This window comes from Notothenia rossii, assembly GCF_949606895.1.
Source record: "Notothenia rossii genome assembly, chromosome: 6".
In the NCBI taxonomy this organism is placed as follows: domain Eukaryota; kingdom Metazoa; phylum Chordata; class Actinopteri; order Perciformes; family Nototheniidae; genus Notothenia; species Notothenia rossii.
Window position 1 is genome coordinate 38,349,923 of NC_136909.1, and position 133,008 is coordinate 38,482,930.

A 133,008-nucleotide genomic window follows, 5' to 3' on the forward strand; every position below is an offset into this window, starting at 1 on the left:
GGCTGGCTCTGCTTTTGACAGCCAAAATAGAAGTTATTTGTGAATAAATGTTTTGAATAATGAATACTGGACATAGTAGGCTTAAAAACATTTTAGTGACCATTGCAAGTGACAAATACATATTATAATTTCAGACCCCCCCCTAAATGTTGCTGTTGAGGCTTTCAGGGGGGCTCAGGTGTTAAACGGGGGGGTCGAGCTCCCCCGGACCTCCCCGTATTTCGCACACTGAGGAGAACCATTTTAAAATTTGGCTGCAGCACGGTGATAATTTACGCTAAGCTTCATTTAGTTACTTCGGCATCATTTTGAAACGTGTATTACAATTAAATCACAGTAAAATAGGTTAATGTTGTAGTAGTTGATTTCCACCACAGTATTTACATGGATATAAGCCTCGCCCCTTCTCCAGCGCATCCTGTTTGAATGACAGGAGTAAACACAGCTGACAGCCGCGGTGAAACTATAAGCCGCTTTCACAACAATTACTTTGCCATACTTAGTGCCCCGGCACTTATTACCCCAGGGCACTAAGTACCAATCGCATTCACACCGGAGTACTTTTCCCTGAGGGAAGATTACGCAAATGAGCCGCTGACGTCACTTCGTCTTCTTCTGCTTTGGGTTTACTGGCAGGCCGCAAACAACTTCACGGCGTATACTGCCACCCGAAGTCCCTGGCCGGAAGTCCCCGGAGTTGGGGACTGGCTTCAGTAGAAGCTGCTGGGACTGTTCTTATGTTCTCCGAGGGGAGGCTCACCTTCCCAAACTTTGAACACCCCTGGTCTAAAGCATTTATTACACACATGTTCCCCTCTCATATTCACAGTGTGGATCAATTGAGAGAGCGTGGTGTCCAGAGAGCTGCAGAGACTTTGGGAGAAACCTCAGCGTGGCGGATGTCCTGTCTGTGGGTTTGGCAGGAGAGGCCTGATGGAGGAGGACCAGATCTGATTGAGGAGGACCGGGCCTGATGAAGAAACCACCTAACTGCATCTGTGATCCCATACTGGGCACAGCTGTCACAAACAAATGATGGTCCTGTTTGACTACTATGTGCAGATCTTTCTGTTCACAATAAAAGTGTAGTTTCTTAGTGAATGTCTTGTATTGCTCTTTAATGTCATATCAGCTTTTCATTTTCTTCTTGCCCCTCGGAGAAAACAGGCAGTTGTGTCCTTCCTAACAGAATGACAAGAAACATAAAACATATGACATTATTGCAGAGTTAGTGTGTTATTTATGAAAGAGGTGCGTTAGAGGGCTGTAGAAATAAATACAAAATTATTTGAATGTGTTCAATTCATCACTTTGTACTACAAAGATAATCAGATTATGAATGAACAGTCTGCAGTTAATCAACATTAAAATATGTTATTATTAAAATAATATTTAACTGTTATCAGAACTTAGTGCAACTGTAGTGTCATGCTGTTCGGTTGTCTCACTGCAAGAACCACTTTGACCACGTTTTTACAGACAATATGTAGAGACAAATGGTAGTAATTTTCACAAAGTAAAATAATAATGGCCTTGAATACATTGACATGTGAAAGCTGACAAAAAGAATCATGTTGCTTGTTGCTTGGTCAAATCTAAATGTAATCTAAATTGCAAGGAAGGAACAGTCAACTTCCCTGATGTGTCAGTATTTAGTCATGTTTAATGGAATTGTCAGGGCAACACGACACAGGAGTGGTTTAAATAAACTGGGTTTTTTATTTACCCAAAAGTCCAAAGAAAACATCATAAATCAATAATTTCTAATAACTAGGCCTATAAAAGAGGTCAACAGAAAATACCTCAAAGAAACATGGCATCAACTTAACAGGTGTTAACTCAACAAACTGACCTGCTACTGTACAATGAAAAAACAAGGAACCTATATAGTGACTTGGCCAAACCAAGTTGAAATCAAGGGATAATTAATAGTAACAGAATACACAAAGGACACTGACAAAACCCAAATCCCCCCTTTGACATGGAAGCAAGTGGTTTGTCCCAATGTGTCCCAATTGGCTCCTTGCAGTATAGAGAACTGTCAGGGCCGCCGTGAAAATCCCACTCTGGTGGGAAGCAGAAATTATTTGATCTTGGTTGGAGTTTGCAGTTATTGAGGGTTAGCATCAATCCACATTAGTTTTTATTTTCTTTAAATTAATCCTACGGGTCAATCAATATGAATAATAAACTACATTTCACTACAATCCATCCCATAGTAGTTGAGATATTTCGGTCAAAAACACACATTTTAAAACCAATAAATCAAATATTGTATAGCATATGTTAGGCTTCACATGAAGTGACTGGAGATGAGAACCCTCTACGCAAGCACTTAGACAGATACAGTGGAGTAGTGTAAAAAATAGGCTTTATTTGACCCCGGCACAGGCAAGGTGTAGACGAGGAGCTCAGAGAAGGGAGACGAGGAGCAAGACAGAACGGGGGGAGGCTGGACATGGCAGGCAGACCGGCAGGTGTGTGTGGATCTGGAAACAGGAAAGAAGCAGGGTTAAGAAGGTATATCCTCTCACTAGGAGCATCAAAAAAGTTACGAGGAAAAATGCTAGTTGGCCTGGACGATAGTTTACCACTGATGAATAAACGAAGAACTGGCGAAGACTGAGGATGGGAACCAGGGTTTTAAGCAGGTGCAGGTGAGTAGTGGCAATCAGTGAGATGAACAACAGCAGCGGAGGTGAGTTGGCGGGAATCAGAATGTAGGACAGCCACGCCCAGCCAGGAAGACAGAAGGACAAAAACAAATACAGAAGGGGAAAAGAAGGAGGAAGCACTTTAGATCCTCACAGCCAGTGGTGTAGTCCAGGGTATACGCAGGTAAACGGCGTATACCCACTTATTTTTCAGACACCATGGCGTATACCCACTTCTCAATCACCGCTGGTGCGCATTATTTAGTAGTGGCTCAATGTCATTTCATAGTACTGTGAAGACTCATGACACAAACCTACTCTGCCTCATATTGGCTAACTCTATGCCTTCGCTGGTTAGATTGGTCAGGTTTTCAGCGCGAGAACTGATGAAAAACCAATCAGAGGCAGAGTAGGGCGGGTCTTAATAAGGGAAAAAAACTGCATATAGACAAATGTTAATTTACTTTCAACTATTTGCCATTACAAAAATTGTATGAACTGTTCAAATGAAGCGAGCCATTCAGACTAAAATTTCCTTTTACAATAAACGTCCTTGTGGAACTACATCGGCCAGCAGCTCAGCTACAGATAGTGAGGCTAGAACACCGGAGCTGTTAGCTGATAGCCCTGTTATCATCAGCCCTGACATCAGCCCAACACCTGCGCTCCCTCCGTCCCCCTCATCCGTTGAAGAGGATGCTGACAGGGAAGGAGATGAAGACGACAATAACGGTGGGTCTCACTTCTATATTTTAAGATTTTTGTAACAAATCGTAGCTAGGTAGTCATATATACTAACATAAAAGTAGTAATAGCATTATTTTCGTTAATAGTTGGTTTCGACTTTTAAATTTAGTATTTCTGATTCTAGTGGCGCTAGTTAGCTATTATAGCTTCATGGCAATGAGCACAGCACACCTTAGTGAGACAGAAAGACATTTGGAAAATACATCCATTATTTGCTGCAATCCATATTTATTACTCTGAACTTTATTGTGTCCCTTATGCTAAGTGTCTGCCCCAACTTTATTTTCCCGACATTTACATTTATCTTGTACACAAAATCCATCCCCATACACCAGAGATAGCCTGAAGGCTTTTCAAGAGCATAGCTAGGTACCACGCAATCTGAAGAACGTTAGCGCTTAGCTAACGTTAGCTAACATAATGCTAAGATCATCGTGTGTTTGGTGACGTGACACAGCTATCTGCTTAATTCTAACATTAGCTGTGGCAACTGAAGATTAGTGTTTTGGATTGTCAGCGTTTTCCTGTCAAATGGAGATAAAAAATTAGCTAGCTAGCACTAGCAGCTACATAATTTGAGGTCAAATGTAGCTAGTGCTAATTTATAGGAGACTGCACAATCTGAGGGTAGATGTTGGCTGCCAGTGGTCTCTTCCAATTAAAGACAGCCATTTATCCCGCCGATCTACCTCTTTTAGGATTGAATAAAGTCTTATATCTGTGTTACTTTGGCGACTGTTGTTTCAGCCAACAGCTTAAAAATAGCAAGGGCATTTTGACCTTGTGCGACGCATAGCCAGATTCGGGCATAGCGACGCTACGTGGAATCCACGAATTTGGATACATTATGAAAACGGGTACTTTTATTTTGAAGGCAGGATGCGGTAGGAAGTAAAAGACTTATATGACAGTAAAAGTTTAAAAGTGCGTCTTCCTCACGAAAGGAAACGTGCTGTTGTTTACCAAGGACCTGGTTGAAAAGGGCACAAGGTTTGTCTGTGTTTAGGTCTAATTTGTGTGCAACATTGAGTCACGTCATAACGCCTTTTCTTAGAAGAGTTTTCACACTTTGTATTGACACAGCCATGGATAAAGCTACAGCTAGGCCCTGTGTAATTGACTATTTGACTATTTGGGGGCTAAAATGAAAAAATCTAATAATGCAGATTATGAAGGTGACGACTTTACACTTTTGAATAGGTTATGGTCATTGTTCCCCTTTTATAGCCTATAATTCAATCACTTTTGTTGTTCTTCCCTTAGACATCAATAATGACTGGCCTGACCTGTGGACTGTCAATCAAAAAGAGGATTTTAAATCCAAGAACCCCTGGTTGGGATCCAAAAACAAAAAACTTGGTAAGTTTAGGTATCTTGTTAGTTTAGGTAGCTTCTGAAACAGTGGACACACATTAATATTGTGTGCGTGTGTGTGTGTGTGTGTGTGTGTGTGTGTGTGTGTCCTTTTATGTATATGGGAAAAATAGACCATGCACACATACAGCTGTGGATACAGTAGTTACATTGTATGTTTATGCTTCACAGGATGTCTGGTTTGTAGCAGTGTGAACTCCATTGGGATCAACAAGGAGCAAGGTGTATCACTCTCAAGAGAATGGATGAACTTTGAAATTCAAGTGTCTTCTCAGGGAAGTAGAGAAACAAGTCTGTCAGTCTTGAGAAATAAGATCAGGAAACATGCTTTGTCCAAGGCACACTCTCAGGCTGTGAAGGTGGCAGAACAACAAAAAGAATCGGCCATTGAGAATGCAGTGGAGGTTATGACTGAGTCCTACAAGAAGGAAACTGATGCTGTGTTCCGAACAGCCTACCATTTGGCCAAAAAGAACAGACCCTTTTCTGACCATGAGAGCCTCATCGAGCTGCAGGAACTGAATGGTGTTAAGATGGGCTCAATACTTCATTCACGTTACAGTGCAACACAAATCATACAACATGTTGCCAGTGAGATGCAGAGCAAAATTGTGAGTAACATAATAGCATCATCCACGAAGTTAGCTGTCCTTATTGACGAGGCCTCTTCTTTAAGTCACAAACCTGTCATGACAGTTTCTGTAAAAGCGTCAATTGAAGGAGCAAGCCCTGAGTTCATATTCCTTGATCTAGTTGAATTAGACAATCAGAGAGCAGATGGCATAGAACAGGCTTTACTCACCTGTTTAATGAAGGCTGGCTTTACAGAAGAGTGGCTTCTTGAAAACTGGGTAACATTTGTGTCTGATGGAGCCAGTGTCATGCTAGGAAAGAAGTCAGGAGTAGCAACCAGGTTGACCTCGAGATTCCCAAGGCTCTTTGTGTTGCACTGTATGAACCATAGGCTGGAACTAGCTGTGTCAAATGCTGTTGATGAGGTGACGGGTGTCAACCACTTTAAAATATTTATGCAGAAGCTATATTCACTTTATAGTATGTCGAACAAAAATGAGCGTGAACTCAAAGATGCAGCAGCTGAAGTAGGCTCACAACTTCTTCGCATTGGCAGAGTTTTAGATGTACGCTGGGTGGGCAGTAGCTTTCGTACTGTTCGTGCTGTGTGGACATCCCTGGGAGGTCTTGTGCAGCACTTTAAGAATGCGTCTTCCGATGAGATGAGGTCCACCAAAGAGAAACAAATGTACAGAGGTTTATTATACCGTCTTCAAAGTCCTGAATTTATCTGTGACCTTGGGCTCATGTATGACACTCTCCATGAACTAAGTGTCCTGTCACTGGAGCTTCAAGCTCATTCTATAACTCTCCTCAGAGCAGAGCATCTGCTGAAACGCTCAATCAGAGTGATACAGTCTTTCAAAGAGAGTCCAGGTGAAAAATACTGTGAGGCTTTAGAGGCAAAAGAGGCTGGGGAGTATCGCTCTATAGCTCTAGTAGGAAATGCAAAGCTGAAGTCAATCAATCCAGGCCAGTTCTTACAAAGCCTTGTGAACAATCTTGAGCAACGCTTGTCTTTCGAAGATGCGGTCATCAAGGACTTCAGCATCCTTGATCAGAGTAAATGGCCGTCAAACCCCAGCATTCGCCATGGTGAAGACCAGGTTAAGCGACTGTGCAAGCGATTTCACTTGTGCACAGACCAAGCACTGAATGGGATGCGAGACCTACTGGAAGAGCCCAATAGTGAGCCCAAGGACCTAAAACCACTCATGAACTGTATGAAGACATTCCCTGTCAGCACAGCAGAGTGTGTGCAGTCTCTGGATTTCCTTGCTCTCACGGAGACCTGGATCACTCCATCCAACACATCCACCCCAGCAGCTCTCTCCACAGCATATTCCTTCTCCCATACACCCAGACCCTCTGGCAGAGGAGGTGGCACTGGTCTCCTGCTCTCTCCCAAATGGAGCTTTTCCCTCTTCAAGCTACCTAATTTCACTCCTTCCACCTTTGAATTCCATGCCGTCACAGTAACCCATCCTATACAATTAACCATTGTTGTTCTCTACCGTCCACCAGGCGCCTTGGGGGACTTCTTGGAGGAGTTAGATAATCTCCTCTCACACATCCCTGAAACTGGCCCTCCCGCTGTACTTCTCGGAGATTTCAACCTCCAGACAGGGAAGATATCTGAACTAACATCTCTGTTAACCACCTTTGCTTTCTCACTGTCTCCATCCCCACCAACTCATAAAGCTGGCAATGTCCTTGATCTCATATTCTCAAGGAACTGCTCTACTTCTAACCTCTCTGTAAACCCGCTCCACACATCCGATCACTTCTTCATTTCATTCTCTCTACCCCTTTCCAAACATAACAACCTAATCTCTTCTAACTCTGCTCCTGTCCGCCGTAACCTCCGTTCCCTCTCCCCCTCTACCTTTGCCTCATCGGTGCTCTCAGCCCTCCCTTCCTCTGACTCGTTCCAACTCCTGCCTCCAAACACTGCTGCAAAAACTCTCCTCTCGACTCTCTCATCCTCTCTGGACTTTCTCTGTCCTCTCACATCGCGGCCGGCTCGTCAGTCCCCTCCTGCTCCCTGGCTAAATGATGCACTGCGTGCTAATAGAACCATCCTTCGGGCAGCAGAGCGGAAATGGTGGAAATCCAAACACCATGACGACCTCCTAACCTATCAGGCTCTCCTCTCCTCTTTCTCTGCTTCCATCTCTCAGGCAAAAAGCACTTTCTTTCAAGATAAGATCCAATCTTCCTATTCCAATCCCAAAAAACTATTTTCTATCTTCTCCACCCTCTTGGACCCCCCCAAAGCACCTCCCCCCTCCTCCCTTCTGTCAAGCGACTTTGTTAACCATTTTGAAAAAAAGGTTGATGATATTCGCTCTTCTTTTTCTGACTCACCTTTACTCACCGCTGGGTCACCAGACCCTCCCTTCACCCACACACTGACCTCCTTCTCCCCTCTCTCTCCAAGTGAGGTTCTTACCCTCGTTACCTCTGCCCGTCCTACCACCTGTTCTCTGGACCCTATCCCCTCAAACCTCTTTCAGACTATCGCTCCTGATATTCTACCATTTCTCACCCATTTCATCAACACTTCTCTAACTTCTGGTCACTTTCCAAACAGTCTCAAGGAGGCAAGAGTAAACCCTCTCCTTAAGAAACCCACTCTCAACCCGTCTGATGTTATTAACTACAGGCCCGTCTCTCTCCTCCCGTTCCTGTCTAAAACACTTGAACGCGCTGTCTTTAAACAACTCTCCTCTTATCTCCATCAGAACAACCTTCTGGATCCGCACCAGTCTGGTTTCAAGGCAGGTCACTCAACAGAAACTGCTCTCCTTGCTGTCTCTGACAAACTGCACACTGCTAAAGCAGCCTCCCTCTCCTCTGTCATCATCCTTCTGGACCTGTCTGCTGCATTCGACACGGTGAACCATCGGATCCTCCTTCGCACTGTCCAAGAACTTGGAGTTTCAGGCACTGCACTTTCCCTCCTCACCTCATACCTCAACGACCGCACCTACAGGGTTACTTGGAGAGGGTCCGAGTCCGACCCTTCTCAATTAACTACAGGGGTCCCTCAGGGCTCGGTTCTTGGTCCCCTCCTCTTCTCCCTGTACACAAACTCGCTCGGGTCTGTCATTAGCCCGCATGGTTTTTCATACCACTGCTACGCTGACGACACCCAACTAATTCTGTCCTTTCCCCGCTCAGAGACCCAGGTCGTCGCACGCATCTCTGCTTGCCTAGCAGACATCTCTCGGTGGATGTCTGCTCATCACCTCAAGCTCAACCTTGACAAGACTGAACTGCTCTTCCTTCCGGGAAAAGATTGTCCCACTCTTGACCTAACAATCCACATCGGCACCTCTGTTGTTTCCCCGACTCAGACTGCAAGGAATCTGGGTGTGGTCCTAGATAACAAACTGTCCTTCACTGCAAACATCGCTGCTACAACCCGCTGCTGCAGATACACGCTTTACAACATCAGGAGGATACGTCCCCAGCTGACCCAGACATCAGCGCAGATTCTGGTCCAGGCTCTCGTCATCTCACGCCTAGACTACTGCAACTCCCTCCTGGCTGGTCTACCTGCATGTGCCATCCGACCTCTGCAGCTCATCCAGAATGCAGCGGCTCGTCTGGTCTTCAACCTTCCCAAATTCTCCCACACCACACCGCTCCTCCGCTCCCTTCACTGGCTTCCAGTAACTGCTAGAATCCACTTCAAGACACTGGTACTTGCGTACCATGCTGCGAATGGATCTGGCCCTTCCTACATCCAGGACATGGTTAAACCGTACACCCCAGCACGTGCACTCTGCTCTGCATCAGCCAAACAGCTCGCTGCACCCGCACTGCGAGGGGGACCCAAGTTCCCGTCAGCAAAAACACGTGGGTTTGCTATCCTGGCTCCAAAATGGTGGAATGAGCTCCCCATTGAAATCAGGACAGCAGATAGCTTACACATCTTCCGACGCAAACTGAAAACTCATCTCTTTAGACTCCACTTCGAGCGATAGAATTACTAACAAAGCACTTATATACTAATAAAGGGCTGGCTTTCTAAATGCCAGTTGAGTAGCACTTGAAATGTTTGGCTCTATGAAACCTGATGTACTTATATGATTCTGTTTTCTTAAAGGTTGTATCTTCCTGGTCGAATGCACTTATTGTAAGTCGCTTTGGATAAAAGCGTCAGCTAAATGCAATGTAATGTAATGTAATGTAATGTAATGAGAGGAACTTTAGCCTTATGAACAATATAAGCTCAGACAAAAGGGCTGTACTACTGATCTCAAACATATCAAACTTGATGATGATTAATATCAACGGCCCCCCTACTTCTATGTTTGATCCTCAAAAGTATATGAAGACCTGGTTGAAGAGACACCGTGCTGCCACTTCTATGCGTTCAAGGCAATGTGGTGTGAAAACTCCTGCAGAAAGCAAGTCTGTCTGGAAAATACTGTAATATGAGCACTTACTTAGAAACCCAGCACTGGGTTGAGAGAGTCACTTTGGTTTTCATGGATATGTTGTAAAATGTATATATTTTTGTTCATTGTTAACTATATATTGTTGTTTTGTAACATATCGTTTTGAATTTATTGTTGAATTATTTGAATGATGATATTCAATATTTGTGGTGATATTTATTTATATATATATATATATATATATATATATATATATATATATATATATATATATATATATATACACTATATTGCCAAAAGTACTGGGTCACCTGCCTTGATGTGCATATGAACTTAAGTGACATCCCATTCTTAATCCATAGGGTTTCATATGACGTCGGTCCACCCTTTGCATCTATAACAGCTTCAACTCTTATGGGAAGGCTTTCCACCAGGTTTAGGAGTGTGTTTATGGAAATATTTGACCATTCTTCCAGAAGCGGCAACTGAAGTTGGATGAAGAGACTGGCTCTCAGGCTGTGCTCCTAATTCATCCCAAGGGTGTTCTATTGGTTTGAGGTCAGGACTCTGTGCAGGCCAGTCAAGTTCATCCACACCAAACTCTGTCATCCATGTCTTTATGGACCTTGCTTTGTGCACTGGTGCACGGTCATGTTGGAACATGAAGGGGCCATTCCCAAACTGTTTTCAAAGTTGGGAGTATGGAATTGTCCAAAATCTCTTGGTTAAATTACCTCACAAATGCGCTTCTGGAAGAATGGTCAAAAATTCCCATAAACACACTCCTAAACCTTGTGGAACGCTCTGCTTATTTATATAACAAATAATTCACTCATGAGAAGGAACGACAGATGTCCCGTAATGTAGTGGAGTAAAAGTAAGATATTTTACTTTGAAATGTAGTGGAGTAAAAGTAAAAAGTCCCCCAAAATGGAAATACTTAAGTAAAGTACAGATACTTCAAAAAAGTACTTAAGTACAGTAACGAATTACATTTACTTCGTTACTGTCCACCACTGTGTGTAAGTAATACTGAGTAACTATACTGGGTTAATATTTTTGGGGTGAACTAAATAGAGTATGTCACTATAAAACAGGGCGATAATCCTTTGCACTATGGGCTGCTTAAAAAAAATTGCAAAACTAAGAGTATACCCACTTCTCCAGGGACCACTACACCACTGCTCACAGCGCGCCCCCCCCCCCCCCCCCCCCCCCTCTTCAACGGGAGCCTCCTGGCGACCACCAGGCTTGTCTGGATGTGCCCTGTGAAAGGCCCTTATCATAACGGGGTCAAGGACTCGGGAACGAGGGACCCAGCATCGCTCCTCGAGGCCGTAACCCTCCCATTCCACCAGATACTGTAAGCCCCTGCCCCGGCGCCTGACGTCCATGAGACGGTGCACAGTGTAGGCAGGATGGTCATCGATGATTCGGGGGGGAAGAGGGGGAACGGTTGGAGGGCTCAGGTCGCTGGTGTGAACAGGCTTAACCTGGGACACATGAAAAGTGGGATGGATCCTCAAGCTTCTGGGAAGCTTCAGCCGGACAGCAGAGGGGTTAATAATCCTTTGAATGGAGAAGGGACCAATAAAGCGTGGGGACAGCTTTTTTGACTCTGTAAGGAGGGGGAATGTTCCTGGAAGATAACCAAACCAACTGACCTGGGACGTAAGGGGGGGCAGCTTGTCTGTGGCCGTTGGCTGACCGTTGATTTCCGAGCAGAAGTCAGGAGGAGAGCAGAGCGAGTGTCTCTCCAGATCTTCTGACAATGACGAACATGCTGCTGGACCGAGGGGACTGCTAGTTCTCTTTCCTCTTCAGGGAACAGGGGCGGCTGGTACCCTAAAGAGGCTTCAAACGGGGAGAGACCAGTAGCAGAACAGGTTAGGGCATTTTGTGAGTACTCAACCCAGGGAAGATGGGAGCTCCAGGTAGAGGGGTTACAGTCAACGATGCAGCGGAGGGCTGATTCCAGGTCCTGGTTGGTTTGCTCAGTTTGGCCGTATGACTGGGGATGATAACCGGATGTTAAACTGACAGAAGCACCAAGAGACTGATAGAACTCCTTCCAAACTCGAGAGGTGAATTGAGGACCGTGTTCAGACACTATGTCGGAAGGGATTCCATGCAGCCGGAAAACGTATACAGAGAGGAGTTGGGAGGTCTCCAGGGCTGAAGGGAGCTTAGGAAGAGCTACAAAATGGGCAGATTTAGAGAACCTGTCAACAATGCTGAGAATTGTGGTGTTACCCTGGGAGGGAGGCAGGCCGGAAACAAAGTCCAAGGCGATATGTGACCAGGGACGAATAGGGATGCAGAGGCTGGAGCAACCCTGCAGGTGTTTGGTGGGAGGACTTACTCCTAGCACACGTGGGACAGAAAGAAACAAACTCCTGAGTGTCCTTATTGACAGTTGGCCAAAAGAAGTGCCTCTTAAGAAAGGAGCGTGTGCGGTTTACTCCGGGATGGATGGAGAACCGGGAACTGTGGACCCACTGTAGGACCTTGGAGCGGGCAGCATCGGGAACGAACTGGCGGTTCAGAGGACCTTTACCCGGGTCTGGTTGCTCTCTCAAAGCCTCCTGGATGGTGTTATTAATCTCCCAAGAGAGGGCGCCTACAACAAAACTCTTGGGCAGGATAGAAACAGCAGAGGGCTCGGGAAAGTCAGGAGAGTACAGTCTGGATAGAGCATCGGGCTTTACATTCCGGGAACCTGGACGGTATGTGAGACAAAAGTTGAAACGACTAAAGAGAGCCCACCTGGCCTGTCGGGAGTTTAGCCGTTTTGCTGACTGGATGTAGGCGAGGTTCTTGTGGTCCGTCCAGACCAGGAATGGCTGCTTGCTGCCCTCGAGCCAGTGTCTCCACTCCTCTAACGCCAACTTTACTGCCAGTAGTTCCCTGTTTCCAACATCATAATTGCGCTCAGCAGGAGAGAGGCGGCGTAAAAAGAAAGCACAAGGATGAAGGATGTTATTAGAACCAGCTGTTTGCGACAAGACAGTACTGATCCCATTCTATGATCTTTCCTTTAGCCCAATCAATGTGTGGGTTGTAGGTACGAAGCCACGGATAACCCAAAACCAGAGGTGTGGATGGTGCTGAGATTATCTTTAACTGGATCAGCTCTCTGTGGTTGCCGGAGGTGATCATTGTCACAGGGGCTGACTGTGCTATTACAGAGGAGATTATTTGCCCATTAAGTGCATAGGCTGTTAAATGTTCATCTAAAGGCTCCAGGCAGAGTCCCAGCTGTTCAGCTAGCTCACGGTCTAAAAAACTATCCTCAGCACCAGAATCAATGAGAGCTTGGAGAGGCAAAGTCATAGTGTTAACACAGATCTTGGCGGGTATTAGAAAACGGCTCAAGGAAGGGGGTTGAGATGATGGCTGTGGACTCGTCAGGACCCCCAATCTCACTGATGAGCTCCCATGTTTGGGCGTACTGGACAATTGGCAATGAAATGCCCGGCGTTGCCACAATACATGCATTGGCCAGCACACATCCGGCGCTGACGCTCCTCCGGAGAGAGTCTAGCACTTCCCAGTTGCATAGCCTCCTCGTGAGAAAAGGTGCGCACGTTGGGCGGCGAGAGGACGGAAGGAGACTTAAACACAGAGGGAACAGGGTAGGTGGACCAACTGGGCTTACTGTGTGAGACTGGTGGATTCCGCTGTGTCCGCTCAGCTCGACGCTCCCGCAAACGACAGTCCAGGCGGGACACCAAGGAAATCAGATCTGGGAGATCCGCTGGAACGTCTCGTGATGCCAATTCATCCCAGAGCTGATCCTTTAATCCTCTAAAAAAAAACGCCTTGAGAGCCGCCTCGTCCCATCGAGCCTCTGCAGCAATTGTGTGAAACTCGATGGAATACTCAGCCACAGTCCGGTTTCCTTGTTGTAAACTGAGCAGCTGATTTGCGGCGGAACCAGAATAATTGGGATGATCAAGAACAGCAGAAAACTGATTTGAGAAACTCTCAAAACGCAGGGAGTCATAATCCACCGATGAGCTCAAAGCCTCTGCCCAGGTTAAAGCCTTGCCACGGGGCAAACTCAGAATATAATTAATCCTGGTGACATCAACTGCAAACGAAACAGGACGCTGGCGAAAAACCTTTTTGCACTGAAAAATAAATCCTCTGCATTTCTCCACTTCTCAGTGGAATGGCTCAGGGTCGGTGATGGGGAAATCCTGGTGTGGAATAGGAAAAGGAGCTGGATTGGGAGTGGCACGAGAAGCAGCAGCCGAGGTAGTGAGAGCTGAGATCTGGCAAGCTAACTCAGAGACATGATGAGCCATGGATTGATTACTCTCGACTAACGCCCGGATGAGCTGGTCGTGTTGACAGAAATTCACGAGAGGGGTATTTACTTGACGTATTTTATGTTGTAGACAGCAAAACGTAAACAACTCTTAAGATTATACTAACCAAGGAAATTTTTTAAGGTATCTAACCAAAAACAAGTTCAAAAAAACTTCAAGAAAAGGGAACCAGAACCAGAGTTTCCGAGTTCTGTGTTTTGTGACTTGTTCCTGCACCACTATATTTGACCAAATGACAATCTGTGTCTTTCTGTGGTAACATGAGTGTTTCTATTATTGTTAGTGTCATCACTGAAGAAACATGTTCCAAAAAAGTTCAGTGACCGCACTGTTTACTTTGTCTATAACCAGAATAAACTGGGAATCCTCTCCGGTTTGACGCACATAGCAAGATCACACCTGTTACACCAGCATGGGTAAACAGATCAGTGTTAAACTGACATACAGAAGGCACACTCACGTCATAGAAATATGAGGATATTGTTAACACATTCAGCTGATCCCAGACACCATAATCCAAAACCTTTGTTCTCCAGGACATAAATTATTCAAAAATGTAGAAGCTCTTTCACACATAATTCATTGTTATGATAGATGTTTTTTTGTTTACGCAATGGCTTCTGTTGTTCTATTCTTAACGTTATTTTTAACACGTACGTGTTGTTCACACACTGCTGACACAGGTTGAAGCTGTTGTACGTCAGCGTATTATATTTTCACAGCAGAGAGAGGACACTCTTTTATTTCCATAGCACGCTACGTGAAAGTAAAGTAAAAGAGAGGTATTTTTTCACTTTTATCTGGATAGCAGGCCTTCACACTAAAAATATCCTTCTGTTATTGTCTCTGTTGCTCAGGTACATGTACAAATTTGAAACATAATACAAAAGTCAATTTTGAGCAACAAGGATGTCCTCTCAGTTTCTACTGCTCTATAATACTATGAAACAGGATTTCACAACTCTGAAAAGATTTCATTGTGACTTTAATTTGATCTTTTGTCACGCAGAAGACTTGCACGCATAACCAACACAATGCATTTCCTCAAGCACGTACAAGTTCAATGGACTGTTAAGTATGTGCCTTACACTGAATACACTGAAACAGAAACCCTGCATTTTTATCTTTTGGTTTTATTATTATTATTATTTTCACATTAAATCACAAACAATGCGCTTAAATAACATATCCAAGTTTTTTTACATTAAATGTACATTCTACAGATCTTATTGTAAGGAAACGTGAAAATTATAATAATACATTTTAAACTAATATTTGGGTTCATTGGACCGCTCATCTTGATGTATTACATTCCCCTAGAGTTGGACTGTTTTGTTCTTTGTGTGAACAGGCATGTAGACATGGTCAAGACAATCTGCTGAAGTTTAAACAAGTATAATAATAAAAGAAAGAAAGGTAATTTAAGAGAGGATTGATCAGGACATGGATGTTGTTGTTGCCAGATGGGCTTAAGTATTACAGTAAGTGCACTGATTTTCACGATGAACCATCTCCAGGGTAAACAGAGAATAAGCAATGTCCAGTGTACTCCTGTCACCTGACAAAGATCAACTGAGCGTACAATAAGCATGGGCTCTCAAAAACTCTAAGAGTAGAAGGCAAGGCAAGGCAAGGTGAGGCAAGTTTATATAGCACCTTTCAACACAAGGCAATTCAAGTGCTTTACAAAAATGAAAGACATTCAGACAAAGGCATTTAAAAACAGTCATTAAAAATAAAATAAAGATTAAAAGAAAAAATACATGAATAAAAAGTTACAGTGCAGTTTAAGATATGAATAGTTCACACAGAAGTTCCATTTTACTGATGCCTTTCTTTAAGGTTTCTCCGAACATGAGCTGTGTATGGCACATACGTCCCGAGCAGCATACACAGGGGCGCCGCCAGGGATTTTGAGCCCCATGAAAAGATATCACATTGGTTACTTAAACCTTTTTTTCTTAATGTTCTAAAATAGTTTGGGCCCCTGTCAGTCACGGGCCCTTAGAATCCTCCTAACTTTTCACCCCCTTACGGCGCCCCTGAGCATACACCGAGAAAATCAGCTAGGACAAAGTCCCCAGACACTGATTCCCTGGGGTTACTAGCCCCAAATATTAATTAACCAAAAACGAAAAACAACCGCTCAGTTTCAATTAAAGGCAGCGGCAAAAAGAAAAGTCTTCAGCCTGGATTTAAAAGTAGTAAGAGTTGCAGCGGACCGGCAGGTTTCTGGGAGTTTGTTCCAGATATTTGGAGCATAATAACTGAATGCTACTTTACCATGTTTAGTTCTGACTCTGGGGACAGAAAGCTGACCAGTCCCTGAAGATCTGAGAGATCTGGATGGTTCATAATTTAGCAGTAGGTCAGAAATGTATTTTGGGCCTAAACCATTCAGTGCTTTATAAACCAGCAGCAGTATACAGTCGGAATTTGGCGTAATACGGCATAGATTGCGCCAAACTCCCGGTGTTGTGTTGCCTCAAATCAACAACACAACACTGTCTTGGCAAATTATTGGGCCCCAATGAATTGACTGTACTCAAATGGCCTGCAGAATCACAAGATCCCAATCAAATGGAGCAATTTTGATATGTGGTGGAACAGAATAATCGCAAATCAAAAAATATGTGACCAAAATCTTTTTGTTGGGGTTTCCAGACCCTTGTTGAATCTGTCCCGTGAAAAATAGTGTGCGTTCTGGAACGACAGATCCACTGTGTCATGGACAATGAAACTTTTTTTATGTGATGTAACTACTCAGACACCAGGTAGCATTGGTTATTAGAGAACATGTTTACAGTACATAGTAACCTTGTTGCTGCCGTACAACAGAACTTATTTTGGAAACCTGGCTTTCTTCTCCTTCCTTTTTATTCAATAGTGAGAGTCTCCATCTCAAGTATTTGTCATGAAATTGCATACATCTTGTGACATATGCATACAATGCATACAGAGTTAAGGCTGTTATGACAGTGTTGCGACATGCTTTACGGCATTGGAAGGACTGCTTTACTTCAGAGTAAGCCCGCCAGTTGTGTTGTTGCTGCCTACTGTAATGTCTTGACTTACTGTACAATAAACCTGAGTCGTGAAAGATACTCGACCCTCGATCATTCTACATGGTGTCAGAAGTGACCGGTGAGTCACAGGAATTAAACAAGACAAAGTAGAGGAATATAGACGGCGGAATGGCCAAGTTTAATCCCCCAGCGAACTTTTCGTTTGATAAGCTGACTGAATGGCCAGAATGGAGGCAATCCTTTGAGCGGTACAGACTCGCTACTAAACTCGCCAAAGATGACGGGAGAGTGCAGGTGAGCTGCCTGATTTATGCCATGGGCAACGAGGCAGAAAACATATTCAAGTCATTCACTTTTGCCGAAGAAGATGACGGCGATGACTTTGACGTTGTGGTGGGAAAGTTCAACGAGTACTTTTTCCCGAGGTGGAACGTTATCCACGAGAGGGCATGTTTCCACCGGCCAGGGGAGAAGGCAGAGGGTTTCATCCGAGCCCTGTATGATCTATCTGAACACTGTGAGTTTGGCGAAAACCGAGATGAGAATATCCGCGACCAAATTGTTGTCGGGATACGAGACAGAGAGCTCTCGCGCAGGCTGCAGCTGACGGCCGACCTAACACTAGCACTGACGATACGGACCGTCAGGCAGTCAGAGGAGGTCGCAGCACAAGTGAGTCTGCAGGAAGACACAGTGGGATCAGTACAGGAGGTGAGATTCAAAGAAAAAAATAACAAATGGAAACCTCAACAACATCAAGGCAAGTCAAAAGACAGAAAATGGGGGGGAAGTGAAAGGAAATGTGGTAAACGTGGGAAATCACAGCATAGCAAGGAAGAAGGGTGTCCTGCAGCTAAAGCTACATGCCACAAGTGCAATAAAATAGGAAATTGGGCCAGAGTGTGCCGAAACAGCAATAGATCAGTGAATGAGGTCACAGGGACTGTACAGGCTGAGCAGACCCATTATTTCTTAGGCTCAGTGTGCAGTGCAGATGAGAAAGAGCAGTGGACAGTACAGCTCCAGGTGGATTCTACTCCAATGGAATTTTAAATTGACACAGGAGCTGACGTCAGCGTCTTATGTGAGGATGCATTTCACACACTCACTCCACCAAAAACAATGAAACCAGCTGACATCCCATTAGACAGCCCAGGAGGTGAACTGTTGTGTCTGGGACTCTTTAATGCTACAGTTAGTTACAAGGGAAAGAACCACCTATTTGAAGCATATGTAGTCCGTGGCCAGAGTGTCAATAACCTACTCAGCCGGGATTTTGTCAGTGGAGATGAACCTGGTGAGGCGTGTTGATGAAGTGAAATTCACTACCAGTGAACACCTTCAAGCCTATGGTGAGCACGGCACACTGAAAACTGAAACTGTTAAAATCCAATTAAAGGATGGGGCTCAACCATATGCAGTGCATACAGCGCGTTGTGTGCCCTTCCCAATGTTACATATGGTAAAAGAGGAACTGCAGAGGATGGAGAAGAACGGTGTCATCGAGAAGGTAACACAGCCAACTGAATGGTGTGCTCCTATGGTGCCCGTTCTAAAGAAAACCACAGGCAAAGCCAGGATCTGTGTGGACCTGAAAATACTAAATGAGTCAGTAAAAAGAGAGCGCTACATCTTACCTACCTCTGATGAAATAACTGCAAAGCTAAATGATGCAACTGTGTTTTCCTCTCTCGATGCTGCAAGTGGGTTCTGGCAAATCCCACTGCACCCAGTCAGCTGTAAATGAGCAACCTTTATAACACCGTTTGGCAGGTTCTGTTTCAAAAGGTTTCCTTTCGGGATTTTCAGTGCGCCTGAGATCTTCCAGCGGAAAATGCTAGAGACTCTGCAGGGGCTGGAAGGCGTTGAAGTCTTCATGGACAATATCCTGGTCTATGGGACATCGACAGAACAGCACAACGCCAGACTCGAGAAGGTACTACAGCGTGTTGAGTCAGAAGGCTTAAAACTTAATAAAGATAAATTCTCTCTCAGACAAAGCCAGCTATGCTTTCTGGGACATCTCATCGAACAGTCAGGAGTTAGGCCCGACCCTGATAAAGTTGAAGCCATACATCAGCTGGCTCCACCAGGAAACGTCCATGAGCTGAAAAGAGTCCTGGGCATGGTGAACTACCTGGGTAGGTACGTTCCAAACCTTTCCACAATAGGTCAACCACTGTACGAGCTTCTGAAGAGCAGGAACATCTGTACCTGGGGTCACTCACAGCAGTCAGCTTTTGAGAACATTAAGACAATGCTGACCACGGCACCTGTTCTTGTCTTCTATGATGTGGCTAAAGCCACAGCGGTGTCTGCTGATGCCAGTAGCTATGACCTGGGGGGTTCCTCCTCCAGCTCCATGAAGAGGAGTGGAAGCCAGTAGCCTACTGTTCGAGGCGTCTCACAGAAGCGGAGACACGCTACGCCCAGATAGAAAAGGAGTGCTTGGCTAGCGTATGGGCCTGTGAGAAGTTTGACAAGCATATATGTGGCTTGGATCAGTTCAGGCTGGAAACCGACCACAAACCATTAGTGCCACTGATCAACAAACAAAGCCTAGATAACGTCCCCTTGAGATGTCAGCGTCTACTAATGAGGCTCATGAGGTACAAGCCTTTAGCAGAGCATGTGCCTGGGAAGACCCTTGTTGTCGCCGACACACTGTCCCGAAGCCCACAGACACACACAAAGGAAGAGACTGACACTCAAGAAGATGTGGCATGCTATGTAGCCATAGTGATACAGGGCATCCCCATTCGAAAGGGCGAATGCATCAGTTTGGTGGCCGGGGCTCTCTGTAGACATTAAGAACATTGTCAACATATGCAGAGCTGCCAGGAGCAGAAGCGGGCTCAACAAAAGGAGCCGCTTATATCCACACCGCTGCCTGATCGTCCGTGGAAAAGAATCGCTCTCGACCTCTGCGAACATAACGAGCACAACTACCTTGTGATTTCAGACTACTATTCACGGTACCTGGAAATACTACAACTACCATCTACGACCAGTGCCCTTGCCATCCAGAGACTTAAAACGACCTTTGCTAGGTTCGGAATTCCTGAAGAGGCTGTGAGTGACAATGGTCCCCAATTCTCCAGTGCAGAATTCCGGGAGCTGGCGCAGAGGTTGGACTTCAGACACATCAAGTCTAGTCCTCACCATCCTCAAGGAAACGGTCATGCAGAAAGAGCAGTACAGACCGCTAAGAGAATCCTTCGTCAGGAAGATCCACTGATAGCCCTTATGTGCTATAGATCCACTCCCTGTACTACCACAGGAGTCAGCCAAGCAGAACTGCTAATGGGGAGAAAGATCAGAACGACGCTCCTGACACTCGAGAAAAATCTACGGCCTAAATGGCCTAACAGACAGATTGTCAAACAAAAGGACACGAGTGAGAAAGCAAAACAAGCCTTTTATTACAACCGACGACATGGTGCCAGGCATCTACCAGCTCTACAGCCAGAAGACACAGTCTACACCATGATGGGCAACTTTGATGGTGGTGGGGGCCACATCATTGATATACTGGCCACCAGGGGGCCACAGATTCACTTGGAACACACACACACAAAGATTCCATGTGTTGTATGTAATTATTAACAAATATACTAAGTCTGACACCTTCATTGACATTTTACAATCAAAGGGAACATCCCCAAAAAATGGGAACATCCTCTAATAAGCTCGCTAAACAAATATCAGTTCACAGAAATGTTATTTCATTTTTACAAGTGGCATGTTTGTATTGAACAGGTTATTAAACAGTGGAATAAAACTATTTTTAAACTATTGGAAAGCACGGAAAATGTGTGCGTATTGAGATTAGCCATTAAGATGACATACACATGAAGTCATGAACACTAACCCAGACATTATTTGTCTAACTTGAACCTAAAACACTTGTAGCCAGTCTCTGCATTCCCCTTATTCCACAATAAGGGGAATGTCAACACAGACACCTGTCAGCCCACACTCTGCTGTTCCTCAGCACCACTCCCCTCCCTCCCGCTGAAATTGTGAATGAAAAGCGTAGTAATCATAGATAACACGGCAGGGTCCGTGACAGTTTGTTTTCATCTGATTTCAAATAAAAAAATCTTGGTTTTAAGAATATTAAACTTTTTTTGCCAAATTCAGATGATAAATACAACTTTTAAGCTTGTAAAGGCATAATTACAAGCAGTAACTTAACATCACAGCACGCATAACAACAGCCGGTGTTTCTTGTGAGGGTTTCCCCGGGAAGAACCAGCACCTTACCGTGGTAGAGAGGTTTGTGTGCCCTGATTAACCTGGGGGCTGTGTTGTCTGGAACCTTGTGTTCCTGGTAGGTTCTCCCATGGCAAATTGGTCTCAGGCAAGGGGCCAGACTAAGATTGGTTCACAAGACCTCATGAAAGACGATACACGAAGTGAGGATACCCGGCCCGGAGGAAGCCCGGGGTCCCCTTCTGGAGCCAGGCCCGGAAGGAGGACTCGTCGGCGAGCGTCTGGTGGCCGGGCTTGCCACGGAGCCCGGCCGGGCACAGCCCGAGAAGGCGACGTGGGCAACACCTCCGCCTCTCCGTCCCGCGGGCCCACCACCTACGGGAAACAGCAATGGGGTCGGGTGCGCTGCCAGAAGGGTGGCAGTGAAGGCAGAGGGTCTCGACGGACCAGACCCGGGCAACAGAAGCTGGCTTTGGGGACGTGGAACGTCACCTCTCTGGGGGGGAAGGAGTCGGAGCTTGTGCGGGAGGTGGAGCGTTACCAGTTGGATCTGGTTGGGCTCACATCTACGCACAGCGTCGGCTCTGGAACCTTACTTCTGGATAGGGGTTGGACTCTATTGTTCTCCGGAGTCGCTCAAGGTGTGAGGCGCCGGGCGGGTGTGGGGATACTCACAAGTCCCCGGTTGGGTGCTTCGTTGTTGGAGTCTACCCCAGTGGACGAGAGGGTTGCCTCCCTACGCCTGCGGGTTATGGGGGGGAAAACTCTGACTGTTGTGTGTGCTTATGCACCCAACAGCAGTTCAGAGTATACGGCCTTCTTGGAGACCCTGGAAAGAGTCCTGTATGGGGCTCCTGAAGGGGACTCTTTAATCTTGCTGGTAGACTTCAACGCACATGTGGGCAATGATGGAGACACTTGGAGGGGAGTGATTGGGAGGAACGGCCCCCCTGATCTGAACCGGAGTGGTGGTTTGTTACTGGACTTCTGTGCTAGTCATGGATTGGCCATAACAAACACCATGTTCGAACATAAGGATGCTCATAAGTGGTACCAGAGCACCCTAGGCAGAAGGTCCATGATCGATTTCGTTATCGTATCATCGGACCTGAGGCCGTATGTTTTGGACACTCGGGTAAAGAGAGGGGCGGAGTTGTCAACTGATCACCATCTGGTGGTGAGTTGGGTTGAGTGGCGGGGGAAGCCTCTGGATAGACCTGGTAAGCCCAAACGTGTAGTTCGGGTGAACTGGGAACGTCTGGAGGAGGCCCAAGTTCAGGAGGCCTTCAACTCACACCTCCGGCGGAGCTTTTCGGGCATTCCTGTGGAGGTTGGGGACATTGAACCAGAGTGGTCGGTGTTCAAAGCCTCTATTGCCGAAGCCGCGGCGGGGAGCTGTGGTCTCAAGGTCCTAGGTGCCTCAAGGGGCGGTAACCCTCGAACCTCCTGGTGGACACCGGTGGTCAGGGAAGCCGTCCGACTGAAGAAGGAGGCCTTCAGGGATTTGTTATCCCGGGGGACTCCCGAGGCAGTTGCAAGGTACCGACAGGCCCGAAGGGCAGCAGCCTCAGCCGTGGCCGAGGCAAAGCAGCGGGTGTGGGAGAAGTTCGGAGAAGACATGGAAAAAGACTTTCGGGCGGCACCAAAGTTGTTCTGGAAAACTGTCCGACACCTCAGGAGGGGGAAGCAGGGAACCATCCAAGCTGTGTACAGTAAGGATGGGACGTTGTTGACCTCAACTGATGGAGTGTTAGGGCGTTGGAAGGAGCACTTTGAGGAACTCCTGAACCCGACAACTCCGCCCTCTATGTTAGAGGCAGAGCTGGAGTATGACGGGGGATCAACACCAATTTCCCGGGTTGAGGTCACTGAGGTTGTCAAACAACTCCACAGTGGCAAAGCCCCGGGGGTGGATGAGATCCGCCCAGAAATGCTGAAGGCTCTGGGTGTTGAGGGACTGTCATGGTTGACACGTCTCATCAACGTTGCGTGGAAGTCGGAAACAGTACCGAAGGAGTGGCAGACCGGGGTTGTGGTTCCCCTTTTTAAAAAGGGGGATCAGAGGGTGTGTGCCAATTACAGAGGCATCACACTACTCAGCCTCCCCGGGAAAGTTTACTCTAAGGTACTCGAAAGGAGGGTCAGGCCGATTGTCGAACCTCAGATTGAGGAGGAACAATGCGGATTCCGTCCTGGTCGTGGAACGACGGATCAGCTTTTTACTCTCGCAAGGATCCTGGAGGGGGCCTGGGAGTACGCTTATCCAGTCTACATGTGTTTTGTAGACTTGGAGAAGGCGTATGACCGGGTTCCCAGGGAGTCACTGTAGGAGGTGCTGCGGGAGTATGGGGTGAGGGGGTCTCTACTCAGGGCCATCTCTGTACTCCCAAAGCGAGAGCTGTGTCCGGGTCCTCGGCAGTAAGTCGGACCCATTTCAGGTGAGGGTTGGCCTCCGCCAGGGCTGCGCTTTGTCACCAATCCTGTTTGTAATATACATGGATCGGATTTCGAGGCGTAGTCGTGGGGGAGGGGGTCTGCAGTTCGGTGGACTAAGGATTGCACCACTGCTTTTTGCAGATGATGTGGTTCTGATGGCTTCATCGGTCTGCGACCTTCAGCACTCACTGGACCGGTTCGCAACCGAGTGTGAAGCGGCTGGGATGAGGATCAGCACCTCCATATCTGAGGCCATGGTTCTCAGCAGGAAACCGATGGACTGTCCACTCCAAGTAGGGAATGAGTCCTTACCCCAAGTGAAGGAGTTCAAGTATCTCGGGGTCTTGTTCTCGAGTGAGGGAACAATGGAGCGTGAGATGGGTCGGAGAATCGGAGCAGCGGGAGCGGTACTGCAGTCTCTTTACCGCACCATTGTGACGAAAAGGGAGCTGAGCCAGAAGGCAAAGCTCTCTGTTTACCGCGCCATTTTCGTTCCTACCCTCACCTATGGTCATGAAGGATGGGTCATGACCGAAAGAACGAGATTGCGGGTACAAGCGGCCGAGATGGGTTTTCTCCGCAGGGTGGCTGGTGTCTCCCTTAGGGATAAGGTGAGAAGTTCGGTCATCCGGGAGGGACTCGGAGTTGAACCGCTCCTCCTTCGCGTCGAAAGGAGCCAGTTGAGGTGGTTCGGGCACCTAGTTAGGATGCCACCTGGGCGCCTCCCTAGGGAGGTGTTCCAGGCACGTCCAACTGGGAAGAGACCAAGGGGTAGACCTAGAACCAGATGGAGGGATTATATCTCTTCGCTGGCCTGGGAGCGCCTTGGGATCCCCCAGTCAGAGCTGGTTGATGTGGCCAGGGAAAAGAAAGTTTGGGGCTCTCTGCTGGAACTGCTACCTCCGCGACCCGACCACGGATAAGCGGGAGAAGATGGATGGATGGATGGACAAACAAAATAGACACACAAATGCGTCACAGATTATTTTGCGGTATTTGAAATCATGTACGCAGCTCGCGACGTAACTAGGAGTCTAGTGGACGGTATCAGTACTACAAGTAAAAACATATATATATACAGTGGGGCAAAAAAGTATTTAGTCAGCCACCAATTGTGCAAGTTCTCCCACTTAAAAATACTAGAGAGGCCTGTAACTGTCATCCTAGTTATATATAAATCACATTGTCTGATTTTTAAAGAATTTATTTGCAAATTATGGTGGAAAATAACAAAAGTTCATCTCAATACTTTGTTATATACCCTTTGTTGGCAATGACAGAGGTCAAACGTTTTCTGTAAGTCTTCACAAGGTTTTCACACACTGTTGCTGGTATTTTGGCCCATTCCTCCATTCAGATCTCCTCTAGAGCAGTGATGTTTTGTGGCTGTCGCTGGGCAACACGGACTTTCAACTCCCTCCAAAGATTTTCTATGGGGTTGAGATCTAGAGACTGGCTAGGCCACTCCAGGACCTTGAAATGCTTCTTACGAAGCCACTCCTTCGTTGCCCGGGCGGTGTGTTTGGGATCATTGTCATGCTGAAAGACCCTTCCACGTTTCATCTTCAATGCCCTTGCTGATGGAAGGAGGTTGTCACTCAAAATCTCACGGTACATGGCCCCATTCATTCTTTCCTTTACCAGTCTTCCTGGTCCCTTTGCAGAAAAACAGCCCCGAAGCATTATGTTTCCACCCCCATGTTTCACAGTAGGTATGGTGTTCTTTGGATGCAACTCAGCATTCTTTCTCCTCCAAACACGTCTAGTTGAGTATTTACCAAAAAGTTCTATTTTGGTTTCATCTGACCATCTGACATTCTCCCAATCCTATTCTGGATCATCTAAATGCTCTAGCAAACTTCAGACGGGCCTGGACATGTACTGGCTTAAGCAGGGGACACGTCTGGCACTGCAGGATTTGAGTCCCTGGCGGCGTAGTGTGTTATTGATGGTAGCCTTTGTTACTTTGGTCCCAGCTCTCTGCAGGTCATTGACTAGGTCCCCCCGTGTGGTTCTGGGATTTTTGCTCACCGTTCTTGTGATCATTTTGACCCCACGGGGTGAGATCTTGCGTGGAGCCCCAGATCGAGGGAGATTATCAGTGGTCTTGTATGTCTTCCATTTTCTAATAATTGCTCCCACAGTTGATTTCTTCAAACCAAGCTGCTTACCTATTGCAGATTCAGTCTTCCCAGCCTGGTGCAGGTCTACAATTTTGTTTCTGGTGTCCTTTGACAGCTCTTTGGTCTTGGCCATAGTGGAGTTTGGAGTGTGACTGTTCGAGGTTGTGGACAGGTGTCTTTTATACTGATAACGAGTTGGAACAGGTGCCATTAATACAGTTAACAAGTGGAGGACAGAAAAGGCTCTTAAAGAAGAAGTTACAGGTCCGTGAGAGCTAGAAATCGTGTTTGTTTGTAGGTGACCAAATAAATTATTTAAAAATCAGACAATGTGATTTTCTGGATTTTTTTTTCTCATTTTGTCTCTCATAGTTGAGGTATACCTTGGATGAAAATTACAGGCCTCTCTCATCTTTTTAAGTGGGAGAACTTGCACAATTGGTGGCTGACTAAATACTTTTTTGCCCCAATGTATATATTTTTTTTATTAATCACGTTGTTTATAAATTAATCTGAGGGCCGCAAAAAGAGGAGGTGGGGGCCGCATGCGGCCCGCGGGCCGCCATTTGCCCATCCCTGGTCTACACCAAGCTCGACAACGAGAAGTCCTGGAAGAAATCAGCAATCGTCTCAAAAGAGTGTGTTACTCCGAGGTCTTACCTCATTAACACACAAGGAGGAGCAGTGCTGCGGTGGAACCGACTTCATCTCAGGGCAGAACCAACTTCCCGACCTGCACAGCACATCCCACTAACACCAGCAGAGAGTGCTGTGGCGATTTCCCAGCCTGTAATCGCCAACACACCAGAGACTGTTACCCTGAAACCAAGTGAGTTGACAACCAATACACCAACACCAGGACGTGTTCAGACCAGGTCTGGCCGTGTCAGTAAGCTGGCCACTAGGTTGGACTTGTAGACAGGAGTGTTTTGGGTGTTTCACAATTACCTCTGGGGGGTGAATGAGAAAAAAACACCTGTTATGACAGTTTTGCGACATGATTTACGGCATGGGAAGGACTGCTTTACTTCAGAGTAAGCCCGCCAGTTGTGTTGTTGCTGCCTACTGTAATGTCTTGACTTACTGTACAATAAACCTGAATCGTGAAAGATACTCGACCCTCGATCATTCTACACATCTAAGAAGAATATCCAGTAAACTGGACACATTGCCAAGTAATCAGGGTTCCCCAAAACAAGTATGCACATTTATCACATTAACAAGTTTGAACCCAACTTCCTCCCGTAGTTCCGAGCAGAGTTTTACCATGAGTTGCATGGCAGTGAAAAGGCAGAAAAAGCGGAGGAATCGGCAAATGTATTGCACTGACTGGAGACCAAAGGACATCAGTAAGAACCATCACTAGCTTGGGATATGGTACAACAGCACACCTAATCCATGACCAGTGCACTTGTTCGCTTTAGGTGTGGTGGACACGGAGGAAAGACATTTTGCGGAAGCATTGGCCCTATTATTTAAGTCTTTTTTACGTACATATGATGCCTCCACTTTATAAATGTACTATGCTTCTGAATACAGTTATGTAAAGTAAAGATTTTGCAAAGAATTGCAGCAGCAAAAGAATTCTCTGTATTGATCCGTCAAAGCAACCAGTGTGTCAGAAAGTGGTGACTGGGGACTGAAATTGAGGAACAAGACTTGATTAAAGGACTGTGTTGCTACATTTTATTATATCTTACCTTCCAGATAGTTTCATAAGTTGTTAAGCTTTTTCAAATCCATCACTTTCCCTGGAGCACTTCCCTCCGCCAAAATGTTTGTCAGGTCTCTTTATGTTGCATGACGCTGCAATAGCTGCTGCCTGTTGTTTGCACTGGCATGGTAACAGAATACCGATGCGCTGACAGAAAAGGTTTGGCGTCTCTCAGCAGGAAACAAAAGAAAGAAACACGTTGGAGCACGAAAATGTTATTATAACATCTTAATCATACTGGTTAGGGATTCCCACAGCGGTGATCACTGCAGCTAAAACCCTGCAGGAGTTTGGCCTCATCATTTGCTTTGTTCTCAAAGGAGGGGTGGGTGTGAAGGAAAAATTACAGTTTGGTTCAGTTCAGTTTTTGGAGCAATTGGTAATTGGTAATTGGCAATTGGTATAACCAATTCTCAGACATTTAAATGAGGGTTAGCATAATAATAATAATCTCATCTGTTAAAGAGGCACTCCTTAACATAAGTATAATCAAATGTTCTAAGATGAAGATCAATTGTGGATACACACAACTTATATGGATGCTGTTTGAATGCAACATTTCAGAGGTACTGTAGTAGATCAGTAAATAATGTAATTGTCTCAGTGTCTATTTCAACAAGAAAGAGGTGATTGGGATTTTTAGAGTCATTTCATTTCAGCTTAAATACAGACTTTTAGTATTTGATGATCTGGCAAGTAGAAATCCATCAGAAGTGCGCTTTAGGATTCATTATTTCAATTGGATTGTGTTCTTGGTGTTTTCCTAAGATTGAATTCAGATTATTTCAGTGTTGGGGGATAATGTCACATGTTGGGTTCAGCGTGGGTGAGTGTGAATGTGAGGGGGTGCGGTCGTCTTTCAATCGAAAGGTCAACATGTCTCTTTTCCCTTGGGCAAGATACTTAACTCGGAGTTGCTCCCGATGGAATGGCCAACGATGTGAAGGTACGCTTCCACAAGCAAGTGGCACCTCACCTTGTTCGCTTTTAATCAAGAGGTTGAGAAAAAAATGTAAAGTACACAAACGTTCACTTGGAGAATCTAAATATAAAAAAACTGGACCATTGTATATCTGAATCACAGGACACTGCTGGCAAGCTTGGCTTGACAATACTAGACACTGGCACAGGCCGAAGGGAGACGCAGACTATAGCTGCATCCCAGTTCTCTTATTTGTAATTTCTTCACTCCTCGCCTGTTAAACCCGGTTGCCCCCGCCGGCGGGAGCAGACGCAACATCTTGCAAGAAACAGCGTCTCAGGGCTTCTTAACATTTTACAACCTATACACAAGTTATTGAGCCGTTTCCGCTCTACATCCTGAACTCCTCCCTTCGATGCAATGCACTTCCGTTTTGGCGGACTGGGTTTGTTTTGCTAGCTAGCTCCGTTGTGCCGACAAAGCACTGATATCGCAGAGACAAAGAGGATATAACAATTACAACATGAAGAAAAGTGGTTCGGGAACTACGTGTGCGGTAGTTGGTTGCAATCACTCGAGAAAGCACCTGAACGAGTGGTTAGATAGAGAGTGCTACGACCACAAACCAGCACCCAGCACCCAGCCATGTTGTTCATTAAATACAGATAAACACAACAAATACTGCATGCATTGTATTTTTTAATATTATATTTGAATATTTTCATAGTGATGTAATTGTGTGGGCTGCTTTTATATTTTAATTTGTAATACCTGTTAGGATTAAACATGTGATCTTTCTTGTTGAAGCCATTTCTTTAGTTTCCTCTCAACAATTAATTAATTCAGTGTTATTTATGTACAGTATGAGCTTAATATGAATGATGAACTGTGTTAAAAGAAATTGTAGCACTCTAAGGAACATATGAAATGCAATAATGCAATAACAGTGCAATAATGAAATTAAATTACATCAAACTTTATTTTCACTCAAACAGTACAGGCACATATGATATATTGCACAGCATAAAGAGATCATGTAAATTGTGCATTATGTAAACAACAGACAACTGTTGGCTCCTGTGGGCATGACCTAAATAAGGCAGTTTATTTTGGTTTTATGCTGGGCCACGTCGTCATGTTATCCTCCCAGTTTTGCACTGAATTCGGGTGGGGGAGAGTAACGCCATCTCCAGTCAAAGAAGTAGAATCGTGTTCCCAAGCTAGCATCACTGTTAGCATCGAAATCGCTGTGTTTACACCAGTGCCCGTCTGACTGTTTACATCGGTTTACACCGACAGACGCTGTGCAAAAGACTTCCGGCGGAAATGAAGTGCATTTGTGTAGTGTCATGGCGCTACCCGTGTTTTGGCGCGTAAACTTGTCTATAAATGTGTCATACCCACTTAACGGGAAGAAACTCAGATAACAGATTATATTAACCATTTTTACCTAAACGGAACACAAGTCTAACACCAAGCGTCTAAATCAGCACTTAGCAAAAACGGGCTAACGCTACTTTAGCACATAACTGACAAAAAGCGATCTTTTCTACTTTATGCTATCTGCACAAACGACATATCATATGAAAGCTAAGATTCCACTTAATTTTTTGATTTTGAGACCGGAGGAGCGATCTCTGAGGAGCGATAACCAAGGAAACACCAGACCACCCTTTGGTGAAATACTCAGCAGCTCGCCACGCCTCTTACTGTGTATCAGTCACTGATTGGACGCTGCAGCACATCCACTGGTCCGATGCATCTTAACGTCAGTTAAGACACATAACAGATTAATCTCAAGTGACTCACTTCTAAGTTTTATTCAGTTTTTTTTCAAGATATTTATCATCTAGTTAAAAAATAAGTGATATTACATCAGAAACAACAAAACGGAACACATCAACTTCATTTATCATTTTATTTATTTATTGTCATTTTCATTCATGATGACCATTTTTGAGCGTCGGGTTTGACGGCAGGACCCATCTATAGGGATATGATGAAAACGGACAGACAAAGAACACTTGGACAGACAGGACTAATTACAATAACAAGAAAGCTGGAGAGAGTTAGGTAAAGACACAAGGGTATCAAGTACATCACACACAGGCAAATAATTATAAACGTGGGCAGGGGTGGACTGGGACAAAAATTCAGCCCTGGCATTTTCTGTCCAGACCAGCCCACTACATTATCAGCGGACACTACATAGAAGTCCACTAATCTTGCAGCATCTTCTCTCATGCATACTACAAAGGAGAGTCATATTCCTTGATAGCAGTTAACAAATGAAGCACTTAACTATGAACTCAAGGACTAAAATTGACAGCTATATCAATCAATCTTTATTCATTATAGTGTCAAATCACAACAGAAGTTATGTCATGACTAGGGGTGGGACGAGACTAACGGGGTGAACCCTTATGCTACCCTTTCAGTTTTTAGTCTGTGACTGTGAAAATCTTTTGGTGTAAGCCCAGTATTGGTTAAAACCAGACTCGGACAATAATAACAAAAAAATATCCTGACAAATCATCTAAATAGAAACATATTACAGACAGTAGCAGCATTAGAGCTGAAATTCACTCACTCATTATGAAACCATAAATAGAGAATTGGAAAAAATATATATATATAGCTGTGTGAAAAGTCTAAGACATGGGTTACAGGTCTGAAGAGATATGCATTCTCATATACGTGTATGTGCAAAAGAATGTATTGCTGTATACTTCCTCGTCCGCAGCCAGCCAGCTCCACTCCTCACCAAATTCGTGACCTGCAAGAAACAGCAAACAGAACTTGTACTCAGTATCTGTGTACTGACAAATATAAGTAGCCATGTAGCCTTTTTTTGTGACGTAGTGACACTTAGTGAACAAATGTATCTGTCATGAAGGATGACTTAAGTCTCAAAAGAGCCCTAAGGCCTACCTGCATAACTGTTAATTGAACTTAAAAGATATGCAGATGTTTGAAATTAAAACCATCAATATGAAAATCTTCAGCCAGGAAATAATCATAATCAAACCTTTTGTTTCAATCTGAGACAAAACAAGTTGCATAATAAACTCACAAAGTCAAGACGAAGCTCTCAGATATGATGGATGACTCAAGCATCATAGAAGAACTTCTAGCAGGTCAGGAAAACCTGTTTGACAGGAGATAATGGTAGCAGAGAATATAAAGAGACATTTATGAATTACCAATTGTCATTTTATCACACATATAGTATGTTTCTTCACATAAACCTTTAAACATACACATATTGCATTCCTCTCACCACATGAAATAAGCTCAGGAACCCAAAAGTGGCCCAGTGAATGATGGAGGAGACGAAGCAGGTCCTCAAAAGGGGACAGAGGGAAAACAACTTCTTAGGCTCTCGGGTGGTCAACCTAAAAGAGACATGGAAACATTATTAAGTCTCTCATCATCACAAATCAAGTATGAATTCATATAACATTATAAGACACATGACATACTCAACAAATCATAGACTTCTCAGTAGCCAAAAAGTGGTGAAGTGGAGGAAGTAAGGGAGCAAATCCTTGAAAATGGACGGAGGGGGAACAACTCCTCAAGCTCTCACATGTCAAGTGGTCGACCTGAGAGGGAATTAGATACATTATTAAGTCTGAAAAATAAATAAAATGTTTTCCTCTGTCCTGCACCTAGAGTTGAAAACTTTTGGGATGTGCGTTTCTTTCAAAACTTGTTTAAAATGATGAAGTATGAATTTATACAACATTAAAAATTACATGATACACTTACCAAATTCTAACAGTGGTCCCAAATGAGAGAACAAGTCCACATATAGAACAGAGGGAGAACGACTCCTCAAATATATCAGAACAACCTGTAATGGAGAATAATTGATAATTTAGTGTACATGATCACACCATTAAGGATCAACACATAAGCACAATACAACTTCTGAAAAGCATAATTAAAATGACAAATAATGAATTAATACATCCATAATGTGTGATAATAACAATAATATTAAATATTTCTCGCCTTATCAGTGGAGCAGCTTTTTAAGCAGCTCACTCTTCTCTGCAAGTCTGTCTATCACAGAGTCAGAGTCCAAGGACATGAGGATGTCTTTCTCTGTAGCCATCAACATAAATGCCTCCAATTTATCAGATGAGAGGGTGCTTCTGAGTCTGTTTTTAATAAACTTTCAAATTGAAAATGTGCGCTCACAAGCCACCTGTGTGAGGGATAATGTAAGCAGGTATTTATAAGCAAGGCCTAGGACAGGGTATGCATCTGTTAGCATGTTGAAATGGTGAAGTATCTGGTAGCAGCACAGAGGGCATTCTTTCCAGGAGCAACAGCTTATGGGAGTTATCTCAACCTCTTCTGTGTTGTCCTCCTCACCACCTGATCCATCTTCTACTGTTCTTGCTTTGTACTCTGCAAATGGGGATGCCTTCAGCCTGTTCCACTGGAGTGCAAAGCTTTTCAACTCGGCCTGCATATTTTCCTTGGTTGCCCTGCTGTCAAATCCTTGCAAGCACTTGCTTAAGTCTTGAAGGGCAGACTGGGGAAGAGCACTGGTGCAGAGCTGAGGGAAGTTTCTGGGATCCAGACATGCCAAGTCTGCATATAGATTGCTGTGTGTTAAAAAGCGCCTATGAATGGCTTCAATTGCTGTGTCCATGATCCGGTTATGCACATTCACCTCATAGGATTTTTCTGCATCATCCAGGGTCTCATCCTGAGCCATCTCTCCAGGCAAGACTTTCTTCATCCTCCTCCTCTTTTGTGGCAGTGTGGCCTCCACTTCATTGTCCGTGTCATCTCTCTCTTGGATTTCTGTGTTTGTCCAGTTGACAAATGTGTCTGCTGCTTTTTTTACAGATTCAAAATCTCTTCCCAAGCTTTTCAGCGTATCCTGTGTCGATGCCACTATTCTGTGAGCAGAGAGGATGTTCAATCCTGCCGTCTGAAGGTATTTAGACAATGGAAAGGTATTTTCAGGTATGCGGAGGAAGATTTGAGCCATCAAGATCGTCTCATACTTGAGCAATGACTCTGCATATCGTCTGGCCATGACACGGATACATGGTTTCACTGTTGCCTGTTTCTGTATAGCTGATAATGTCAACAGCACATCAACGTACAGACCATCTTCCAGTTTTCCAAAGGAGCCAAACACCTTCTTCAGGGCCTCATGCTTGGCCCACCAGCGTGTCTCGCCAATAGGAGCAAGGCGTCTACGTCTCTTGTTTCGGCCTGACTCTTGACACACATTCATCCTTTTATATGACTCTTTGATGAATACCGCAATGCCATTGACGAGCGCAAACAGGGACCCACTCTCAATAAAAATCTGGGTTGTGTTTGCAAGCACCAGATTTAGTACATGTGCGTAGCACCATACATGGTGTATATGCCTCCAATCTGACATTCCACTGATGAACAGACTGCTATGAGTTCTCTTACCGAATGCCATGCAGATGAAACAATACAGCATGTGACACTCTGGACAGTACGTCAGCCACCTTCTACTGGTGCCGTCTCTGCTACAGAACACTTTCTGCACCACTGGTGGTGGTGGTGCAGTCTTTGGGCTGCCTGAATTGGTCTGGCTCTCTCCCTGAACTGACACATTTACACAGAAATTAAAGTTACACCAAATTATGAAATAGTTATCACCTCAGTAAACAATAAATGAATTGAAAGATTACAATAAATTCAATGGCAAATATTGCAAATTAATGTAATTATTTCCTATAGGTTTACTTGTATTTTGTGCTAAAATTCAAAGTATCTCATCTGTATTTACAATACAGCTTGATTCTGCAGCTTCATCTCTACTTACAGCTCGTTGGTCCATGTGAACGTTTACTGTTGCTATGGCAACAAGAAACCGCTGACGTTAGCAGCTCTTAGCTAGCCTAGCTAAATCATCTGAACAATAATAACCCATAATATCTCAATTCGGCATATTTAAACAAAATCAACCACAACTACCAACATTCACAGCCCTTCAACTCTGGGCTAATATGTTGTCACAAGTAGGACTATGCAGTTAATTAGGTCACATCACATTCAATGTAAAAACGTTTTGTACTTTTTTTTTGGACATGTCTCAAAAATGTAGCCTAGCCAGCCCAGGCTAACGTTACTTACCATTTATGCCTCCACTCGCTCGTCTCCCGGCGCAGCAGCACCTGCTGGGGTGGTGACCCCGGCACCAAATAGGTCCGTCAATTTAGAATATTTAGCAGCCTCCACCTCCAGAGAGTTCAGCTTTTTAAATCACAGTTTTTCAGCGCCACCCGGGCGTTTCTTCTGCTTATCCATTTTCAGCTCAGCAGCAGCCCGTCCCGCGACTCCCACCCATGCCATGAGGTCCCGCCCTACCTTGGTTTGTGTTGTGATTGACAGCACTGTCAGGGCTCTCTGAGCCTGTCAGCCCATGATTGATTGACAATGACAAACAATAGACCAATAATATGTGTCGATGCTGGCAACACACTGCTAGCCCTCTGTAGCCAATTGACCGGCCCAATTGGAGGGAATTTAGAGAAAAAAACGAAAAGAAAAAAAAACCATAGCGGACCGGCCCACATTGGGTCAACGGCCCACCGGGACGATGCCCGGTATGCCAGATGGCCAGTCCACCCCTGAACGTGGGGGAAAAACACATAAACATGAAGTTAAACAAGGAAGGACACAAAGAGAAAATGCATTTGAAAATAAATCAGGGAACATTAAACACAAAAACCAAGATCATGACAGCATCTTTAAAACAGGGTCAGCAACGTTACAGATTTGTCCTGTTTGATTATTTTTGTAATTAAGCTCTACATCTGTATTTGAAATATTTCCCACTTAAGTAACCAATGGGTTTGGAGCATAGAGCCAGAGACAGGAAGTCATATTAAGACATGGACTTAAACAGTTTGAACTATTCATGGGATGTATTGATGTTAAGAAAAGCCTCATAAAGCCATTTGTAGTGTTGGATTGAACTCCTGTGGTCACCACTGTTCCTGCTTGAACCAGGCATATGTACCAAGCGGTAAACTCTGGGGAACAGCCGGGACGCCAATACGCAAGTGCAACACACTGCAGTTCATACATGGGCCGCTAGAGACTGACTGCAAAAAGGAGCAATTTCCATAGACCCCCATGTTAAAATGCCCAACTTTAAAGCAGAAAAAAACATGTTCCTATCCATGGATGCAATAAATATTATTATCGATATAGTTAGATTCCACCTTCATGATTATGAATCTGTGAGTGAATTGTTTTCCAACACGACCCTTTTATTTATATTAGGTCTTAAAGTTTGTGCATAAATTAGGGCGTGGTCACTTTGATGGACATGTACTTGCCTCACTGTCAGCTAACAGCAACTTGTCCACTCTGCTAGGCTACAACCATAGAGGCTACAACGTTAGTTAGTCATAGTACTGTACTTGACCCTTTAGCTTTAGCCTTGTTCGTGGTGATTGTGCCTTTAAGGGAATATTGTTACAAATACCAGACAATTAAAATGTCGTGCTGTGTGCTTGAATGTACTAACAAAACTTCCAAGAAGTCTAAAATGATAATATTATACATGTTAATCCAGTTCGCAGGTGTTTGTGTGCTTGGTAGCTTAGCTTGTTACTTATTAGCCAGCTAAGGACGTAACCCTTTATACATATATACATTTTAGTTTATGATTCAGCCTTGGCTAAGACTTTTATAGTCTATGGCTATGACGCCCGTAATGCTAAACGGGAGCAAATGTTAATAGGGGACCCAATTATCCCAGTGGTGGCCGCCGGAGCTAACGGAGCCGCAGGGGGCTAGCTCCAGCCGGCGTCCCGAAGCTAGCCCACTGCGGCTCCGTTAGGTCCGGGCGGTGGAGTCCGTCTTTTCTTAACGTGTGAATGACAAGCATTAAGAATAACAAAATATAGCTAATTCTCTTGCAGATTGTCTCATTTGATTTTGAATGTAACGTTTATATAGGGGAACTACACTGTTAGCAGTAACTTGGTATGCATGTATTTCATGTTAGCTTAGCTTCTTAGCCTGAGCTAGCTCTGTTTACTTCCAGTTCGGAGGCAGCAGGTCCCGCCTCCGCCTCTTTGCCCTTATTTGGAGCAAGCGGGATTAGACTCTGACGTCGCTGTCAAGCGTTAGTGGCCGAATCCGCCTACTAAGGGCTTCTCGGCAACTCTGCAGAATCCTATGGGTGACGTCACGGACACTACTATTTATATATACAGTCTATGATATGTACCCAGTGATGGGTATGACAGAATATTAAAATACTTTGGTTCAAGTCATGCATACAAAATATTACTTGTGTAAAAGTATCAGCATCAAAATATATGAAAAGTACCAAAACTGAGTAACACACACAGTTTGATGTTTACAGGCGAGTAACAGAGTCCCATCTGAGGAGGAGGGGGTGGTGGAAGCTATTTGATGTGTTGATAAATAGTAAATTAAAACTTAGTGTGTTGGCAAGTTTAATTACAGACTGCCATGACAACTGGGGAAACAATCAGCTGACACACTTGAAATAGATTGTTAATAACATAATTTAGGGAGCTATTTCAAAATGTGCCACTCCCCTCAGCTCATCCTGCTGCAGCCCGAGGCCGCTTATCCAGATTTAAGTTTAAGGTCGAGTGAGAACACCAGAAAGCATATGACAATATAGTATATGTGGATAAAAACACTTCTTTAGGCTCCTTTATAAAATGCATCACAATCCGACATACATGTAAATGGCTTTAAAGGTTGTGGAGATAGAAACCTGAAGTAAGGTCTGTGTTTAAAACAAGCTAAAGAGATTTTCATATTTTGTTCTAAGACATAAAGTATGGTAAGAGTACACGTTTTTTTTATGTAATTCGCCCAGATATAAAAAACTAACATGTTGTATTTATACAATGTGTTATTATTTCCATACATAATAGCTTATCCATACTAACAGTACTGAAAGTTTTGCTGGGGGTCTTCTAAATCTACACAATAGTATTCACCTGAAACCAGTTAACCCTCCGGTATTATTCGATTGGACTACACACATCAGTCATTCGAGACAAAAACATCCACAGTGATACCGGAGGGTTAATGTGATAACAATCTCAAAAGCTGGAAGGTGACACACACTCATTGACTTACTGTTTAATTCTAAATTACTTTCAAAATGTGTGGAAAAACTGGCTGGTGCCGCAAATTATACTTTTCCTTATGACAGTTGTTGTTTTTTTACAATCATGGTCTGTAGCATATTTTGCTTCCATTCTATTGAGGATGTGTACTTTTATGTTGTTTTCTTCCATGCTTGGAAAATATAAAAGCAGCATAAATGATAATGTGACCACAACTTGGAACTGGAAACTCTGTTCATTTTGGAGGTTGATTATTGTTTCATGAAAACATATTTGATTCATCTCAGTTTAGTCATGTTGAGAGTTGAGCATTATCTGCCTCCTCGACCTCCACACCCTCACCACAAGCTGCTGTGTCTCTCTACTTATGTCTAATGTGTCTAATGCATATTCCTGTCACTTTTCGTGCAAAGAACACATTATACCTATTTTTAAGGCATCTTCCACCCGGGCTAAACTCTGTTGCGTGAAAGCAGAAGACGTAAATAGAGCCAAGAAAAACACACTGACTCTGAGGCGGCATGCCGGCCTCAGGCTGAATACTTGTGGGAGGTGGAGGTAGCGTGCAGGACACCTCGCAGGTTATGTGAGAGGAGAAACCTCAGTTATGCAAAAGACTTACTGAACCTAAAGGGATCCTCACACAGGAATGCTGAGTAAGTGGTTGTGTTCAAATTGTCAGTTTAGCTTAGGAAGGTTCCTAACAGAGTTAAATGATCCGAAATTACCTCAGTGGTAGCCACGATTAGAGCTGTTCGAACTCTCTAGATCAGGGATGGGCAACTTTGATGGTGGTGGGGGCCACACAATTGATGCCACCAGGGGGCTGCAGATTCACTTGGAACACACACACACAAATTCCATGTGTTGTATGTAATTATTAACAAATATACTAAGTCTGACATCTTCATTGACATTTTATAATCTTTCAGGGAACATACTCTAATAAGCTCACTAAAGAAATATCAGTTCACAGAAATTGTATTTAATTTGTACAAGTGGCATGTTTGTATTGAACAGGTTATTTAACAGTGGAATAAAACTATGTTTAAACTATTGGAAAGCACGGAAAATGTGTGTGCATTGAGATTAACCATTAAGATGACTGATGACATAAACATGAAGTCATGAACACTACCCAGCAGTGGCAGCGCCAGAGTATTTTTGTTGGGTAATCTATGGTAGGGCTAACCCATACACGGGTGGGGCTCAAGTCAGTATTTGCAATGTAATTACATACACGCTATATCGCCCCCCTTGACAGTGAAACGCCACGCGTGAGGTTTAGATGATTTCCCTGTCTCAATCCAAATGTAACTGTATGAAATAAAAAGGCACATTTGTCTTGTAGTAAATAAAAAGGGCAACCTGGAGCCAATCCTGCAATTTCCCCACAGGTGAAAGAGTTGCCCCTGAGGCAAAAAATAAGTTACAATTATTCAGAAAACTTAGAGAGCTATTAACAGTGGGTTATAAAATTATATTAGGTGGTGATTTTAATACAGTAACAGAAGACATAGATAAGTGTAGTACAGCTGTTTTTAAACTGAGGGCGGAAGGAAAGCTGTTGAAAGAAATCTGCAGCGATGCAGGCCTGATCGATTTCTGTCGCTCACTGAATCCCACTGGAATGGATTTCACGAGATATGACAAAACAACTAAAACCCGTATAGACAGTATTTATGTGTCGAATCACTTCTCTGTAACCAACTACAAAACAATCTTTAATAACTTTTCAGATCATCTTTTGGTCCAAACGTCATTATCCTCCGGAGCCCCTTCCACTAGAGGCTTCTGGAAACTGAACACACAGTGCCTAAAAAATACTTGTGTCTCAACAGAACTAAAACTGGAAATAGAAAAAATAATACAATTGAGATGTTTAACAAACTCTGACATCAAATTATGGGAAACATTAAAAATTAGGTTAAAACGTTTTTTCAAATTTAAATGTAGAGAATTAAATAAAGCAAAAAATATTAAATATGAATCATTAATCAAACAATATATTAATTTAAAGCAGATTAAAGTTAAAACTAAAACGGTAGAAGAAAATATATCTAAGTTAAAAACTGACATTGATCAATTAAACCAGGAATCATTATATAATATTCATACAACATCTGAAATAGATCAGAGAGGCAACTTGGCTCAAGTCATTCAAACTAACCAAAAGCAAATTCAAAGTAAATTCATCAAATGTATAAAAAACCAAGAAGGTTGTATTGTGTATAATGAAAAACAGAAACGAGAAGTGATAAGAGATTTATGCTCTGAAGCATATAAAAAAATAGACATTGAAACGGACTGTGTTAAAACTCTGTTGGGAACAATCCCTCCGTACAACATCCAAGACTTTGATTTCCTTCTGGGTGAGATTAGAAAAGATGAGGTGATCCAGGCGGTGAAAGAGCTGAATGTTGGTAAGAGCCCCGGCCCTGATGGCCTGCCCACTGGGTTTTACCAACTATTATCTCATTATGTTTTGAACTTATGAACTTAAACTATGTTTAATGAAGGTCTCAGCAGTGGTTGTAAGGGGGATTCATTTTATGAAGGTGTCTTGACTCTACTATATAAAAAAAACGATGAAACTAATATAGATAATTACAGACATTTAACTATAATGAATACTGATTATAAAATACTAGCAAAAATAATAATGAATAGATTAACAGATATATTAGATAAAATAATAGATAAGGAGCAAACATGTGCTATAAAAGGTCGCCTTATGTGGGACAACTTATCAATTTTAAGAGAAATTATAAATAAGCCAAAAGAAGAAAAGGTTTTTTTTATTATTGGACTTGATCAAAAAAAAGCCTTCGACTATTTATCCAGAGATTACTTATGGTCAGTGATGAAGGCCTACGGATTTCCTGAAGCCTTCATAAACATGATTAAGTGTTTGTATTTTAAATCTTGTGTCTTTGTAAATGTAAACGGTGTGTTGACAAATGCATTTCATGTTGAGAGAGGGGTTAAGCAGGGGTGCCCTCTAAGCGCAGCTCTGTACGTGCTAGCCATAAGTCCATCAATTAAAATAATAAACAATGATGGGTTCATATCAGGGACACCAGTTGAAAATATGCGCCCAAAATAACTGCCATCGCCTATGCAGACGATGTTACTGTTATAATAAAAAACCAACAGGAAATGGATGTTCTAACGAACCACCTAAACCTATATGAATTGGCATCAGGAGCTAAATTAAACCACAGCAAAACTGAAGGTGTTTGGATCGGCACCGACGATGCCAAATGAGACATAAACATTCAAGTGAAAAAAGAAATTAAAATACTTGGAATAACTATTTGTAGCGACAACTGTGCTGAATTCAATTGGGAGAACAAACTAAGTGAAGTCAAAGAACAAGTTAAACACTGGGAGAATAAAAATACAAATTATAAATCAAGAATAAACATAATAAAATCATTCATACTTAGCAAGATCCTTTTTCTAGCAAACATCTTCCCCCCACCAGCCCAAATAATCATGCAATTAAACAAACAGTGTGTCAATTTGGTGTGGGGTAACAAGGGAGGTTGCTAAATGTAATTTGTTATTTAAAAGTAGGGACTATGGAGGCCTGGGAGCCATAGACCTGGGCATCTCGGCTGCAATCAATAGGAAAGCACCTTGGGTTGAGGATGGAGAAATGGGATGGAAGAAAAGAAGAGGCAGAGCTAGAAATGGACCCTATCACAAGTTAGTTTATGGTGACTTCACAACTGAAGTTCAGCATTTAGGGATTGATTGGATCGGACTAACGAATAGAGTAATTTTTAAAATGATAAACAATTTCAAATATGGAGGTGTTATAACATACAAAAACCTAACACCTGACGAAGGTAACGAAGTCTTGAAATTAGTGAAAAGTAAACAGTTATCGGAGAGCATGAGAGACGTGAGGTGGCTGATATCAGTCAACAGACTTGCGGTCAGAGCTGTGGTTTCATGGAGCTGCTATGTGAAAACTAGAACATGCCCCATGATTAACTGTGAGGAGGACGTGACTTTACAGCACCTCCTCATGGACTGCTACAGAGCCCAGGAGGTGTGGTCGCTCCTACGGGGCATCGGCTTAGAGTTCGATGTAAATTATATCTCAATCATGTATTGTATTCTGGATGAGGGGATGGACAATAAACACAGGGACCTTTTTCAGCTGGTAATTTGTATAACATGTTTGAAGATCTGGAAGACAAGGTGCAAGATGATACTAAATCAGATGATCATAAACAGTGGCACCATCGTGAAACAGGTTATCACTGAACTAAGGAGAAGAAAAACCCTGGACAAATCCCAGACTCAGCCATGGGGCGTTTTGAGTCTGTGACCGAACTGAGTCTCATTGGAAAATAAACGTGCTTTCTTTATGTTATTTATATATTTATTCATTGTGAGTTATATGTATTATTAATTGTATATATATCATGTACTGCCCAAATAATATAAAATAAAGTTTTCTGAAAAAAAAAAAGAGAAAGAGTTGAAATGCTGAAAACCCAACCCCTGCAGGGGGGTCTGGGGGGATTTCAACCCAGGAGATTTTTTGAAATATTAACATAAAATACACATTCTGGTACTCTCTTGAGAAGAAAAATAAATAAATCTATAACTACACGACATATTTAAAAAAATGAATGCCATTTTAGTTTGTTGTTACTTTGTTCTGAAAGCTGAACCTGCTGCTCCTCACAGAGAGAAGAGGGAAGAGGCTGTGTGAATTACTTTACATTGTGGATAAGGGTGGATAGCCCCCATTGTTCTGTGTGTCAAAATGAAAGACAGCCCACACACCTATCAATCATCAAACCGTGGGGTCTTATTTCATTACGTGTTGATTTCTATCAGACCAATTTGCTGCCCTAGGCAAGATTTTAGCTGGCAATGAAAAACCTCTATCACCAATACACTACAAAAAGAGAAATGTATTGACATGGTGGACAGCTTACATAAAAAGGCTTCAAATGTATTTAGTATTGCATGAACATGTTTTAATTGGAGGGTGGACTTCACATCCTCTAGGCTAGGGGGACGGGGGACAGGGGGACGTTTTTTGTAACATTTCAAAGTAAAATGCTTCAATCTGGTGCACTTTGAGCGCCCAATTACTAGAGACTGATCTAGGGGGTACAACTCCAAACACCCATATGAAAAAGATCGGTTTGCCTTTTATTAATCAAATAAGTATGTGAACATTTCCAATAACCTACCATAGCCAATAACAAATAAATGTAGGCTAGCGTATTTTATTTTTGTTGTTCATTTATATCTTATTTGACCAGTTAACATTTATTTATTTATGCATATTTTTAAATCTCTCCAGTTTTAAACGATATTTTTTGTTTACTGTCCTATAGTATACATTGGAATGATTTCAAACCTGTTTTTATTTATCCTAATAATTATAAAGGTGTGCCTTGGAAATATCTGTTTACATAAATTGTGATCAAAACGTTTGAGACCCACTGAGATAACTTAGACTAAAGTGAGCTATCTAAACCCTCAGAGTCCTTTACCTAACTGAGCCTCTCAGACAGGACAGAACTCTCCCTCCACATTATTGTAGAAACAGCTTCTTATATACGTTAGCGCAGCAGAAGCTAACAACAATCCCCGCCGGTACCGGTGCACCCCCTCTCTCTATCTATCTATCTCTCTCTCTCTCTCTCTCTCTCTCTCTCTCACTTTGGCTGTGAGCTGCGGGCGCCTGATAAGCCAACATCCCCCACTTTCATCACTTACAGCGCCCATCGTACAGGGCAAATGGAAAATGCAACCGGGGTGAAAAGGGTGTTACTTACTTTACTTAATTATGAATGTTGTTACATCAAGGCAGAATTTTTTTTTTTAATTATATTTGTATTATCTTTGTATTTACTCTTGTGGAAGTGCAGATCCCCTGTCCTCCACCAGGGGGTGCTGCAGCACCCTCAGCACCCCTACTTGCCACGGCCCTGAACAAATCCATAAAAAAATGTCATCTGTGGAAGCCGTAGTACTATAAAAAGCACGACCAATCATTTTAGCCGGCCCGGCTAAAATAACTGGATTGCCTACCTGCCTGTCAGCCTTCCATCTGTGCACAAACTTATCTCGTGCCCTCATTGGTCATGTCGCGTTCGTGTGTGTTGGAGGAGGGGCTCTGTAAGGAAGTCTGAAGGAAGGGGCAGATTTTTTCCGGCTGTGTATTTTCAAATTCTAGCGCACTCGAGCTGGTTTCTCCAAAATTACCTACCCCACCTTTAACATAATTTTTCATGGTGGGGCTAAGCCATTTCTTGGTATGGCTGTAGCCTATACCCGAGCCATAACCTGGCGCCGCCACTGCTACCCAGACATTAGTTGTCTAACTTGAACCTCATCCCAATACCCCTCCTCGACTCCTCCGTGTGCATTTCAGCTATTGGGACGTCCTTCAAAATGGCCTGTCTTGATCAATATCCGGGTCAAGTCCCGGAGGAGGGGAAGAGAAGAGTCGAGGAGGGGTATTGGGATGAGGCTTAAGACACTTGTAGCCTCTGCATTCCCCTTATAGAGTGGTAAAGTCCATCCCCTTCCGGTGGACCTCCACGGGACCTTATTTCGGAAACATTATTTATTGAAGTCAATGGAGAGAGAAAGATTATCTTTCGATCCCGTTTGAATTGTGCCACGAATTACACATGATGTTTGTCAATTTAAAAGATAATTTTGCAAATAAAAATGTGTCGTAAAACTGTGAAGTAACACATTTGTTTTTGTGAAACGTGGAATGACCTACATCTCCGGTCTAGCAGAACAACACACGTCACCAAGATGGCCGTCACTACTGTCTTGTCAACAAAAGGATTAACTACCCTAACTATCGACACAATGAAACACGTCCAGAAGAATGTCATGCAAAGCTGCCTGCCTGCCTTTGATTCTCTCTGAACTGCCTGGTCTTTTTAATGTTTAATGTCAACCATTTCTGCAGATAGCATGAAGTAGAAAAGATGGCCGATGCTAATGTAGCGTTAGCATTTCTCCCCCGGGCTTAAATTGTGTATTATAGAATGATCACACCGGTGTGACAGTACTCTTCAAAGGGTTCACGAAATATGACTACTACTCTTACTGTTTAACATGTTGGGTTACTTAATGTTACTTCATGTTAAGGCTAATAAAAATGACAAGGCTGTAATGCTAACTAACGTGCTAGCTACTAGCTAGGTAGCTAACTTGATCCAGACACTCCTGGTCCTTTTATCAGATGGGAAACGAAAGAATGAGTAAGACCCATTGCTGGTATGATAAGAACCTCGTACTAAGCACACAGGCATCTTGTTAAAGTTATCTTATCTTAGCTATGCCTTAGTGGAGGAAAACAGTTATGACATCACTTACGCGACTCTGGGATTTGTAGTCTTTCATAGTCTTATATTTCAACAGTTTTACGACAAACTGTGACTTTTTTTACATGGAAATGATTTTTTAAGATTGTCAAACATTATATGTGTAATTCATGGCACAATTCAAATGGGATCGAAAGATACGTTTTTGCATTGACTTCAATGCATAATTTTTCCGAAATAAGGTCCCATGGAACAGAAGTAGATGGGCGTGACTTCGCCGCTCTATTCCACTATGAGGGGAGTGTCACTGTCAACACAGACACCACAACCCGCACTCTGCTGTTCCTCAGCGCCGCTCCCGCTGAAATTATGAATGAAAAGCGTATAGTAATCATAGATAACACGGCAGGGTCCGTGACAGTTTGTTTTCATCTGATTTTAAATAAACAAAGTCTTGGTTTTTAGAATATTAAACTTTTTTTGCCAAATTCAGATGATAAATACAACTTTTAAGCTTGTAAAGGCATAATTACAAGCGATAAAAAAGAACCTTGCTGTTTAGCGTGCTGCAACGAGACAACTGTCTCCCATGAGTACATGGCTAAAATAAAAAATGAAACTTTGTATCTCACTTATGCTGTTCAGACCGGATGCAATGTTTCAACCCAGTCTCACAACAAAACGTGTACTAACTACGTTGGTCCACAACGTAGGACGAATGCCTCTGAAATTGTAGGACCCCTATGTTTTTTTTCACCATTCATTCCAATGGCTGGCGTCTATGTCACGTGATCTTCAAATTTCTCCCTGCAGAAAAAAAAAACATGGCCGAACTTCGTTTTATTCTCGGTGGAAAAGGCCTATTTTAAAGTTAGTTTGGCCATTAAAATGCGTTTTGATGTCATTTGATGCGAGAAATACTGTATGAGTTGTTATTTCAGATTATGTGTGCAGTGGATGTACATGATCTTTAGTTTGTTAGTTATTACGAAGATTACTTCAGGATATTGTGTCTATACAACATTTAAATTGTTACCGAGGTGGTTGCTAGGGACGCTGCTATCGATAATATTTATGTTATGTTGTGTAACTGTTTAATGGTGTTATCTTTATTGCTACCCCCTTCTCCATCAATGTATAGTGTTGGTCCGCAGCGCAAATGTATTAGTAGGGGGGGGGGGGGGGGGGGATCGCCGGAGCTGTATTCGATTAACATTAACTGTTAATAATTGCTTATTGTAGTTGTAAGTGCACTATCTTGATGGAGCATTTGTTTGGGCTGGACCTGTATTATACAGGAAAGGAGTGAGCAGAGGGTAGAGTTGTTTATTCTTGTTCTGTTTTCTGTGACTATCTGCCTCACCCTCTCAGAATCTCAGTTGCGCGCGCTACTAAAGAGACGCGCTACAATGGAAACCAAACAATGGTGTAGCTGTATTAAATTCCGAGTGGAAACAGTCGTGAGTAAATCTGATTTTATCAGAAATCAGGAAAAATGCGGGAGAAATATGACCCCAGGAGGAAACCGGGAGAGGGCAATGAAATCGGGAATCTCCCGCGAAAATCGAGAGGGTTGGCAAGTATGCCTACGACGCTGGTTATCAACTCGGTAAATCAAGCCAAGGTTCCTCTCTCCAGCTGAGAGCGCGTTCACGTGAAAGGGGCGGGGTTAGCAACATTTGACCAATCACAAACAGGGACAAGTGTATTGACAGCGCAGCGTCATACAGTACTTCATTAATGAAAAGTCAACTAATAGGCTATTAGACAAATATGAACTTTAAACATATAATCCAGGATACAAGCCACATAGTTGCACCTGCAAGGTGAATAAATAACAACTGGTTAAAATAAATAAACTACAGAGTGTTTGAAAGTGTACAACAGTTTTATGATACTGCCCCATCTAAGACACGAGTGGATCTGACTTTAATTACATTTGAGTTGAGTGTTTCGTCAACTTAATGTGTTGCTTAAAATAATACGTCTGCATACAGTATGTGACAATGTAAGTGTTGCACGGCCAGATACGGCTCGAGAAGCTGACTCAGATAAGGAAATATTGTGATATTATATTGACCCTCCAGAAAAACGCTCGCAGAATCTACCGCATAGTCATCAAAATGGCGCAGATTTTTAAAAGGCGGCATATTTATCAAAAGGCCACATAATCCCTGCATTTTTCCACACAAAGTTGAGAAGAAAAAAAAGTTAACTCGTCTTGACATGAAGTAGTGATGATGATGACGCGACGTCATCAGTGTGGAACTCACACAAGAGAGAGAAAACATCAAGATGAAAAAATCTGATCCATCTCATTTACCGACGAACATTTCTGCTAAAGACCGGCCAAAGCAGTACCCCGATGTCTTTCACGAAAGTGGGGGGAAACTATTCTCCACACCGTGCAACTGTGTGTTGGAGCATAAGTCTTAGAGAAAATCGACGGTGACGACCCACTTTGATTCATTCAAACATTCGAAAATGCTTTCTGCTGCTGAGGACAAGAAAGCCAAACAACTCACATTCACCGAAGCATCAACCTCCAAAACCCTTTCGAGGGCTACAAGAAACAAAGTGAGTAGCCGACAAGATTGAAGCAGGTCAGATAACGAACGAGTAAAGGAAAACAGAATGAGGCGGAGAAGTGTGTATGTGTGTGTGTGTGTGTGTGTGTGTGGGTGTGGGTGTGTGTGTGGGTGTGTGTGTGTGTGTGTGTGTGTGTGTGTGTGTGTGTGTGTGTGTGTGTGTGTGTGTGTGTGTGTGTGTGTTGTGTGTGTGTGTGTGTGTGTGTGTGTGTGTGTGTGTGTGTGTGTGTGTGTGTGTGTGTGTGTGTGTGTGTGTGTGTGTGTGTGTGTGTGTGTGTGTGTGTGTGTGTGTGTGTGAGTGTGATTAAAATAGCACAATTGCTTTTACAATAAATAAACATTGAATGTGTTTAATTGAATAAGAAAGGGGTTTAACGTTAGTGGCAGGTTGTGTGTGAGCCCAATATTTAAAAAAAAATCTATTCTTTGTCGCAACTTCCCGCAATTTCACCGCATAAAATCTTAAAACCCTGCATGTTTAATAGCATAATCAAGGATTTTAGCCCGCATATTCAAGGATTTTAGCCCGCATAATCAAGGATTTTTGCCCGTGTCTTTCTGGAGGGTCTAATTCTATGATCGATGATCTGATTGATGATGTGATATCAGTGTGATATGAATGATAAGTGCGACACCTCGGCGTCTTCCCTGCATACGGCAGTTTAAACTGTATTTTCTTTATCCTGTAATAGCCTATGACTTGATAGATTTAGACTCCGCACACTGAGCTCTGATTGGTCAGCAGGCGGTGCTTTCAATGAGTTGATCTCTTTTCTATAGAGAGGCGAAGTCACGACCATCTACTTCCGGTCCATGGGACCCCGGAAGCGAAAAATTATACATTGAATTCAATGGAGAGAGAAAACGTATCTTTTGATCCCGTTTGAATTGTGCCACGAACTACACATATGATGTTTGTCAATCTTAAACAATCATTTCCATGTCAAAAAAGTCACATTTTGTCGTAAAACTGTTGAAATATAAGACTATGAAAAATACGCGACTACAAAGACTACAAATCCCAAATCCCATTCTGGGTCGCGCATGTGATGTCACAGGCGATAATGCTCCAAGTGGTTGCGACTCGTAATTAAAGCGAAGAAGAAGATTTCATAACTGATTTATTCCCTCCAATAAATATAAGAGATTGTTTCAATAAATTCACTTTTACAAGATGCCTGTGTGCTTTGTACCATGTTGTAATCACAAAAGTGATCATACCACTTGCTCGTTCTATCGCTTCCCCTCTTATGAAAGGAACAGGAGTCGCTGGATCAGACATATCAGGTAATATCATAGGTAATATACATGTTGTGCATGGAACATAGTCAAGTTAGCTACCTAGCTAGTAGCGACGAGTAGCGAGCACGTTAGTTAGCATTACATTACTTAGCCTTGTCATTTTTAGTAGCCTTACCATGAAGTTATTATTTTATTACATGAAGTACACCAAAATGTTAAACAGTAAGAGTAGTCATCATGGTAAGTATTTCGTGAAACATTTGAAGAGTGGCCTACTGCGCCCTCCACCGGGTGCTAAGGAAGCAGTTCAGGGAGAGTCGAAGGAAGGCAGGCAGGCATGCAGGGAGCTTTGCATGACATTCTTCTGGACATGTGTCATTGTGATCACAGTGAGGGTGAGTCAATCTGTTGGTTGGAAAGACAGTAGTTGAGTGATTACTGAGAGAAAATTATTAAAATAGATAATTATTCAGTGTTGTTACTTTAAAGTGTTGTTACTGACCTTTTTCTCTTTTATTTTCTTTACCTCACCTGTAACTGCTGAGACCCTGAGGAACATGCACACTGGACTGACCTGCTCTGGCAACCTGATTTCCACTGTACGTAATAGTATTTGGTTATGGTATATTATTTATATACATCAAAGGCACAATGCACCCCCCAGAGAGACACATGTATTGAGTGTGATATTTTGCATAGGTAATGTGAAATCATCTTTACATACTAGAAAACTGTAGGAGCGGCAACTTGTTTTGAAATTGAATTTTTAATATCCGATAATAAAGTTGATCTGTTTTCTTTATTCTTCTCTCTTCCCAGCTCCATCCATCACCATTCTCTGTTCCTGCAGGTCCTGCTCGCTAATAAATGCTTTATTTTTTTACAGTTACAAATAAAGTCAATGTATTGTATGACATGAAGTTGTGCTTCATTCTGAGTCAATAATAAATTCATTCTGCCTTCAACTGCAAAATGATTGTGGACTGCACCGACATCCATGTAGCTGCCCCCCAGTAAGATGAACCAAGCAAAGCTGACACTCAACATACAGCTGTGCTCTTAAGTTGACATGAAGAATTTGTGAAATATTGGTAATTATTTGGAAAAAATGACTGACGATGCAGAAAACTTTTTTTATTTAGGAACAGTGGTCAGGTGAAGCATTTATCACTACATATGTGTCACACTTAAAAGGCCAAACACACTGGCCAAACACACCTCGTTTACAACTCCCCAGTTGACAGCCATGACTCCGTCTAAATTGTACCCCCCAAGCACCCTCTTCATGAGGGACGCGCATGGAGTGGATGAAAGTCCCGACCTCAGCACAGCACCAAAATTGCTGGCTGTCAACCTGCCCTGCCTGTGTAACTGCCACTGAGGATTTGTCCGCTGTCCTACGGTGGCTGTCTGGATGGCAGCTTGCTGGTCTCTGCTCAGTCGCATTGAGGCAAGAATTGCCTCAAGCCCCCGACCCCCACGCTCCTTCACCAGCTCCGGCACGTTGAAAATGGCCTGATGTTGAGGCTGCAGCTCTGGCTCAGGTGACAAAAGCCATGCCATGCCACGCTGCGCCCCTCAGTGCAGACCTGAACCATTCTACTTCCTCAGTGGCGATGTCTCTGGCCAGTGGGTTGTATGTCTCCTCTTGCTGTTGGTAGAGTTGAGACACCGGCTGGACTACTTTTGAAGTGCCAGGCTTCCTCCACTGGCACTCAACTTCTGTGGAGCTGATCTGCCACATGGCAAATATTGCCAATGCTGCAGCGTGGCTGCATTTGTACATCCCCCGTGCACAACCACAGACAGCGCTCTGCATCACGCCATCCTCTCCTATGTAGATCTGTACAAATAAAGTAAGTACCATGTTTGTTAACATGCTATAATAGATTGAATGAGCAATACAAGGATGGTCCAGATCTGGGGGTGGGAGGGTTTATTTTTCCATAGTTTTGTCCTCTTGTCTGATTGTTGTTGTTTGTTTTTTCTGAATTTTTTGTAATTTGTGTTGTATTGGTTGTGATTGTACATTGTATTTTTTTAAATGTGTATTACATTTTTGAAAAACATTTGATCAACAAAAAAGGATTTGGTCAGGATCTAGACTCAGTGTGTAGTTTATGAATTAATCAATGCTCTCTACATTAGGAAAACATACCAGTGTACCAGAGGGAGTCACACACAGCTGTGCCTAGATAACCAAACAAATTGACAAGATAACCAAAATCCTTGAATCTACACACCGCAAATAAACTCAAATGACACAACGAGATGTAAAAAGGAGATCACACATATAGTCGATATAAAACGGTCCGCTTCAATCTGAAGAGCAACTAAAACAAAACACGGGAGTGTACCTTGTTCTTGTGAACACTAATGTTATCCACAGCATACACACCCGTATACAGTACACCCGTTCTAGGTTCTGATTGGCTCTCTAGGTTGGCATTCTAGCTTCTGACTGGCTGTCCAGGTTGTCAATCACAGCCGTGGTTCATATTATGCTAGTCGACTCGTAACATCGCTAAACTTTTTTTCTTGACGGTTTTCTCAGTCAACTAATGCTATTGATAACAGTAACATAAGTTAACACAGCCCTGCACACTGCAGTCATTATATGCCGGGTCTGTGGTTCATCATCTTCTTTTTCATTCTCCTCCTTATTGACTGACATTAACCTTAAACATTGCACTCATATTACTCACCGAAACCTTGTAAAGCCGGTCCCGCATGCTGGCTCTTACAGAACCGACTAACTCCCCTTTCGTGTATGTACAGCTCTCAACGTGCCCAGACTTGTAGTGATTTTCACCTCGTTTTATACTTTTATTCTCATTCTGAAAGAATGAGGTGAAATGTGCCAACGTGACGGTCATCTTTGTGTTGGTGACGCGTATTGTGCGGGACCAGAGACATGTAGTTCACTGAGCGGCTTAACACAAAAAAATGTGTTACTTCACAGTTTTACGACACATTTTAATTTTTTTGACTTGCAAAATGTTCTTTTAAATTGACAAACATCATATGTGTCATTCGTGGCACAATTCAAACGGGATCAAAAGATACGTTTTCTCTCTCCATTGAATTCAATGTATAATTTTCCGCTTCCGGGGTCCCATGGAGGCTCCCGGAAGGGGAGGGACTTCGCCTCTCTATAGACGCCGGAGGCAGGCAGCGTCAGGTAAAAAAAGCAGCCTTCCCAAACCTGAGCCTCACGCGCCGCCTATGTGTAGGCCGTTGTTATGAGTGTGGAGCAAGCGACAAACTCTGGGGAACAGCCGGGACGTCAATGCGGAAGTGCCTCAAACTGCAGGTCATCTAGTGGCCAGTAGGAGCAGTCTGCAGAAGGGAGCAATTTCCATAGACCCCCATGTTAAAATGCCCAACTTTAGAGCAGAATAAAACATGTTTACATCGTGGTTCAAAAAACCATATTCTCTGTATAGTTAGATCCCCCCTTCATGAATATGGATTGGGGGGATGAATTTTTTCTCAATTCATCTGTTTAATTAATATTAAGCCTTAAAGCTTTTGCATAAATTATGGCGTGGTCACTTTGATGGACATGTACATGCCTCACTGTCAGCTAACAGCAACAGCAACTTGTCCACTCTGCTAGGCTACAACCATAGAGGCTACAACGTTAGTTAGTCATAGTACTGTACTTGACCCTTTAGCTTTAGCCGTGTTCGTGGTGATTGTGCCTTTAGGGAATATTGTTACAAATACCAGACAATTAAAATGTCGTGCTGTGCGCTTGAATGTACTAACAGAACTTCCAAGAAGTCGAAAATGATAATATTATACATGTTAATCCCGTTCGCAGGTGTTTGTGTGCTTGGTAGTTTAGCTTGTTACTTATTAGCCAGCTAAGGACGTAACCCTTTATACATACATATACATTTTAGTTTATGATTCAACCTTGGCTAAGACTTTTATAGTCTATGGTTATGACGCCCATAATGCTAAACGGGAGCAAATGTTAGTAGGGGACCCAATTATCCCAGTGGTGGCCGCCGGACCTAACGGAGCCGCAGTGGGCTAGCTCCGGGACGCCGGCTGTCGCTAGCCCACTGCGGCTCCATTAGGTCCGGGCGGTGGAGTCCGTCTTTTCTTAACGTGTGAATGACAAGCATTAAGAATAACAAAATATAGCTAATTCTCTTGCAGATTGTCTCATTTGATTATGAATGTAACGTTTATATAGGGGAACTACACTGTTAGCAGTAACTTGGTATGCATGTATTTCATGTTAGCTTAGCTGCTTAGCCTGAGCTAGCTCTGTTTACTTCCACTTCGGAGGCAGCAGATCCCGCCTCGGCTCCGCCTCTTTGCCCTTATTTGGAGCAAACGGGATTAGACTCTGACGTCGCTGTCAAGCCGTTAGTGGCCGACTCCGCCTACTAAGGGCTTCTCGGCAACTCTGCAGAATCCTATGGGTGACGTCACGGACACTACGTCCATTAATATATACAGTCTATGGTGTGGAGTGAGCATATACAACGTTAGCTTAGCCTGGTCGATCCAATCTCCATTAAAAAAACAAGCATTTTAAAAGGTTTTTGCCTGCCGTCTTGTCTGCAGACTTGTCAAGCATTCATTTGTGGTTTTTACTAACCGGTATCAGTATGTTGTTACTTCGGGATTATTTAGAAACGTGTATTACAATTTAATCACGGTAAAATATGTTCCTTTTGTTGTAGTTATCTCCCGAGCCAGCGCGTCTTGTTTGAATGATGCGAGTAAACACAGCTGGCAGCCGCGGTGAAACTTGACCGATTAGAGCAAAGCGAATATTCACATCGCGTCCGGTGTGAACGTAGCATTACTGCTTGGGGCTTGAGATAACACTAAGAGAAATTCAATATTTTTATTTAGTCAGGGCTTTAAGAAACTCACTCAAAACCATTTTGAGTTATGTCTGCATATTTGTGATTGTCCTTACTTTACTTTTGAAAAGAGTAAAACTTTCAGAGGAGTCTCCGAAGGCTTGCGACAATGGGAATTATTCTTAATATTATGTTGAATTACTTTTGAAATGCTTGGATGGTTAGTTTATTTTTGAAAAGAGGACAACCTTCTAAGCAGTTTCCGAGCAGAATGCGGCATTTCCTAGCAACAGTGTGATGTTAGTTTCCCATTGTTTATTTTTCTTTGAATTCTCTTTAAAAAAACGACTTGAAAGAAGGATTCAAAAGCGGTTGTTACCGTAGAAAATATAAAAGAAGGAGAAAAATATAACTATTGCGGATAGAATCAGTTCTGAGGAGGGACAGAATATGCTTTTGCGGAAACAAGTTAAACATATGGAGGAAGAGTTGAAGAGGTACGACTGAGTTAGCTTAATGTTATAATGTGTTTATGGTCTTTATTATATTCACCCGTGTGTGCAGCAAATATGAAAAAAAACTGCTTAAAAATGTACTGAAAAGATCATCAAAACAGTATATCAATAATTGAATTCATATGAATTAATCAACTTATGTTTTCAGCTTTATTCAAAACCATAAAACACTATATTGGTGTTTTTGTAGGTCTTTTGTAAATAATATTTTGATGTACACTGAAAAAACTGAAACGTTAAATTTAATTAAATGGATTATGTCAACAGATTTCACACAACTGTATTAGGTTAGTTAGAAGTAATAGTATTACGTTTAAAACTTAACTTAACTTTATATTGTTTGATTGTATTATATATAATGAACTCTAAATATACTTTATAGATATATATCCTTCTATTGTTTTTATATGTATTTTAATAGTATTTTTATGTCATTGTAATTCATGTGCAACGTCTTTTTTACATGCTGTCACAAAAAAAAGCATATCTTATCTAATCTTTTCATACATCGATCCAGATTGGCAGATTGGCTCCAGAATTATTTTTAAATACTTGTATTGGTTTTAAAAGCTCTTAATGGTCCTTTATCGGTTTTGCTTTTAACCTTTGAGCCCTCTAGAGCCCTCAGGTCTTCTGGTACCGGCCTTTTATTCATACCCAAAGTGAAAACAAAGACCTACGGTGAGGCGTCTTAACAGCCTCCAAGAGAACCTGAAGGCAGCAGAGAGTGTCCATAGCAAACTCAAGACCCACCCTTTTAATTTAGATTTTAACTGATTTGTATTTTAATCTTATTTTATAAGACGCAAGCTTCACTTTGAAGAGCTGCAGAACGAGAAAAAGAGACTGGACTGTCTCCACAGCATGATGGAGGGGGACACGAAAGACATCGCTGAGCATGTGGAACGATGCATAGCTGCAGGAGAGAAAGAGCTGGAGGAGAAGGCGCAGCGGGTGCAGTGTCAGCAGGGGGGTGCAGAGGAGAATCTGGAGGTCCTGAAGCTGAAGCAACAGCAGGAGCTGCAGGAGATGCAAGAGCAGGTCCAGGAACTCTCCATAGAGGTGATGGGTGAGGGAATGTGTCTTCAGAAAAATATTTTGACGTGCAAAACGTAGACATTTATACTGTTTTACATCAATATATTATAGCAGGTCTCAGATACAAAACATGTCTCTGAAGTGTTTGGCTCCAAACAGATCGTTGCAGCATCCCATAACCCCCTCTGTTTCAGCCCTGTTTCAAAAGACTGTTACTTTAGATGAAAATAAGGAGCCACTCCCCACGCCCCTCAGAGATATTTGGTTAAAAAGAACACACCGGTGCTCTAGGGGGAGATTCAGGTGATAAGGTGTCGGGGGTTACACAACCCCAAAAAACACACAAAGTGGCCAAAATCTGATCAGCTCATTTTCAGACAGGTTTTTATATAAATGAATCAGGACAAGAAGTGAGAGAATCTATTTTCCTGAAACCTTCAGAATCTCTTCACACGGAAGGGACACATATTTATGTATCAAAGACAAGAAAAAGTAGATTTAGCTTGATATTGCCTCATATCGATCATAGGCCCCTTAACAAATATTGTGGTGGCAATACTTAATTCATAATGTCATGAATTTAAATGATGTAAGAGTCAAGGTGAAGGCCTGTGACCATTTGCTGTGTGTTATCTGTCTCCTCCTTTCAACACTGTCACTTCAATAAAGACACTGGTTGCCCCTAAATATCTTTAAAACATATACTGTATACTATACTAATCAACTAGGGGTAATGGACCCACACGCTACAGAGGGTTTTAGTCCCTGCATTTTACTAAAGTCAAATTAAAGCAAGTCATTACATGAATGACTGGATCATTGTTTGGCGAAGTTAGCTAGCTTTACATGCAACACCAACACTGACTAAAGCATTGCCCCCCCCCCCCCCAAAATCCATATTATATTTTCCCATATTGCATTTTCATTTGTGGCGGATTGCCGATAACTGCACCCCTGTCTGTGGTCCCGTCAGCTTGGTTACTCCTGATGCATTCTTTGGCATTTGAAAAGACACTGGTCAGAAACCTCCTTACTGTCAACAAGCTCAACATCCCCTGAATGCCTTCAAACACTAGTTAGATGCTGTTAAGGTTAATGAGTATGCAATTATACTAGAGATCAGGTCATTTTATACAGTGATAAAGCTCAAAATACAATAAAATAACTAGAGGATTACATTCATTACACAAGAGTACAAATGGGCTAATTTGATAATCTCATTTTCAGTCATACCCAATGTATGCAGTTCCAAGCTTGCAACCCTAACCTGTGAAGTTATGACAACCATTGTTCATCGTCCTCTCGTTCTTCACTTTCCTCTTCTCCCTTCAGGGGCAGACTTCGACAAGCATGAGGACCTGGAGGTGCTGGAGAAGCAGCTGGTGCAGGAGGTGTCAGAGATAGTGTCCGAGTCAGATTCCCTGAAGAAGCAGCTAGAGATTCAGAGGAAAGCACAGGAAGCTGCAATTAGCAACCTGAAGGTCAAAGTAAGGGACAAGGAGAAAAGGTAAAGTTACTTCAAAACACAGGTTAAAAAAGTTGTGGACAAATTTGTAAATGTTTCGATCCATCAGGTTCAATTTAACCACTATGTCCTTCAAGTTATACATCAATGGCATGATTCATTCACACAAAGTACTGTCTGTCAGTTGGACACAGAAAAGTAGGACTGTTGACAGTTAGCTTTAAATGGAGCAGAGGAACTCTCACGGACATTTTTCTCAATGAGACACTAAAGGTTTTTTTGCAACGACAGGAGGGAGCTGGAGGCGTGGAGAAGAGTAGATTCTGACGTTGATGCTGAGGTCGCAAACGTCGTCCAGAAGGAGAGGGCTGAGCACAGTAAGCTGCGGGACAAGGTCAATGCCATTCTGAACAGGTGCAAACCTGTGTGGAAGGAGAGTTTTGAAACGCGAAAACAAGTGGACCATCTTTGCCTTGAGACAGACGTTATGAGGAAGATTAATGACGTGGTCATCCAGAAGAACCTCAACTACAGGAAGGTTAGAGCACAGCTGTCTCCGCTCAAAGAAACGGTCGCTATGTGAACACGGGCCCTAACACGTTCTGTTACGGAATAGACTTTACACATTAACACCACTTTTTAGTTTTTTTAACTGAGTGAAATGATAAGAGTCAGAGCCTGTCTTCACTTTTAACACCAGGAACTACATAACAGTCACAGGACTGCGCATCACCAATGCTAAGCTAAAGGCGGCCAATATTTGGCCTGATGATGTTAAGTACTCTCACTTAGCCACTTGTTAGCAGCCGTAATTTTTAAGACAAATACTGTAGAAGCTTCAGAAATGAAGGAGTGGGGTTTTTACTTAAGTATTTTATGACAACTTGAAAATCTTTAAAGCTTTGAGTCAACCACTGACTTTACTTCATGCATCTAACCGAAAAAGGATTTTAAAAAAGTTGCCTTTAGGACGAACAGGTCTGTAAGTGCTAAATAATTTTGCGCTATTACGACTCAATGGCGTCGCCTGGACCTGGAAACATTCGGGGCGTTAGCCCACAGTGGCGGCGGCCGCGGCGCTACAGTGGAATTTTCTACTACAACACTCCCCACACACACATACACTGTACACCCGCGACTCTTACAATGAAGGCTCGATAATCAGCTTAGGGCATATAGGTGTAAGCAGGGGTAAAGTGCTATTTTGGGAGCGGACTTCACCACAGGGGCGCCAGTGCCCCGGGAAGATTTTTCTTTTTTAATATTGATGTTAAAAGCATCAATCTGGTGCACTTTGAGAGCAAAATTAAGACATATGGATAAATCTCTCAACACCCATATGAAACAGAACTGTAAGCAGATTCTATTTTTCACATATTTTACAAATCACTCCCCTTTTAAACTCTATTCTTGTTTTACTTTCATATAGTATTTTATAACTGTTTTTCATTTATTCTCTCTGGCTGTCCATCTCATAATGTTCACATAGAAACTAGCTGTCAATAGGAGTATCATTCAGAAGAATTATAAATTCATGCAAAAATGTGTCACAAAAAGAGGTTGCATATTTAAATTCAGGTGTTGTTATGGCAACGTCAGTGGCTAAACAGCCACATTTACTGCTGCAAATACGTTGAAACATGCTTTCGACACGTAAAGCAGTGGCAACTATGCCACCATTTCAGCTGACTTTTTCTTAGAAATACTGTCACATAACATCCATATATTTCAGTGCTAGGTTGATGCTTAGCTAAGCTATGAAACACTCTAACTGACAGGACTCAGGATCAGCTGTGTAATGTAAGGTAGCTTCTAGCTTCATGTCGAACAGTAAGTCAACATTTCCCAGAGAGCTTTATTTGAAATCTACGGAGCCCTGGAGGGTTCATAGAGAGAAAAATAAATAAAACGTGGCCACGTTTTACTTTCTCGTTCGCACAAGTTAATAAAGCGTGCGCACGGGTTAATAAAGCATGGCCTCGTTTTATTTAAATTGAGCGATTCCTGTCCGTGACTCACAGTATCTGCTCCCCACAGCTGTTTTATAGAAACCTCCTTCACTTTATGAAACCTCTGCGGCACCAGTGGCCTGTACTACGAAGCAGGATTTGCTATTTACACTATTCCTTAAGGAAGTATGACGATGCGCTGTCAGCACGCGTCTCCATGTTTGTGATTGGTCAAATGTTGCTAACCCCGTCCCTTTCACGTGAACGCGCTCTCAGCCGGACAGAGAAACCCTGGTTGATTTACTATACCTCATTCACACCAACGGTGTTTCAGGGCCGGTTCGGAGCTGGAGCTTGAAAAGCACCGGGTTTTCCTGTTCACACCGCAGCGGAGCGGAGCAGCCTCTTAGCTCCGGAATCCGGTTCGTTTCAAGCACCAAAACATTGTCCGGCTAGAGCAAAAGCACTGCATACGTCACGCTTATGTCGAGGCGGGGGCAGGGGCGGGATCAACTCCTGAACAACAACAAAAAGCCTGCTTTTTATCCAGTTTGTACACAACGATGGAGAAACTTAACAAGCAGCAGTGGTCCACTGAAGAGACCAGCTACCTACTGGGAATCTGGTCTTCTGAAGAGGTACAGAGGAAGCTGAAGCACAATCGGCCATTGTTGTTGTAGTCGGTGTCAGCTGTGAGGGGTTTCCGCGCGGTTTGGCTTTATGAAGCAGGCACGCAAACGGTTACGTCATGACACAAACAATGACGCAATGACGCGGCACCAGTCGGACTCTGGGCAGTTTGAAAAGAGCCGGAGCTAAACCGGTTCTGAACCTGAAAAGCTCTAGCGCAGAGCTTGAACCAGAGTTGCGTTGGTGTGAATGAGGTATGAGTTGATAACCAGCTTCGTAGGACTGCTTAGCGACATCGCGTTTGTTAGGGTTAGTTAAGCCGGGTAAATCAAACATATCCAGGGTCTGTTGAACTGGCTTCGTTGTACAGGGCACTGGAGGCAGTAACGTGTAACTCAGCAGAATCTGAGAAGAGCAGCACCAGCTTCAAAGAGCTGTGTCTTTTACTGTTTACTTCACTGTGTTTCCCTTCATTAGAACAGCTGAATAGAGATCGAGGCTGCTACGTTTTAACACACCTCTACACACATCGACCTACCAGAATATTCCCCCTCGTTTTATGAAGGAGATGTCCTACCACCGGGGCTTATGATGTGTGTGTGTTTGTGCTCAGCTCCGCTCTGTGTGTGCGTGTTCGGTGTGTTTGTGTGTGTCCAACACCACCGGCATTTGTTTTCAAATTACCACGAACAGTTATTTACACAAATCTGGTTCTCCATAGTTATATGTGTATTCCCAAGTGAAAGACATTCGTTTAATCTTAATCTCGATGTGCTATAGTCCTGCCGGAGTGCACCGGCACGAACGATACTATCGTGCGCACGCTTTATTAACTCGTGCACATGAGAAGATATCTCGTGCGAACGAGAAAGTAAAACATGGCCACGATTTTTTTTTCTTCTTCTGTATGAACCCTCCAGGGCTCCGTAGAAATCACCAGGTAACGCTAAAAAACATTACATTTAGATTGTATGACAAAGTGTTTATTTAAAGGGGACCTATCATGCAAAATGCACTTTTGTACATCTTTTATACATGAATATGTGTCCCCGGTGTGTCAGGGAACTCACCAACTGTCAGAAAACACAACCCTCTTTCTTTTCCTCCATACCCAAATTTCTAAAAACGGGGCTGCAACGGATCTGATACAGACTGATACAGATTTGAAAATAGTCTGACGTCAGGAACGAGGAGCTCCGCCTGTATGGCCAACTCTCCACCTATCAGGAGGATGTGGGGTTGGGCCACGGCCGGCCATTGCTGCTCGTAAGCGCTGGAGACGCTGTAGTACATACATGTAGTACACAGGCCTGTAAGTGGCGCTGTAGTCTGCCACAAAAGCAGCGAAGAAGACTTCCCGCGCATGGTTGCCATGGTTGCCCTTCTGTTTATTCTCTGCTGTGGCTCTCTTTCTCCCTCCCCAAGGCAAGCGCTTGCTCCTGCTGCTGTTATTCATTGCAATCCCTCCCTCGCTGTAATTCTCTCCGGTTTGCCACCAGTTGATGACAAACACCCACCTCTCCGCCTCTTCCAAGGAACGAGGGGACCGTGCGGCAGAGTTTCAGTTAGATTTTTTTTCGCCGGTCAACATGTCCGTTAAAGTTGAAATCTTCCGGACAATATTAGAAAAGTGCCGGTCAAAGGTCTTTTTTTAATTTATTGAGCTTTAAAACAAATGAATAATGACTCTATATAATCATACAAGAATAAAACACGGAGGACAGAGATCTCTTTTTCTCCCCCTCTTCTGACAGCCCAGCAGCTGATCTCAAAGCACCCTCCCCTCTCCTGCAGGGGGGCTTGGTCAGCTGCAGCTCATTTGCATTAAAGCTACGTCACATAATCAGCCCCTGCAAAAACAGGGCTGGAAAGAGCAAATAGATGCGGAATGAGGCATAGCTAAAACGCAGGATCTGTTTGGTATTTTGAAAAAATATATATATTTATATACTTTATATAGGTATGGCCCTACAATATATTGTTCAATATAGCATGATAGGTCCACTTTAATATCTCTGGCTAGCTAAAGCTACTGGCTAACGGTGTAGTTTACCCCCGCAATTCAAAGTAACGTCAAAGTAGCTGTAATTTATGCTTTGCTTACATGTTTGCATCACTTCGAAGTTTACTGACCTTTACACCTTGTTTACCTGACTCAAGTGGTGGCTCTGGGGTTGTTGTGTGAGCCACCTCTTGAGAATGTTCGTCTTTTTTAAGAAAACATGTTCTTATGTCCATCTTCAAAAACTCTGAGTCCGACTGACATTGTCACAGCTCACAGGATAGGTACCTTTCAGTCGATAAGACAGATGTTTAATTCCATTCAACTCTCTGGTAGGTCTGGTGTCTTGCCTCTGTTGCATTCACTAAACACGGGAAATTACAACTCTGCCGTCCTCTCTAGTGTCATGGTAAAGCACGATTGATGTTGTAGTGCCGAGAGAAGGGAGTCAGAGGCGGTGCATCGAAGGTGCAAAGTTGGCTTCATTGAGCAGCAGAAAAGCACATGTTGCCGGCTTGAAGCCCGGGAAGCAAAGAGGAAGAAGCAAGGAGGGCACACAATAAGTACAGTCAACAACATATATGTCCGTGCGGAAACAATACCCCCAACCTGTAGTTCCATGAGTGAATTATGTTAATTAGTTAATTAGTGATCACTACAATGCATTATATTATTGAGGGAGAATTGTCCGGGGCTACAGAAAAAACATTCAGGGCTTTCCAGGCCAAGCACCTCTTTTTACCTTGTCCTCCTTTTTCAAATCGAATAACAATTTATCAACATATTCTATTCAGAAGGAGGTGGAGCCGCTGTTGAAGATGTGCCAGTCGCTGAAGGTGGAGCTGAAGCAACTTAGCACAGCCAGCGAGAGCTTTCTGGCTGAGGAAAAGCTTCTCAGGTGAAAGTTTACTCTTTTTCTACTTTCAACCCTAAGATTCCCTTGTATTGTCATGTAAGATCTGGGTTATGCCAAAATATTCAACATTCAAAATAAAAAGTCCCATTTTAGCTCACATCCCTGCCTTCATTAATAGATGTAATCAGACATCGAATCAGCAGGAAACAGAAGACCCAGAGCAAATGAGGGCCGAAATACTGGGGGCCAGCAGGCGGAGGAGGAGGCTGGAGGGCATCAGCCAGGAGGCGATCATCATTCTCAGGCAGATTATGAAGGTACAAACACAGTTCTGACCCGTAATGTAATGTAATGTCTGCTACAACTCAATAAGAAGTATTGAAATCCAATGAAATCTTTCCTTATGCTGCTGTCTGTCCTCTTAGGGGAAGTCGTCCACGGCTCAGTATGAGAGTCTGCTGGAGATCCTCCAGAGAAGCGCCCCCCTGAATGAGGGCTCCACTCCTGAGCAGACCCGTGCAAGAGAGACCCCTTGACATCAGGTACTTGAATCTCTCTGTGCTGGGTTGTGTCTCTTACTTTATGACTTGTGGATCAGTGATGTGAACACAGTGCACTTCCTGTTCATTCAAACCCAGAACTCTGGATACCGGATTGCTCACCTGGTATAGTTGGTGGCCTACATACGGGGGCTCAGCATGGTTACCTAAGGAGAACAGGATAAAGTGTCGGAGGCGAGGCCCTTTTTTTATATGAGAGTTAGGAATGGAGGTAAAATGGCCTGACCCTAGCAGAACAAAAATAGACGGATCCAATGGGGCCCATAGCTAAGCTCACATGCGTTTTCCTTAAGCCTCGCCTCCGATTCGCTGTAGAAATGAAAATGAGCTCCACCTTTACCAGCTGTGATGAACACATTTATGAATCAGCAATCATGATCTAGTAATTTCATATATTCGATTCTGAAATGGGACAATTTTAAATATCTATGATTTAAATATGCTGTATGTTGCCATGCTACCAACCCGGTATCACGGCAAGACGTGAACATGTGACGATTTACCATGCTGGGAGACGTGAAGATATCACGATTTCGTCCCTTCAAACGTGACAGTTACACGGTATTGTTAACCCATGTTAACCAGTTGAGAAATAACCCGAAATGCCAAGCAAATGCTACCCCGACGGTCGGTTATTATTGTCAATATTAATATAATAATGGTTTATTTTTTTATATTCACACGCCAATTTTCTTGTTGCCCCAGCTGTTCGACACCTCTTTTAGCAGAAATGAAGGCTACATTAATGTATTAATGGGTTGCGAAATGAGGCATGGCTAAAAGGAACGTTGTAGTCAAAGATAAGAATGCAAAAAAACAGAACGGGCATGATTCCCTAGTGCTCTCATCTAATCTCATAATCCATAGGTTAATCCAATGTGTCTGTGTCACTTTGAAATGATGTCTGATAATCCATAAGCAATAAACCTACTTTTCCGTTTTCAGATGTCAGAGCATGAGATGTCCCCAAATGTCCCTTGTTTTACATCAATCTTAATACAGGGTACTTATATGTTGTACTTTGGATTCTTAAAGCTTTTAGTCTACCATACCATCATCCAAGGGTAGTTTTCACTATAAGTAAAAAATAATATTTGGACGGACACTATAATTTATAGTTTTTTACTATGTTCAATCTGAATTTTCTTTAAAATAAAAAACATCTATATTGATTCTGACTTTTCTACATCCAACTCACAGGTTTATCATTACTTTGAGAAAAAAGATTATTCATTTTCCCCTTTTAGAAGTGTAGTTATGGTCATTTGTTCTGGAAATGTCATTTTCGAGCCTGAGACATGAAAAACAGGGATGGGGTTCAACAGGTTAATGAGTGAGACACACCGGAGTTGAGGATCTGTGCAGGGGTTTGTATGTTGATATATGGGAAACACTGTTATTTGTATGACTATTATTAATAATAATGTGTGCATAGACATTTTTCAGGGGCAGACTGGCCATCTTTAGAATGTCTCACCCCGTTGACAATTTACTAACAACCCCCCGTTGACAATTCACGTGACGGGGGGTCACCAGTCTCTGGCACAGTTATTTTTGGGGGTCGCGGGCTGAAAAGTTTGGGAACCCCTGCTCTAGAGCAGGGGTCCCCAACCTTTATTGTGCCAAGGAACGGCAGACACATTAAAAAAAATGTGCGGACCGGTTGTCAATTTTAACTGATTTGATATTTACTCACCAGTAGGTGGCAACAGAGGCTAATTGTATTTAACAGCCTATTAAGAAATACCAATATGCATCCAAAACATATTAACAACGTTTAAAACCAGGATACAATTAAAACAAAAAAATTAGGACCGATTTACAAATATTAATATAATATATAATATAGCCTAATATAGGTGGCAACAGTGGCTAATTGTATGTAACAGCCTGAACAAATAATAGAACAATATCCAACCAAAACATATTAACACTAGGGCCGGGACTTTAATGCGTTAATTAAGATTAGTTAATTACACAAAAATTAACGCGTTAAAAAAATGTACGCATTTTAATCGCACTTATTTTTGCACCGCGGAACGTTTTTCACTGGATGAGTTTACCGATTATACTGGAGCACCAACTAACGTTCATGACTTCAGACAACAACAAACCACAGTGAACAATAGTCAAACATGAACGAAGAAGCTGATGAGACCGCTTTGGCTGGCCCCGTGGATGGAACATTTTGTTTTAAAAAACGGAGGGATGGAAGCGTCGATAAGAGCACGGTTGTTTGCAAATTATGCAAAAAGGAATTCGCATATCACCGCAGCACATCAAGCCTCAAGTATCACGTCAATGCAAAACATATAGCAGCTAGCGTGGAAGCTAGCGTGGACGTTAGCCCGACTTGGAGTACAAGGACCCACACCCAATTTGCGTTGATCAAACAGTGGCCAATGCAACAGAGAGATTTTATTTTTCATCAGGATATTGGAAGAATAGGAGGGATTGAGGTCAATCACTGGCACTTTTTTATTTTATTTTAAATGGTACAGTACACTTTATGTTGAACTATTTATTATGTTGTTGGTGCAACTGGCACTTTATGTTGAACTGTTTATTGTTTTGGCCAAGGTTATTGAGAGAGTTGGACTGAAATGTATTTTTTAAATCAACTGTTGGTAAATCAACAAAGTCTGTTATGGCCTCTGAAGCAACAGAGAGATGTTTTCTAATAGTCAGGGTTTCCAATCTTCTGAATGTACTTGAAAGTATTGTGTTTTACTTAAAAAACAAAGTGTTATAGTTTACAGAAGGTCTACCTACCTATAGGCTAGCTGAATCTCTGAAATGTACTATATTCCTAAATATGCTATTGCTACACTTTATGGCAAAAATTGCACTTTTCTACTGGTCTTGGTTAAGTACCACCTTGAAAAAAATAAACAATGTTTTGTTGCTTAAGCTTATGTATTCAGTCATTATTCAATGGTATACTAAAATCCATGTGAAAAAAATTGCTTCTCACTGTTCTCAGGTTAAATATTTATTTGTGATTAAAAATGCGATTAATTTTGATTAATTAATTACAAAGCCTCCAATTAATTAGATTAATTGTTTTAATTGAGTCCCGGCCCTAATTAACACAGTTTAAAACCAGGATACAATTAAACCAAATTAGGACCACTGTACACATATTGATATAACTGAAATGTCAGTGAGACCCCTGGGCTTGTTAGCCAGCCATAATAACGTCATACCGGAGCGTTCGTTCCGGTGCACTCCGACAGCTACATCGAGATTAAGATTAAACTAATTTATTTTGGGAACACCAACATACCTATGGAGTTGGCCAGATGTGTGCAAATTACTGTTCATGGTCATTTCAAAACAAATGCCTTTGTTGGACACACACAAACACACTGAACATACACACACACAGCGGAGCTGAGCAGAGCACATACACACACACATCATGCGCCTTTGTGACCGGACATTTCCTTCATACAACGAGTAATAGGGGGAATAATCGGGCCGTTCGATGTGTGTGTGTTAGGGCTGTACGATTTTGGGAAAAAAATCTAATTGCGATTTTTCTGACAAATATTGCGATTGCGATTCGATTTGCGATATTTGTTTTTAAGCGACCCAACGGAAGTTTATTGTAAAATGCGGCCATATCTCCGGCTAGGAAGGTCGCATCAACGTGCTCCCGTCTCTAGCACCCCCGCAGCCCGAGCTACGAGTGAAAGAGCTAAACTTACATGAAACTTCCGTTGGGTTGCTTTAAAGTCAAGCTTCAGTTTAAGATTCACCCTGTAATAGAAACATGTGATGGAGCATCACTAACCTGACTCAGATGGTTTGTTTCACCAAACCATCGAGGAAAGCTCCATTGGAAGCCATTTGGAAAGGGCAGGCACTTTCAAAAATACTTGGCAGGTGATTGGATCAATCTGTCTATCACCTTCTATCATGGGCCACTTCTGATTGGTTAACAATGGCTGGTGCATGTGGAGCACAGCACTTCTGATTGGTGTGGATGACTGACACAAAAGAAAAAAAGAAAAAAAAATGTGAAAAAAAAGAAATGTGAAAAAAAGAAATTTGAAAAGAAAATTGCAGGCTTTGCGATTTGAAAATCGCACCATTTAAAATCGGGATTTCGATTTAAACTCGATTAATCGTTCAGCCCTAGTGTGTGTGTAGAAGTGTGTGTGGTTGAAACGTAGCAGCCTGCAGTGGGGAACACAGTGAAGGCGGTGTGTACGCGCTGGTGCTGCACTTCTCAGAGGCTGCCTCCTGATGCTGCAGCCATTTCATGAAGTGAAGGAGGCTTCACAAATAAAAAAAAATAGCTCTACACCCCTGGCCGCAATGTCCTTAAAATGAAGTCCGAAATTATATCTAAAATAATGTATGTACTGCCATTCCCCCACAAACATAACAGTCTGCGATTAAATAGTTGTCTCCTGTGTGCTCCACTTCCTATTGGCGCACCACCTGTAACTTTCTCTGCGCACGAGAGGCTGAGACCTTATGCTAACCAATTTTGATTTATTTGGTATGTTTTGGATGAACTAATATGACTGGTATAAAAAAATTAAAAAAATTAAAATAATAAAATAAAATTAAAATGTCTTTATATATATTTATAATTCTGCAAATATTACGATAAACTCACAGCTATTTTGCGGCCCGGCAATAACACCACCGCGGCCCGGTACCAGTTCTTTGAAGCCGCCATTGTATTTGCTGGCATTAGCGTCATTAGCATTAGCCCCGCGCACCAACGGAGAGAGAATAACTTATGGCAACACAAAAAAAAACATGGGAGCGGTGGAGATGAGGAGGAGTTCTGACGATTTACTCGGAAGGCTTCAGTAGAAGCTGCTGGGACTCCCAGCAGCTTCTACTGAAGCCAGTCCCCAACTCCGGGACTTCTGGCCGGGGACTTCGGGTGGCAGTATACGCCATGAAGTTGTTTGCGGCCTGCCAGTAAACCCATAGCAGAAGAAGAAAAAGTGACGTCAGCGGCTTCATTTGCGTGATCTTCCCTCAGGGACTTATTCCGGTGTGAACGTGATCTGCTCTTAGACCCCATTTACACGGGAACGTTTTCATTTACGTACCGTATGCGTTTTCAAAAAAGTATTCCGTTCGGCTCAATGAACGTGTCCGTTCACACGAGACCGATGGAAACGCTGTAGTACATATGCGGGGCCTGTAAGTGACGCTGCTGCCGCCACAAAATACACCAAAAGCAGCGAAGAAGACCCCAGAGCATGGTTGCCATGGTTGCCCTTCTGTTTATTTTCCACGGTGGATGGTGCGTGCTCCTGCTGTAAATCTCTCCGGTAGTCCACCAGCAGATGAAAAACACCCACCTCTTCCAAGGGATGAGGGAACCATGCGGCAGAGTTTCCGTTAAAAAAAAAAGTTCACCGGTCAACATGTCCGTTAAAGTTTAAATCTTCCGGACAAAATTAGAAAAGTGCCGGTCAGAGGTCTTCTTTGTTATTTATTGAGCTTTAAAACAAATTGATAACGACTCTATATAATAATGTAAGAATAATAAACGGAGCCTCTCTTTTCCTTCCCCTCTTCTGACAGCCCAGCAGCTGATCTCTGAGCAGGAGACCTGGGGGAAGGGAGACGTGGGGAGAGGCAGACGGGGCTATTTCATCGTTATCAGAAAATGATCATATAGAGGCCTACACACGGAGCCATTTGACCCCCCAGAGCATTCCGTTTGCAGATCTATCCACCTTGGGACCCGTTATCGTTTGCGGGGTCCGTTTTGTTACGGCTATACGCAAGTGAAAACTATGCGGATACAACCTGTATCGTCCTCGTGTAAACAGGATCTTAGTTCCATGGGTGCTGGGCACTAAGTACGGCAAAGTACTTGGTGTGAAAGCGGCTAATGTGTTCTTTTTAACCAAATATCTCTCAGAGGAGCGTGGGGAGTGGCTCCTTATTTTCATCTAAAGTAACAGACAGAGAATCAGCACTTTTGAAATAGGGCTGAAACAGAGAGGATTATGGGATGCTACAACGATCTGTTTGGTATTTGGAGCCAAACATTTCAGAGACATGTTTTCTATATATCTGAGACCTGTAATATATTGATGAAAAATTGTATAATAGGAGAACTTTAAGTCAATTTAAGTTAATCAGACTGTATGCTTTAGCCACTATGCCAAGTGCATTAACTTAATTAAAGTACAGAACAACAACAATCTTGAGGTACTTGAACTTTGGCTTAAAGGTGGGGTAGGTCATTCACTTCAGAAACACTTGTTGTTATATTCCATGGAATGCTCTTAACATCGCGATAGCAATGAATATATTAAATGCTTTGACAATAAATACATAAAAAAATGTAATATGTGGAAGCTGTGGCACTGTAAAAAGCTAGACCAATTATTTTCACCGGCCCGGCTAAATAACTGGATGGCCTACCTGCCTGTCAGCCTTCCATCTTGTGCACAAACTTATCTCGTGCCCTCATTGGTCATGTGCACGTTTGTGTGTGTTGGAGGAGGGGCTCTGTAAGGAAGTCTGAAGGAAGGGGTAGATCTTTTTTCGGCTGTGTACTTTCAAATTCTAGCGCACTCGAGCTGGTTTCTCCATTCTTACCTACCCTACCTTTAATATTTTCCTTGTATGTATGCAAAATGTGATACATTTACTTTTAGAAGCCAATACTTCTTGGTCTAAAAGCTGTAGATATTTTACAGAATGAGAATATTATCTAAAACCAAATATAAATCAACTAATAAAAAAACATTAAGTTATAATTATTGGTTGAGACATCCAGCAGCAGTATATTAAGTAATGAACATTAGATTCGCCTTTACCAGCTGTGACGAACACGTGTATGCATCAATAATCATGATGTACTCTTTTAATAAATGCTCTGTCCATCCGCAGGGAACTCAGCCGTGACTGATCCAGAGCCCCCCCCCCCCCCCTCCCTGCAGACAGTCATCAGTAATATATAAATGTTGTAAATAAAATGTAGATAAATGTTTCTTCCTCTGACACTTGATGATCACTGTTTTGAACATTTGTAAGTTGCAAAGTCAGTTTGTTGACTTGTTCTTTTTTATATCTTTGATTAATCCATAAAATGACAGAAAATAGGAGCAAACTCCTAACATTAGTTCAAAAACATAAACACATTTGTAAATGTCCTTATTGTCATACAGTCAAAATAAATCAATTCAAGATATTTAGAATTTAAGAAGCAGAAAAGTATCAGACAGTGGAACCAGATACTTTTTAGCATTATACTTGATGACTGCTGGTTTCATTCCTTTTTAAAAGGTCCCATGACATGCTTTTCTGGTTATTACCCGTCCCCTTGTGTGTTATGTAGCCTTTTATGCATGTAAACCAGGGATGGGCAAATGGCGGTCCGCGGGCCGCATGCGGCCCCCACCTCCTCTTTTTGCGGCCCTCAGATTAATTTATAAACAACGTAATTAATTCCACTAGACTCCTAATTACGTCGCGAGCTGCGTACATGATTTCAAATACCGCGAAATAATCTGTGACGCATTTGTGTGTTTTGTGTTTGTTTCCCGGGGAAACCCTCACAAGAAACACCGGCTGTTGTTATGCCTGCTGTGACGTTAAGTTGCCTCTTGTAATTGTGCCTTTACAAGCTTAAAAGTTGTATTTATCATCTGAATTTGGTGAAACAAGTTTAATATTCTTAAAACCAAGACTTTGTTTATTTGAAATTAGATGAAAACAAACTGTCACAGACCCTGCCGTGTTATCTATGATTACTACGCTTTTCATTCATAATTTCAGCGGGAGGGACTGGGAGTGGTGCTGAGGAACAGCAGAGTGCGGGCTGACAGGTGTCTGTGTTGACATTCCCCTTATTGTGGAATAAGGGGAATGCAGAGACTGGCTACAAGTGTTTTAGGTTCAAGTTAGACAACTTATGTCTGGGTTAGTGTTCATGACTTCATGTGTATGTCATCTTAATGGTTAATCTCAATACACACACATTTCCCGTGCTTTCCAATAGTTTAAAATAGTTTTATTCCACTGTTTAATAACCTGTTCAATACAAACATGCCACTTGTAAAAATGAAATAACATTTCTGTGAACTGATATTTGTTTAGTGAGCTTATTAGAGGATGTTCCCATTTTTTGGGGATGTTCCCTTTGATTGTAAAATGTCAATGAAGATGTCAGACTTAGTTTATTTGTTAATAATTACATACAACACATGGCATTTTTGTGTGTGTGTGTTCCAAGTGAATCTGTGGCCCCCTGGTGGCCAGTACATCAATGATGTGGCCCCCACCACCATCAAAGTTGCCCATCCCTGATGTAAACGGTCTGCAAAGTCACAAACCCTCAAAGTACACCCTGTAGCGAGTAAAACTCTAACACAGAAAATACCTATGCTGCCCCAGTGTGTGTGTGTGTGTGTGTGTGTGTGTGTGTGTGTGTGTGTGTGTGTGTGTGTGCGTGCGTGCGTGCGTGCGTGCGTGCGTGCGTGCGTGCTCAGGCTGAGTTCCGTGGTGTCTCGCTGACCCCACGCAGCAACCAGGAAACAATACCAGTAATCCAGCTCTGTCTGCTCCTCGAGCCTCAAAGGGCGGAGCAGCGAGCCCCGCAACGTCCCGCCAACACGGCACCCAGACCCCACGCAGCATTCTCATCTGTTTGTCATTACTGGTGTCATTTTCTGGTTGCCAACAAACGCCATTGTAACACATAATCACTGATGTTCCGCTGTAACGGTGGTGGACCCAATCAGAGCACAGTGGGCTCATAGGGAGGGGGGGGGGGGGGCAGGAGCTCCAACAAGCCGTGTAGGACAGAGAGTGAATACATATACTATACAGAGATGCTGTATGAGAAACCAATGTCATTTTGGAACATTGAACAATGTAAATCTATTCTAGTAAACCTCAACAATGGAATTATGATCAGTAGAAATGGCCATGTCCGGGGACCTTTAATATTCATATTCACATCTGCATTAATTACAAATATAATGAATAAAGCATATTTTGACATTTACTATTTTATATTGAATCATAGTTGATAACATGATAAAGATATCAAGTAAGTATTATGACATTATCACGGATCCTGGGAGGACCGTAGAGATAAAATAATACGCTTCAATTTAATTAACTCTTTTTCAAGTTAGGGTTACTCACGCACAAGATAAGTGTTTGTACAGGAAACCAGCCTATAAAGAAGACACTGAATATACTGTGGACTTGCCGATAGGAGCAATTTGATGTTAAGGGCTCTCCTAAGGACACTTTCACATATTGACTGCAGGGGCTGCGGATGGGACCACTGATTGGTAGATAGCCACAACTACCCATGTATTTTAAGATTATGTTTGCTTGATAAGTCATAAATGGTAATAACAGAATGAGTAAAAGGGACCCTTTAATTCCTTTTGTGTTTTTCCTTTCCTGAAATGTGTTATAGGCAACCCGGTATCACGGCAAGACGTAAACATGTAACGATTTACCATGCTGGGAGACGTGAAGATGTCATGATTTCCTCCCTTCAAAACGGGTTATGGCTAGAAAGGATCCGTCTTGTGTAAATATGATGTCACGTTCTCGTTGTAATTGGAGCGGCTCGGAAACACATCTACAGCAGTAACATGCAGCAACATACACATTAATGCAGCAGCAATATTAATAGAGAAACATCAGATATAATAGTGAAACACTGAAAGGGAACATTTTATTGCACCAGGAGCTATCTTGGGACTTTTACTGCGACAACATTGACTTGCCTGTGAATAAAAAATAAACCATAGTGTTGGTGATCTACAGTGTTGTCATTCTTCTTTGAACAGCAAGACCGCTAACATCCTATTTCAACAATCACACTCCCTGTCATTGACATAATTAATAGATAGTTTAGCTTCTCACCATCATTTGCTGTGGCCCACTGATGTTAACGATTGTAACTAAAAGGCTGCCTGCCAAACGTAAACATTCACCCACGTCACTTGCAAACTCTCACGAGAGTTTTACACAAGACGGATCCTTTCTAGCCATAACCCTTCAAACGTGACTGTGGGTGTTTCTCAATCTCGAGTAAAGCTGCTCCAGAGTGTTGGAGATTTGGAGGATGTTCAAAACCAACCTCGTCTCCGCGTGTCGTTTGATAAGCTGGGTAAATTTGTAAAAAGGAAGGGATTAAGAAACACCAGAATGCAAGTTAAACAATAATCTTGTTTTAATGATAAAAAGTAACAATACAAATACAAATACAAATACAAACACAAAGGAAGTACTTCCTGCTCTTCCTCCAATCTCACGGATCTGGTCAGTTTGAAGAAAAGAAGAGACTGGTCTAAAGAAAACATAGGCTTCCGCTTATATCCAAAACCCCAGGAGGAGCTATGCGGCTTTATCTTGGTTACTGCTGGGTGACCCAAGTCTCAAGGCCTGCAGGATGTGTAGGAGATAAACATTAATTCTACAAGACTTTAACTACATTATCTGAAAATGTATCTGGGACTTCCCCTGTTAATTGCAAGGACTATTGATAATTAACAGAGAGACCCTAGGGGCCTCTTCTTGGTATCTGCTAGGCAGAAGTCACTCAATGCAGAAATCACAAGTTTAACACACATTCTATATAAGGTGACATTAAAATGAATATACCAGATTGAACTTTCCTGCCATAACACGTTACTTTAATACTTCAAATAACTCAAATAATACTTCAAGAGCCACTATTTCAAGCATACTACGTGATTGAGTGCCGCCGAAGTACTGTTCCAATGTCCAGCATACAAATCTACCGAGCCCGGCATACTTCGTTTGGAGAAATGTTGAGGCTGCGCATGTGTAGACTCCGCGGTCTTAAAATCCCCACAATGCTTTGCGCACGGACCAATTTCCCCAAATCTGTGGCGAAAAATGTAAGGCGGGGCCCTCTCATATGAAGCACACCTTCACACTTGCTAGCCTGTTCCACTCGTTCCACTTGTTTTCCAAATGATAGGAAGTATTCTTGCCTCGCTTCTGAAGCAAGACGCTCGGAAGACATGTGCTACCAAGCAAGCATACTCGACATTAAGAAACACCCAGTTACACGGTATTGTTAACATGGCCCAAATACCCGGAAATGCCAAGCAAATGCTGTACCACGACGGTCGGTTGTTATTGTCAATATTAATATAATAATGATTTATCTTTTAATAGTCACACTCGATTTCGCCGATTTTCTTGTTGCCCCAGCTGGTCGAGACCTCTTTTAGCAGAAACAAAGGCTACATTAATGTATTAAATCGATGTTAATCCATGTGTGCGGTTGTGGAATTCACGGACGTGACGTTGTGCGATTGCGTTGAGAGGCAACAACTTGGCTTCATGTTAATATATGGATTTCGAGTCGTGGCTGAACCTGTCTCTGTGGTTCTGCCTGACTCTCATCATACTACTTCCCTGATGGCTCCCAGAGGACTGTTGACATCCTCGTGGATTCATCTTCTTATTATAGACATGCATTTCCAAACATTTGGACTGCCTATGTTGTAAATGTATTATCTTTTCGATTTACACACGGCATCTATTGCATGTATGTCCGTCCTGGGAGAGGGATCCCTCCTCTGTTGCTCTCCCAGAGGTTTCTCCCATTTTCCCCTTTAAACTGTGAGGTTTCTCTGGAAGTTTTTCCTTGTACGATGTGAGGGTCTAAGGACAGAGGGTGTCGTATTGTCATACTGATATTCTGTACAAACTGTGAAGTCCACTGAGACAAATGTAACATTTGTGATATTGGGCTATATCAATTAACATTGATTGATTGATTGATTATAGTTTTTTGTGCATTGAAATGGTCTGCAAAGGCTAAATTCCCTGTTTCCTCTAGAGGGAGTTTTCCTGGAAACACAACAGTAATATATTATAATTGCATAATATGTTACCCCCTCCCCGCCTACATGTCCATGCAGAGGAGGGGATCCTGGGAAAGAGGCATCATGAAACAATGTGGATTTTCTCTCCGGCTTCATCAACAAGCTCTTATCCAACTCTGTGTGTACGTGCGTTTGTGCGTGCATGTGCGTGTTCATTAAATTGTTGTCAAATCAGGTCAACAAACTACAGAGCACCCTCCTCCCTAAGTTTCAGGAAAAAAAGTATAGAAGTGTTCAGAAGAGTCATGGAAACAGGTGATTTTATATTAAACAACTCATATGTTTTTTTAAATAAAAAGGGTCAGTAGGTCTGAACACAATCAGACAGTATCTTTATTTAGGGAGGAGGTGAACAATTGGTGTTTGTTTAATAACAACATGAAGCCAGGAGAAGAGTTTTCCTCTCCAGACTAAAAGGATTACATTCACAACTTTTCATGTCAGTTGCCCCTAGAGGGCGCTGTCACTCCAACCTCTACACCCTCCCCTTGAACACAATTCCCGTCACACATAAAATAACACACTGGGAAAAATAAGATATACCTTTATTATTATCATACTGATGTAAACAACTTAAAGATTATATTGTATTTCCTTTTTCTACTCAGTTTCAAATATACCTAGAAAACTGACGTGTGCATTGGTGTTTATTTATTTACAGAGACTGTTGCAAAAGCCAATCAGTTTACAAAATCAGATTTAAACAGGTCATATTCTGCTAATTTTCAGGTTCATATTAGTATGTTGTGCCTCTACTGTGACATATTTCCATGCTTTAATTTTCAAAAATCTCTTTATTTTCTCATACTGCAGCACCTCTTTACACCCTCTGTCTCAAACCAGAGCCCAGTCCGATCAGGACTTGACCCGGCGACCCTTGTGTTCTTCTAACCAAGTCCTACTCCCTACAAATGTTATTTTTGTTGAAACCCCGTCCCACATCAGAGATGGCAAAGGTACACACACCCTTCACTCAAGTAGAAGTACAGATCCACACGTTTGAATATACTCTGGTAAATGTTGAAGTTCTACTGACTAAACCTCTTTACTCAAGTAAAGGTAAAGGAGTTTGGGCTTTAAAATGTAATCATTGGTTAAAAGTAGCCATAACTACCAACTGTTTTATTGAGTCAAGCTGGTAACTGGACCTCACTATATTAATAGAACATTAAAGATCTTCTATTTTCAAATTGTAACTGTCATTGTCCCATACGCTGATCATGCTTTCTGTATGACATTCGGTGGAACCAGGATGCTTATCCCATTTACAGTGGGGCAAAAAAGTATTTAGTCAGCCACCGATTGTGCAAGTTCTCCCACTTAAAAAGATGAGAGAGGCCTGTAATTTTCATCCTAGGTATACCTCAACTATGAGAAACAAAATGAGAAAAAAAAAAAATCCAGAAAATCACATTGTCTAATTTTTAAAGAATTTATTTGCAACTTATGGTGGAAAATAAGTATTTGGTCGATAACAAAAGTTCATCTCAATACTTTGTTATATACCCTTTGTTGGCAATGACAGAGGTCAAACGTTTTCTATAAGTCTTCACAAGGTTTTCACACACTGTTTCTGGTATTTTGGCCCATTCCTCCATGCAGATCTCCTCTCGAGCAGTGATGTTTTGGGGCCGTCGCTGGGCAACACAGACTTTCAACTCCCTCCAAAGATTTTCTATGGGGTTGAGATCTGGAGACTGGCTAGGCCACTCCAGGACCTTGAAATGCTTCTTAAGAAGCCACTCCTTCGTTGCCCGGGCGGTGTGTTTGGGATCATTGTCATGCTGAAAGACCCAGCCACGTTTCATCTTCAATGCCCTTGCTGATGGAAGGAGGTTGTCACTCAAAATCTCACAATACATGGCCCCATTCATTCTTTCCTTTACACGGATCAGTCGTCCTGGTCCCTTTGCAGAAAAACAGCCCCAAAGCATGATGTTTCCACCCCCATGTTTCACAGTAGGTATGGTGTTCTTTGGATGCAACTCAGCATTCTTTCTCCTCCAAACACGTCTAGTTGAGTTTTTACCAAAAAGTTCTATTTTGGTTTCATCTGACCATATGACATTCTCCCAATCCTCTTCTGGACCATCTAAATGCTCTCTAGCAAACTTCAGACGGGCCTGGACATGTACTGGCTTAAGCAGGGGGACACGTCTGGCACTGCAGGATTTGAGTCCCTGGCGGCGTAGTGTGTTACTGATGGTAGCCTTTGTTACTTTGGTCCCAGCTCTCTGCAGGTCATTGACTAGGTCCCCCCATGTGGTTTAGGGATTTTTGCTCACCGTTCTTGTGATCATTTTGACCCCACAGGGTGAGATCTTGCGTGGAGCCCCAGATCGAGGGAGATTATCAGTGGTCTTGTATGTCTTCCATTTTCTAATAATTGCTCCCACAGTTGATTTCTTCACACCAAGCTGCTTACCTATTGCAGATTCAGTCTTCCCAGCCTGGTGCAGGTCTACAATTGTGTTTCTGGTGTCCTTTGACAGCTCTTTGGTCTTGGCCATAGAGGAGTTTGGAGTGTGACTGTTTGAGGTTGTGGACAGGTGTCTTTTATACTGATAACAAGCTCTTAAAGAAGTTACAGGTCTGTGAGAGCCAGAAATCTTGTTTGTTTGTAGGTGACCAAATACTTATTTTCCATCATAATTTGCAAATAAATTATTTAAAAATCAGACAGTCATTTCCTGGATTCTTTCCCCCTATTCTGTCTCTCATAGTTTAGGTATACCTAGGATGAAAATTACAGGCCTCTCATCTTTTTAAGTCGGAGAACTTGCACAATTGGTGGCTGACTAAATACTTTTTTGCCCCACTGTATGTGAATATTTTTTTGAACTGAATCAGAATACAGATTTGCTGTAGTCAAGTTTACCTCAGCCTTTCCCGTGACAATAAGTGTATGATTAATTGGCTGGTGTATGCTTGAAAATATCTTATAAATTATTGTTTGTCAATAATGATAATATGTGACTTATTTATTTGTATTGTTATTTTTTATCTTTTTATTGCTTTATTTAATTTGTATATCATGTTTGAATGTTTCCGTACTATTACTGTTGTCTTGTTCTGTATGGGGGGATAAGTCAAATAAATAAAAACATAGGCACACAATGACTAAATAATAATGATCAATGACCGAATGCTGGTTCAAACTAAAGCCTGTTATGAAACTGTTAGAAGTACAGGTGTTGTGTTACAAATGTATCAAGTAAAAGTAAAGTGTTGTCTTGGAGTAGAACTGATACCAGAAAAATCTACTTAAATACAGTAACAAAGTATTTATACTTCCCAACTCGCCACATCAAATGCTGTAGGTTTATCTCGTTATTAATCATATACCGGACTCATGAGCTAAATGTAGCCCTGTTGATCCTAAAGCATTGATACTAAACCATGTCTGACTTCCCTCTGAACATTCAGTATCTGAGCATTAGCAAAACAGGAAGAACTCAGCTGCAGCGAGACCTGGTGCTACAGCTCCCCCTGCTGGGAAATCAAGAATGTGGAACACTTCAATTGAGCAATGAGTTGACATAATCTACTGAAGGTAGTAACAATGTATACATTTATCCTCCATTAATGCACCAGTATGACCATGCTTTCTATTAGAGCCCAGTTACTACAGGTGATGCATGTAGAATCAGAATCAGGGAATTGTTTTTCGGGACATTTGTTCCATTTTAGAACAAAATAAAATATGATATACATATAAGTTATAAGAAGCTGCCAACAAATACATAAAAGACAAACAAAATAGAAATTAAATGTAAAATGCCCCATAAAAGTTAACAAATAAAAAGTGTAACTACAATAGAAGGTATTTCTGGACACATTCTTTTCTGTAAACTGTTACCGTATGAAGAACATAACAACAACATGGCATAAAGAAAGTTGTGGATCCTGTAAGCAGCATCAGGCTGTAAAACCTTTTACATATTGTTTAAATATCTTTCCTGACTATACGTCATCTTCAATACTCTGCTATAGGCAGCATTAGCCACATTTACAAACCTAAAGACATGTATTTTAAATCATGCATTCAGAATATATACATTTTTGATAAACTCTGGGAGTGAGATTTATACATACATAACCTTTCTTTCCCATTTTCAAGAAATCACTTCAAGTGTAATTGAAAAAGGAATTTATTCATGTTCAACAAGAGGCAAGCTTTGTTTAAACATTTATATAAATATATAAAATTATTTATTTTACATTGCACAGTAAAACAGGCCCGGAGCCTAAAAACACAAAGTACACAAAGAAGAAGCAACAGTTCAAACACAGGACGATAAACATCTGATTAAAACGGATTCCTCTCTTTCGCAATATTTACCTCATGAAATATCTTAATGGAGGACTTTTTGGGATGGCACATTTTATTTGCAAGTCAAAGTGTTCTGGGGAAAAGTTTCGCTTGTGTTTAGTTCCCTCTATTCTGAGATGAGAATAAGGCCACGATTGTTTTGAAAAAGTAGAATTTTGTCACCGAGATCCATTGATTGGCCAGGTAAAATATGATTTACGGCTCTTTAAAAGTCTTACCATACATACAATATCATACTGTACACGGTACAGGGTTTTAGCTATTTGTATAAAATAAGGGTGATGGAATTATTTTTTTGTGCTGGAAGTTTTGAAAAAAAAAAAACATTTAAAAAGGAGTTAAACTGCAACAAGTCTACTTTCTGTTGTAAAATTTGCTTTAAAAAAAATGTAATCAGAGAAAGACACTGAGGTTTATATTACATTGAAATCACCTCTATTGTATTGATTACAATCTCCTAAAACCAGCATGCATGTAGAGAAATCTCCTAGTTGAAAAAGGACTTATTTTGTCGAACTGACCCTTTACACTCTCCAGCTGCACATTTTAAATGTCACAGCATCCATGAAAATCCTCGGCTCTCTGCGTCAGACTAACTGTGGCTCAGCTCGATTTGCATGGCTCCCGTTTACAGCATTTGGTTAAGAGCTAGGGGCGGGGCTGCAGCTCCAACAGGAGGTAGAAGGAGTGTTAAAGGCCCGACACACACACAGTGCTGAGATCTGCCAGATGAACTAAGATTATGAAGAAGAAGGTGCCACCTGGTAACATGTTCATATATGATTATTACTGTACATTATTTCAGATCAGTAATGGTATGTTTGAAATAAACCAAGTGATACCACGTTCCTTTTTATATGGTTGCAGTCAAGTGTTTTATGAGGACTGGTGCAGCCACCATAGACTTTGACCTTGTATTATAATAAACCTGCAATGAATCTAATGCTTTTATAGACCAACACATATTTATATCTTCACTGCCATCAAATGACCTTTAGGTTGGCCATCTTGTATTATGTGCAATACGAATATGAAAAAGTGACGATTTTGTGCGTTTTCCTCAAAACTGGGTGTGTACTTGAGGCTTTTGGAGAAAAGTGATGTGAAGAAGATAAAAGTCCGCTGCTTCTCACTTTGCAGTGCTGTCCCACCTCCCGTGTTACCTGACGGACACACTGGGACTTCATACAGTGCTCAAGTCCAGCCAAACAAACATTTAAAGCTTTTGACACAGGTTAATAACGGCAAAACATTTTCCAAGATTATCACCTCAGTGGTTGTGTTATGAGTGGCGAGTATAGTTGTGTGATTTTTTGGGGAACTTGTGGCACTTAAAAGAAAAACAATAGTCCATTGTCTCAGCTCAGGTGTGAGTGTTGAAGGAGCAGCTCTTCCTTTCTTCAGATGTCAGTTAGGAGTTGCTTGTTGTCTCACAGCCTGAAATGTTCTTCTTTTTTTTTGCCAGAGCAGTGAGACAGATGTTGCTCACCAACTGCATTCAATTCCCTCAGGATGGTGGAATTGTAAGAACATTTTTCCCAACACAGATATAAAAGCAGGAGGAAGACAGGATGTGATGTCACTCACCGCTATCCTTGTTTTTATGGAGGAGGAAGATGATGATGCTGGTCAGCAGCACCATCATCATCACCACGGCGGTCAGGAGGAAGGCTCGGCACACGGGCCGGCCCGTCAGTCGGAACAGAGCTCCGCCCAGGCCAGGCACCTCTGAGCGGCCCGTGACAGGTGGGCTGGGAAGCCCCACGTCAAGTGAGCGGTTCATGGTCCTCAGAGAGGTCCAGCGCAGGTGACCTTCAGTCGACCTTTATGAGAAACAGAGCGTTATTGATCTATTTGTTCTGTAATTATAAACTAACATTGTTATGGTTGATTTAAAAAGGGACCGGATAATGCTCTTTTTCAGCTTTATATATTTGTATTAAGTGCTTCTACTCTGTGACATGTCTCCATGCTTTAATATCTTTTAAAAAGGCTGGTTTTTTTCCTCATACTGCCTCTGCTTCAGCACCTCTGTTCACCTCTGGGTGGAACTTTGGGATTTTTTTTTCAGACCATTTAAATCACAAAAACCTATAGAGCACACTACAGGAAAGGGGAAACCAAAAAAAGCACAATAGGGCCTCTTAGGATTTTCTCTGGCAACTCGGCGGACATATGATTTCGAGATTTTTTGTTTGTATGAGTCAAATCGACACTACAACAACAATCAGTTAGAGAATGATACATTGAATTAATGTGATTCATTGAACAAAGATATTGATTTGCAATATTATCAATTGAATAAAAACACACAAAAAACTGAAATGTAGTATTAAAATACATTTGTATTTTTTGGGTAAAAAACTGGCACATTGGGCAAATAAAAATTGTATTCAATTGATAATATCGCAATCAATTTACATTGCATATTAATTTTAACCAACATCCCATAAATCAAAAGATAAAAAGCAGCAATGCCAAAGAAATAAATTCATTACATTTTAAATGTAGTTTTAAAATGTCGTAGGTTAGTCCGAGAACCCTGAGACCCATAAATATGAAGCTTTTAAAAAAAGCATTAAAAGTGAGAAACACAGGCAGCATGTTGTTGAATTGTTAAATGGTATGTCTTTAAAAAAAGCTATATATACCTTTTGACCTGCAGCTTCCCTTTGTTGCGAACGAAGCGGATGCTGTACACTCGCTGCATGGCGGCCGGCAGGTAGGACAGCATGTCAGAGTTGGTGGCCAACCGGGCCAGGCCCAGGGTGGGGAGGGGGGTGAGGCCTCGGCACAGCGGGCACTGGATGGCGTTGGGATCAGCCGACTTGACGTTCATGCGCGCCAGGCACTCTAGGCAGAACGTGTGCTTGCACTGAAGCATCTTGGGACAGCGGAAGACGTTGTTGAACTGGCTGAAGCAGATGGAGCACTCCAGGTCCGGGCAGCTCTCCTCGGAGCACTGCGGTTGGAGAGGGGACGGGCGGAGGTCTGGGGACAAGGTGATGACTGAGACCTGGCTGGATGGGGGGGTGACGAGGGCAGGATAAGGGTTCAGTGTGGGAGCAGATGGGGTTTGAGCTGGAGATGGGACTGGAAGTAGGCTGGACTGAGGTCTGGAGCTGAAGACGGAGCCTGGATCTGAGGCTGGAAGCGTTGAGGTGGGGCGGTCTGAATACGGTGATGGGACAAGGTTTTGACCTCCATCTTGGTTTGATGAGGCCGCATAAAGTGTCACAGAGCTGAAACCCGTCTGGACGACTGTAGCAGAGGGCAGGGAGGACTGAGATGGATGATGGGAATTGTCATAAGGATCAGGAGGTAAATATGGAGATGGATTTGTGTCCCTGTAGGGATTCATGACTTGCAGAGGAGCGATTTAAAGGAGGGGTGGAGCTCTGAGGGGATGAACAGATGGAGGATGTTGAGCTTTCAGCCGTCAGCAGGGACACGAGGCATCAGTACCACGGAGGATGCAGGATGATGAAGAAATTATGAAGACGCTCCTGCTGCGGCCTAAGTGTTCAAATCAAAACGTTATCTATAGATGAAAATACAACATCATTACATTACATTACGATGCATTTAGCTGACGCTTTTATCCAAAGCGACTTACAATAAGTGCATTCGACCAGGAAGATACAACCTTGAAGAAAACAGAATCATATAAGTACATCAGGTTTCATAGAGCTAAAACATTTCAAGTGCTACTCAACTGGCTTTAGATAAGACAGTCCTTTATTAGAATATAAGTGCTTTGTTAGTAATTCTATCGCTCGAAGTGGAGTCTAAAGAGATGAGTTTTCAGTCTGCGCCGGAAGATGTGTAAGCTTTCTGCTGTCCTGATTTCAATGGGGAGCTCATTCCACCATTTTGGAGCCAGGATAGCAAACCCACGTGTTTTTGATGATGGGAACTTGGGTCCCCCTCGCAGTGCGGGTGCAGCGAGCTGTTTGGCTGATGCAGAGCGGAATGGACGTGCTGGGGTGTACGGTTTAACCATGTCCTGGATGTAGGAAGGGCCAGATCCATTCGCAGCATGGTACGCAAGTACCAGTGTCTTGAAGTGGATTCTAGCAGTTACCGGAAGCCAGTGAAGGGAGCGGAGGAGCGGCGTGGTGTGGGAGAATTTAGGAAGGTTGAAGATCAGACGAGCCGCTGCATTCTGGATGAGCTGCAGAGGTTGGATGGCACATGCAGGTATACCAGCAAGGAGGGAGTTGCAGTAGTCTAGGCGTGAGATGACGAAAGCCTGGACCAGAACCTGCGTCACTTTCTGGGTCAGCTGGGGACGTATCCTCCTGATGTTGTAAAGCGTGTATCTGCAGCAGCGGGTTGTAGCAGCAATGTTTGCAGTGAAGGACAGTTTGTTATCTAGGATCACACCCAGATTCCTTGCAGTCTGAGTCTGGGAAACTACATCAACCAACAGGATTACATTTTACATACTCCCAAAACAGGGAAAACAGTATAAAAACGTCTACTTCTTACAAAATTACATTATTTCTTTTTATTCTGAAAAGAAATCCCAACAAGCAAACCCTTAACTCCAAGTAAAAGAAAACGCCAAAAGTCAACAGCTTTTCTGGTAAAACTTAGCAGTTTGATCTGTAGTTGAAGAACTGATTTCCAACTGCACTTTGACATCATTCTCACGGTTGACATACTGTCTCTGTAAATGATCATTCATGTCAGTCATCAGAAGTGTGCATCCTGATGATGGTACACTCTGCATACAAACAGCTGACATGTTGTGAGAAAAGTATAATTAAAATACAGACTTAAAAAAAGTGCAAGCACACACTAAAACTTTTTTTTTTTAGGATTTACAAATCAAGAGGATGTTAAACAGGGAACATTTGCCAACTAAACAATGCTCAAAGTTACATTACATTGCGTTTAGCTGACGCTTTTATCCAAAGCGATTTACAATAAGTGCATTCAACCAAGAAGACACAAACTTGAAGAAAACAGAATCATATAAGTATATCAGGTTTCATAGAGCTAAAACATTTCAAGTGCTACTGAACTAGCTTTAGATAAGCCAGTCCTTTATTAGAACTGTATATAAGTGCTTTGTTCGTAATTGTTTGAAATCAAATAGAAAGGTGCCCACTGAAATAAGTTCTTCCCTGTCCTCTGTTACACATGATGTATCACACAAGAATATATATATATATATATATATATATATAAAATTTTATCAAATCAAAAAAGTGATCGTGTTGACGTACATTCAAGTACTACTAAATCTCTAATCCTGGCCTTATAAATGTGTCCATAAATCAGATTTAAACTTGACTTAAGAACCTAAAGTCACCACATTTATCATGTTGAAACATATAAATAAAGTTATCTAAAACCTTTTTTCCCTTTCCAAAGCTTAAAGAGAACCCGATGAATCTATTGAAAGAGAGACAGTACTTACCTCCACAGTAATGGAGAGCTACAGTCATTTTGAAGACATTAGCCGTCAGTACTATACTGCTCTTTGTACAGGTTTAGGAAGAACTGGCGATGCTGGTCTGTATCCAAATAACACAGTAACACACAACCAGATTCAGGTTCCAGTGTATCTGGCGTCAACAGGAAATAAATTTGCATCGCAAATTTCATTTGAAATAAGGGAAATAAGATGCAAAACAAGTTGGCGCTTATGTTATGACACTTGGGAACACCCGGCAGGGATCACCTAAAGCTATCAACACAACCCAAAATGTACAAAAGATCATATATACTGCAATGTATATCATCTGGCACACTGTATGTCTGTCCTCTTGGCAGACATGTCCTGTTACAGTGTAGCTTTCCAATAAAAAAAAGCTGGCCCTATAACCAGGTACACGGGAAGTCAGTCAGAGTTGGGGTGCGGGAGGTGCCGGGGGGGGGGGCGGCGGCCCTGGCCCTTTGGTCTTTAGCAACAGCTTGTGAGAGCAGCACATTCGTTGGTGTTCGTTTTAATGCTGTCAGTTTGTTGACGGCCTGTGTGTTGATGGGACTTCTCATGCTCCCTAAATGTTTCCCCTGCCTTTCGCCAGTTCTTAAATCCTCCTTTCACAAAACTCCCATCCCTGATCTTCTCTGCACTGACGAGCTTCTTTTCTATAGCAGAGCAACCGAAGAAGCACACCGCATTATCACTTTCTCTTATAGTGAAGCTTTTTATAGACTGCTTAGGCTAAAATGCTAACTCAAAATAAAACTTTTTTATTTATTTGTTTATTTATTTCCCGTTGACATTCGCAATACAGAGGGCTTCATGGGTACTTTGAGGGGAGCCAGAAGTTGGAGTACCAAACACTGACTCCAGGTACTCATCTGAGTACCTCACTGAGAAAGTTGTGTGCACCCCTGCCTATAACTGAATCACCTCTCTCCTAACATCTTACTTATCTACGGCTGTTTGAGTAGATTTGATTATTCTGCTTGACATTTTAATGAAAACCATTGTATCTCAGTGGACAAAAATGGAGCTGATCAGACCAGTAGCGTGGCGTGGGGAAAAAATTAGGGGAAGCCAATAATACGTCCTTTCTTTTGGGTCGGGGGTGTGGTGGTCAATGTAATAACCTAACCAGATGAGTGATTACAGCGCTCGGTATCATTTTACACACATTTGTATCATACAGATGCAGGATTTACACACGCCTGTTATCTGACCGACAGGTCCGCACGCACTCTCCAGCCGAAACTCTAATAAGCTTTCATTCACAAACTAAATCAGCAGACCTTTAACGTTTTACGTCCGGTTTGCTCCTTTGTTCCTCGCTGTACACAGCTCCAGTTTGGGCATTGGCCTGTCATCAGATTGTATTTGTTGTTGCTGCTGCAGCGGAAGTTTAGTCCAATTATTTTTGATTAAATACTCCAAATCTCCACCCTCCATAATCGCACTTGCTTCAGTTGCTTGCTACTTTCTAACGGCGTTGAGAGTGATGCAGTGACTCTATCTATCTATTGATTAGATTTATGATTCGAAAATTATAAAAGTAGGGTAGACATGTGGATATTATCCGACTGAACAAAACGTGCATTTATCTAACAGGTTTGTTTTCCACTGACCTTATTTAGATCTATTTTCCAAAACCCTATGGAGAAATCCCATTGCTTTTTTGTCGAGGGAAACCAAACCGAGCGCAGCTTACTTCCAGGTTTTAGAACGCGTCACTGCAACACTAAGTTGAAGCGATTTGATTGGATTGTGAGGCAAGGGAAGCCAGCCGCCTCTGGCTTCCCTTGGCATGGCCATGACCAATCACAGGTTGGCAGGGGCATGACGTGAGCCTCATCTGATTGGTCAATCCCTCAATTTTTTTTCACCAAGGGAAGCCAATTTCGGCTGGCCTCCTCTCGCAACAGAGAGTGCAATCTACTGTTTCACCATAACATCTAGAGGGGCGCTGTTTCACTCTTTGTAAAATACTCAATGACAATGGGGGCGAGACGGGCCGGCAGCAACACAGAACAAAGAATTTCCGAAACTAAACAAAGTGTTTTTATTTATTTATTAAAATTATAATTACAATCCGAAAAAACAGGGGAAGCCTGGCTTCCCTTTGCCTCCAGGAGAAAACGCCACTGGATCAGACCCATTTAATGAAATGAAAGATTTGGCATTAGGTATCATTTTTGCTTCTGTATAATTTAAAGCCATTCTGAAATCAATAACCAAGCCATGCTTCTTGCTGAAACACCTCAAACAGGAGATATCATACAATATGTAAGAAGTCATCTCATTATAGTGTTTTATTGAGTGTCACAATGGTTGGCTTTTATTTATTATATTAATTAAAAAAGGTCCTGTGAGATGTAAGTAGGTAGAAATCAACAACAGATCAGCTGATCTCCTATCTCTGAACTGGTTTTAAAAATATACATAAATATATAACAACAATTTTTAGACTACTCAGTACTAGCTGTAACAGGGATTCAGGCTTCTAGGTTTAAAACACATACAAAAAAAACAATTAAAAAAGTGTGTCCAAATCGTGAAAAGGTTCCTCACCAAACTGAATGCAAAAAGTAGGCAAGTTAGTCTACAATGTATAACGTTATGGAAAATACCTTCCAGAAACTGCAAAAATAAATAAATAAGAAAATAAAAGTACAATTGCAGTTTGAATTGCTCTAAATTCGGCATTCAAGGCGACACGTATTTTGGACAAATGGCAATTTATTTATGCTTGGTACAACATCATGGCAGGAGCAAGGACAGACAAAGTTGTAGTGTGTACCTTTACAATACGGACAGCCTTTTTTTCGATGTAACGCTTTGCTTTGTTAGCAGTCATCCAAGCCGATTTCACCTTGAGATTCTCTTCATATGTTTTACATTCAAAATAACCGATTTTGCAAACTGTCTGCCTTTTAACAACCAGGAAAATATAAGTGTAAGATGTATGAATGAGGGTTGGCGCACACTGCTCTTACCGTTTAGTCACCGGTGATTAGTGTCCCCCCTTCATTCCAAACAGCGTCGTCGTTAGACCGGTTTCTCACACATATCCCCCGGACTTCAGGTAAAACTAACTCCTGGGTGTTAGTGGAAATCACTTGGCCTTTAAAGTTTCTCTTTCCCCGACGTGTGACACTTTTACTTGTCATTCGAACAGCTGAATAAAAACGAGGAAACGGGTTAGTCTGCGCATCTGTTAGCCGGGTACGTTCCTCTGTGTAAGATGAACACACCTGAATAAAGTGATGCTAATTAACGGTATTTGGATGCAGCAAGAGAAGGTCTCCATTTTTCCAAGACACTGGACATTGAAGCCTCACAGTCACAGCAGTCAACTTAAGGTGAAGGTATTTTTTATATATTTTCACACAGTCTCATGTTACTTTAGTTTTAAGTGTTGCTTAATTTTTTAGAATATGCCCACAAAATGTACATTTGTGTCCACAGTTAGCTAGCTACCTTAGCTATTGTAGATAATTGCCCTTGAAAATAACAATAAAAAGTAAAGGTTGGTCTCAAAAAACAACATTGTCCACCATATCAATTCAGTCATGCATTTTTGCACTTTAAATGTAACTTACTTTATATTGTGTATAACACACTGTCTGCTGTCACCCTCTCCTTAAAACTTTCAAAATATACATTTAACTTCAGTTGTGCTTTTTGCAGAGCAGCAGTCTATTTTAATGATATCCGTAATAAGTAGTTAACACAAAACAATAAAGCTATTATTCTGAGAAATTAAGTTATAAAACTATATGCCAATGACATGTTTGGGAGTAAAAGGCCTTGTTAGGTAGATCTCAAGGTCAACATTACACTTAGTACAATGCGGCGCCGGTTACTGAAGAGTAAAGATTATTTTGACCACCGCTTTCGTAAACTGACACTGGATTTGTCCCCTTAAATGGGTCCCAAGTGCGATCAATTCTACAAGAAAATTGAATTACAATTATGTCTATATCAGTTGATGATGGTATATCTTCTTAAACCAGAAGGACACCACCAAAAAAGCAAGCATTATCGACAATTATTTGAATACCCACAAACAGTTCTATGGCAGACCTATCATTTTGTAAAGTACAAAAATACAGTGTGGTTTGTAAATATGCAAATTAATTATTTATATTTTATACAAATATATTATAGGCTAATATGTTAAGTTATTTACAAATGTATGGATCTATATGAAATGGGCTTTGTGACATTTCTGACTTTGCTCCAATTAGTTGAAGAGGGAGGCTGTGGCTCAGTGGATAGTGTGCTGGACTTCGAATCAGGGGGTAACAAGTTTGAGTCCCACAGCAGTCAGCATGTCGTTGTCTCCCTGGGCAAGACACTTCACCCCAAATTGCTCCTGTGGGGATTGTCCACAGTACTGAATGTATGTAAGTCGCTGTGGATAAAAGCGTCTAACAAATGACATGACATGACATGTCACGTAATGTAATGAAGATTTTGGACCGAAAAGTATTGCAGCAGATTTGAAAAGAAAACACAAATCTGATATGCAGGTACTAGCTATACAGAAGGTGGCTATAGTGACACTAAAATAACTCTGGCCGTTTCTCAATCGCGAGGATGCTTGCTTGGTAGCACATGTCTTCCAAGTCACTTCCTTCAGAAGCTAGGCAAGAATCCTTCCTGGCATTATAAGAGTATAATACATATGTATAATATCAGTTAAAATAAGTGCTTCAACATAGTTAACATTGCTGAAGATGTTGCTTAATTGCTGATATATTTATGATCCACGTCACGTTTTCAGTTGTGGCGGCAGTTCCTCATGTTTGTCTAGAAGTCTTCTCATCAGGACTCTATAAATAGAGAACTACGGCAGATATGTAATATTTAACGCAGCCGAACCGTGTATTACAATCCCGTTATGTGATGACTTTCAAAGAGAAAAGCAAGCACACTTGGAATAAAGTATTATTTCATTTTTAAAAAATGTTTTCGGTCTGTTTCCGGTATTTGTTTATGACGATGTGATGTGAGGTGTGAGACTGGAATTGCACAGGGGAAAATAACGTATCTATGCCACAATTTTAGATGCGGATTTTGTTAAACTAATACGTTTGCGCTGTGGACCAACACTATACATTAACGGGGAAGGGGGTAGCAATAAAGATAACACCATTAAACAGTTACACAACATAACAGAAATAATATCGATACCAGCGTCCCTAGCAACCACCTTGGTAACAATGAAAACGTTGAATGGACACAATTTCCTGAAGTAATCTTCTTAATAACTAGCAAACTAAAGATCATGTACATCCACTGCACACATAATCTGAAATAACAACTCATAGTTCTCGCATCAAATGACATCAAAACGCAATTTAATGGCCAAACTAACCTTAAAATAGGCATTTTCCACCGAGAACAAAAGGAATGTCGGCCATGTTTTGTTGTTTTTCTGCAGGGAGAAATTTGAAGATCACGTGACATAGATGCCAGCCATTGGAATGAATGGTGAAAAAAAACGTAGGGATCCTACAATTTCAGAGGCGTTTTTGTAGAAATACTACGTCCCAAGTTGTGGACCAACGTAGTTATTACACGTTTTTTTTTGTGAGACTTGGTTGGTTGTTCTCAACATCAACAGCAGCAGATCCCAGAGCTGTTGAATACTGTGGGAGACACCAGAGTCGGAGGATCCATGTGCTTCACAATGAAGATGTTCACCAAGGCTCAGATGACGAAGGTTGTAGAGTTAGATAACACTAACAAAAGACTTAAAGCTGAACTGCAGGATGTTAAAAAGAAAAGTGAGATGGGCGGTGTTGATGAAAGAGTGTGTCAGGATGGTGCTGATTGGGAAGACAGGCAGTGGGAAGAGTGCAACTGGAAACACCATTTTGTGCGAAAAACATTTTACATCTGCCAGCGCAAATTCAGTGACAAAAGTTATGCAAAAAAGCAACAGGAGAGATTGATGGACGACCTGTCACTGTGGTAGACACCCCCGGTTGGTTCGACACAACACTATCCAATGATGATGTTCAAGACGAGCTTGTGAAACGCATCAGCATGTTGTCTCCTGGACCTCATGTGTTCTTACACACACATGTGCTGCAGATCGGCCGAATTACACAAGAGGAAAAAGACTCAGTGGAACTGATCAAGAAATGTTTTGGCAAGAAATCTGGAGATTTCATCATCATTATTTTCACCAGAGGAGATGATCTGAATGATGAAACAATAGAGAGTTACGTAGAAAACTGTGATGATTTTTTGAAAAAACTGATATATGACTGTGGAGGGAGATACCAGGTCTTCAATAACAAAGGTCAGACAAACCGCATGCAAGTCAGAGAGCTGATGAAGAAGTCCAACAAAATGCTGAAGGAAAATGGCGGCAGCTACTTCACCTTGGAGATGTTCCAAGAGGCCGAGGCCGCCATACAGAAGGAAGTGGAGAAGATCCTGAAGGAGAAGGAAGAAGAAATGCAGGGAGAGAGGGAGGGGCTCCAAAGAAAACATGAGGAGGGAATGAAAGAAGTGAAGAGAATAATGGAACAGGAGAGAGCAGAAATGTAGCAAAAGAGATCCAAACAGCTTCAAGAGATGGTGGAAATAATCAACAAGGATCAAGAGGAGAGAAAGAGAGTAAAGAAACTGAGAAAAAAAGATAATATCAAGAATAAAAGGCAGGATGAAAATAGAAAAAAGGAATGGGAGGAAAAATTAGAAGGAGAGTTGGAGGACAATAAAGAAGAGATGAGAACGCAAAAAGAAGAATGGGAGAAGGAGAGAGAAGAAATTAAAAGAGACGACGAGAGGAGCAAACAAGACTTCAGGAGCTGCAAGAAGAATACAATCAGGAAAGAGAAAACCTTGAACAGAAAAGAAAACTAGAAGTGAAATTCAAAGAAAATTGCATTATCGCCTAATCTTTCCACTGATTCATGATCATCATGATGTGAGCACATGGAACATGATGTCAAATTAAAGGTGGGGTAGGTCATTTTGGAGAAACCAGCTCGAGATCGCTAGAATTTGAAAATACACATCCGGAAAAAATCTGCCTCTTCCTTAGAGAGCCCCTCCCCTAACACACACGAACGCGCACTTGACCAATGAGGGCACGAGATAAGTTTGTGCACAGATGGAAGGCTGACAGGCAGGTAGGCCATCCAATTATTTTCGCCGGGCCTGCTCAGATGATTGGTCGTGCTTTTCACAGTACTACGGCTTCCACTGATGACATTTTTTTATGGATTTTTTGTCAAAGCACTTAAGATATTCATTGCTATCGGGATGTTAAGAGCATTCCATGGAATATAACAAAAAGTGTATCTCGAGCCGGTTTCTCAAACTTACCTACCCCACCTTTAATTTAACATCAGGTTTCTGGTAAATATTTTGAATAACATAGTTTTGTTTCCATAATGTGATTGGTGTTTCGAAATCCAGAAAGATTCATTTTTACTAATCGCAAATGTTCCCCAAATAGCTACAGAACTCTTTACTTTCAATGTCAAGAGTTTAACCAACTCTAAATTGCAGATAAGCTCTTATGGTTTTATCAACCTAATGCTCAAATAAAAATAAATTAAATAGTTTACAAATCAATTGTTCTAGGTGAATCTTTTTGACACGTGTGCTTTCATTAAAGGTGACCTATCATGCAAAATGCACTTTTGTACGTCTTTTATACATGAATATGTGTCCCCGGTGTTTCAGGGAACTCACCAAGTGTCAGAAAACACAACCCTTTCTATTTTCCTCCATACCCAAATCTCTAAAAAAAGGGGCTGCAACGGATCTGATACAGACTGATCCAGATTTGAACATTTCTCTAACGTCACAGAAGTGGCGCTACGGCTATTGGGCCAACTCCACCAATCAGGAGGAGACAACCACGGACATTGCCGTTCGAAAGCGCTGGAGACGCTGTAGTACATATTATTCAAATATAGCATGATAGGTCCACTTTAAGTAAATAAATCCTGCTATTGTAAGTGTTACAGTCATCATATCTGTATGTATCCTTTGTTTATCTGTAATATTCTTGTTGACACTGGGTGGTGTAGGGGAGCAGGGAAGCATGAAGGGGAGCTCCCCAGCACAGGTGGAGTGATCCAGGTCTGTGAGCAGCTTGTTCTTAAAGTGTTGGGATTCCTGTTCAATGATCTGCAGCCAGATGCATTTTGTCAGTGCAGTGAGAATTTGCATTTCATATGATTCCTGTTCCTGTCATTATCATTCATATCATGTGTTTGTGTATCTTCATTTGTTACGTTCATCTTTGTTTCAATAAATATATTATTCGTATTCCATGTTACTTCATTGCATACATATAGGTATTTTAAAATAAATGTTTGGGTGAATATTGTTTAGTTGCAATAGTTTAGTTTTTTAATAAAGCAGTTTCCTAGTTTGAGAAACTATAAACTGTTAACACATCAATGCATTCATAATTAAATGATGTTATATAATATGAAGCTCAGCGCAAGTTCAGGCAGGAGAACCTATCACTTCGTATTGCGCGTCATGGCAATACTCACTCCCTTCACTAAATGATAGGGAGCGCCACTCCTCAGCTAACCTATCACTTCCCTCCATTCACAAGCCTAAACACCTGTTAATCCCTCTATATAGGCTCTCCCCTTTTCCATCAGCTGTCTTCCAGGTGTCAACGCGCAAGCAGCAGCAGGGCTTCGTCCCAGCTTCAGGTATATATTCATCAGCTCCGCATTCTTGCGGATTAAGCTACAGGCGGCGTAACCCCAGTCCGCTAGCGGTTCCAGCCGGCCACCCCGCAAACCCGGACGCGGGAAGAAAAGACAAGGGTATTGGGCTCCACGGAAGTTCCTCCGGCTTAATTGAAATGGGCTACTTCAGGCAAACAATTGACGCACGCCTTCATTCTCTCGAGAGGGCATCACTGGCATCAGGGCCGCTCAAATGCGGCGCTTCCGGCCTGTTATGCCGTAGATTGAAGCAGCGCCATATAGATAGAAGAGTTACGACAGCGGAAGTCCAAAAACGGTTATCGTCACGTGGTTCATGCAGACGAGGATCGTTCCCCGGAAGTTCATGGCGGGCAATGTGAATGCATTGATAACAGGAGATAGAACTACGATTTTTGGTAATTATTAGTGAATAAAGGTTTTGATTTACAATATTTATACAACAAATCGATATGTGTATGTATTTACATCAATATGTTTTAAAAAATCAAATAGAATTTGCTAATATTAATTGATAATATTAGGATTAGTGTGAACAACTAGTTTACATTTTAGGCTAACATTGCCTTGGTTAAAGAGCCTGTTGCGGTTTATTTATAGCTTTGAATTCTTTAAAACCAATATTATCTTCTTAAACTTATATGGTAGTCAGGAGCATCACTTTCTAATGTTTATTGATATATTTAGAGGGAGGGGATCTAAAGGAATGCTTCAAAATTCAGATTAGATTCATTTCTACCATTTTCTTAAATTCATGGTAGTTTCAGTAATCCCATGGTAATTGAGGACACAAGTTATCTAAATGACTAATGTCATCTTTATGGCTTTCAGAAAGGACAGGAGACCGACAAGTGACTATCAAAGGACTAGCAGCAGCAGCATGATGATGATGATGATGTTAAATGTGTTGTTTTAGGAATATCCATTGCAAATACATGGAATTCAATAAACATCGAATAGCATATCATGCAGTTTGTCTGTGCCTTTTCCTCCGTGTTGTCCTGGTTTGCTGTGCTGCCTCCTAGTCGCCACCATGGTTTGCTGTGCTGCCTGGGGATGCTCAAATCGCTCCGAGAAAGGAGTACGAATGTACGGCTTCCCCACTGACACAGAGCGGAGGAAAAAATGGTTGGCTCAAGTCAGCAGTAGCAATTTCACGACCAACAGCAAAAAATATGTGAGGTTATTATATACAAACACTGCATTTGCACTTTTTCACAAAACGAAAACTACACCATTGGGAAAGCTTAATGTTTTGTTTAATACAAAAAAACAGGGAAAGGCTTGAAAAACACTGAGAGTTGAGACTTAGGGTGCAGGGTGAGGGTCTCAGTGCAGGTATTCAGGCTCCATTGAATCCCCCTCTGGTTCTTGTGCTGAAAGAGGGAGTAACAGACAGGAGAAAGGGTTATACACACCTATTGGATGGGAAATTGCCTTGGGGAGATAAGGTGTGGTCTTTGTTCCCAACTGAAGTTATGGAACTTTATTATTTGTGAGTTTAATAAAGTATGACAAATGGCATCAGTAACAGATGTGAAATGAATTTCTATAAAGTTGTCTCACATTCTTGGTCATATTTTATATACAGTATGTAATGAGTATAACATGTCCAGTAAGTATAAAGTGTTTCCTAATACTGTGTATTCAACCACTATGGTATAGTGTATGCCGGTACTATGGTATGGTATCCTAGCTTAATCTGTTATCTGTAAACGTTCCCTAAATCTACTAATTTAGGGATAATCCACTGACATCCTTTAATACACATGTTAATTTGAATCAGATGTACTGATAATATCCGCAATATAAATCTTTAAACTTCTTCTTACCTTTAAAAGTCCGTCACGAACGGGCTATTATGCTGCAACTCTACAGCTCTGTTAGCCTTGGCGCTAACTTCCGGGGAACGATTGAGAGGCTCCACGATCCGCCATTGCTGTAAAAAAGTGGTCCATTGGAGTGAACGGAGATGACGTAACTCTCAGTCTATATGGCGCTGGATTGAAGCCCTGCCGTAGATTGAAGCCCTGTTCGCGGGGACGTGCAAACGTGACGTCATCGCCTGTGTTGAGCGTTCGTCTAGTTCAGGGGTTGGCAACCCGCGGACCACGGGCCGCATGCGGCCCTTTAAGCCCTCTGCTCTGGCTCCCTTGAGTTTAGACAAAAATAAGAAAGAAATAAAATAAAAGTATTTGTAGGACTATTTATATTTTGTTCCATGGTTGACATTTTTTCGTATCTTGTATTTTGAGGTGATACTGTGACACATAAATAAAAAACAAAACGGTTTTAATTAGGTCAACTAAAATATGCGTCACATCCTGCTACGGTCCCGCGCCAGCGCCTTTTCCTGCGGGTGAATAACCTGACCCACGGCTCGATGAGCGAACTATGGATAAATCTAAGAAAAGTACCGGAGGAACACAGGATTTAATTCTGTGTGGACAGAGTTATCTGCTTTCACAGCAAACGATGCTGGTTTACCGGTATGTTTGATATGTAGAGAGAAGTTGTCAACGGTGCTGCAGCCTTTACGTATCGAGGAACAACAAGGGAGAGGAAGATAGCTGACAATCTTCAGTCATAATTCAATGGGTTATGTAATTTATTTCAGAAAACACTTTTTGTTATATTCCATGGAATGCTCTTAACGTCCCGATAGCAATGAATACATTAAATGCTTTGACAATAAATACATACACGAATTAATCTCTGGAAGCCGTAGCGCTGTAAAAAGCACGACCAATCATTTTAGCCGGCCCGGCTAAAATAACTGGATGGCCTACCTGCCTGTCAGCCTTCCATCTGTGCACAAACTTATCTCGTGGCCTCATTGATGATGCGCGTTCGTGTGTGTTGGAGGAGGGGCTCTGTAAGGAAGTCTGAAGGAAGAGGCATATTTTTTCCGGTTGTGTATTTTCAAATTCTAGCGCACTCGAGCTGGTTTCTCCATTCTTACCTACCCTACCGTTAACTCTTTTTAGGGTGCAGCTATATGTTTTATTTATTTCAAAGTGGGCGCATTTTAATTATATTTTTTTTTTCCTTCAAATGTACAGAGGACTCCCCAAGTGCTGTGTTTAATTTATTTTAAAGTAGGCCTGTGTATTATTTTTAATTCTCCTTTTATAGGAGTTCTTTGTTTCTTATTAGAGGTTAACAGTTTTATATAACTTAATAAATAGCCTAATAAGTGCAAAAAAACTGTAGTTTTTGTCTGATATAACAATAAATACAACTTTATTAGCTATCAAGCTATGAAATATGTTTTGCGGCTCCAGACAAAAAAATGTTTTGGAAAAAGGAGCAAAATGGCTCTTTTGGTCAAAAAGGTTGCAGACCCCTGGTCTAGTTTAATAAGCTTCTTTCTTTCTTTTGAATGATATATTTCCCGTCAGATTAAACAGCAAACGGCTGAATAAATAATGTGCATACAGTAGCGAGGAGGCTCCTTTCTAAGGACACTTTTCAGATAGTCACAATCTTCTAATTGGAACAAACTTCCGTTTTTGAGTGTAGTCCCACTCTGTTCCTCCTTCCTACAGAACAGACAATGACAGGATAATATGTAATTTGTCAGTATAGTCCTATTTCTTAAAACCTTCTCTGTTCTTTAAGTGTCTGATAACCACGAATAGTAAGCAATGATATGACAGTAATGATAGGCTATAACATCAGACACTGTGTTATTTTTAAGCAAGCCTAAAAGATAATGTGTTCAAACTGGCTTCACTCGCTTTAATTGCTCCTTTGAATGTAATTTTCCTCTGTGGTTTCCGACTCAACACATGTTTGAAATGCCACTCATATTTTGTTTTTTATTTTAAGGTGACATTGAATGCTTTGAAAGGTGCCCTAAAATAAAGTGTATTATTGATCTTATATCTGTGCCTATATCACACTATTAATGTTTCTTATTTTACACTCGGTTTTCCCTGGTGTCAATAGGGAAGAGCTGCACTGTTCTCTACATAACATGTTCAGCAGAGCAGGTATTTCTCCTGCCAGATATGGCACCCCCCCTACAACTTTGTCCAGGACAATCACAACTTCACCAAAATCACACTGGTGTTGGCTGTTCCCCTCTAGTTTATGCTCACCAAAGCATTTTACTCTGGGCCCAGCAGGTAAAAAACTAAAGAGGGGGTTCCAAATCTGGCAGACCAGCTGTTGTAGCTGCCGGATTTGGAACCCCCCCTATATCTTTGTCCAGGATAGTCATAGGCCCACCAAAATCACACTGGTGTTGCCTAATCCCCACTAGATTATGCTCACCAAAGCATTTTACTCTGGGCCCAGCAGGTGAAAAACTAAAGAGGGGCTTCCATATCCGGCAGAGAAGGTGTTGTGGCTGGCTGCCGGATATGGAACCCCCCCTATAATTTTGTACCTGCTGGGCCCAGAGTAAAATGCTTTGGTGAGCACAAACTAGATGGGAACAGGTAACACCAGGCAGGGCTCAAGCTACATCCCATGAAGCTACTTATCCTCCCGGCTCAGTAGCCAGCACTGGACACTAAGTGCGTCAGAGGTGGCTAACAGGTACAGTCCACAGCAGGCTCACCTCCTTTCCCTGCGCCTCACCGCTAAAACAGGCGTCAAGGTAGCGCTGGCTAGAGGCAGTTTGCAACAAATTCACGAGATGTTTGTTATATGCATTGCTGCCTTTAGTTCAGGGTTAAGGTGAGTTCCAGGCAGTGTTGGGTGTAACGTAAGGTGACCAGATTTTCAAAATTAAAACCGGGGACATTTTGAGTTTTGCGGTCAATATATCATTAACATATCCAATTTTCTTCACTGTTAAAGAAAAAACGGGAACATTTTAACTGTTGGATACAAACAGAAGGATGATAGCCCATATATGAGATTTCAAAAGTATTTTATTTTGAAACTCTACATCAGAATGTCCCGATTTTCTCTGATTGACTAGATGGGGTTTCCTGCTACACCCTGAAGTGAAATAAGTATTTAATTGACTTCGAATGACTCTTTGGTTATGGACAGTTTCCAATAAATAATAATCAAAATATAGATGGAAAATAGATCTAATTTGAGATTTTAAACAGCATACATTTTAAATTGTGCTTCATAAAGTAATGTTATTTAGGAGTGTTGTGAGATGGCGTCAACATCAATTGAAATTAGTCACCCAGTGGAAACGTCAGATATGTCTTCATAACTGTATACTTACACTTTACATTCACTCAGTTATAATGTGGTAGTTATACGTAGTTTGTTTTACATTATTATTGATCACATTATATAGTACACATTTCTTAATTTAAGCTCCAGTATATATGAATATGTTGGTGCGTTTTATTTAGGTATATTCGTTATTGACCGAGTAAACGCTTTTATTTTGAAGGCAGTTTTTACAGGCCTCTACCGTAATGCATAGGATATTCGCGCACCGCAAAACAAGGTGCAGGCTGGCTTGACTTTGTTTTCCGAAGTGGGGGCTGGCTTGACCACAGTCTGTGTTTACCCAGTGTTTCCTGACATGAAATGTTTTATTTCACCTTGCTGTGTGTTTTTAACTTATATTAAAAAACGGGGACATTTCCGGGGACAGTTTCAACCGGGGATAGGCCAATACAAACGGGGACTGTCCCCGGAAAACGGGGACGTCTGGTCACCCTAGTGTAACGTGTTACAGCATGGAGTTATGCAGTTCGGGTAACTACTACCCGTCACCAGTGCTTGAATTGGAATAAAAAAGGTGCCAGTACTCTAAATCAGCAACAAGTATTTGGCACAAAGTCATAGTATATCCTATAATGCTGGTGGGTTTGTCTCTTTACTGTATATTTTAGAAAGGCTCACTGTACTTAAACAAAATGACTCAGGGTGCATCTGAGATTAGAGGGGGTGCAGTGGTAAAGTGCTATTTTTATAAGTGGGGAGTGGACCTGACACCCTCTAGTCTAGGGGGGTCCGGGGGCATGCTCCCCCGGGAACATTTTTTTTTAAATATTGAAGTTAGAGGCATCAATCTGGTGCAATTTGAGAGCAAAATGAAGAGATATATGGATACCTCTCAACATCCATAATGAAACCACTGTAAACAGATTTACTTTTTCTTTATGGATATAAAAGAAAGTAAAGCTTGACTCCTACTGGCTGGTTAAATGATTCCTCGTCCCTGAGGCCACTACCAGTTTTTTGTGCCATTTTGCTGGATTTATTTGTCAATAGCGTTGCTGCACAAAGTGATAGCCCTCTAGTTTAAATCTACTACCCAAAAAGAAACATATGGAGATGGGTTACTATTTAAAAAAAATTGCAAATCTATTTGGGAACAGTAGGCCGGGCCTCAAATCCTATAGGGGGGTCCGGGGGCATGCTCCCCCGGTAAGATTTTTTTTTAAATGTTGGACTTAAATGCATCAATCTGGTGCATTTTGAGGGGGAAATAAAGAGACTACACCCATATGAAACAAAAATGTATACATTTAAATAATCATAAAATCATAAGTACATGGCCATAACCAATAACATACAATATCCAATATGAAAAAACATTGAAACTTGTTTATTTATTTGTTTTTGGTTCATTTATAGTTGTGAGTGTGTCTGGGCTCCTGAATCGGCCTCTCCTGTCTCCCTCCTCTCCCCCCTGCTCCTCTTTGAGGCAACAGCAAAGACTAGTTTTAGCTCTCAACAAGTTTATCTTACCTTTTTTCGCCTAGTTAACATTTTGTTTGTATTATTCATGCATATTTTCCTAATCACTACCCCCTCAAATGGAAATATGTGTTTACATAAATGGTGACCGAACCGTTTGAGACCCACTGAGATAACTAAAACTAAGTTAACTATCTAAAGACTCAGAGAGTAATTTACCTCACCAGAGCTGTAGTTATCAGCCTCTCAGTCTGTCAGCAAAGGACTCTCCCTCCACCTTGTTGTTGAAACAGCTCCTGATATCCGTTAGCGCAGCTAGCTAGCACCAGATGCTAACAACAATACACGTAACCGGTGCGCGCGCTTTCTCGCTTGCTCGCGCCAGACATACAGGTACACCAACACACACCCTCCCGAGCTTGAATGACACACAGAGACCAATCGAGGGCATTAGTATGATCTGTATGGAAGTGGCAATGTCGGCAGGCCACGTCATGTAGACAGCCAGTCAACCTCTGTGAGGCAGAGTCAGACCCACATTTGCGCTGCGTTGCGTTTACAATATATACGTCTATTGCCGGCGGCTGAGTACCGGCATTTTGTGCGGTACTCAGTAAGAAGTGCCGGTACCACATGGGTAAAAATCAGAAGTGCCGGTACTGCGTACCGGTGAGTACCGGCCCAATTCAAGCACTGCCCGTCACAATGCTCAGTTAGTACCGCAGTTTCAAGATTCACACAGTCACGGATGCTGCCCATCCGTTGGTTTTGGGGGGTTTCTTTCAGGGAGAAAGAGAACTTCATGTAAGATGATAGAGGACAGTTTTAATCACCCAATCAAGCATATCAGCATCTATGTCTCACCGTGGCATAATTAATCTGCTAATTAAACTAGTCTATATCACGGGTCATGTTTCAGTATTTTCCTAAACGTACATAATTTTATGCTGCGCATATTGCACTTCATTTATATTTTGGTTTCATGCTCACATGGCTTGCGATATTCATGCATCACTGTACTCATGCTAACAGCTGCATTACATTGTCTACATCGCCCTCTTCGCCCGGACATCAGCGCCGTGCTGGCCATCCAAAGATATCTCGAACCCTAAACCCGGTATTTATGCATCCTAGTGGTAAGTGTTAAACCAAAGAAAAAAAGAAAAAAAAAACTAAAGGACGTGCACTGCACATTCTTGTTTTGGGGGAAATATGCATATAACTGGTGGTGGCGTCATTAGCATATCAGCTCATTGTCTTGTTTCTATCCTAATTGTATCATTCAATCTAAAGACCACAGGCACGTTTACTCTTGCAGGTCATGTCGTGTCACATGTTTCATTTCAGGTCACATTCCATGTCAACCGTCATTTGACCGGAAGGGTCTCAGGCTCGTGCGAGCCAGGATACGACATCAATGCATTTTTATTTCATGTTTGACCGGAAGGATCTCAGGCTTGCGAGCCAGGATGTGACATCCACGCATTTTATTTCCATGTTTGACCGGAAGGGCCTGATGCTCGCGTGAACCAGGACGCGTCCATCCATGCTTATCCCACTGTAGTCCTACGCTAGTCAATAACTGTCTTCTCTGTCCCCGTATAATTCTCTCATTTCATCCATAGATCACCGCAGTCAGCCCACAAGGGAGTTCGGATCCTCAGGAGCCGTGAATATCACCTATGAAGTAACGTTCGATTCCAATCGAGACATCAGCTTTTCTGACATATCCTTTCACGCCAGCCATTTTAGCTTACATCTTAAGCACTCCAAATGCGGCGGCGCCTGCTCCGTCATCGCCGCCCGCAACGACTCCCAGTTCTTGCCCTTATAAATCCATGATCAAATTCCTACAGCTTAGACCTACCTCTAATCCCCTCTCTCCATTATTTCTTATCTCAGGGAATTTTCCCTTAACTCAACGACAGTTCAACCACTATTTAAAGCAAGTTCTCATGAAATCCGGGTTATCCCCCCTCCTATACACGGGGCATTCATTTAGAATAGGTGCAGCTACTTCCGCTGCTAATCAAGGCGTCTCATCCTCATCCCTGCAACAACTCGGACGGTGGTCCTCCTCCGCTTTCTCATCCTACATTCTTCCAGACCTCAGTGCCGTGCTGGCTATCCAAAGGTCTCTCCAACCTTAAATTTGGTACGTATGCATATAACTGGTGGTGGTTCTTAGCATGTCAGCACGTATATTCGCCCCGCGGCTCATGTTTATCCTTGCCATGTCTAACCCTGTACGTCCAGGTCGTAACCTTCAGGTCTGTATAAAATGTGTCCCTGCTATGTCAGGTTGCCCCGTACGTCCGGGAAGCCCTGTATGTTTAGGATGCCCTGTATGTCCGGGATGCCCTGTATTTCCGGGATGCCCTGTATGTCCGGGACGCCCTGTATGTCCGGGACGCCCTGTACGTCCAGGATGCCCTGTACGTCCAGGAAGGATGCCTAGGAGGCATCAGTATGTCTAAATCCCCACATGCACTAACCTCTCATTTCATCCATAGATTTCCACTGCATCCTACAAGGTAAGAATTCATCACGTTCAGTACTTCATACTTTCACTTCTTTTGGGGGTTCATCGGAAATGGTTCTTTCCCTTCCCGAATGATATCCTACAAAACCTGGGCCTAATCGCCAAACACCATTTCATTCACTTGTTATAAACTGTCATCATTATGTTTCATTTATATAATGTGACCCGATAATAAACATGTATTTCATACATCACGTCTCTCCTGATTGAAATGAAGCTCAGCGCAAGTTCAGGCAGGAAGACCTATCACTTCGTATTGCGCGTCATGGCAATACTTGCTCCCTTCACTAAATGATAGTTTAGCTGAGGAGTGGCGCTCCCTATCACTTCCCTCCATTCACAAGCCTAATTATCGCACCTGTTAATCCCTCTATATATGCTCTCCCCTTTTCCATCAGCTGTCTTCCAGGTGTCAATGCGCAACCCTCCTCCACCCCTTCGCCTCCTGCTTCCAACTCAGGACCAAGCTTAACCTTCTCCCTTCTAACCGGACCTAACCACTTATCACCACCACCAGTGCCTAGACCCAGGGGGGTTTATCGGAAACGGTTCTTTCCCTTCCCGAATGATATCCTACAAAACCTGGGCCTAATCGCCAAACACCATTTCATTCACTTGTTATAAACTGTCATCATTATGTTTCATTTATATAATGTGACCCGATAATAAACATGTATTTCATACATCACGTCTCTCCTGATTGAGATATATTATTCTGAAATGGGTTATTCTGTATACTTTCACATTTTTAAGAATATTATAATACTATACTCTTGCTAATTTAATTGAGTAAAGTTTTGATTGCTCGACCTTAACTGTAATTATACACTGATATTACTACTTTTTCTGACATACAAATCAAATTACTTCTTCCACAACTGAATATAGCATTGACTGATAAAACAATAGCTTAACAGTGATGATGGTTAATGGAATATTTTAACATGCTGCTACATAATGTAATGAACATGTCATGTTTTACTAGTCTGATACTGATTAAAGAAACATATCAGAATCAAAGTCTTATTTATTGCAAAGTTGTTCACATACAGGAATGACTTTGGTGTATTGGTGCAGAACAATAACTTAATAAGAGGAAATAAAAGAAATTCAAGGACTACAAAAGTTAAGAAAAAAAGGAATTTGTATGTATGAAATAAACAAACATTTTGCTGTCTTGAAACGAGAAGAGTTTAACAAGTATTTACTTTAATCAAAACATTTTAAGTGGGGATCTGCAACAGTTGACAGTGTGGTTATCAATATAATATATATTTATTCTGTTAACTTTCTATCGTCTTGGACAACACAAGTCACAGAACATCGCATTTCTACTCAACTTCAGCATCGCACCATGAGGACAAAGAAATGAGATTCACCTTCTCAGGTCTCATGGTTGTTCTAATCATTACTCTTCATTACTCATCATACTCAATCATCCACTCTGTTTTCCAAATAAAAGGAGCTGGTCTGAGGTGAGTAATATCTGTACAGTGATTTAAAGGGGCCCTATTGTTCTATTTTGTGGTTTCCCTTTTTTTATGGGTTTTTGTGATCTACATAGGGAGTGTGTGGGCGTTTCTATGCTTCCATATAAGAGTATGTATTTGCTAGGATGGATAGGGTTACCAGAATATCATCTGCGTATATAGACAGCTTAAAATCATGATTAAAACACCAGTGAGATCCCTGTACCTTCCAATTGCGCATTTTAAATGTATTTTTCTAACATTCAACAAACAAAATAATAAATGAAAATAATCTGCAGATGTGTTACATAATGATCAGAAGCTGCAGCACTACATTATTTGGAATATCCTTCACACAGAACATTTTCCTCTCTTTTGCTCTTACGCCAACCATTTTACAAACTCAAGTTTTATATTTCTCAATGAGTTGACCCTTCTTCTCGCAGCCTAGTTTCAGCCCATTGCCATGTATACCGGCCTTTAGAGAATTGAAACCTGAATATAATCTCTGTCAGTCAACAGAACTGTTCCTCTGACAAAGACTGTGGCAGACTGGATTATTATCTCTGCTGCAGGTTTCAGGTTTCATTGATTTATTTATAAAAAGCTATTTTTTAACAAACAGATGGTTCCCATGCAGGCAGGAAGTCTCTCCTGTGTTCACACCTTCTTTGGTCTTTGTTGTGTTGTTGCATGTTCATCAGTTTCACAGACAGTGTGTGGTTTGACAGACTCACATTCCCCCAGCTCCTCAAACAGGCCTGAACCAGCCGCAGAATGTGGACAATCCTCTGCCTGACTCCAGGGCACGATGTTTATCATCCGAGGATGGAGAAGGCATGACCGTCATACTCTGCCTCTGATTGGAGAGGTGAGACAGAACATCACATATTTGTAAACATTTATAAATAAGCTGATCCATCTCCAAATCCTCAGTATCTGCCACATAGACATGTCTGCAGAATATGTGGGTCAATCACTAAGACGAACTAACTCTGTGGAAAGGTTTCTACAGCATCATAAACCAAACAGCTACTCATGTATTTTATGCCTTTTTGTACTGTTTTTATATTTTGCATATTATTGGTTGCCTCCAGATTGATGAACTGGGACTTCTCTTCAGTCCATATAAGGAAAGCAGACTGTCAGAAACTCATTTACAAGAACACCTATTTTATGTCTTGTCAGAGCAAAAGTCAAAATATTTGTTAGAGTTTAGATCACTTATGTGCAATTTTTTTAATGTTATGTACTTTAATGGAGTTTAAAGATATTGTAAACTTCAGATTTTAAACAAAGAACACCAAACAGACACTGTCAATTTGCAAAGGTATCCGGTACCTGCAACCTCCAGGTAAAACCATAAAAGTTCAGCAGGTCTATTGAATATAACCCCCCCCATTTTGTTGGAGGAGTGCCTTTTGGTTGACTTCCAGCTGAAGTTAAGACCTTACAAGGACAACACGAGTATAAGCTTCAGTTTAAAACACAGGAGGCGTGGTCCAACCTGGTGAGGACAACCCCCCCCCCCCCCCCCCCCCACACACACACACACACACACACACACACACACACACACACACACACACACACACACCATATCCTGAAAGCAGACTCAGGTTACGCCCTGAAATCCTAACTATGTTTGGTCAAGTTAGAAGTTTGGAATGGGAACAGATTCTGAGGATCAGAACACATGACTTTATATTGCAGTACAATAAAAATACTGCAGTGAAAGAGAGGCACTTGAGTGGCAGAAGTGAAATATTCTGACATGTCTGTGCAGGTTCAGGGTGTGGACACAATAACTGGAGCACTGCTTTCCAGATTCAAAGGCTTTACTGTCATATGCACAGTAGCTACAGTAGATATGGCAATGAAAAAAAACCTTTCAAGACCGATGTGCAAGTAATGCAGATGAAGCAAATTATATACATGTCAACAATTTTTTTTAAATAAGCTAAATGTTGCAGAGAATGTTGTAAGTGAACAAGTAAATGCAGGAGTCTATATGAATGTAAATAGAATGAGATAAACAAGAACATAATGTCAATTCAATACTGTACAGTACAATCGTGCTTTTAATGTTCACTTGAGGTCACTGCAGTCAGCTGTAGATGCAGATAGCGATACATGAAACATCCAAATGTACAAGTTTTAAACTTTGAATTTTTCCGTTTTAATATACTTAATATTTCATATTGGCCACTCTTTTGTGGCAGACAGTTTGTGTGCACACAAGGACAGACACATTACAGTTCAGGGACACCGTCTAGAGACCAGCTGGTTTGCTGAATTGTGATCAGCAGCTACACGACAGGCTTTACCTCCCAATGCGTGTTTCCAGCAACAGTTAGGGCCAAACGTATTTCTTCATTTCTGCTTTGGCTGTTAAATATGCCTTCGGGATGGCCATCCTTTAACTAAACAACAGACATTTATATTATGTCATAGTTGGGGGTATTTGCTTGACCCAAAAAGAGGAAGGGTTAGCAAATAAATAGCAGTAGATAAGAAGAGAAAAAGGAGAAGACCTTAAAAAAGATGAGAGACGGTAACAAACTGAAAAAAACTACACGGCACATTTTTAACTTGATTAAAAATGTAATAGCTTTTTTGGCATGATTGATGTTATAAAACAGATCAAATGGGCCGCAGCAAAGATCTCAAGTTTAATTATTAGATTAAATCAGTTTTGGCATCAAAAGAAAGTTCATCATCAAAGGTTCAAACACTACAAATTCGATATACCTCTCATGTGTTTCATTTTTTATTTTCTGCAGTCCAGTGTGGGTCCATAATCTTCACACACCTTTATTTCTAAACATCCGCTAAGATTCTAAAGATCTCCAACCAGCTATCATTTAGGGAAATGATGCACAAAACAGCAAGGTTTCAACCAAGAGAGAGAGAACAGAAGAGCATACATATTGTAATGAGTTGAACTCACGTCATTGGTCCTGATTTGCAGGATTTACTTGCAGCTTGATACTTAAACAAAACCATGTCCACCCGACTTCCTGCTCTCAAGCTTTTGTTTTAAAATCAGATTACGTCAGTAGCAGAAAGAAGAACCTGACAAACAAGACTCTGATTTACATGACTGGTTGAACATAGACACTGAAATAAGCTGGGATTTCACACACATACATGACTGTAATCTACACATGTATCAAAGCATTGCAATGTGGAACTTTTAAGTTGCTTTTAAAATGTACTTATTTTTGTTGCATTGATGCATTTGTGCAGTGCTCCATTTAAAGCATACACTTTACATCACATGTGTCAAACTCAACTCACCCTTGGTAGATTTAATTTCGGCCCACAGGATCATTTCGAATTACTATTAGATCTAGCGCGCCGGTATATTGCACACACACCTTCACTCAATCCTGAGGATTTCCTCAGCTCAGAGCCTGACCCCAAACATTGATGAACTTTCACCCAAGATGAGATGCCAAGTATCTGGCTTGAAGCATCACAGAGCAACACACTGAGCTCAATGGATGTTTCCTTCTACACTTTTTCTCTCACGACAACAGGGCATGTTTGGTTTTTCTTTGAGGGAAATAGTTTTTTTGAAGCTGTTGTTGGCCTGTGGAAAAATGTAATCTTAAGAAATGACTCTGGAAAAGCTGCAGATAGAGCCATAAGAAATTAATGCAACTGATAATCTAATGTTTAATGTTGTTTTTATAGGCAATAATTTAAGCTTTGTTAGTTCCAGGTTTAATATGTGCAATAAATTCATTTCAATAAGTTTTGCAATAAACATTGAACCAGTCCGGCCCTCGACTAGTAACTAATGTTGGCCCACTGTGTATTTGAGTTTGACACCCCTGCTTTACATTGACAGACAGTTAATATAGTTGCAAACAAGATTATTTTAGGTTATTAATCAACAGATAAAAAGTTTTTGCAACTCTCACACCTTTTCAGCTTTTGGTTTTCTTTGTTGTGAAACCCAGTGCAGAAGCTAAATCAAGGGCTTGTCGGGGCCTTGTTGTTGAACAACAATGAAATGAAACATTGTGTGCACTAATGTAATGCATAGAGTCTATGATGTGGCTGAGGTGAAGTGTCAGTGGGGGGGTCGGGCCTTGTTGATGAGGCCGGTAGCGGAGGGGAGAGGTTCTGGTCCTGATGGAGCGCAGCCTACTGCAAGAGGGGAGGGGGGTGAACAGTTTTTGTCCAGGGTGGGAGGGGTCGGCCACTATCTTCCCCCCTCAGGGTTCTGGAGGCCTGCAGGTCGTGGAGGGATGGCAGATTGCAGCCGATCACCCTCTCTGCAGAGCTGATGACACGCTGCAGCCTGCCCTTATCCTTGGCTGTGGCTGCGGCGTACCAGATGATGATGGGAGGAGGTGAGGATGGACTCTGTGATGGAGGTGTAGAAGTTCACCATCATCGTCTTTGGCAGGTTGAATTTCTTCAGCTGCCTCTGGAAGAACATCCTTTGCTGGGCTTTTTTGATGAGGGAGCCGATGTTTTGCTCCCATTTGAGGTCCTGGGCGATGATGGTGCCCAGGAAGCGGAAAGACTCCACAGCATGCAGTGACTGGGGAGTCACACAAAGTTTAACTTTAACTTTTATCAAAAGATAAACCTGAAATGCAAGGGAAAAAACACATTAACCAAAAAATGAAATAAAGAAGAGTGCTGATCTCCTCTTAGCTTTCTGCTACCAACACATGAAAGTTACTTGGGTTTTAATATTTAGTCTTCGGGTTTGTCTTCATTGTTGAATGAAGCTAAATTACAAAACTGACCACAAACCCCTCTAATCCCCCTTGGTAAAAGTGCCACTGTAAAAGGGATAGGTAGATATGAGATTTTATCGTGGATGGGGATAAAGAACCGTGACAATAAGTTGATCAAGATTCATTTCCGTAATAATGAATTATCTTGAATCAAAACAAAGTGTTTAGCTTGCTATCTTGGTGCAGAGGCCAAAGTTATAGCACAGGAGTAAAGGAGTTTTAGTGCAAGAAAACAGACTCATTCATTGTTATAATTGAATTTCGAACATATGTATCCTCTTTTATGCAACGGGACCTTATTTATGAATGTTGTTTTTTCACAAAAAATGATGCACACATTTACAAAATATTGGTGCTATATAAACAATGGAATATAATATTAGTTTCTTATTTTAATTTCAGATAAAGTGGCTGTATATTGTAATGCCATTTTAAAAAGTTTTTTAAGCTAAATCCAAAGCTATTCACCCTAATTTAACATTATGAGTATAGCATTCTGAACATAAATCACTAATATGGGTATTGTTCTTACTCAAATCTAGTGGGCAGGTAAACAAGAAGATTTATTTTTATTTTTTGTCAGAGTATTGGATTTGAAATAATGTTGGGATCTAATGAATATTTCAACAAATATAACATATGTTTTCTATATTTTCCAGCTTGAGTTCGAAACTGATTTTGAGGATAATACCATGTATTGCAATTATCTTGACCAATTGTGTTTTTTATATTGTCCCAAACCTGTCATACATTGTTATCCCAACAATCTTTGTATTTTCCAGGCCAGTTTGACTTATTCAGCAAAGGAAAGCAGAAGACCTTTGTGCAGCACCGACATTCTGCCAAAAAAGGAAATGCAAAATAAACAAACATAAATAAAGAGCTCTCTTTAAAATGTCTTTAATTTTTTAAAAGTTTTTAATCAAACCACTTTTGCAAGTTGTCTCCTCCAACAGCAGAACGCACAATATGAAGGAGTAATACTTTATTTGAGAGGTGGTTGGTTTCTGAGGGGTTGTTTTGACATCCACGTTGCTATTACACTTCTTACATCTTTACTCACTCTTCCGGTTTTTTTGGAAACTAGTTTGTATGGTTTGCATCCAGTGTCCCTCCACCTCCTGACAGATGCCTGCTGCAGCGAATCAAAACACGAGCTGAGAGAAACTGAGGCATCCTGCTCACCTGGACCAATGAGAGTGCCCGCTGGGAGAACCTCTCCTTTTATGGACAACGCGACAAGCCCCACTAGCGTGAATAAAACCTGTGCGGTTTGGCTCTTGATGTTGTATTCACCGAGCTCAGCAGTGCAGAGAAACACCCTCTTAACTTCTCCGAAAGATACACCAGAGACTCACCTGCACAGGTAAGAACCAGCGCTGCTTTTTCTGACAAGTTTAAAGAGAATTGACTCAAAACTAAAGTGCTCGCGCTGAGTTTTAATGAAGGAAACAGACTTATTGATCAGACTCATTAACACTGACTCACTTCAGGTGTGTAGCAGGCAGGTGATGACAGCATGTTTAAACAATTAAACACCCTTGAAATGAGTTTGAAATATAAATTGAAGTCATTCTGAGACAGTATAAATAGCAGATTTTCACCCGGTTTTCTAAATTAACCGAAGCGGTCCAGCTATGTTCATAATACGTGAACTATACTGTAAAGAGTTTTTTTTGTTACCCAAATACTGAACTTTCTGATAAACTACTTCCGGGTCAGTATAATTCAAGTATTTCTCTATCAGGCAAATGGCTCAGTTCTTAAAGGGACAATTCTATATATTTTTACCAACATTTTAATCTGCAGTTAAAAGAGACACTTTTTGTGCAAAGGCTACAAAACTTAACATTTTGGGTAGTTAAATCAGTAATGTTAACAAAACACTGACATACAAATGAAATAACTTGTGAAGTCACTTTATTTCCATTAGATAAGGGAAGGACATATCAAATGCTGGGATCTTTTTTTAATTTGAGTTTGAGATGTGTAACTGTTTCAGTAAATGAGTGTGATACTGCTGAGGAAAGGGCTGCTCCCTTCTACAGCTCTCACTTCCTGTTTGAGACCCTCCTGAATTATCCTGAAACTTGATTTAATTTGTGGCACCATAATAGCTTGGAGGCTTTGGGTTTTTGACTCTTCACATATTAGGTAATTCATTAGTACAGTTATAAAGACATTAAACGCATGTTGGATAATGACTCTGGAATTCAGACAAACTGAGGCAGGTCTATATCCTGCCTGAACTTGTTTGAAATGCCCTTAAGGGATGGGACTAACAAGTCACATGGGTTGAGTTTGAGAACTTGAAGTGCCACGCCTGACAAAATGTAGTTCCAGTAAGAAATACAAAAGATGTGCCGAAAGTAACTAGTTTCTGTTTAATCTCGTAGAGAAATTAACAAGTGCTTAAGCGTTTGTGCAAACTCAACACTGATCATGTTAGGCGTTGCATCACTTGAGGGGCATTCCTTACTCTTCTTGCATAACTTAAGACTTTCTCAGTTTGTAAAAGTCCTCAAGTCTTATATTTAATGTTTTTAAGTTTGTAGATGATTTGACCATAGGCTCCTTACTAAATACACAAAAATAACAAATAAAACAAACTTATGGGAGTAAAATAAGTCATATCTTACTTGTTTTTTTTTTTAGAAATGGATGACGACGTTGCAGCCCTCGTTGTTGACAATGGCTCCGGTATGTGCAAGGCTGGTTTTGCCGGAGACGATGCCCCCCGCGCCGTCTTCCCCTCCATTGTCGGTCGCCCCAGACATCAGGTACCAACAGCAGCATGACTGTGACCCTGCTTCTTATGACTTAAAATCCCACCAGCAGTTAAATGCAGAGTAACTTCTGACTGTAAATGTTTGTGTGTGCAGGGTGTGATGGTAGGAATGGGACAGAAGGACAGCTATGTGGGAGACGAGGCCCAGAGCAAGAGGGGCATCCTGACCCTAAAATACCCCATCGAGCATGGCATCGTCACCAACTGGGATGACATGGAGAAGGTGAGGACATTTCCATCATGTTTGCCTGAGTTCACTTGCATGGCCCTCAGACCAAGATCAAAATGCACAGTCGAGTGACGGGAGGTCCAGTCGGTTGTGTTACTGTAGTGGGAAATTCTCCTGCACTGTCAAAACTAGAATGGGTGAACTGCACGTCAAACATCTGAACTTTAAACCTCAAATGATCAAACATTCCCTGGAGAGCTTGAAATGGTTTAATCGACCAGCATGGCTGAATCTTTGCAGGTCAAAGATCTCATCTGCTGAACATCATGCAGAAATGTATACATTTCAACTTATCGGTCTGGATGTTTAGCCGCATCAGACCTACACTATTGCGTAGAAACAATGAACACTGAAAAGGCCTACCAGACAATCCTTTTGCATGACTTTCACAAGTATTATGTAGGGCCAAAAGAGCTTGTATTGCTTATGATTTGATGTCACTGTTGGTGAAGTAGAAGGATATTGTAATATTAAATGGAATTTCTTCAGTAAACTAATCAATTATTTTGACTGTAATGAACTAATCCGCTCCCCTGTCCTTCAGATCTGGCATCACACTTTCTACAACGAGCTCCGTGTTGCACCTGAGGAGCACCCAGTCCTGCTGACCGAGGCTCCTCTCAACCCCAAGGCCAACAGGGAGAAGATGACACAGGTGTGTGCACGCTTTGGTCACAATCTGGTTTAATCTCTGAAAGGTTTCTTAGATTGTACTGCCCTTTGGGTAAACTGTTTAAAGGCTTCCACTCTGACACCTGTTCTTTCTCTTTGGTACAGATCATGTTTGAGACTTTCAACTGCCCTGCCATGTATGTGGCCATCCAGGCCGTCCTGTCTCTGTACGCCTCCGGTCGTACCACAGGTGAGAACTTAAAACATGTATGACTGCAACATCTATTGGCCATTGAAAGTACTGAAGCCAAACCAATTTCAGTGTTGCGCTTCAAATTGACATCAGTAGTTTTGTTTTTTTCCTTACGTTGTTTTCTTGTCTTGCAGGTATTGTGATGGACTCTGGTGACGGTGTCAGCCACACTGTGCCCATCTACGAGGGCTACGCTCTGCCGCACGCCATCCTCCGTCTGGATCTGGCTGGCAGAGATCTGACTGACTATCTGATGAAGATCCTCACTGAGAGAGGCTACAGCTTCACCACCACCGGTACAAATTTGACAGTACAACCTTCAAAAGGCTCTTCACTCTGAATATTTGTTAATTGTTTATTAGTTTTATAACAAATTCCTTTTCCCTTGAACTCCAGCTGAGCGTGAGATTGTGCGTGACATTAAGGAGAAGTTGTGCTACGTGGCTCTGGACTTTGAGCAGGAGATGCAGACTGCATCTTCCTCTTCCTCCCTGGAGAAGAGCTACGAGCTTCCTGACGGACAGGTCATTACTATCGGCAATGAGAGGTTCCGATGCCCCGAGGCACTCTTCCAGCCTTCCTTCCTCGGTGGGTTACAATCATAAACAGACTGTTTCACTAGAGAAAATGAGTCAAAAATGCATTACATTAGAATCTGATCCTCCTTGTAAATCCAGATGATATTGCTTTAATTCTTGTAGCTTTCAAAGATCTTGTACAGTTTCTTAGCATTTTTTCTTTTTTCAGTAAGTGAATTTATCAGGGTACCATCATGGCCGTGTTAGTTGTTTTGAAGTTGACTAACACAAAGTGAACTCTCTGTGTGTTAAGGAATGGAATCTGCTGGAATCCATGAGACAACCTACAACAGCATCATGAAGTGCGACGTGGACATCCGTAAGGACCTGTACGCCAACACCGTGCTGTCCGGTGGCACCACCATGTACCCCGGCATCGCTGACCGCATGCAGAAAGAGATCACCGCCCTGGCCCCACCCACAATGAAAATCAAGGTAAACATTTTAAATAAATCTATGAACAATGTTTTTTTTAATATAATTTCAGTTTTTTTAACGTTGCGTTCAAATTTGAGCTTAAACAATCCATCCCGTCTGTATTTTCTTTACCACATACCTGTTTTATCCCCCCCTTCAGATCATCGCCCCCCCAGAGAGGAAGTACTCTGTCTGGATCGGCGGCTCCATCCTGGCGTCCCTCTCCACCTTCCAGCAGATGTGGATCAGCAAGCAGGAGTACGACGAGTCCGGCCCCGCCATTGTCCACCGCAAGTGCTTCTAGAAAGCTCCACATCTTCCTTCCCAGCGGGGAAGTTGCAATGCTTTTCAGCTGTTCCATAAAGCTACAACCATATCTTGTGTGAACAGACTCAAAGATAGGAAATGCCAAACCAAGATGAATGGAGATGCTGTTTACGTTTTAATTTCCTAGCAACTTGCCAAAACTTCCTGCAAACACCATTTCTGAACATGTTCCACTAACTGTGCTTATGACTTTCACGCACTCTGGCGATCAACTGCTGTCAACGGAAGCACTGTCTTTTTCTATTGGTCTTTCTACCTTTTTTATAAATCAAATGCACACAATTCCAAATCAATATCTGGCTGTTGTATCAGTATTCTAAAGGATTGTCATCCTAATAAATGCCAACATTTGATGTTTACAGCTTTTCTAATGTCATTATTTTCAGCTGATTTTCACATGTAGAAATTATTCTCTCTCAGGGGAGAGTCCCACAATCAAACCCTAGGTAATAAAAAGTACAAAAATACAGCATTAATGGAAGCATTAGAACTAAAGTATGCTGCTCTCGATGCTAACTTACAACACCATTACAGCGATTCTATTGCGCTCCAAAAAGACTTGATCAAAAAAGAAATTAATTCAGCTGCCGTTCAGAATTTCTTATGCACAGAACCAGATAGACTTACTACTTGCACTCCGCCAGACCTAGCCACCTGCTGGCCTTGAGGCTTCGGACCAATGAACATTTTGCTGATATTTTTAGTGTTAAATCTATAGATGGCACTGTTCTAACCGATCCCAAGAGCATGAACACCACTTTTTCTTTCTACAAGGATCTGTACAGTTCGGAGAGGGGCTTTGTCCAATCTGCATGCGATGATTTTTAATAATATGCAAATGGAGTCTCTGTTGGCGACTCTGAAAATCCGAATGCCTCCATCACACACCACGACATTGTGCAGTAATGGACATGCGTAAGGTCAGGTCGCCAGGCCCAGATGGTATTCCACCCGAATTCTATCTCACCTTTTGGCCCTTGCTCGGCCCCTTGTTTGTAGAGATGATATTATTTTCTATTAAGGAGGGTTCATTTTTGAGAGACGTCAACACTGCCCTGTTATCCTTGCTTCTTAAAAAAGGCAAGGATCCAACATGTATTAGTTACAGGCCCCTCTCACTCTTAAACACTGATTTAAAGATCTATGCCAAAGTGCTGGCTAGGCGCCTTCAGTCTCACATGACGAATCTAGTACATATCGATCAGATGGGCATTATGAAATCCAGGCTAGCCGCTTACAATGTAAGGAGGCTATTACACATCATACAGGACTGTCTCAGAAAATTAGAATATTGTGATAAAGTTCTTTATTTTCTGTAATGCAATTTTAAAAAAAAAAAAAAAAAAAAAAAAAAGTCATACATTCTGGATTCATTACAAATCAACTGAAATATTGCAAGCCTTTTATTATTTTAATATTGCTGATTATGGCATACAGCTTAAGAAAACTCAAAAATCCTATCTCAAAAAATTAGAATAGTTCCTCAGACCAAGTAAAAAAAAAAGATTTATAACAGCAAAACACAATCAAACATTTGAAAATGTCCATTAATGCACTCAGTACTTGGTTGGGAATCCTTTTGCACGGATTACTGCATCAATGCGGCGTGGCATGGAGGCAATCAGCCTGTGGCATTGCTGAGGTGTTATGGATGCCCAGGATGCTTCAATAGCAGCCTTTAGCTCATTAGCATTGTTGGGTCTGGTGTCTTTCAGCTTCTTCTTCACAATACCCCACATATTCTCTATGGGGTTCAGGTCAGGGGAATTTGCAGGCCAATCGAGGACAGTAATGCCATGGTCAGTACACCAGTTACTGGTGGTTTTGGCACTGTGGGCAGGTGCCAGATCATGCTGGAAAATGAATTCCTCATCTCCATAGAGCTTTTCAGCAGACGGAAGCATGTAGTGCTCTAAAATCTCTTGGTACACAGCTGCATTTACTCTGGGCTTGATGAAACACAGTGGACCAACACCAGCAGCTGACATGGCTCCCCAAACCATCGCTGACTGTGGGAACTTCACACTGGATTTCAAGCAACTTGGATTTTGCTCCTCTCCAGCCTTTCTCCAGACTCTGGCGCCTTGACTTCCAAATGAAATACAAAACTTGCTTTCGTCTGAAAAGAGGACTTTGGACCACTGTGCAACTGTCCAGTGCTTCTTTTCCTTAGCCCAAGTCAGACGCCTCTTCCGTTGTCTTGAGTTCAGAAGTGGCTTGACCATGGGAATACGGCTATTGTAGCCCATTTCCCGGACACGTCTGTGAACAGTGACTTTTGATACCTGGACTCCAGCTTCAGTCCACTGTCTTTGAAGCTCCCCCAAATTCTGGAAGCGACTCTTCTTCACAATGCTGTTAAGGCTGCGGTCATCTCTCTTGGTTGTGCAGCGTTTCCTGCCACATTTCCCCCTTCCAACAGACTTTTTGTGGATGTGCTTTGAAACTGCACTCTGTGAACAGCTTGCTCTTTGAGACATTTCTTTTTGTGTCTTACCCTCCTGATGGAGGGTGTCAATGACGGTCCTCTGGACAGCAGTCAGATCAGCAGTCTTCCCCATACTTGTGATTTAGTTTACTGAACCAAGCTGAGTGTTTTTCAAGGCTCAGGAAACCCTTGCAGGTGTTTCGAGTTAATTAGACGATTCAAGTGATTCGTTGAACACCCTACTAGTATACTTTTTCATGATATTCTAATATTTAGAGATAGGATATTTGAGTTTTCTTAAGCTGTATGCCATAATCAGCAATATTAAAATAATAAAAGGCTTGCAATATTTCAGTTGATTTGTAATGAATCCAGAATGTATGACAATTTTGTTTTTTTAATTGCATTACAGAAAATAAAGAACTTTATCACAATATTCTAATTTTCTGAGACAGTCCTGTAGATGGGGCCCAACATCTACCTTCCCCAGCTGCAGTTCTCACTTGATGCGATGAAGGCCTTCAACCGCCTAGAATGGCCCTTTCTGTGGTCGGTACTCGGGGCAATGGGCTTTGGCCGCCCCTTTTATTGACATGGTCAAGGTGCTATATAAAAACCCAAAAGCTATGGTGCTTACAGGCAAGGTATGCTCCCCATCTTTTGCTATCTCGAGAGGATCAAGGCCAGGCTGTCCGCTAAGCCCCTTGCTATTTGCGCTATCACTTGAGCCGCTGGCACAGACCATTCGTCAGTCACCCACGTTATCCCCAATCTCTATTAATGGTACGCATCATCTTTCGTTATATTCTGATGTGCTATTGTATTTGGGCAATGCTGTACAATGTATCCCAATAATTAGTCTATTGTCGATCGATATGGTCAGCTTTCTGGGTTTAAGATAAATTGGCAGAAATCTGCTTTGATGCCACTGAACCAGGCAATGATCGATACACCTGTCCCTCCATCTATCCCAGTTGTCAAGATGTTTGCATAGGGGATAGATGTTTTTCCTTCAATTCAGACAATAGTTAAACATTATGGTAACACGCTGTATAAAATCATTTCTGATTTGGATAGTCTGCCTAACTCACTTTGCAGCCGTGTATCAATAATCAAGATGAACATTCTACCCAGAGTTAATTTGTTTAGTCCAATGCTACCTCTTCCTCCACCAACTCAGAATTGGAGCAAGCTACAGACAGCTGTGATGACATTTGTATGGCAAGGCCCACGCATCAAGCTCTCTACAATGCAGTGGGAAAGACAGGCCGGGGGTTTGTCTCTCCCAAATTGTAAACACTACTATTGGGCCTTCACGCTTAGGCTGGAGCCACACGAGGACGATAACGCAAACGGACCGCAATCGTTATCAGAAAAATCTTCCGTCCACACACAACAGGCACCAGAAACGTGTCCGTTCACACGAGACAAAACACGGAGCCTCTCTTTTCCTCCCCCTCTTCTGACAGCCCAGCAGCTGAATTCTGAGCAGGAGAGGCGGGGCTATTGCTTCAACGTTACCAGGAAATGATCGTATAGGCGTAAACAAACACGGAGCCGTTTGATTCTGACTGTTCTACATCCAACTCACAGGTGTATCATTGCTTTGGGAAAAAAGATTATTAATTTACCCCTTTTAGAAGTGAAGATATAGTCATTTGTTCTGGGCATGTCATTTTCGAGCCTGAAACCTGAAAAACAGGCTCAGGGCGCTTTACAGGTTAATACATTTAAAAAAAATATATAGCATTAAAGTACTCATAGTGCTCAGTTTGAAGAAAGGACCATTTCCGAATAATATATACTGTATATTATAGGATTCTATCATTACTGCTTGGATGTGTTAATCATTGTAAAGATTATTATACATGCATTGAGACTATTACGTATATTAAACTCCATAACTGGGAAAACTGCAACAACAACAAAAGAACGTGTTCTTCTATCCTAAACAATAGTTTTCCAAAAATGTTTATGAATGAAATGAAACGTGGTTACTGTGAGATTAGTTTTATTATTCAACAAAAAATTAAGCTCATACAAAAATTAATGAGATCAATGATTATAACAAGAATGGGAATCTTATTGCATGCACATTCTCACAGCAGTCAGGCTGCAGATCACTGGACAGGAATCCCAACACTTAGAATATTGTAAGATATATTTCTTGATAAAACAAAGGATGAGTAGAGTCAGTGACAAGCTTAACAATTATATTTGGAGAATATGTGGGTTATTAGGACTGACAGTTTTTCATTGTCAATGAACTTGAGAAACATGAACACACAGTGATGACTGTTGCAACTCCGCCAGTCATTTTTAAACAGGATGAAAACTAGTTGGGACATGTAAACTGATACAGACTACCTTAACTTGCAAAATACAATAAACTTTAGAAGCATTTATTGTGCCACATAACCAACCATTTGTAACGCTGTGCCAACTTGAGCGAGCACGGGGTAGAGAGGTTGAGCAAGGGGGAGAGAGAGAGAGAGAGAGAGAGAGAGAGAGAGAGAGAGAGAGAGAGAGAGAGAGAGAGAGAGAGAGAGAGAGAGAGAGAGAGAGCATAGACTGGACCAGGAGTTTGAGGGCTTGAGAGTCAATTTCTCTTCAAAATATAATTGATATGCTTGCAAAATATATTTTTCTGTGCTCAAAAATGTTAAATTGCGCGCTCAATAACATTTCCAATGCTCAAAATTTGTCATCGGGTGCTCAGGATAGAGGCACAAAAATAACGCTACTTCAGCACCATGGATGGACAGCAACGCTACACATCAAACAAGCAGAACCAGCATGCAGCTGACTCATATACTCATACACCTATGAGTAATTTAAAACCTTTAATTACATTACAGAAAAAAGCTGTAAGAATGTTGCATACTAAGAACAAACAATTTATTGAGTCAAGGCTGTTAACATTTAAAGATTTAATAGAATATCAGACGGTTTTAGTTATGCAGCAAAAAACAGAATACTGCCAGAAAATATACAAATATGCACATTTATTTTAATTTCAGAGGATGAGCGTCAGGAGGAAATTACATGTTAAGCATCAGTTTGCACGTACTAATTTAAAGCAGAGGTGTGTCCCTTGGCGTAACGACGTGGAATTAAACAAATAACAAATAAACAAATAACAAATATATTGGCAAACATACAGTGAAAAGAACACACTGAAAAATACCCAATATTTTGTTCACATTAAAGCTTGAAAACAACAGCTTAGCCTACATCGTGATATGATTGTTTGCTACTTACATGATGTACTCCGGTGGGCCTAGTAAGCTGTAGCCGACGTTTCCCAGATGAATGTAACCTCCTCAGCAACATGTCTTTCCACTCATTCTTGCATTTTTTTGTCAGGTCCTTCTCGAAACCAAATTGTATTAAATTTGCTTTCCGAGTGTAAGACATGCTTCTTCGGTGCTCACTGAAAACGTTTTTAAGTGTGGAAAAAGAGTTCTCAGGTAAGGTAAGTGAAACCTTAACTGCGATGAGAATACTTGGCATTGCCTCAAGCGTCGTGTCGAGATGACCAAGTACGTTTTTCAATGTCCATTTCCCATCCTCTGGTGGTGTGAAGCTGTCCACGTGTTTCAGAATCACCTTTTTAGCCAATGAACTCAGCATCAACGAGCGTGGTTCCAGTCAGTTTAAGCAAAGGTTCCACTTTTTCGGGCTCCAGGAAGAAGCTGCTTTACGGGTTGAGTGAAGCAATAGCCTCGATGAATGCGCTGTTTCGCTCTCCACAGCGGGGCGCAATTTCTCCCATAACTGCATCAATGCAGCTGTAAAACAGCCGCCGTTGCTCTGTCATCTGGTGGTTTTGTTATGCCCCTAATATGGGGAAAATATAAGACAAAGGAAACAGAGACGATGTTAGCTTGCTTCAAGTCTTATGTATTATGCCCGCCAACAACATGGTACACATAGCACGCTGTATAATACAGAACATGGATTCTTGATATAAAACAACCACTAACAATGCGCGTACTGCAAACATACATCCAATTTAACACACAAGATGTCACTTTTTAAATGCACAGTACAAACATACATATCCAAATTAACACCCAAACCCCCCTTCTTGGAGCTAAACTACACTATCATAGCTAGCTGCGCTATCATAGCTAACGGCGCTCGCAAAGCTAGCATACACAGCTACAACAATTACAGAACCTAGAGAAACCCTCCAAAAATACCTCTAACAACTATCACTATTCACATTAATATTATACACAGTCAGTCTACATATATAACGTTTCTCACGGATGAACTCACCTAATATGGGGAAAATATAAGACAAAGGAAACAGAGACGATGTTAGCTTGCTTCAAGTCTTATGTATTATGCACCCGCGGCAAGCAACACGCGCCCTCTGCTGGACAGACCCGGAAGGTCATCAACCATGACTTATATCTATTACACACTCCCCTTCAAAACAGATGTCGTCCCGACATTCTAATCCACAATATTATGCCTACATGTCAGCAACATCTATAACATTTATTAAACACATACCACGCTCACTGTTCAGTCTGGCAAAAGTGCACACACTCAATTTACACATTTAAGCCCTTGGCTTAGTAGAAAGTCCATCATTGTATGACAAACATATGTTCACAAGCTCTCCGTTTGTTTTTGTTTTTTACAGTCCCTGAATGTATGTTGTGTGTGTGAGTGCTCTACTTCTTGCTGCATATGTGGCCAGAAGAAACGGTCTCGAATATGCATTATTTCAGGCTAAACATGTTTAGTACATTTACCTATAAAGTGCAATGTTACAGTCTGGAACTCTTTTCATACATTTGTTTTTGACCTCCTTTGTCACACATAGTTTCAACATAGTCCGTTGCTACCTTGTTAACAGTTCTGCCTGTGCAGCATGTCCAAGTGAACTACACTCCTTTAAAACAGGTGAGTGAGATATGATTGACTGTAACAGTGTCATGTAATGATATATTGTGTGAAAACACAGCCCATAAATGTATCTCATGTCAACAATCACTTTGAATGTGACCTCTGCCGTCCATTTTCCTTTTTATGTGTTCTTTGAGTGTAATGTATGTGCATTTACTCAGTTCAATGGTGTGCAATGTCACTACCCTCATATCCATAGTACTGCTGAAAGTGGTATGGCGGTACAGTGTGTGTCCATGGCACCTTTAAGTTTGTATGCAGAGGTGGTGCTTTTATGTTGTAGCAGGCTGGTGAGCCAAGCCTATCATATGTGAAGACCTTTGGTCGTCTGCATTGTCGTCGATGCCCTTGAAGCTCCTTACTACTGGGGTCACTTTGAGCAGGTGATGGGACAGCATTCTCCACAGGTAGATCCTCAACGTAGCTGTCATTCTCCACAGGTAGATCCTCAACGCAGCTGTTTTCAACGTAGCTGTCATTCTCCACAGGTAGATCCTCAACATAGCTGTCCTCAACGTAGCTGTCCTCCCCCTCCGGCAAGTACCCAACTTCGTGTGCCATTTCTTGTTCTTTCTCTGGCTCAGCTGACAGGTTTTCCTCAGAGTGTATGCATTCAAGCTCCACAGGTGTACTAGTGCACGCAGGATTCACTGTTTCAGGTGGGCATGGATTTGATTGCTGCTTAAGTGGTGCTAGATAATACTCATCATCCTCTTCCTCCTCCCCTGTTTGCTCCGCTTCCTCATTTCTCTCCACACTCTTTCTCTTTGCACGTGGCTGTACTTGAGTTTCCAGCGGCAGGTTGTCACATGGGAGGAGAAGATTACGATGTAAAACCCTTGATCTCCCTGTCCCTCTCTCAGGTCTGAGTTCATAAACAGGGATATCTTGACTCACTTGACGCACAACTGAGTGAATAGCATCTTCCCAGTGATTTCTCAGTTTGCCAGGACCACCGCGAGGTTTCATGTTCCTGATTAATACACGATCGCCAGGCTGTAATACTGAGCTTCTCACCTTACTGCCATAATGTGTCTTGCTTCTCATAGCAGCTTTGTGAGCATTTTCTCTTGTGATCTCGTATGCCTCCTCCATGCCCTGCCTCCACTTTTCCATGTAACGATGATGATTACTGTCCCCTTGCTCCACGGTCAAGTCGAACAGCATATCAACTGGCAACCGTGGAGAGCGTCCGTACAACAGGTTGAAGGGTGAGAAACCTGTTACATCACTACGAGTACAGTTGTAGGAGTAAATCAGTTTATTTAGTGAGTCTTTCCAGTTAGTCTTTTGTCTCTCTGTGAGGGTCTTTAACATCTGGAGTAATGTTCGGTTAAACCGCTCGACCTGTCCGTTTCCTTGTGGGTGGTAGGGAGTGGTTCTCGACCCAGCAACTCCACAGTACTTTTTCAATTGTGTGAACAATTGGTTTTCAAATTCACCACCCTGATCATGGTGTATTCTTGTCGGAAAGCCGAATCTCAGCACATAGTCGTTAAAGATTTTTTCTGCAACTGTTTTTCCTGATTTGGAAGTCGTGGCGTAGGCCTGGGCAAAACGTGTAAAGTGGTCAACAATTACAAGAATATATTCATAACCACCCTTACATTTGTCAAGGTGCAAGAAATCAATTGAGACAAGCTCAAACGGTTGAGTGGTGACAATGTTCGTCAGTGGCGCTCTTGTCTGACGGCTTGGTTTCTTGTGCTTGAGGCACACACATCTCCTCATGACATAATCTTCGATTTCTCGTTGCATGTAGGGCCAGTAAAACCGGTCCCGTACCAAAGATGTAGTCCTGTCTGCACCTTGATGGCCCATTTCATCATGGAGCTCCTTTAATACTGTACTTTTGTGCTTTTCTGGAAGCACAAGCTGTGTTCTGTTTGAAGTTTTCCTGTACAACACTCCACTCTCATTCATCTCCAACTTGTCCCACTCTCTTAGCAGACATAAGATTTGTGAACTGAGTTGTTTGAGTTCTGAGCCTGATGGCTTCTTTTCTGCCAGCTTGTACTGAATCACTGCTCCAACATTGGGATCATTTCTTTGGTCATGTTTGATCTGTCCTATTGTCAATGGAATGATGGATGCGTCTACAGTTAATGCTGCACAACTTAATGAGACACCCATGGACCATGACACACTGGATTCATCCTGGTTCTCCACTGCTTGTGTAGCTGCTCCAATCACATCATATGACATTTCCTCTGTACACTCATCCATGAATACTTCCACGTCCAAAGGCATTCTGGACAGACTGTCAGCATCAATGTTTTCCTTACCAGGACGGTATTTAATTATGAAATGGAAGTCTGCCAGTTCTGCTACCCATCGACAACCTGTTGCATTCAGTTTGGCAGTGGACAGTACATATGTAAGTGGGTTATTGTCACTGTAGAAGGTGAAGAATGGTGCATAGTATAGGTAATCACGGAATTTTTCTGTGATTGCCCATTTGAGGGCAAGAAACTCTAATTTGCCTGAGTGTAGATTGTAATTTTTCTCTGCTGTTGTTAAAGTACGTGAACCATAAGCAATCACACGAAGCTTTCCATTTTGCTTTTGGTACAATACTGCCCCCAATCCCTGGTTGGAAGCATCGGTATGGAGGACAAATGGCTGTGAAAACTCTGGGAAACCTAGAACAGGAGGCTGCGAGAGACAGTCTATCAACTGTTCCAATATTAACTGATGCATGTCAGTCCATTTGATGGGTGTGTTGGATGAAACTCCTCTACTGTTTCTTTTTGTTTTCGTTTTTTTCAGCATTTCAGTTTCTGTAGGTGCTTTAAGCAGGTCATACAAGGGACAGGCAATACGTGAAAAATCTTTGATATACTGCCTGTAATAACTTAATAGTCCCATTATTGCTCTTAACTCACCGATAGTTCCTGGGTGTTTGTTTTTCAGGGCCGTTACTGCAGCAGTATCGGCAGGGTCCACTCTATTTCCCTCAGCAGACACAATTCTTCCAAGGTAACGTACTTGTGTTTTAAACAGGTCACACTTTCTGGGCTTTAGTTTTATCCCATGCTCCCTCAGCCGTTGCAGCACCCTTCTGACAGCATTGATATGATCCTCAAATGTCCTGCTAAACACAAGAACATCATCAAGATATGGCACACATATTTCATCCCTTAAGCCCTCCAAGCACTCTTCCATGCAGCGCTGGAATGCTGCAGGGGCATTCATGAGTCCAAACGGGATTCGTACCCACTCATAAAGGCCCCAGGGGGTCACAAAGGCTGTTAGGTGTCTACTGTCTTTGGCCATGAAACCCTGGTGGTATGCCTTACCCTGGTCCAGCAGTGAAAAGAGTGTGTTTCCTCCCAGGTTATCCATAATGTCCTGTACTCTGGGGATGGGATGGCGATCTGAGTGGGTTTTCCTGTTGAGCTCCCTGTAGTCAATACATAAACGTAGAGTTCCGTCCTTTTTTCTTACGCAGACGATTGGAGAGGAGTAGGAAGACATGGACTTTTCAACCCACCCTTGTGCTATCAAGTCCAGTAAGTAATCTTTCATCTCCTTGTATAAGGGTTTTGGAACAGAGCGGTAGGCTCTTGACACTGGCTCAGCATCTTGTAGTGAAATCTTCATTTGCAAGTTTTCCACACAGCCTATGTCGTCATCAGACTTGGAAAATGAGTCTGATTCTTCTCTTAGCATCTGACTGACTATTTGTCTCTGGTGTTCATCAAGGTGAGTCAAATCCACAGGAGGATCCCACTGCTCATGCACAGGGGGGCTTTCACTGGAGATCTGGGCGTTGACATGGTGGATGATGATTTTTGGTCTGTTTTAAATATGTTTGCAGGATATACTGATCTGACTGACTGTACAGTTCCAATAATAGTTCTTGCTGCCATCGTAATGTCATGATTTGTTGTGTTTTGCACACTAACAATAATTATTGGGACTGTATCTGCCTTCACGGACACAAGAGTATCACAAAACTCTAATCCTTCAGGCCATTGTGGGTTCTCATTTGGCTCAAAAACCAGAGTTTTATCCTCTTTGAAAAATGGAGCCTGTACTCGACACTCGAGTTGAATGGAGTTACGTTTAGGCACACTAACTCTCTCATTTGCTGTTCTTACGTTATAGTCACATGTCTGTCCTACACTCACAGCATTAATAAAGGCTTTTGCTTTGTTTTTTCGAAGATGAGGAAAGGCAATTTTTACTGCCTGTACAAGCTTCTCTTTATCCCCATGTCTTTTCTGGCCTGGCTGACTGGCTATCACAAGGTGCTCAATGACATTAAAGCCAATAATGGGACACTGCTGTTGGTTACCTTTTAGCACTAGCATGGGTATTAGCAACTCGGTATCACTTGCAGTAAGTTTAAAGGACACTTCAAGCCAACCAACATATGGCATTTCTGTACCATTGGCCGCTTCAATTTGTAAAGAGTCTATAGGGTCAATTAGCTCTGCTACATCTCTTAGCGGTACATCAGTTAGATGGCTTTCTTTCCATACCTCATCTATAGCACAAATTTGTGAGCCTGTATCCCAGAGGGCCTGAGTTTTCTGTTCGTGTAGGAAACACCTGATGAGGCACTTTTTCCCTACTAACTCTCTCACAGTAGCTGTTTTTTCTTTTGCAATATTTTGTTTGTGCTTGGATTTGTCATGTGACTGTGTCGCTTTCTTAATACCTGAACATGTGTATGTCTTACAATGCCTTTTGTGTGCAGGCCAATGGTTCTCCTGACATTCTTTAGAACAATACAGTGTAATTTTGCAAGTTGAACAGTATTGTAGTTCCCTACTCTGTTTCTCTTCATTGCAATTTGCACAAGATTGGGACTTATCTGTGTGGCCGGTTGCTGCATGTCCCATGGGAGCAACCCCTCTTAGTTTAAAGGGCTCCGCCTAGTGGGTCCCTCTACCCTCTGTGCCTTACAACCTGCTCTGAAATGTTCACTGCTTCCACACCTAAAGCAATGCTGACAGTACTCTTCGCCTGCATGAGTACAGGAAACACACCTAGGTCGGGGGCGTGGTGCTGGGTAGTATCGCTGCGGTGCATACCCTTGTTGAAACTGAGCCGTTTCTCTTACTCGTGCCGGGTGGAATGCCGGTCGGTACTCCTGCACTGCTGCTGGTGGCTGCTGGTGGTACACGCTGTTGGCATTGAATTCAGCCCTATAGGGAGAGGGTTGTTGGGGTGAAAACACAGGATAAGGGGCGGAAATATTAGCTGGTTCTCTGCTTGGTGAGGGATGCTGTGGGGGTGCAGATGTGGCCGTTTGGATCGTTTCTCTGATTTGGGAGACCTCAGCTCTCAGGGCTTGCAACAGCACCATGTCAGAGCGCATTCCTCTGATTTCTGACAGCAGATCAGTGGGCAGAGTAACTGTGTTTTGCTGGCTGGTGCTTTTCATTTCCACCGGAACTTCAGTGGACTTGACTGTATTCACATTTGTTACTCGTGATGGGGCAGCAAGTTTCTTTTTATCCTGTCTCTCTTTTTCATTGGTGTACGCAATGTTCACTTTCTCCAGCAGCAGCTCATCCGAAGTACTTATCTGCATGAGGAGAGGCTGCAGGTCACTTTTAATATTGTCATTCTGTAGACCAGTCAGGACAGTATGCATGAAGAGACTCTGGACTAGTGCTGGGTCATATTTTAGGTTTGACTCGGCTTCTTGAGAAGCAAACAGGATTTTCTGTCTCATGTCCATAGTTCTAATCAGGAAGTTTTGAGGCGTTTCTTTACTACTCTGAACCTCAGAGGTGAGTTGTTTGTATAACTCTGTGGCACCTTTCTCCTGGTAATGAGACCTGAGAATTCGGCGAAGGGCAGGCAGTGTAAGGTTTTCCTTCCCTTCAAGGTAACTCCGTAACTGCAGGCCTGGTGTGATGGCACGGATTACAGCATCAATGATCTCTGACTCTGGGTAGCCCTTACTAAAGCCATTTTCAATTTGTCTGGCCAGACTAGAAAATGTGAGCCTATCTTTTTGTCCTGGCTCGCCTATTTGGCCTGCGATCTTAAGATCTTTGCGCCATATAGAACTACTGGGGAGTACTTGGGCCAGATTTCTTTCTGGGGGGCTGAACCCGGCAGGGTGGTTCATGCTTGTGTTCATTAGGTCATGCATTGCATTTTCTTTTTCTTGTAATGACAACCTTAGTGCCTCTACCTCCTTCTGGAGATCTTCCCTTTTGACACTGTCATGTACATTTGTTGTAATTTTGGCTTTGTCTATGATATCCTGCACATTAAGAAGTTCGGACATGCCTTCATCCTCTAGCTCGGCCATTTCTTCACGTTCATTATGCTCTGTGACATGAGAAATTAATTGACTGCGAGATTTACCAGTCACATGCACATTATCCGGTCCTGAAATCTCCAGTTCATTGCACACTTTAATCAGTTGTTCTACAGTCAGTGTATACAATGCACCTGTAATGTCCAGCTGCAGCTTCTCCAATTCAGCCTCCATTGTATCAGAGAAGTGGGCAGAAATAGCAAATGAGGGTTTATCTTACTTAATTAGGTTTTTTTGCTGCTCCCTAGTGGTGACTTTTCACACTTCAGGATGCAGGTTACCAACGTTGTCTGAAAACGACCTCGACTGCCTTTCCAAGCTCCTTTCTCCGATGACTGGGTTGTTTAAGGGGATGATTGATCAGAGGATTCCACTAACAACTCAGGGATGGTCCTCAAATCAAATCTCCCAGCAGCGCCTCCAAATGTTATGCCCCTAATATGGGGAAAATATAAGACAAAGGAAACAGAGACGATGTTAGCTTGCTTCAAGTCTTATGTATTATGCCCGCCAACAACATGGTACACATAGCACGCTGTATAATACAGAACATGGATTCTTGATATAAAACAACCACTAACAATGCGCGTACTGCAAACATACATCCAATTTAACACACAAGATGTCACTTTTTAAATGCACAGTACAAACATACATATCCAAATTAACACCCAAACTCCCCTTCTTGGAGCTAAACTACACTATCATAGCTAGCTGCGCTATCATAGCTAACGGCGCTCGCAAAGCTAGCATACACAGCTACAACAATTACAGAACCTAGAGAAACCCTCCAAAAATACCTCTAACAACTATCACTATTCACATTAATATTATACACAGTCAGTCTACATATATAACGTTTCTCACGGATGAACTCACCTAATATGGGGAAAATATAAGACAAAGGAAACAGAGACGATGTTAGCTTGCTTCAAGTCTTATGTATTATGCACCCGCGGCAAGCAACACGCGCCCTCTGCTGGACAGACCCGGAAGGTCATCAACCATGACTTATATCTATTACAGTTTTCTTGAGTTCCCACTCCCACTGTCTCTTCAACAACATAATCCTCCATAGTTGTGTTAAGAGTTCGCCTTCTCTTGGTGGGACCGGAATGGATAGTATCATCCGCTCTCTCCTGTGCGCACTCACTCCACATCTCCGTGAACACCTTTTCGGTGCGCGGGGCCTCAACACACTCAGTGTTGACAAGCTGTACTGCCGTTTGAAGGTCCATTTCCTCTGACTGCATCATCCTGTTAGCTGGCTCAAGCAGGGACAATATCTTGCATATTATCTGGGTGTAGAATTTAAAGCTTGGCTTTAAAATTCTGCTCAGCAAGCCTGCTGCCTCCATCCTCAAGTCAGCTGGAAATGATGCAGAGTTTTCAACATGTAGGAGTAGTTCAACTATATCCTGAAAAGATTTCAGAATAATCTGAACAGTGGCCAGGTGCCCTGTCCAGCGCTGTTCGAGTAAACGCTTCAGCGTGTTTCCCTGGTAATGTGCAGCAACAGTGGGCTTTCGTGTGAACTTGTAGAGGACATTACAGATGTTGAATAAATCCTCAATGGCTCGCTCACCGGACATGGCGTGAACAACGACCAAGTGCAGCGGGTGGTTGAAGCAGTGCACATGGGGTTTCTCTGCCCAGTTCATCTTGAAGGAGTCTTTGAACCCCACCGTGTCTCCCCGACATAAGACTTGCCCCATCGTATACCTGGCTGAGAATTTTGTCTGTTCTCAGGCCAACTTTGCGTATTTCATCAATTAGTTTCTGTGTGAGGGTTTTTCGTCACCTGCAACTGCTGTGTCGATTGTCAAGAGCCTTTCTTTTATGACATAGTTCTCATCAACAAAACGCAGTACAATTGAAATGTTTTCACAGCCTGTTGGGTCTCGGGTTCCATCCATTTTGACAGTGTAAAAGGAGTCGCCTATTTCCTCAACAATATGCTCCGTTACAACTTTGCTAATCAGGTCAATTATGTCGTTTTGTATGTCATGGCTTATGGTAGCATTTTAGGGAATGGTGGGGGCAATTTTCGTGAGTTCTGGGTCCTTTTTGATGGTATACTCAAACAATGACAAAAATAACCCACTGCCAGACTTGGACATACACTCTAAAGAGTCGTGGTCACCTCGGAAAGGAAGATTGCTGGTAGAGAGGAAAGTCACAATATCAAAAATGGAGCCCACGTAATATCTGTTACGAGCCAGCTGATCTTTGTTGACAAGAGTTGTGATTTCCTGACCAGTCTCGATGCGCATTTGTTTTTCCCTCCACAAATTCTCACACACTAAAATGTTCCTTGGAAGAGCTGTGTTTGCTAAGACTCGTGTAAGGCATGCTTCCAGTCTTTGAAGCCTTTTATGGTGAACGATGCATCATAATGATGAGCCTTAAACTTTCTTCATGGGAAACAGTACGCAGCATCGCCTTTCACGGAGTATTCAAGCCAGGGTCGGTTTTGGTACCATGAGCTGGCAAAACTACGTTTTTTCCCAGAGAACAGCCGAGATAGAAAACTATCCAGGACTACCTGTTTTGGTGTATCCACGCAAAGGTCCTCTGGAACTAGAAAACTAAAATCTCCAAGATCACAAGCGTTTAGAACGGGAGCTGGGCCTGGGCTGCTAAAGGATGAACTGCTGCTGCCCTGCTCCGAATAGGCTGCGTCTGACAACGTTGAGTCGGGTCCTGGTGGAGGAGAAGGTAGAAGAGATGGTGCCGGGGGACACGTCAAGTTGCCAGCATCTGGTGCTGAGTTGCCACAATCCTTTTGTGAGCTCTTATTGTTCGTGAACCACTTCCTAATATCCATTGTTGCCGATACATATAAAAAAGGATAATAGCCAAACTAACCGCCAGAGTAAACTGACAGGCTGCTGTGACGCATCTCACTTAAAAAAAAAAAACACACGACTCAACCCCGCGAAAGACCAGTCTCGCGCACAGAGATTCATTCAGAATTTCATAGCAAAATAAAAAAATTATATTATACTAATGTTTCAACATAGTTTAATAAAAAAATTAATGGTATGACAAAGCCCTACAAATAACAACAATAAACATAATAATACAAAAATTTAAAAATATTTTTATATAATACTTTTTTTTAATCAGCCCTGATTTCGCAGGCCCAAATCCTGGATGAGCGGGCACAGTCCCATGGGGCCCGCCCATGACGCCAGGCTTCGGCTTCCCTGCAGTTATTACATGAGAAAAATTGATTGTTTTAGTCCAAAAAAAATACAGATCTTAATATAAATCAAACATGAAAAGCATGGAGACATGTCACAGTAGAGACACAAAATACTAATATGAACCTTAACATGAGCAGAATATGTCCTCTTCAAAGAAAATACTTACTTACTCAAGATTTAACGCCTTTTTAAGGTATTCTTACCTAGGCCTACATAAACCCAATAACCATTTAAAGATAAATAGTGATCTGGTCGGTATAAATGTGCATTTATAAGCTACTTACGTGACGAAGGATAAACATCTCAGAGATCCTGAACAGACTCAGACTGCAGGTCAGAGGTCAGATTTATTATATGGTGCTGGAACAGAGGAGATCTTTATCCACACCATTGATAATGTTCTAAAGGTTGTTCATAATAACATACAATTCCATCAGCTATTTATTTTAACATTTGACTGCAACTGAATATAAACATAAATGAATGACGCGGCGAGGCTGTGAGTTGGTGTGTGAGCACACACACAAACTCTGTGTGTGTGTGTGTGTGTGTGTGTGTGTGTGTGTGTGTGTGTGTGTGTGTGTGTGTGTGTGTGTGTGTGTGTGTGTGTGTGTGTGTGTGTGTGTGTGTGTGTGTGTGTGTGTGTGTGTGTGTGTGTGTGTGTGTGTGTGTGTGTGTGTGTGTGTGTGTGTGTGTGTGTGTGTGTGTGTTCGGGCTGGTTTCGGGCTGGGTATCGCTGTCTCTCGCTGTCTCGCAGAAGGCCACTGGGCTCAAAGGGGGGGGGGGGGGCAGGAGCTCCAACAAGCTGTGTAGGACAGAGAGTGAAAACACATGCTTTACAGAGATGCTGAGAAACCATTGTGAGTTTGGAAAATTGCACAATTTAAGTCTATTTTAGGATAACTCAACAATGAAATTATGATCAGTAGAAATGGCCATGTAATGGGACCTTTAAGGCCTCAGACCTGCGTGTGAGTTAGAGAGCTGGTGTCAGGTATGATGGATAAGGAGTTGACCTCCTTATCCCGAGCTGCTGAGGATTCTAGTATTTCTGAGCATGAGGCTGCCACCTGGACTCCTTCAGAAAGCTGCTGATGCCTGTGGGGACATCTTCAGAGTGGTTGGTGTCTTTGTGGGCCTGAGCAGTAATTATCTTTCCCAAAAATATATCAATATCTTTACTGTGCATGGTTGTAAAATTCCCAGTTAATTCTGAATTCTAAGTAGAAAGTGTAGATCATTTCCTTTTATTAATAATGCAATGCACTTCATAGCCACATTATGCCAATGTCCTGTAATTGGTAAGACTGTTGACACATCATTTTTTTATAAGATTTTTCAGACTTAAATTGGAGAATAACAATCCACATGTATCACCATGTATGTAATGTAGGTGTTAATATAAAAAGCATAACCATCTCCACATTAAAAGAGTCAAATCATACAAAAAGTTTCCTGCTTATAGATAAAAGGATAACACACTGAACAAAAATATAAATGCAACACTTTTGTTTTTGCTCCCATTTTTCATGAGATGAACTCAAAGATCTAAAACATTTTCTATTTACACAAAATAACCATTTCTCTCAAATATTGTTCACAAATCTGAAAAAATCTGTGATAGTCAGCACTTCTCCTTTGGCGAGATAATCCATCCCACCTCACAGGTGTGGCATATCAAGATGCTGATTGTTGATTATTGCACAGGTGTGCCTCAGGCTGGCCACAATAAAAGGCCACTCTGAAACGTGCAGTTTTGCTTTATTGGGGGGGTCTGGGGGGGTCCGAAAACCGGTCAGGTTTAACCCTAACCCTAACCCTAACATGTCACCCACTGACACATTAAAAAATGTTTTAGGGTTTAACCCTAACCCTAACCCTAACATGTCAGTGGGTGACATGTTAGGGTTAGGGTTAAAGCTGACCGGTTTTCGGACCCCCCAAGACCCCCCCAATAAAGCAAAACTGCACGTTTCAGAGTGGCCTTTTATTGTGGCCAGCCTAAGGCACACCTGTGCAATAATCATGCTGTCTAATCAGCATCTTGATATGCCACACCTGTGAGGTGGGATGGATTATCTCGGCAAAGGAGAAGTGCTCACTATCACAGATTTTTTCAGATTTGTGAACAATATTTGAGAGAAATGGTTATTTTGTGTATATAGAAAATGTTTTAGATCTTTGAGTTCATCTCATGAAAAATGGGAGCAAAAACAAAAGTGTTGCATTTATATTTTTGTTCAGTGTAGTACTTTACAGTATTTTAAATACAAGTTATACTACTGTCATACATAATATACAGGCCACCATTGGAGTAGCATAATATTAATTAGATAATTATTTCATTTTAAATAATTTGTGGATCTAAAATAATTGTTCACAGTGGCAGGTTACAACAGACCAAAACACTTCAGTTTGGAGAAACGCGCTGCAGCTTCAAAAACGCTGCAAATATAAAACACAAACGTGCCAAAACACGTGCAAAAGAAGAAACATTTCATAATCACAACAGTTCATTTATGCAGCAC

General features: G+C 42.1%; 4 protein-coding genes across 15 annotated transcripts; 2 read left to right on the forward strand and 2 right to left on the reverse strand.

Annotated features, from left to right (window-relative positions):
* Positions 1-30,658: 30,658 nt before the first annotated feature.
* On the reverse strand, positions 30,659-35,162 carry LOC307045243 (uncharacterized protein). 6 transcript variants are annotated; one of them, XR_013809833.1, is made up of 6 exons: positions 34,669-35,162; positions 32,299-32,383; positions 32,010-32,132; positions 31,808-31,922; positions 31,601-31,675; positions 30,659-31,303 (listed from the first exon to the last, which is right to left on the reverse strand). XR_013809833.1 is itself a non-coding variant. In XM_079690769.1 (6 exons), exon 2 carries the CDS (start codon positions 34,007-34,009, stop codon positions 32,711-32,713), a length of 1,299 nt encoding a protein of 432 aa, XP_079546895.1. In that variant the 5' UTR covers positions 34,010-34,137; positions 34,669-35,162; the 3' UTR covers positions 30,659-31,303; positions 31,601-31,675; positions 31,808-31,922; positions 32,010-32,132; positions 32,299-32,710. The 6 variants fall into 6 exon arrangements, 4 of the variants coding, with proteins under 4 accessions (XP_079546895.1, XP_079546896.1, XP_079546897.1 ...); XR_013809834.1 differs by lacking the exon at positions 34,669-35,162 and adding an exon at positions 33,979-34,634; XM_079690769.1 differs by having other exon boundaries at positions 32,299-34,137.
* A 19,799-nt stretch (positions 35,163-54,961) lies between these two features.
* On the forward strand, positions 54,962-102,926 carry LOC307045319 (uncharacterized protein). Its single transcript, XM_079690895.1, has 7 exons — positions 54,962-55,229; positions 56,531-56,705; positions 56,955-57,201; positions 62,039-62,142; positions 62,279-62,417; positions 62,526-62,642; positions 101,285-102,926. The coding sequence occupies exons 1-6, from the start codon at positions 55,025-55,027 to the stop codon at positions 62,634-62,636; spliced, it is 981 nt and encodes a 326-aa protein (XP_079547021.1). The 5' UTR covers positions 54,962-55,024; the 3' UTR covers positions 62,637-62,642; positions 101,285-102,926.
* LOC307045320 (uncharacterized protein) lies at positions 78,676-101,291 on the reverse strand. Of its 7 annotated transcripts, none has more exons than XM_079690897.1 (4): positions 99,884-101,291; positions 87,306-87,487; positions 81,527-82,391; positions 78,676-80,698 (listed from the first exon to the last, which is right to left on the reverse strand). In XM_079690897.1, the coding sequence occupies exons 3-4, from the start codon at positions 82,234-82,236 to the stop codon at positions 80,455-80,457; spliced, it is 954 nt and encodes a 317-aa protein (XP_079547023.1). In that variant the 5' UTR covers positions 82,237-82,391; positions 87,306-87,487; positions 99,884-101,291; the 3' UTR covers positions 78,676-80,454. The 7 variants fall into 7 exon arrangements, with proteins under 7 accessions (XP_079547023.1, XP_079547024.1, XP_079547025.1 ...); XM_079690898.1 differs by having other exon boundaries at positions 99,879-99,897; XM_079690899.1 differs by lacking the exons at positions 87,306-87,487; positions 99,884-101,291 and adding exons at positions 84,304-84,400; positions 85,938-86,419.
* A 6,714-nt stretch (positions 102,927-109,640) lies between the features above and the next one.
* On the forward strand, positions 109,641-113,993 carry LOC307045318 (actin, cytoplasmic 3). The gene is made up of 9 exons (XM_079690894.1): positions 109,641-109,796; positions 111,086-111,210; positions 111,313-111,441; positions 111,992-112,102; positions 112,225-112,309; positions 112,447-112,608; positions 112,709-112,900; positions 113,144-113,325; positions 113,468-113,993. Exons 2-9 carry the CDS (start codon positions 111,088-111,090, stop codon positions 113,609-113,611), a joined length of 1,128 nt encoding a protein of 375 aa, XP_079547020.1. The 5' UTR covers positions 109,641-109,796; positions 111,086-111,087; the 3' UTR covers positions 113,612-113,993.
* Positions 113,994-133,008: the final 19,015 nt, after the last annotated feature.

Bases quoted from the DNA above. Each gene is read 5' to 3' on its own strand.
- LOC307045243 (XM_079690769.1), bottom strand. From the start codon at position 34,009: ATGCTGTATTGTTTCATCTGCATGGCATTCGGTAAGAGAACTCATAGC.
- LOC307045319 (XM_079690895.1), top strand. From the start codon at position 55,025: ATGATGGAGGGGGACACGAAAGACATCGCTGAGCATGTGGAACGATGC. The intron at 55,230-56,530 runs GTGAGGGAATGT...TTCTCCCTTCAG, and splicing joins ACTCTCCATAGAGGTGATGG to GGGCAGACTTCGACAAGCAT. The intron at 62,418-62,525 runs GTACAAACACAG...CTGTCCTCTTAG, and splicing joins TTCTCAGGCAGATTATGAAG to GGGAAGTCGTCCACGGCTCA.
- LOC307045320 (XM_079690900.1), bottom strand. From the start codon at position 82,236: ATGAATCCCTACAGGGACACAAATCCATCTCCATATTTACCTCCTGAT. The intron at 80,699-81,526 runs GTATATATAGCT...TTTCTCATAAAG, and splicing joins GGGAAGCTGCAGGTCAAAAG to GTCGACTGAAGGTCACCTGC.
- LOC307045318 (XM_079690894.1), top strand. From the start codon at position 111,088: ATGGATGACGACGTTGCAGCCCTCGTTGTTGACAATGGCTCCGGTATG. The intron at 112,310-112,446 runs GTGAGAACTTAA...CTTGTCTTGCAG, and splicing joins CGCCTCCGGTCGTACCACAG to GTATTGTGATGGACTCTGGT. The intron at 113,326-113,467 runs GTAAACATTTTA...CCCCCCCTTCAG, and splicing joins CACCCACAATGAAAATCAAG to ATCATCGCCCCCCCAGAGAG.